The sequence below is a fragment of the Abrus precatorius genome, unplaced genomic scaffold (assembly GCF_003935025.1).
Source record: "Abrus precatorius isolate BTA unplaced genomic scaffold, Abrus_2018 Scaffold11, whole genome shotgun sequence".
Lineage (NCBI taxonomy): Eukaryota > Viridiplantae > Streptophyta > Magnoliopsida > Fabales > Fabaceae > Abrus > Abrus precatorius.
Window position 1 is genome coordinate 26,432,815 of NW_020874303.1, and position 103,236 is coordinate 26,536,050.

A 103,236-nucleotide genomic window follows, 5' to 3' on the forward strand; every position below is an offset into this window, starting at 1 on the left:
TGTTGATTTTTTATTTTTTTTTATCATATCATCTATCACGCTTCATACTCTTTTTCTCAATCTCACTCTCTTTTAATCTTTCTCGTCCTTTCATAAGTGTGAAAGAAACATTTCCAAAAATTAAATGTGCAAAGCTTAAAGCTATTATCGTGAGATCAAAAAGCAAAGACGTTACATAAATTAAACACTCGTAATATCAGGGTGAGTATCGTTTTCAAGGCATCCAAAGTTCAGCGTTTTCCCATGTTTAAACTGTTTAAGCTTTCAAGCAAACTTTTTGTGTTTTGTTGGCTTTATAGAACAGAAAACTAGGTCGCACTTTCAATACTTTCGTGAAGTTTCCATTGAATACTTATATAAAGTCTTCCAAGCTAGCTATCTTTTCATAATGGCTTATTCTCTCAATGTATTTTCAAATCTAAAGAGCGTAAATAAGTTATAGGCTTGATTTTTTTTTCTTTTACAGATTTGTTATCATTCTATCTTCTTCTTCTCTCGCTCTGTAGACCTCTCATTTTAATATATTTTAAAAAGTAATTTAATTTAACCAAGCATGTAACAATTTAGTTAAAATGACATTGTGCAAACGACAGTTCAACTATTATATACAGTAAACTTTGAAAATGATTAGAGAGTGGGAGAAGCGAATGATACAGGAAGATACATGTCTTTCTTTCTAAACACCGTCATATATATATATATATATATATATAAAATTTTAGTTGAATTAGTTGGCAATTCAATTGTCGAAGAATATGTCATGTAATCATGTATGTGTGAATATTGAAGAGGGAAAGTGACCAGCTATCTAATATCTATGTCTAACACGAAGTTATTGTTCGAAAATGAAATATTGAAAAACTATATAATTATTTTAAATTTTCTTTATGTTTAGGAAAATATTTACATTGCATGTAAAATTAATCTTCATGAATCGATCGAATCCTTTTCACATATGCTTTTGTCCTGAAGAATTTTAGTCCAAATTTGGTTTAATATACTCTTGCTAGCTATGTGCCTTGTTTTAGACTGAAGAACTCATCATGCATAACAGTTGGGTTGAGTGAAAACTAAAAAATTAGAGGGTTTATATGTTGATATGGATGGCCGTTATTTAATCTATTTGAATTTGTGGAAATTGTTTAATGATTTAGTCTTCGAGGGAAAACAACAAGATTTTATTAGCTGATCAAAAAAAGAAAAAGAATGAGGTATATTAACCTTATACAGTATATGAAGTCGCATTATACAATACGTAGAATGCAGAAGTCTTTGTAATAAAAATATCTTTTACACTTTCTTAATAAAATATTTTGTAGTAACATTAGGGAGGTGTTTAAGATCACGCACGTTATGAGTCTAAAAAAAGAAAAAATGGATCATAAATTTTACAATACATAAAGGTAAAGGAATTTAATTAGGATATTTGATGCTCGATAAATACTTGACACGTACAACATCATTTATGATAATTTCAAAACAAAAAGGAAAGGGTCATTAAAAAAAAAAAAAAAAAAACACATTGAAAACCAAATTTAAACATCCTTATACCATTATGTCACTTTGGTGAAACAGTGTATTACAAAATCTTGGTATTTTGTTTTGTTGCCATTAAATTTGTTTGCACAATCCAAATGCTTTGAAGTGACATCAGCATGGCACCGATTATTTCGGGAGTGAAGAAGAGAAGGGAGGGAAAGAAGAAAGACAAAAACAGAAAGAAAAGGGGAAACAAAACTACCAAAGTAAATCAACAAAAAATAAAAAATAAAAAAAAAAATAAAAAATAAATTTAATAACGCGGTCTGGTCTGAGCTTCTTCACTCACTCACTCGTCACGCCAATTGTGTTTTATTCTCTGTCTTTGCCGTTTCTCTTCTCACTACACATTTTTCATCACTCTCTTTCTCTCTCTTACATGCCGGAACTTACTCTCTCTCCGGAGAACAAAACAAAACCCTAAAACTTCGTGTCTGCACTGCATTTATCAGATCTACAACTTCCAGCATTCGAACTATGCGTCATTAGCTATGTCCGATTCCGATCCCAAAACCCGACAACGTCCGGGACCGTGGCCGCCGGCGCCGTCACCGGACGCCAAGGCATTGCCGCCAGCTTCCTGGGCCAAGAAAACCGGCTTCAAGCCCAAGTTCTCTGGCGAGGCCAATGCCAACGATTCGGGCCAGATAAGCTTGCAGCCCAAGCCCAGAGAGCCCGACACTAACTTGGATCTCGAAGCGGGTCGGGTTCGGGCACCGGTGAACGGCGTGGCCCACCGTGAGAAGGTTCCGCCACTTCCACCTGCTAAGGATCAGGTAGCGAAGAAGCGCAAGGACTCCGATGGAGTTCCGAAGAGTTCGGTTCCAAGTACCAATGGCCAAGCAACGCCGGCGACGGCGGAGCAGCCGCCGCGCAGAACGGCGAGGCATGAGGAAGTTGTGGATGCTTTGCCACAGAGTGGGGATGACGATGGGTTCGTGTCAAGGCATTCGCATATGAAGTATGAGCTCAGAGATTCGCCTGGTTTGGGTAAGATTAAGATATGTGATTATACAGTTATGGTTTTTTGAGGTTGAAATTTTTGATATATTCTAATGTTTTTTGTTTATTGATACTTTAGTTCCCATTGGTGTATACGGTATTCAGCATTATGTTTCGATATTGGGGTCGTTGATTCTGATTCCGCTTGTCATAGTTCCTGCGATGGGTGGTTCTTATGTGAGTGATTTTCAAGTTTTCATCAACTAATTGCGTTTTTTGTTTTGTTTAAAGCAAATTTATTATGTGGGGTATTGTTATCTGATGTGTTAGTTGGTGTAGGAGGATACTTCTGCGGTGGTATCAACTGTGCTCTTTGTTTCGGGAGTGACTACACTCTTGCATACTAGTTTTGGGTCCAGGTTGCCCTTGATACAAGGGCCTTCTTTTGTTTATCTGGCTCCGGCTTTGGCGATCATCAATTCCCCTGAGTTTCAAGGACTGAATGGAAATGTGTGTATTTCTTCTCATTTCTTTATGTTTCAGATGATGTTAGTTGTTGTCTGTGTCATGATTCCAATTAACCAAAGTTTTCGGTCGTGTAATGGTTTGGTTGTTAGTTGTTTGTGTGGTGTCATGTGCTTTTGTAATGAAACTAGACCTGCTGATAAATTTTCAGAAATTCAAACATATAATGAAGGAGCTGCAGGGGGCTATAATTATTGGATCAGCTTTTCAAACCTTCCTTGGTTACACCGGACTTATGTCGCTGTTAGTAAGGTATGATTGTGGGATTTTCTCTGCTGCCTGTTTATTTGTCTTTTTATTAATATATACTTATTGTTTCATCAGACAGCATTTATTTTGGTGGAGTGAGGCAATGTATAACGTTTTGCTAACTGCTGAAGTTTGAAATCTTTAATTATTAATAAATGTTGATTTCTAATAATTAATACCCATAATAATTGGTTGTTTTAGGTATGGATAGCTGGATAGCTTTCTATTTCCATCTAGGAATTCAATTTTAAGAAGCTGAGAGCGTTTATATATGAAAATGTGTTATGTTGTAAATGGTTAAACATGGCGTGTCTACACTTTCCATTTCATGGTTCCTTCCCTCCTGTTTTGTGTATAGTTTCTCCTGGTTTATTTTTGGACAGTGCAGAGCTTTTTGTGGTGCTTTCATTCTGTTTTGTCTGTGTAATGATGTAAACAACTGTTGATGAATCATTGTCTATAATGAGGATTTATATGGGTTATATTGAAAAAATGTGCAAAATTATTTACAAATAAAGCCAGATATATGTGGGAGGTTCTTTGGGGGGGGTTGGCAGCATGTAGAAGAAAGGGGATGGTGTTCGGCCCCCCTTTTGAGTGCTTTCTATTCACACCCACATTACAGATTCTCTCAAATACAGTTAGTGGTCCTCCTTCTCTTCCATCTAGTATTCGGACTGCATTTGAATGCATCTCCTATGCATATGCCTCTTGCCTTTCCCCATGATTTATTGAATAGTGAATACAATGTTTACGTTGTATGAAATAAAAATGTTATGTTTCTATCTGAATTTTCAGGTTGATCAATCCTGTGGTTGTATCCCCAACTATTGCTGCAGTTGGACTTTCATTTTACAGTTATGGTTTTCCGCTAGTTGGTACTTGTCTTGAGATCGGTGCAGTACAGATATTAGTGGTTATTGTTTTTTCTCTTGTAAGTTTTTTGAATTCAAATTCCCACTGTTTTTGGCAATGATTATTGTACCATGCTAAACTACTTATTCCTTTCTTTCTTGCTTTCTGCAGTATCTTCGTAAGATATCTGTTCTTGGGCACCGCATATTTCTAATATACGCAGTAAGTTTAATGTTACAATTCCTTTCTTACTTTTGATTATTGTACAGAAATGATTTTTGTTAAGTGATGTTATTTTCTTTCACCCAACTGCCAGGTTCCTTTGGGTCTGGCAATTACATGGGCAATTGCTTTCTTGTTGACTGAAGCTGGAGCCTACAACTACAAAGGGTGTGATATAAACATACCTGCCTCAAATATGGTTTCAGAACACTGCAGGAAGCATGTCTCAAGGATGAAGCATTGTCGAGTTGATACTTCTCATGCATTGAAATCATCCCCATGGTTTAGATTTCCTTATCCACTACAATGGGGTACTCCAGTCTTTCACTGGAAAATGGCTCTTGTGATGTGCGTGGTTTCCTTAATCTCATCTGTGGATTCGGTTAGCTTCTTGTCCTTATTTTTTTCCTATTTTGTTTCCTGGACCGCACTTATTTATCTTGACTTTGAATATGTTGATAATTTGACTTGATTGTGTTCAGTCCAAAAAGGTGGTCATCTACTGGGCCTCTTGCCATCTTTATAATATGCTAGCAATATTATGTGAAAAGCTGTTCTCTTTCCTACGAATGTTACAAGATTTAATGGAAATTATGATTTGTACCTAACAAAATTGTTTATGTTTACTATACGATGGCTTGTATGCTGAAGTAAGAAACTTGGATATGATATTCACTTAATTACTGTTGTCTCTTCATTTTAACTGCAACCTTTGATTTACAGTATCCTAGATTATCTGTTATGATTAGTTTTCTTAGTTTCATATTTCGTCTTGATTTGGTTTCTTATTTAATTTGGATTATGATTCGGTAATAGTATAAATGAGGGTTAGTCTGTTAGTGCTTTATACTATTTATGGCATTGTAATACATCTCAGTATCTCACTACATAAAGTCACAATCAATTTTAGCGTATTCAATCTCTTTTATCTCCTCTTCCTGTCTTTAGACCTAGTACCCTATGATTTCTACAGAGTCAATGGGTGAAAACTAAATAGTGAAGAGACCGGAGTTAAGCAAAAGTTTATCAGATTCTAAGTTGAAAATAACGGTTGCTGTCTTGTCTTCTTGTTTTCACCTGATCAATTTTATTTTATTTTTCGTTTTCATTGCAAGTAGATACGGTTATAAGAGCAATGTAGTCTGGGTTCTACCTAATCTTAGGAAATTAAGGCATTGGTGATACTGATTGTGTAATCACGAAAATAAAATTTCAGCACTGCAAAAAGCCAATGTGATTTTGTTTATTTTGAAGACATTCTCTAGATAAGTTAATGAACAGCATGTAGTATGCGCTGATCTGAGATTAACAATATGCTATATCAAAATTGAACACATTTTCTTGATTTTTTTTTTTCGTTATTCAGGATTATATAATCACTGTATGTGTTGGTGATATTCATTAGCTTTTAATTTTAAATTTTTCTAGGTTGGCTCATATCATGCATCTTCGCTATTGGTAGCATCAAGACCTCCAACTCCAGGAGTTTTGAGTCGAGGAATTGGTTTGGAAGGTATATGTAGTGTCTTGGCTGGTCTATGGGGAACTGGAACAGGGTCTACAACTTTAACTGAAAATGTTCACACAATTGCCGTCACTAAAATGGGAAGTCGCAGAGCAGTTCAATTGGGTGCATGCATTCTGATAGTGCTGTCTCTTGTGGGTTAGTGTCTATTTTCTTTTTGCTCTTGCATCTACCTTTAGTCTATCTTGTGATGAATGGTCATTGAACAGAAGCAGATTTATTATGAGCCTTTCAAGATGAAAATGTTTGTATAATATACCCTGGTTTTACTCTTTTAGAACAATTAGCAAATTATACGATGCTTGTAAACATCTGTGGAATGGGTTTTTTGGAAGAATGAAAGCAGTAGCCCAAATTCTTGTCACAATCTGATCTGTGGCATCCAAATTAATTCTTGTAATCATAATGGTTAACTTTAATTGTTACAGCAATTTATACTCATCAGATTTTACTTAGGTGGGGAATGTGCTTTGTAGTAGCTTTCCCCCATCTCTATTGCAATTTGTACTGAACTGTAGAAAATTTTATCACAAATATGACATTTTTAATTTTACTTATACCATATAACAGGTAAGGTTGGAGGCTTCATTGCTTCAATTCCCCAAGTCATGGTTGCTGGTCTCCTCTGCTTTATGTGGGCTATGCTTACAGCATTAGGCTTGTCAAATCTACGCTATAGTGAGGCTGGAAGCTCTCGCAATATCATCATAATTGGGTTATCATTGTTTTTCTCTCTTTCCATACCTGCCTACTTTCAACAATATGGCATCTCTCCAAATTCCAACTTGTCAGTGCCAAGTTATTTTCAACCTTACATCGTGGCTTCTCATGGACCTTTCCGCAGCAAATATGGAGGGGTACGCCTTGTGTCATCTTTTATTATTGTGAATCTTATGCTTGATTTTGATGGTGTCAGTTTCTGTGGATGAATTTGTTTTATGGAATTAATGGTACAAATATTCACATGTGAAAATTTTTACAAACGGATGAGAGCTGTTGATGGGATAATATTATACCTACCAAACTGAATTTACAGAATCTACATGTTTGGTAGCTTTTTATTTCATTAAATTTCACAAAATGCTTTTGTGCTCAATAGCAAAACTGTAGTTACTTTAGGACTTAAGAGTAAGTTTCAAAAAATATAGAATGGAACTATCTCCACTATTTTGTAAATAAATGGAACTATCAGCATATTCAATGGTGACATAGGTAGTTTGGTTGCATGCTAAGTTTTAAGATCAAATTGTCTACTGCTCCTTACTCCAGTCCCGTGTTTCCATTAAGATCTCTGCTTGTGTTCGCTGCATTTTTTTTAACAGAATACTGCATGTTGTTTCGTGGTTGCTAACTTGTAACTGCAACATAGCAACTGTGATTAACTACTGTGTAATAAATTCATGATGCAGTCAGTGAACTAGCTAAAAAATATCCGGGTAATTGGAGAACCATCTTAACTCATAGTTCGCTTGTCATTTTTAGCACTTGAATATTGATTGAAAAATACTACACTCTGGTTCCATTTTGACGAAAATTTTTTGTACTTGTGAATCTGTTCCTTTTTCAGTTGAACTATGTCCTGAACACAATCTTTTCACTACACATGGTGGTAGCTTTTCTTGTTGCTGTTATCTTGGATAATACCGTGCCTGGCAGTAAGCAGGAACGTGGGGTATATGTTTGGTCCGAACCTGAGGTTGCTAGAAGGGAGCCTGCTGTTGCTAATGACTATGAGTTGCCCTTGAGAGTTGGTCGGATTTTCAGATGGGTGAAATGGGTTGGCCTGTGAATGACATGGGTTTTGTTGGCTGGACCTTCTTTAGTCTATCGAATGTGAATGTTGTCAACTGCACAAGATACCACCCCGTGTCTAGATTCACATTTTGTTGGGCTGAATGATGGATAGTATAGTTGATCATGTTACATCGTTTATTTGTGTACATTGAAGTTTCGCAAGGGGTCTATTTGTGTTATAATTTATTAGATTAACCTTGTATCTAGTTTTGATTCATTCAAAATCTCCAGGTGGAGTTTTTTTCCTTGCTTTAAGGCAAGCTTTGACAAATCATCCTGGTTATGTATATATATGAATACATTATTATTCCTTCGCAATCGGGACTGGAAAGTTTTTTGTTTATTTGTTCGTTCCACCTACTAGCTTTGGCACGTAGCTGTTGTATTATAGTTGCCGATATGCGTGGATTCTAGATTTTGTTTTGATACTTCTGTTGATTATCAAAACTGCTGAAGATAATAAAAAAACTCTAATTTATCAATGTTGTGGATCTCATAGTTGTACTTATGTTCAACGAAATGAGAAATATACTAAATTTGTTATTAAAATTATGAGTACTGGTTGATCTAGGGAGGATTTGAAAGAGATTATATTTAACTTATTCAATTTTATTAAAATAATTTGACTTTTGTAAGATGTTTAAATTTTATTATTTAAGTTCGTGAGATAAGAATATATTAAATAATCATTTAAGTTGTTTTGTAAAAATACATAACTTTTTCATTTTAGCTCTTGTTTTGTAATTTTGAGAACTAAAATGATCATTATTAGATAATTTTAAGGATTAAAATGAAATTTTGTATCTTAAAAATTTAAATTGACCATTGCTCTTAATTTTAAAAACTAATTTAGTGTATTACTTGTAATTAATGAAATCTTGGAATTATTGTAAACAACCTTTTATTTCCCTTGATTCCTTGAAATTCCTCCTATTTCCTATTTCCTTAGCAAGCTCCAAAGCTCTACTTAAACGAAAGAGCAAGCTCCAAGTGAAATATGTAAAACCAATTATCCAAGTTCCCGAGGCATGACAACCATCTGAAACCTCTTCGTTATGTAAAGCACCGATAACATTCAAGAAGTAAGTAATTTTGACACTTCTTAGTTCTTTGAAGGCTAAGCACACGTCGTCTTCGTACTAAGTGCCTGAAAATGACTTCAACTTCGCCTTTGTAAAAAAAATAGGTAAAATGATTGCGGTAAGTCACTTCACTGATTTTATATCCATTTGGTTTTTCATGCACATATCTGGAAGTCATAATGGATTGATACCTACAAAGTATTGTAATTGATATATACAGTTAGACATAATAAGAATACAGATATTACGCTATAACGAAATTTAAGTTGTTTTATTATCATTTGAGGTATCTGCAGTTTGACATAAAAATTTGATACCTATCAAACACATAGGACTCTTCTTTGAAAGATTTCAATCGATAGATTGAACTTAAGAACGTATACAAAAGTCGTGTGGGTAATATTATTATTACCACTATTTATGTAAGATACGATCCTCAAACGGATGACGTATACACTACGCGGAAGCATTAACGTCTACCTAGTAAATAATAGGAGAAGATTCACATAACACCGACCAATGCAGCAAACTGATGTAAGAAGTGTATTTTTAAATGGTTATATTATTAACTCTTGCGTAGGCTCTATGACATTAGGTTCCGTTTGTGAAAAATGCACACTCCAAGTGATTCAGTTATCAAATTTCCCATATAAATTTGTGTAGGCTATGGAGTCTTATGGTAAAACGATTATCCAATTTTTGAAATTTATTTTTGACCGTGGTTTATGAATCGGTAGGGTCATTTTAGGGTAACTTTTGCTGTTTAACGTTATTGAATTAATAGATTAACCCAGTTTGCAATTCACAATTCCTCCTTTCAATCTCAATTGGTGTGGAAAAATGTTTACTTTGCAATATGATACGATAAAAAAACCCATAGGAGTTCTGTAAAATATCCTAAACCTACTATATCGAAGAGTGGATACGTCTTTTTGGTTCAATTATCCATGGAAATATAAGCAAGATATGTTAATGAAACATTTAATCGAGAGTTCAGATGAAGATCAGTTTAGATTGGCCTAATAATTTCACATATCTTAGACGTTAATATTGATCGACCATGAAACTCATTATAAAGGTTTCATATGAACTTTTATTTAAACTTCATGACTCTAGTCAAGTTTGTTCCAAACATCGCAGTCTTTTGTCTCTCTTTCTTCTGGTGTTTTTGGTCTCTTTTTTTTTTTTTTTTTTGCTTTCTCAAGTACTCTCCTTTAATAACACGTTTGAGACCTTTCTTCAGTACTTAATCTTGATCAATACAAACGCTGTTTCTCAAATACTCCTTTAATTGCTTTTTACTATTATATTATTATGAAATAGGACCCTTCAATTATTGATCCTTACACATTTCCGCTACTTCCTCATTCTCTCTCAAAGCTTCTTCCAATACTTCGAAATTTTTTTGGAGTTACACCAACATCTCCTAATTAATAATCAATTACAACATTATTTAATAAATTCGTACTAAACAACTGCATAATCAAGATTCCAGAAAAGAAAACTTGTATTATCACAAGCTATGAATTTCATGATGCAGACGAGAAAAAAAAACGGTGGTCAACAGTAGCGACTGCGCGCAGTTGCTTTGAGACAGCCACGCATGTGCATGCTCACGTTTAACATTAAAATCCTTGATTTGTATCATGATATAAGTATGATATACGTTATAAAATATTTTTTTGGTTAGACATATCCACATGCAAATTTCAAGATATAAATAAATACCTTGCAGAGAGGAAGTGCTATTTTGTAATATATATACATATCTGACTTCTTGATTCCTTATTGTATGCGACTTTTTCAATTAAAATAGAGAAGGTCAATTATCCTCCTTAGAAAAAGAAAAAGTCAAAAAAGAAAACGAGTAACTACTCTATGACTACTAGTTTTGGTTTGGCCAAAAAATAGGAGTTGAAAATCGAAATTCGCACGTTATGCATGTGGTATACCCATGGTAGTAGTTGACAAATGTCAATCAAGTAAGTTTAGGAGCACGTCTATATTTGCTGCTACAACGTTATTTTTTTATGTTTTTGTCTTTGGTTCAGAAACTTTCATAAATAATTTCCCTTATGATTACATATTTTAATATAAAATTTATAGTTAAAAAATTAGATACATAACAATCAAACAAAATCTAATCTTAATCACATTGAACTACTTTGCGAAGTTTACTTTATATTTTACATGTGTGTGTGATTTTGGGTCATGAAATTGAAGATAAGCCGATGACTTATATTTACTTTGTTATTCCTTTCTACACGCACCCACAAAAAAATCTCCAACTTACTAGTTTAAGGTGCTTCAGATGAGAAAAATAGATTTTGAAAGTTACCAATTCATGTAAGTCATTATGTATACAAAGATTAATTTTAAAATTTTCTATAATATTTTTTTATAAATTATCTTATTTGTTATGTCTTTTTAATTTAGTTTTTAATAAAATAGTAAGAAAATTGATAGAAATCTTATATATAAAAAATAACAATATTCTGTACACTTCATAAAAAAAACTAATATTCTATACATGAGGGAAGGATTTGCTTAAGTTTACTTATGCAACATCTTAATGGTTACTTGAGGGATTGAAAATTAATATGCTTCAACTAATTAAGCTACATCTGTATACTTTGACGGTTGCCACTTGGAGGGACAACTACACAAATACATGGATGTAATTTGTGAGTTGTGACGCACTTAGCTAAGGCAAAGAGAAATTGTGGTTTTGATGATTCTTACCTACTTTCTGCACTGTTTTGTGCTCTAGTTGACCATTTAAAATGAATAAATGAAATTAATTAATCATAATCATTTCGTAAGTAGTTTAATTTGTTATTGTAATGCTTAAAAAATTATACTCATGTAAAATTGTAGAGGATATATGAATTACTTTTCTTATGTATCTATCATGTACTCTGCTCTAAATGTATCTTCTTATTGTTTAACTAAGCCGAAAGGGCAAAACACAAAACCATTAAATGTTACCTTACAGTGCAACTTCTGTAAATTCAAATAATTTTGAAGCATATGGTGGGAGAAAAATGTATGGAAATAAAAAAAATATATTAATAATATATTTTCTAATTAATATATACTCTTTTAAACATGAATTTAAATTTATTAAAACTCAAGACTATTAAATAAGTCTCACTGATAATTTTAGTATTTCACAATAAATTAGCTTCAATCAAGAAAACAAAATGTATTAAAGAGACGTTATACTCCCTGTGCGACAAATTATATAATAACACCTAAGCCACAAAACTTCTGGGCTTGGTCAATGGTCATTGTTGTAATTATGGCATTACTTTGTTATAATTACCCTGTCTGCCATTTTTATACCAAGTGATTAGAGTGGTAAGAAAATTATTAAATCAAATTTATATGAATTGAGGTTTCATATTTATAATTTCACATATTTACTAAATAGCTAGTGTTTCACACATGCACATTAGTAAATATTTTATTTTCATATTTCTCTATTTTAATGAACTCTTTTAATGCAAAAGTCTCACAATTAAACCAAGAAAAACAAACAGATTAATCTCACATAATAATTGATTATTACAATATTTTGGTATGCATAAAGGATATTTTTAATCTAAGGTTGAGGACTATATATTCCTTTAAGGTGTAAAACTATGAAAATAAATTTTTACATTTTTCTACAAAGAAAAAATAAAAACGCGATTAAAAACTAAATCTTAATCAATATATTTAAAAGTTTAATTATTTAATTCATTATCACATATCTGAAAATGGGGCATGCATTATGATATAACATTGCCCTTTGCAAGTGAGATCAAACTTACAATAATTACCCAGACAATAATTAATCTACAACATAAGCACATCACATATGTGAAATTGATGAATGAGCTACAAATTCAATCGTGATTTTACAATCTGAAATTCAATCAGTAGTAGTTCAACAGCACATAACCCTCCCCCCCCCCCCCCCCTTTTTCGATTCTTCTGAATTATGAAGGAAAATGTTATCAATTAAACTTATTTCAATAATTAAAAAAAATTATATATATATATATATATATATATATATATATATATATAATAGTTGAACTTGTGCACCTAGCTTATTTAAAACAATTGAAATTTCCAAATAAATAAATTAAAACGTGGGTGTCTAATATATAGGAGCAATACCCAAGGACTGAAAGTGAAGCAAGGAACTGCTGAGTTATTTAAAAAATTTATTTTAAAATAATTTTTTTAATTATATAAAAAACCATCTTAAAATAAGTTAATGAGCTTAAATTTATATATGAATCAATAAACTTCAATTTTAAAATAAAATAATTATGTAATATCAAACTATTATATTATTCTTATTTAAACAAATTAATCTGTTAAATTTTCTAAATAATTTGAAACCTAATTTTTTTAATTAATTTTTTAAACAATAATCTAATCTAATTGGTTAAGAAATCTAACCTAAACTTACACATACTAAACCATAGATTCCCAATAAACACTTGAATTTTAGAACAAAAAAAATAATAGATAAATAAAAATCTTATAATTGACCAATCAAAAAGGTTGAGCATCTTGTAGCATTTCTTGTATTTTCATCAAACACGTAGCTTAGTAGCTTAATACTAAATGAAAAAAAAATGTTAAATATGCAAAAAGGCTCGCCTTGTTTCCATCTTTCCCAACTTACCTAAATAGATAAATAAACTACACGCACACTTCTTTTAAATTTAATAAAATTTTATTTAACATTTTTTATAATAATATAACACTACATTTTTTTATTATACCAATGATTCTAAATATAGGATTATATTAATAAAAAATTCAAAATAACGTTTAAAAAATATATCAAATACACTTTCGTTAAATTTTTAGAAAGCCATAAATATAATTTACTCAAAACTAAAATACGCATGACATTCTTTTTCATACTAATACCTTCTAAACAAATTTAAAAGGCAAACTTTTACTTAATAATGATGATAATAATAAATAGAAAATATTTAAATATTTGGATTTATCTTTTTCCTATTTTTCAGAATGAAAATACTTGTAAAAAGTTATATTCATAAACTTTATACGCTAATTATTTTTCAAAAAAGGAAAAAATTGTGAAAGCAACGTATCAAGCAGAAAACTAGATGACGAATAGCCCACAACAATGTGTGAAAAATGTGCTCAAATGATCACCGACTTATATTTTGTGTTTATTTAATTTTAATCTTAATTTTTTTTACAATATTGTCTATTTATGAGTGATATGATATCTCTGCCTAATTTATGTAAATCAAAGCAATCAACAATTATCGTAATATAGTTATTTCATATTTAAAGCTATAATTCATCAATAATCGTTTTAGTCACAAAGTTTTCCAATTTGTTATTGAAAATTCAAATGGTCCTCACTGAAACCGAAAGCACCATCTTTGTCTGGCCAATACTAAAAGCTCACGTGTGTCCCTTGTAATCACTAGTTACTTGTCAGCCATAATTCAAGCATAAAAATAGATATCCTTATTAATTTAATATTATAATTTTTTTAAAATAAAATATAAATTCATAATTTTAATTGTTTAAGTATTTAATTTTTATAAATAAATATGATGAAAACTTTATTGTGTTTGATCATATTTGTTGGAAACCTATATTGCAAATAGTTTTTTTCTTTTGATTATAATTTGTATATATATAAGAGATGCTTTTTTTAAAAAATTAATAATTCAAATTTTAATAATTAGTTTAAATGAGATAAATACATCTTTTAATTACTTATATGAATAAATGTATTTTAAGGGAGTTAAAATTTCAAACAATTACAGTATCTGTACAGAAATAAAAGGAAAAGAATGTAAGACTGTGAATTATTAGTGATAATTATATATTAATGTCCGGCAATGGTGTCAGTGCCCCCTTGACTTGACTATGACTCACTCTTTATACAGACAAATGACAATACGACCTTATAATATCTTATTACAATTCAAATTTCGTAAATTTATGGAAATTTTTATAAACCCAACCCGGAAAAGAAGCTGGGGTCTTTCTTTTTTATATGAAAAATAAAAATTACTAAAATGTAATATTATAAAATATGGAAACTTTTTAAAAAAATTTAGTAGCATTTTTTTGGTGTTTTAAAAAATTTTAATTATTTTTTACAAATTATTACTGATAATTTATTGTTATTTTTTAAATGGTTATTGATGAATTTTGAATTTTTATAGTAATTTTTTAATATCATATTTTTATAATCTTTAAAAAAAAATCATATTTTAGCATATATATATATATATATATATTTCAAATTATATATATATAATTTAATCTAAAGAAGTTGCAATTAGTTACAATTTTAATATATTTGTTATTATTATTATGTTAAAATGTTTATTTTCATAAATAGATTACTTTTTATATTTTAAAAAAATCAAATATCTCCATTTTAATCATTTTACAATCTCACATAATAATACTTAAATTTTATAATTGATGTATATAGACATGGAAAAAATACTCCACGATCCCACGTGCGTACAAAATAGATAAAATTAAACAGATTTAAAATTATATAATATATTAAATAAGTTTTAATTATTTTTAATCTCTTAATTTACTTATTCAATTTTAATCTCCTAATTTTTAATTTAATAAATTTTATACTTCTATCAAGTTACCGTCCAAAATTAACCACAAGTAAGATTTGCTTCCTCAGTGTTCTGTAAATCCAAGTCTCTACTTCCCATCTTTACCTAAAATATGTTTAGATACATAGTTACTTAACATCGTTTTTTCTTTACTTTTGCATTCCTTATAAAAAAACAAATTAATTACTTCTTAGAACTAATTTAATTACCAAGAAAATAAACATCTGTTGTCTCTTGTAAAGTTCAAAACTGAGTTCTAAAATTACGTTTGCATTTACATTTCCCAGAAACCTACCAAGTTTTGTCAAGCTTTTCATCGCAAATCCAAGCTCAGAATAAGCAAGTTATTTGATTGAAACAGTTACACCTACTTGTGATTTCACCTGCTGATTGTATGATTATTTTTTATGGCACTCTTTTACAGACTTTGGTCTAATAGATCCGTACCTTAACATGCCTAGATCTAACACGTGCGTTATAAATTTTAAAAAAACAAACAGACCCTATGATGTTCATAGTATTTAGAATGGAAAAATGACAATGGTATACAGGTTAAAGTGGACCCGCACGTATGGGAAAAGAAAATGACAAAAGAGGAAGCGTAGAATAGTAAAAAAAAAAAAAAAAGATGATTGTAAGAGTGTGGATAGAGAGGAGAAGAGGGTAGGTGTGAGATTGACCGAACGACCTCAAATAGGCATTCTCTGAAAGACTTTGTTACGCAGCTTCACTACCCATTTCCTAAGCCTGCCAACTCCCATTAATATAAAAACCCCTAAACCACCACCATTTTTCTCAGCTTGAGGTTCTTTCTCTAAAGAGAACAACAAGCTTAACCTAATTCACTAATACTCTAACGCTTCCTAATTCCCCATTTCAATTCAACTCTTGGAGGATTTTAGTTTCTTTTTTTTTTTTTTTTCTCTTAAGTCCCTCATCGATATGCAGACTCTTTCGCCGCCCGCTTCCAACGCACTCAATCTAAAGCATGTTCTTCGCCCGCGCCTTTCCCCAAATCGCCTTGGGCCGGCTCGAGTTTCCGTCAAATGCGCTTCCGGGTTCGAATCTTCGGGCTACGGGGTCGGCTCGAGCCGAGCCGATTGGCAGAGCTCATGCGCCATCTTAGCCAGCAAGGTTGTTTCTCAGGAAAAATCATCTACAGACAAGAACGATGGCACTGCCGACCACGTCGCCGCCGTCAACGGCCACAAAACCGCTGTAAGCGACCTCAAGCTCGTTCCCATCGGAAACCTCGGCGAAGGAGAGAACAACAAGCCGATTCCGCCGAAGCCGCTAACCATCTCGGACCTGTCGCCGGCTCCGATGCACGGCTCGAAGCTCCGCGTGGCGTACCAAGGCGTCCCCGGCGCGTACTCGGAAGCCGCCGCTGGCAAAGCCTATCCGAACTGCGAAGCCATTCCGTGTGACCAATTCGAGGTGGCGTTCCAAGCGGTGGAGCTCTGGATCGCCGATCGAGCCGTTCTTCCGGTAGAAAACTCCCTCGGCGGCTCGATTCACCGGAACTACGACCTCCTCCTCCGCCACCGCCTCCACATCGTCGGCGAGGTCCAACTCCCCGTCCACCACTGCCTCCTCGCTCTCCCTGGAGTCCGAAAGGAGTTTCTCACTCGCGTCATTTCGCATCCTCAAGCACTCGCTCAGTGCGAACACACGCTCACGAAGCTCGGCATCAACGTCGCGCGCGAAGCCGTCGACGACACCGCGGGCGCCGCCGAGTTCGTGGCCACGAACGGGCTCCGAGACACGGCGGCGATCGCTAGCGCACGCGCGGCGGAGCTCTACGGTTTGCAAGTGATGGCTGATGGAATACAAGACGACCCGAGTAACGTGACCCGATTCGTTATGTTGGCCCGAGAACCCATCATTCCACGCACGGATCGACCTTTCAAAACGAGCATTGTTTTCGCTCACGATAAGGGTACTTCGGTCCTTTTCAAAGTGCTTTCCGCGTTTGCGTTTCGGAACATTAGCTTGACCAAGATTGAATCGAGGCCGCATAGGAACCGTCCGATTCGGCTTGTTGATGATGCAAACGTGGGAACTGCGAAGCACTTTGAGTATTTGTTCTACGTTGATTTTGAGGCTTCCATGGCTGAGGTTAGGGCTCAGAACGCGTTGGCGGAAGTGCAGGAGTTCACCTCTTTCTTGCGAGTGTTAGGGAGTTACCCTATGGACATGACACCGTGGACCCCTTCTTCTCGGGGAGATTAGCAACGCCTTCTTTCTTTTTTACTTTCTCTCACACCAAACCAAATTATTATGTATAATCTGTCATATCCATTCTGAATTTTGTGAATAAAAGATAAAAAAACATTATTTTAATTATATTTTCTCACACCATGAATTTTGATTGGTGTTCTTTTACTTTTGTTTGTTTGATTATTTAATTTAGTTAGAATTAAGAGGATACTGTGGTAGAGTCTGTTAAACATCTATGGAAGTTAATTTAATGCCTTTTGTAGTGTGTACGCCTAAATTGAAATGGAATACATGAAAAACGTGCATTTGAGAGAGAATTTGGAGTATTTGGGTTGGCATCTTATCTAGTGATTCCATTCTCAGTAGAGTGTTTCATCAAAGCTTGTCATTTTCTTTTCATTTCTTCTGTCATTTTCATTTCCTTAATGTTGCTGTGGCTCTTTCGCTGTCTCCCAAAATTTCTCAAGTTTTTCAATAAGAAATATGCTTAAGGGATTACAACTTCATATGTATGTTTGTTTGAACGATGTGATATTTTCAAATATTTATGATTCTTTGGATTTTGTTAAATTTTATTTGAAAAAAAGAAATACTAATAGCATATTTTTCTTAACACATTCTTCAGTATGTTCTTTGTGATTGATTCAGTTTTTTAAAATATTAAAACACTTAATATTCCTCGTATCAGAAATATCTTCTTGTAGGTTATTTTCGTTTAAATCTCTTGTGCCTGAAAACTTACGAAATTACAAAGCCAATTATTGTATATTGTTCTTTTTGAGTAAATTTTGAAAATCAAGTTGCATATAAGCTAAAAGTTGCGACATTTATTATTTCTGTTTAACATTAATTAAGCATGCGTGTGTTTGTGATCTCTCTTTATTCGTTTACAATTTTTCAAGAGAGTTGGAAGTTCAAATTTTTAAGCATGTCATTTGGACACGTCATTAATTATTTGTTAAATTTTATTGAAAATTATAAAAATATAATAAAATTTATTTAATAATTAAGAATATATCATAAAAAGTGTATTAAAGAGTGTGTTATTAACAACTTTATTTTTATTTATTGCCTTTAACATTTTTATTTTCGAACTATTTTTTACCTTTCATTGTGTTAAATTAGTATGTATAAACAAAACAGTTTTGTTAACCTTTAACTCTTAATTTAACTAATATATGTTTGATTTTTTAAAAATAGAAAATTGAGTTAGAGTTTTTGTTTAGAGAGCTAATTTTATCATATTATGAATATTTTCAACTCAAACAAAAATGACTTCTATAAATGATACTTGTGGTATAAATAAAACCCAAAACAAAACTTTTTTATTAAGCCTCTAAATCCAAAATCTCATTTGTTATTCAAGTTTAACATCATTCTGAATTTTCAAATTGGACCATTTGTTCTGTAAGTATTATTTTTATGTATATTTAACAACCGTCTTCTTCATATAGGCTGTATTTAAATCCAAAATTGACACATAAATCCTCATAAATACTCATACAGCATGCTTGGATTATTTTGAAAGACAAAAGAGTATTTGGACACCATAGCCTGACAAAACCCTTTGCAAAAGTAAAAGTATTAAACAAACTTGCAATGATGCTCAGACGGAATTATCATCGTGGGTCATCTCGTACCTTGTTTTTTTGGCTGAGATGTTTCATTCTATGATAGTTCTTATGGATTCATTAAAATTAAGGACAGATTCGAAATCCATTGGAATTTTGGGGATATGGTTACTGTATTTTATACTGCATGTCAGACGGAAAAGGATATTAAATTCCATAAATAAACTTTATGGAATGAACTATACTCTTTTGAAATTGAACATTTGATGGTTAAATGAACATGAAACAGTTTAATGGAGTCAATTGTATTTGTATTTTGGTCTTTACTACCTAACCTTATACTATTAAGTTCACAGCAAACCCTTTTCCAGAGTGCATTAGTGTTAGTGACGACAAAAACTAAAGAGGGCATTATAATTATTCTTGCCTGGCCCACGTTGATTTCTGTGTCTAATTTACAATTTTGCCCCAGTTAAACAGGTTTATTACTAAAACAGGGGCCACATGCACCACAACTTGCAACATGAAAGCGAAATGTTGAATGCTACCCCTGAAATAAGCATATAGTGGATTTGATTATTGCAAAACTTGAATTAGTGCATGATTAAGCTTCAAAATAAAGCCTAAGGAACCTCTGCTCAATGCTCACCAACTCAAAGTGTATGTCCACAATTCACAATTCAAGATTGATTGCTAAAGCAAACACGAGTCAAAACTTGAAGTGCACAATGACTTGTCTTCCATGGGTTGGTCATTGTTTGTTTCTTACCTTTGCACCAACCAATTGAACTTTTTATAATCCACGCTTTGGAAACTCTTTTTTTTTTAAGCCTGCCTTCTTTGAACTCATCAACCCCCAAGTGATAATAAATTATGACACCATTCCCTAATTAAATTCTTTTGTTTAATTTTTGTTCTTCCTTTTCTGGGTTTTTAAACTTCAACTCTTGGTTTGTTTCTTTGCATACTTCTAGTTTGGGAAATTTCATGAAGTGTTATTCTAAAAAATGAGTTACTCTTCAAGTTCTGCCGTCATGCACGCACGCATTCATGTGCTTATCTTTATGTAACCCTGAATTTATTGAAATAAAATCTTAATTAACAAGGATTGGCCAATAAATAAAAAATTAAAATGTTATTAATATACCCTTACAGTGATTTTTTAAATGGAAAATAATTTTAATAATTAAAAAAATTCAACTGTTAAGTTTTTAAGTTGTGTTCTAATACTAATTATAAATACTTATATATTTTAATTGCATTGACGAATCAAGTTTTAACATCAAGACAATAATATATTTATTCTTATTTATTTATTCATTTGAAAAGAATAAAATATTTATGTTTATCTATCTGCTTATAACTCTAAATCAATATTATTATTTTTTAAAATTTTATTAATGTCAGCTCTTAAAGTTGAAATAAGCAACTAATAATAATAAAATTTTATTAAAAAATTATTTATTATATTTTTATAATTTTAATATAATAATTATATAATTTTTTTATTTTTTTTATTTATAAATATTTAAATTCAGACTTAAGAATTGAAGTTAACAAAACTCTATCTTTAATTACACTATCTTTCTCATTTGCAACCAATAATAAATACTATACTATAAAAAAAATAGAGTAAAATAGATAAGATGTATAGTAAAAAGTTAAAAGATAGTTTTTATAAAAACAAAAAAATTAGCTATACTTTTAATTTATATATATATATATAGGTATTAATTAATATTAAATAAAAATAATATATAAACACATATCTTAGTATGGAAGAGGAGTACGAGTTTCTACATACAAACGGTGGTAATGACTGTGTCGTAATAATTGGCAATGGTGAAAGAGAAAATGGCATTTTAATATTAATATTTTGGTTTGGTGAGGAAGGAAAGGGTGATGAAGACGTGTGTGTGTGTGTGATGGTAGGTGAGAGTGTGCTTTGTTACGTTCCTTTTGTGATTTGTGGTCGATATTTGACGCCATTAATCACCGACGCTACCATTACCTCTAACCTCACGTATGCACCCTCTTCACCCCACGCTCCTCTTTTATTCCTTCCTATTTTTATTTTTCATTTTTGGCTAATTTTCATATGTATCATATCCATCTACGCTACTCACCAATGCTCTTTTTCTTTTTCTTCAATGGGACACCAATTTAATGATTCGTTGGATGGCAGTGTTCCATCATTCCACAAATTAGTCCATTCCCTCCAAACACATCTTTTGCTCAAATTTATTATTTTGTACTTGGGTTCATTAGATACTTGTCTATTTAAATATTTATTTAATATATTATTATAAATTAATTATTTATATTTTAAATCAGTTCAATCAAATCACACTAAAACCCAAATCAAATTGAATCTGAAAAAAATACAGAGTACTAAAGCTGGTTACCATATCAAACTTGTCTTTTAGAAATCCTAAATGGTATATTCGTTTTTAAGAAAAAGAGAGCTGATTCTTTTTGTGGGTACGTAGCAGTAAGGGTGTCCTCTACCTGATAATGGGAGATTATTGAAGAGAGTAATATGCCATTTTAGGGGTTAAAACTATTAAAATAAATTTTTACGTTTAAAATTATAAAAAATCACATTATATTTCTTGTTTTGATGGAAGGGAACGTTGTAGATTACATTAAATTTCGTAACTCCTTCGTTCAAGAGAAAAGACATTGACTTGAAATAAGAAACCTAGCAAGTGCAGTAGTCAAGTGAAACGCACTTTCCATACCCACAATATTGAAAAACGAGAAAGAAAGATTTTATTAATTTAGAAAACGCTTTAGTTTAAATTTACAGTAATACACTCTTATTTATTTAAATATTTTTGGAATTTTTTTATTTTAAAGGAATTAAATATCTAAATTAATAATGCTCCAAATAAGACCAAAACTGTGGTGGTTGGAAAGAAATTTCGAAGAAAATGGAAGAGACCATAAGAGAGTGAGACACATGCTGGTTGAGCATTGCAATTTTCTGGTAATTCCTCGTTTGGGAAAAGAGGTTGACATGGGAGACACAGATTTTAAAACAAAATTACGGTGGTTGGAAACAAGTTTCAAGTGCTAGTTAGCTGTAATTTGTCTGTAATTATTATTTAAAGATTCGTTTATTTTTTTAAAGTTAAGCATGATTAACTTTACGTTGAAATGTGTTTTAAAAGAATAAATGAGAATGTAAAAACTAACATTACATGACAATATGATAAAAAAAAAATGGTATATTATCAAATTCCAGGTTTTCAATATATCTTCTATAATATGATTATTCAATTTATGGTTTTTTTTTCTAGATTTTTTTGGGGTCATTGGTCAACATGGTTATTAATTTGTTTAAAAAAAAGTCCAATGTAATATTTAAGCCTGGAAATGACACACATCGGGCTCTGCCGTACCAAACCTAAGCCCGTAACAATTCCCTCATAAAAAATAAAAAATAAAAAATAAAGCTCTGCATATTTGGGCTTTTTTTTACCTTACTTGGGCTTCTTGTTGGCCTCTTTTCGGTCTTTGTTTACCAGAGGGAACAAAGTTTTTATCATACTTGGGCTTCTCTTCGGCCTCTGTTTAGCAGAGGAAACAAAAAGATATAACAATTGTTGAGAGTGGGATTTGAACCCACGCCCTTTCGGACCAGAACCTTAATCTGGCGCCTTAGACCAACTCGGCCATCTCAACAGATGATATTACTCAAAATTATAATTATTAGTTGTTCAAAGATGAAGTGCCAAATGAAGCAAGATAAGGCTACTGTAATCTCCTCAAGTTTAAAGGAATTTGTCACCAATATTGTACAACTATTGCTTTTTGAATAGCTAAAGAAAAGGAATGATCAATCTCTACATATTAAACATAAATACAAAATTTTAATAAAGATAATTTTTTTAGCTTAACATATCAAATTAAAATATATAGAGACAATGTATATTGATTCAAATAATTCATTTTTTAATAATTTTTCTCAATTTGAAAAAATATTTTTGACCTATTTTTATTTAATAAACTAAAATCCTCATTATTAATGGTGAAAGATCTTTCGCTACACTTCAGTGTTTTTTAAAATATGTGATTTCATTACTATTTAACAACAATATTTTTCTTATGTAGTTTAATTTATTTGTATTTTTTCATTTTACTTGATTTTAAAATATCCATATGATGGATGAAAAAAATTACTAACACTTGTAATAATTTAATGACATGAAGTTTGGGAGAAAAGATGTGTAAGTAGAAGGATCCCATATCCCCTTATACAAAGGTGGAAAGAAAGAAGAGGGAAAAAAGAAGTGACCAACATGCACCCTTAGAGGGTGTTTTAGTATTGCTTTATCTAGCATCCTTGGTTGAGTCATGAAGATGCCTTTTGCATCCTAGATACAGACTTAGATGCCCTTGTGGTTTGGAGGCTTTTGACAAAACTAAAAAGCCAAAGCAAATGGGGGCAAACGGAGCAGAAGGCAAAAGCAAACTCAGAAGTTAACTAGAAAGGGACCTAATGCTCCTCCTTTTCAATAAATAAACACCACAACGAGGACCAGCAAACCATGTCAAATTACAAATGCACATGTATTTTGGCTTCATACTCTGGTTTTTTCTAAAAGCTATGACCTTGATTTGAAATGCTGGGTGTTAAATACTACAATGACTACTTGATCGAGAAAGACACAGCACAAGCCCCACAATACCAACCAAGTCAGCAATGGTTGACTCCAAGGTTCATTGTTGACAGTATAGCCCACGTAATTATTCTCCTCCACACATTTTTTCTCTAGAATTTCTCAAAGGCATCATTTGAAGATATTCCTTAGGGTCGGTTCTAGGCTTTTAGCAATAAAGTGCTTCTTTTGATATACTCTAAAAACAACACCCATATCGATCAACATAAAGCATCTAATTATGGAAATGAAGTATACGATGACGGATTAAATTTACATTATATACTACATATATAAATTTAAATAGTTCAAAATATTATTTTGTCAATGATATATAATATAAGATATGAAATCAACACTTTGACCATCAATATAAATGAAAGGTTTGGTCCGGTTAATTATATTTTGAAATTTTGATAAAAATGGGTTACTTATTTCGGGATTAAAGAAAACTTCTTGCATTAATTGGCAGAATAAAGATTCAAATTGTTAACATGAGTATACCTTTCATATACTAGCCCAACATTGAATTCAACATTAAATCAAGCTATTAGAGTTAAATTAAGATGTTTATTAAAAGTGTGATTTCTCATTTAGAATGAATGGATCATGATATTGGAGTTTGTGCATTTTACCTAAATCAGTTGTTTGGAAAAGATGGTTAGTAGCGGTATAAATTGCTATAGGGGGCAATGCTTTAGATTTTTCACTTATTTTCTCTAAATGTAGTTGACAACAAGTTCAAAATGAAAAAGAAAACGCAAGCTTTCGCTTTGATCGCTCGTTAATGGGAGTATTGCATTTGTTTCAAAAGTAAAAGTTTAATGAGATAAGAGGGCCAAACTCATATTTAAAGCATAATGATATTTAAAGTGAGTTTATATTCTTTAAAGACAATTTGATTTTAAAAAATCTCATGCTTAAATTAAATCACAGTTTCACAGCTGTCTAGTGCACTTGCAGCAAGTTTCGGAATAACTTTTTAGGAATCAATTTTTTCCCTCAAATTTCCCATTTAAATTTTAATTTAAAAACGATTTTCTAGTAGACGACTAATGAATCTTAACACACACACAATAATTTTTTTAAAACTTCTTAAAGAGTCTAATTTGACTCGCTTTTTTATAACCCAAAATTATCTTCCGTAAAAGATAATCTAGTTCAAGTAAAAAATATCTATAATACAGTATAATTAGTTTTCATACAATAAATATATGCAAAATTCAAACTCAAAACATAATTTAAAAATTAAATATAATCTACTTAAAGTTAAACCAATCATTTATTAGTATTTAAATATCATATTATGAGTTTATTAAATTATACTTTCTTAATTTTAAAATTATTTTTATTAACTCCCTTGAAATTGATTATATCATAAACGAGAATGCGTGCGACTAGGTGAACCTCAAATGTAGGATCCTGCAGTTACTTTGCTAACTGATAGAATCCAAAACCTCTTTAGTATCATTTGAGTTTCACCCGATTTTTTATCTTCTTGTTGAAAACAAAAGCATGCTGCCCCATCTATTTCGGCCTTTCATGCTCATGCCAACTCACCCTGGGCACAAGATAAGAATGAAAAAAAAAATATTTATTCTTTTCCTCTTAGAAGAATAATAAATTAAGTCATTTTATATCCTTACTTTGATTTTAGTGCTAAGAGAACAAATTATATTCTCCCCCACCTTGGAGAATGTATTTTATAGTCCTAAATCAAAAATTTCCAAGATTTTTCTCAACAATGAAATAAAATTAATGAATCATCTTAGAGGTATCTATCTACGTTGAACTAAACTTCTGGGCTAGTGGACAAAGGTTGGTACGTCTTATTGCAAGCATGAGGCATGACATGCCACATGAAATCCAGGAAAATTGCAGACTGGTGAGTCAACATAACTTGTCCATTACTATGGTACTATGTGCAATTACCTATAGCAAAAATCAAATCAACCCCAACTATAAACTGTTTGAGGTATGTCACATGCCCATCTCCCAATGAAATATTGCATTGATTTTCTTTATTAACGTTTTCCTTGTCCTTCTCAAAAGATGTTGGACTTTGATCCATCCACCCATGTTTTCCATGGCTCAGGAGATTCTTTTTATCTTTTTGGCTTGGGACTTTACTCAGAAGAATTCAGTATTCAACAACCCGTGTAAAGAAGAAAGAGCCATCACATCATGGTTGTAATCATGCATGCCAATCAGCTTTAGAATAATCCAACTCAATTCCCAAAGGAATTACTCTACATAATTATATATAAAAAAAAAAAACATGCTTGTGCCGAATCCCAATCCGACATTGGTGGCTTTTCCTTTAAATTCTTTATGTTTAGAGCAAGAGACAGCGAGATTCAAATCTTCCAAAAGAGAAGCATAATATTAGCTTCAATCTAACTAGTATCAATTAATTACATGAAAACGACAAAATCACAATGAGACCCGCTAACTATGAATTCCAAAGTGGAATAATAATCAGCTTCACCATTTTCCATAACACATTGCACTTGGTGAGAAACCGAATCTACCATATTTTAGAGTCGCATCACATAGTTATTGATGAAGCACTATGAGGATAAAATAATTCATCATTTCATAACAAAGTTGTTCAAGGTTCTCAAGCTTGCCAAGTATCACAGTCATGAACTTGCACACATCACGTGAGCAAATTAGAGTTGAATTAAATTATTTAAACGGATTAGCTCATAAGAAGCATGCATATAAGAGTCGTGGATGAAGCAGAAACAAAGGAAGAAAGCATTCAATATAATACTGCCAATGAAGATAAGAACATAGTTTGATGGGTGGCTTAGCCACTGACATGGTTTTGATCACAAGTGGGGAAGCAACTTCACAACGTTATTATATTAGTGTTTATGAAAAATCCCAGCTTTAGGATGATGTTTTTCATGCCTTAATTAACTAACAAGGCAACTAAAAAAGCATGCCAAGTGTTGAAGATTTGGCATAGGTAAGGCTTGAGGCTGGATAACAGCTGTCAGTGTGTCTGAAAGGTTGACTTGTTAATACTGTCAAACCACTACAACATTGATTTTTTTAATGTTTTTTGGACTGTGGTTGGACCACTATGGCAGACAATGACTAAAGCACTTCCACATACATCACATAGAAATAGTGGTCTGGTCTGGTCTCGTCACATTAGCATGGAGAGTAGTATAATAATAGCATGGTGACTGGGCCCATGTTATGAGGTAGTGTATTTGTAATGAAACTGCCTTCTTTTAGGAACCTTCATGTGAGTAACAGTGACTACTTTGCTTGCATGTAAGTATTTATATCTACTTTCAGCACCTTGTTGGAGCCAAGTCCCAACTATCCCCCTCTTTACTCTATAGTAAGCATCTTCCAAGACCCTTTTGCTCTCTCATTCAAGTACACAAACATGAAGCTAAGTTTTCACCTTGGAGCTCTACTCTTTTTTCTTTTCTTCCTAGTTTCTTCATCACAACTATTTGCCAGGCCACTTACCATTGAACAAGGTAAGTAGTAATTAACTTTAAACTTTACTTATCTACTCAAATGTATTTTTACTAAGTAGGAGTTGGTTTTTTTAAGGGAGAAACAGATCAAAACTAAATGGAGGCTCATGGGAAAACTTTGTTTTGGGGTTGGAAGGAGGAGAATCTTTTAAGGTAGGAGCCATTTTATTTCATTAAAGGGTTCTTTGCTTAGTAAATTGAACTATACTGTATAATTATGTTTGTTCTGGAATCTAGCAGCTTCTGGGGATGGAGGACTGCAATAGTGGAGATGAAGAATGTTTGCAGAGAAGAATGACTTTAGAAGCTCACCTAGACTACATCTACACCCAGCACCATAAGCCTTGAAATCAGAAATCTTTATCATTTTATACTTCATAGAGTAATATCTTCTTAATTTAGCTTAGACAATATCTAGCAAGGATATCTTCTATTGTTTCTATTTTCACTACAACATTGGGGCTTTGCATAATGCTTGTTAAAGTGACATTAAGGTATCATCTATTTGATATAACGCAACTGGTGAACATATATATATAAAATTCGCATATTTTCTTATTGACAATCAAACATTCTTGTGATTGAAGCACTCAATGTAAAAGACCGACATGTGCATAGCAGAATTTTTCAAGTTCTTGATCTCTGTTCTATATGTTCATAACTTGTTACATGTTGATTCCGTCAACACAAGCAACATCATTTGCTAATCTCTTAAATGGAGTAAAAAATATCAAATGCACCCTCAAAGTGTTTGAAGGCTCGAGCTTCTATGCGGATTTTCGTGGGCAACAAAACATTTTTGATGGCTTGTATTGCTTCGTGTTGCTTGTGAAATTAGGAATGGGTTTTGCTAAACGGCACACTAAGGCCACTATTTAAAAATAAAAATTGTTAAAAATGTATTTAATTAATCACATTAATTTGTATAACAACTCTGTACAGCAACTCTGTCTGTACGCGCAGCGTCTTTCGAGAAAGAGAAAAGTTGTAATTATTATTAAAAATAAAAGTCACCAATAATTGTTTTTCTTTAATTTTATATGAGTTTCATTTTAACATAATTTAAAAATAAATATTCAAGATACAAGCATACAAAGGAGTTTAGGACTAATAGGGGAAAAAGATTGTCTATTCTTCGTCTTCACGCTCATTTTTGTTTCCCTTTCCCACCCGAGCTGTTGTGTTGCGATGCAATATAGATGATATAGGCCTGGAAGCTCTTGTCTTTGAATCCATTGCTCTCACACAAATAAAACCTATAAAACACAAATAAGCAGTTTTAACGAAGAGTATTACCTGATTCACTGTATTCAATCAATTCAAACAATGTTTTTCTTACCGTTCCAAAAGCATTCGTGGATTTGTTCCACCTTCAAATCTGCATTGATGTTTATCAATAATAATAATAATAATAATAATAATAATAAATCTTTTGCACAGTATCAATGTATCATAGGTTAATTTGCATTAACTTCTCAAAATAAAAGTAAAAAATTAAATAATAATGAATCAAATTTCTTTCCTACGTTAAAACTAAATCTTTAAAACATAAAGAGATAAATTATTTCCATTTTATGAAATAAGTTTTATTAATCTCTGTATAAATTTATCTAAACTAGGGACGTGTTAGATTTACCTCTCATTATCGATGATATCCCGGTCCCAAAATATACTATCCGATTCTCTAAGTTCCATAACCATTTTCTAGGAACATTGATTGGACGTATCATTGAATCATAATCAGCAAAAACCTAAGAAACATGATGAGGTATGCATAAAATTAATGTGATTATTAGAAAAGTTAAGACTAGATGGAATTTAATGGTTCAGCTAGTCACCTCATTAACTTGAAAGTACGTTCCATTCAGCGGAAAAGATCCTCTCATTGCAGTTCGACATGGTATCTGTTTCATAAATTTACGAATATAATATTTTTATTGGTAAAAAAAAATTGTTCAAACTTTGAACAATAAGACTTCAGTAATTTCACTCACTAGAAGAGTTCCCGGTACTGTTATGCCATTTTCTTCCTCTTGTAAGCTGTTCTCAGATGATTCACGTGAATGTTGTAGTTCACCTTATTAGCCCAAAAAACGAGGTATATAGTTATATTTAATAAATACTTAAAAAAAAGTTTTCACGTCATGATAATTTATTTTCTTCTTTTTCTATATTACCTTCTGTCCATATAACCAGAAGATAAGGGCAAGGATCATTAAGTTCTCGTAGAGAATGCTGCAAAAATAAAGAATTAAAAGCCTGAATGCATATATATAAGGATACTTTTGAGATGGATCAAAATAAACTGAACCTACTTACCTCTGCTAAGAGAGGGTGGTTATCTGGAAGCACCCAACTGCATTAAAAATAAGAGTAAACGTATGGCAACAAAGATTAATTGAAAGAGTTAATGCAACCACAAAGAAAAATTTAAGAAAAAATATAAAGACACGGCGTGAAGGAAATAGAAAAACTTACACTTTGCGTTCAGTCTTTAAGCGGCTAACATTTTTCATCTTTGGTAAAGGAATGTTTGCAACATCGTGTAGCAAAACTACAGCTGTTGATTTGTTCATGTCTTCCTGTTCATAATCTTTTGAATAATAATTATGTGTTTCTTGACTACTGAGCACGATTGTTGGAAAGTCCTCAATGTCATTGCACACATCATCCCTCTTAAACTCTTCATCTTCATTCTTCACATCAAAATTATTCGGTTCATTGCTTTCTGGTTCTGGTGATGCTGGTATCTCAATGATCGGTTCACATCCTTTACTCGATTCTGGGATGAAGGTATTGTTCTCCTCCGAAACGACTGTTGACGGAGAGTTGCTTAACAAAGTGGAGTGTTTAAAAGAATTACCAGATTGCGTTGGTGGTTCAGGTAGAGCAAGTTTTGCACTGCATGAATGATATACATGTAGATATTATACATGTATTCAAATACGATGAAAATTAAAACCATTAAGTAATCTACATCTCTACTACCATTAAGCATTTTCAAATATAATAATAAAATTGAATGTAATAATACCTTGCAACAACACTTGCATAATGTTTACACTCATTCTTCATTGGACAAGCAGCGCAATTTGGATATTTCTTTGTGCAAAAAACCTGAAAATGTTTCAAGATAATTTAAATTTTCTTGTTGAAAGAAGTAAAGAAATTACATTTAAAATAACACGACATGTACCTTCCCAAAAGTTATCAGCTGATAATGCAATTCATACCTATATAAGATAATAAATGTAAGATGTATCAACCTCATGCAAAGTTAACCTCATACAAAGTTCAAATAGATACAAAAAAAGGCTTGATAATTACAATGTACGCTGATCAAGGGTGCATAGCCGTGGCCAAAGATATTGTTGAATTTTGTTTGAATCTGGGTACCTACAACACAAAAAATGTGTAGGTAATGAATGCTGGTACAAAAGTGAAAAATTAAGGGATAAAACTGAAGTTGTTGAAAGACTTACATTTCTAAGTTATGTATTTGAATTTCTTTGGGTAATGGTTGGAGAGGAACCCATCCCAAACGTACAACAATTCTTCCAACATTTACATCCACCTTATAATAATAGGAAATAAAAAAATTAACTGCATCACAAAAAATATTCATTAATGAAAAGAAGAATATGCCTCTTCTTGTATTCTTACCGGAAAAGCCATATGATGAAGTGTTAAAAGTCGAATACATTCCACACTTTTCAATCCCAGTCCATAAATGTTTAAAAGATATTCCCTGTAACATGAATAATGTGCATGCTCAATCCAGCAATTTTTATGACTAATAATTACATTAAAAATATAGAAGATCTTATAGAATAAAATAACTTGATGTATACTTACTTTGCTTCCTTTTGTGGAGCGTATCTTAGCCATTCTAAATCGAGCTTTCCATTTGAGTCTCTTAGGCCATTTAGTAAACGCTACAAATATCCATTGTCACACAATTAAGTACTTCAATAATAATATATATATTGAAAGTTATCGTTAACGGCAATGAACTAAACATGTTTATACTTGTATTCTTTCAGCAATCATGTTGTGTTGGCCACGAGATGCAATGACTCTAGCAACTTCACCCACTGGTGCACATCTTACAGCTTCCCAATCAACAGAATCCATATGATCACTGTCTCTAGGACTTTTAGTGTGGATTTTTCTTAGTCTATCCCAACATCGTTGCTTTTCCTCTAATATCTCCTTTTCTTCCTCTTTCTTACTTTTCTTCTTCGCAGTTGAAATTTTCTTAACAGAAAGCAAGTCAAGAGGATCTATCTTTTCATTCGTTAAACTAGAACTGTTTTCAGTTCCCTTGCTGTCATCAAGCTTGGAAGATTCTTTGACTTTTTTACCTTCCATTTCTTCAAGTTTGCAGTCTTCCATTTCCCTATCAAATTCAGGACTAGGAAAAACAACGCTGTAACTAGGCATTTCTTGTTTATCTAGGTCCTCCATGCCCTTTTCACGATTAGTTTTGATAGGAAACTTTGCAGCAAGTGTCATGAATGCAGAGCTATATAAATAAGAAGCAGCATTAATATTCAATAGCACATAAAAATTTCAAGTAAATTATCCATTTTATTTAAACTTACCTTGACAAATGGTCAGACACATTTTGAGTTAGGAAAGTTCCAATCACAGAATCCAACACTGAACCTTTCCACGGTAGGAATCGTCTGTCACCTGTAAACAGTGTAAAGATTATTAATTTAATTTAACCATGAACACGAAATTTTTTAATCAACAACTATAGATCAATACTCAACATGCACAAAAAAAATAAAAATAAAATCATGTGTATAACAAATCCAAACTTTACATCACATTTGAAAATGACTGCAATGAATTATGAAATAAATGAAGATAAAACATACCTTGGATGAAATGCATGTGCCATAAAAATGACTCAACCTTGTCGCGGAAGATACTTCTAATGCTCTCCCAGCTTTTTTGCTTCATCTCATCATTCTCCTCATGTCCGTTTTCATCTTTGAGCAAGTTCCACACTCTCAAAGTCTCTTCATCAAGCAGAACATTAATATCTAGAGATGATTGTTTATAAGGAACTAATGCTCCTAGTTCTTTGTTGGCAACTAGTTCCTTAGTCTTTCTACCTTTCTTTTTCGTCAAAGAACGAATTTTCTTAATCCTAGTTATCAATTTTTTATCAATGACACTATCACCTCCTAATTCAAATACCATCCAACATTTTCTCTTCCTAACCAGACTTGTTGATCTCTTTCCTCTTTTAAAAGGAGCCAAGAGTTTTTCTAGACGCAATCTACCTCTGGGAATTCTTTTTTTCTTGCACATCAATGGAAAAATCATACCAATTTGTCTACTTTCTACCAGGCATAGACTTGACAAAGATTCCACCTTATGGTATCTTTGGATTGAATTGTATGCAATGCCTAATTCATTATGAATAATGGAATTCTCAAATCCACCTTGTTCAACCTTCACCTTATTGAATTTTTTCAAAAATGGTAAAGAAATCAAATCTTCACTGAATAGCTGCCTCTTGCATGAAGAATCCCTTCTCACAGAACTTCTCTTCTGTTTTGGAGTTGAAGGTTTTGGAGTGTCGTTGCTTTTGACCCGAGATTTGTTTGGACTTTCAGATATGATTTTAGGCCGATATATCTTCCTATTTTCTTCTCTCTTGTTCTTTCTTTTTGTTGGACTGAATTCAAGATCAGCTGTATACAAATGAGAAATATTAAAGCATTGAAATAAATATTTATATTTTAAATATAGCTAAGAACATTCTCAAAAATTTGTTCATCAATTGCAGGGCAGATGAGTTTAATTAGTTCTCAATTAGGAAACTACTATCTTCAGACATGATTCGGTATTAAATGAGTAACTTATCTCCTTTAATTGGATTAGAACCCTAACTCGTCATGTCATGGGAAATTAGTCATTTTGAATAGACCTAACCAAATTAGTAATACTAAAATAATTATAACACAAATTTCATTACTTGTTGATAACTTCATACATCAAATACATCGTAGGTTCTTGATTAATTGTGCCATTCACGCTCATTCATATTGTCAATTGTGAAATATATTTGTAGACACCATCTCCATTCATAAATTACTCATCAATAATCTATAAATAACATGACTACTAACACAACGACGTTACAACAATAAATTGGATCAGTCAAAAACATCAGCATTCATTAACAATAAATAAATAAAAATATATAAAAACTAATTGGTAAGCGATCATAACTTCACATATACACAGCTCAACTAACAGATCTAATTTTTCACTAAGCCATGCGATTATTGCAAAAGTACGCAGGTAACACTGAAAATTTTGAAGAAACATTTTTAAAAAAATGCATCTATTAATTTACCTTCAGAAGACTGGTTGGTTGCTTTATTGGATGAGTTTGATTTAACAGGAGTTGGTTCCAAACCTGGATCTTTGTCACGCAACACTTCATTAAGTGAATCATCTCCATTTTGAAGAAAAATTAAAACAAAAAAATGCATCTATTAATTTACCTTCAGAAGACTTGTTGATTGCTTTATTGGATGAGTTTGATTCAACAGGAGTTGGTTCCAAACCTGGATCTTTATCACGTAACACTTAACTAAGTGAATCATCTCCATTTTGAAGAAACATTAAAACAAAAAAATGCATCTATTAATTTACCTTCAAAAGACTTGTTGGTTGGTTTATTGGATGGGTTTGATTCAACAGGAATTGGTTCCAAACCTGGATCTTTATCACGTAACACTTAATTAAGTGAATCATCTCCATTTTGAAGAAACATTAAAACAAAAAAATGCATCTATTAATTTACCTTCAAAAGACTGGTTGGTTGCTTTATTGGATGAGTTTGATTCAACAGGAGTTGGTTCCAAACCTTGATCTTTATCACGTAACACTTCATTAAGTGAATCATCTCCATCAGCATCCACAACATGTTGATTAGGCTGCAAATAGGAGTATGGTGTCCAAGAATAGTAATTTGCAATCTCTTCTGCCATAGTATACTCACACTGTTTGATTTGACTAGTGACAGAAAAATCCTAAAAAAGTTTTGAACAAATAGAGTATACCATAAGTGTTTGAATTTTGAATAATGCTATTCAAACACCCGTTTAGGTGTCTATACCCAACACCACCATATGCTTAATTTAAATTTTTTTGAAATAGATACTGTTGGTATACATGTATGGTACAGACACTTAAACGGGTATTTAAATAGCGTTATTCTTAAATTTTTAAATAAGAGATAAGAATTGTTGACTCTAAATATTACCGTTGAATCATTAATCTTTATAGACTATTAATCTTCATAATATTATAAAATTATTTATTAAAACTTACATTTTAGTATTTTATTAATTATGATTTTTTAAGAGAATTGACCAAATTAAATATTTATTATTTACCTATTAAGACTATATATATTTTCCTTTTATTTTATTTAAATATATTTTATATTATATATTTTCTAATTTTTAACATATCATTTTATGGTAATTTTAATTTTTTTAATTATAACATAAACAATGTTACTTTTATACAATGAAATAAAAACTTTAATAACCGTTTTCTATAAAAAAAAAAAGAAACTTTTATTTTAGTAACAACTATTTGTTTATTAATAACAACTATTTTTCTAACTTACACACAATAAATTATTGTATTTTTTAAAAATTTATTCTAAATCTATGAGACATTAACTAATTAATTAATAAAAATTGTTAATAAGGATGAACGCATTAACGAAGAATATGCCTTTTACTTGTTGTATCGATTTTTAAAAATTTATTGACTAATGCAATCTACCAGTCTTTCTATTTAAAATTTTTCTATTCTTTCCATAAAATTATAAAAAAATTACAAAAATTGACACATAAAAAAATTAATAATTTTAAATTTATAATATATACATTAAAAAGATATAATAATTAGTTTTATATTATATGAATATTATTAAATTAATAAAAAATAAATTAGAAAAGTATATTGTATGATTTTTTAATTGTTATAAATTAAAAAGAAAGAAAACATTGTTACTACTAATAAAAAAAATTATTATATTAAATATTTACAATTTTAATAAAAAAAATATAATTTTATTATCTATGCTTTATGGGAAATGTAAGATATCATATAATTGTTGCAGTTAAATATAACTTTTAAAATTTTTCATTCCCCATACTTGAAAAAAACTATAAAACAAACAGTCTACATACGTTTCAAATTTTTGAATTATTTCTGATTTCAATGTGTTGATAAATTATTATTTTATTATTTTTTAAAGATTTTAACTTGTTTTTTATGAAAAATATTATTTTACTTTTTAAACTGCAACTTAGTTAAAATGAGTCAAATAAAAAATTAAAAAAATAAAAAATAGATAGAATTTAAATTTTAAATTTATATTTTCTAATTAAGATTTAAAATTTCTTTTTCTTACCATGTTTAATAATTTTTTTATATTAAGTACTTATTATTTAATTTAATCATTATTCAAAATTAAATTTGTCATACTTTTAAATTTTAAAATTTAACCCTTTATTACTTATCTAACTAAAAAATATGTCTGTGCGTTATATGGTTTGATTTTTTTTTTATTAAATTAATTTATTTTAAAATATAAAATATATAATTTAAATATAAAAATATATAAATATAATAAAAAAAATTATTTGTCAAAATAAATTATTATTTAAAATATGTATAATTTAGTATTTCTTAGCATAAAATAAATTAGCATACAAATGTCCTATTTTTAAAATGTAAAAATATAATTTATATTGTTTCATGATATTATAAATCATTCATTATTTTAAAATTTTAAATAAATAATTATAACAAAAAATTATTAAATATAATAAATTTTTTAATATAAGTTATTCAATTTAAATAAAAAACTTTATGATTTTTTATTTATATATTTATTTATATTCATATGATAAACTATCTATTTATAATTATAATTTAAAATATTAATAAAACTTTGCTATGTAATTATTAAAACATGATATCATATTTTTTAATAATAACTTATTAGACTAATATATACAAAAATAAAGTATTTATTTAACTAATGTATGAAATTTTAAAAGTCTGCTTCGAATATCAATATACACAAAACTATATGTTAATATTTAAAATAGAAATATATTAAACTTTGTGTATATAGATAAAATTACTATACAAAAATGTTGTAAATAAAAATTAATAATAATGTAATATATATATTAAATTTAAAAGTTTACTTTTTATAAAAAAATTATATATATAGAATTGACTATAATATTTAAATGTAATATATGTATGCAATATATATATATATATATATATAATTGACTGCACCTACTTATTACCCTATGCATTAAATTTTGAAATGTATAAAGTAATTTTTATATATGTTAATCTATTTACTTAATTCGAAACCTCTAAAGTTACTCTTATGTGCCCTTATTTATTATTCTATGCATTAAAATTCGCACATTTATTTTCTATATTCATCTGTTGTTGAATTTAGATTGTTAAAAAAAGTATATTTATCTTCATTAGAATTTGTTGTTCTCCTACAACATTATGAAAAATATAAAAGTAAATAATTACTTGTGATGAATATAAAAAAATAATAAGAGATTTGATACAAATTAATCAATTAAAAATAAAATTTAATATATTATATCATTTAGAAATAATATGACTTTATGCTTATTCAAAAATTTAAAACTTATAAAGTAACTCTTATGTGCACGCACTTATTATTCTATATATTAAAATTTGTACATTTCTTTTCCATTTATCTGTTATTGAATTCACATTGTTAAAAAAAGTACATTTATCTTCATTTAAACTTGTTGTTCTCCTACAACACCATGAAAAATGTAAAAGTAAATAATTACTTATGATGAATATAAGAAAATAATAAGAGATTTGATACAATTTAATCAATTAAAAAATAAAATTTAATACATTATATCGTTTAAAAATAATAAGACTTTATGCTTATTCAAAAAAATAAATTGAAATATATAACATAATTTAATGAAACAAAATAAAAAATTATCAAACTTGAAAATACATATATTTACTTGAATAAATAATTCTTGGCTGCTGACATGGTTGCAAAATATAAAAAAAAAATATAACAGTAGAAAAAATAATGAGCAAATTTTTAAAAGTTATATAAATATGACTTATATAAGTAGAGAACAAGTCCTTTCTAAAGATATATGAAAAGTCAAAAAATAATAAATTAATATAATAAAAGTAATTTTTTCATTTATACATTCAACGTATATTTTAATTTTTGAAATATATATTGAACTATATATTATATTAAACTCATTAATAAAATTATTTAAATATATAAACTCACTTTTTCATTAGAAATGTAATTTAACAATATATATTACAAACTCATAATATTACAAATATTTCAATTTTTGAGATATATATTCAACTATATATTATATTAAACTAATTACTAAAATAATTTAAATATATAAACTTGCCTTTTCATTAGAAATTTAATTTAATAATATATAATATAAACTAATAATTTATAAATATATTTTTTATTCAAATTACATTTTAGTATTTGAAGTAAATATTGAAATATAAATTAAATTAATTAATAAAATAATGAAAATTTTAATTTAATAACATAAAGTAATAATATTATAAGTGTAATTTTTTAATTCAACGTATGTAATATAACCAGAAATTTTAATAATTTTTTTAAATACACTTTATCAAATTTAATAAATATTTCTTAAATACAATTGAAAGATAATAAATATGAATAAAATATAATTTCAATCGGTAAGTTTTAAGTTTCAAATTTTAATACATAAAGTAATAATTAGATGCAGTTAATATAAGTGACTTTATAGGTTCTAAATTAATTATTTAAATACAATTCATCAATTTCAATAAAAATTCTTTAAATACAATTCAAAAATAAATAAGTATAAATAAAATAGAATTTTAATTCATAAGTTATACATTTTAAATTTTAATGTATAAAATAATAAGTGAGTGCACATAAAAGTGACTTTATAAGTTTCAAATTTTAATGCATAGAATAATAAGTAAAGATGACTTTATATATTTTAAAATTTAATACATAAGGTAATAAGTAAGTACAGTCAATTTTACATATAAATAGATAGATAAATATAATAAAATATTTATTATTAATAATTATATTTTTATTTTTAAATTATAAAATAGTCATACAATATATTTATATTAATTTATTTACAAATTTATTTACAGTTGACAAACAAATGAGCAAAAGTTTTGTATCAATAAAAGAAAAAAAAATGAATAACCAGACATTTTGTTAAGTAAGTTACCAAGGAAGACGACTAAGAAAAATAAAATAAAAAGATATATAAAAACAAGTGGTAGAATTGTGAACTGAGTAATAAAAATTGAAAAGAAAGGAAAACAAATTCAAACACGGTGAAATATGATAAGAAAAAAATGTACCGTTAGAACTACAAATAGAAATAGGAGTTGTGGCCTATCCTGACCTTTTTAATAAAGAAACAAAGCTTAAACTCTTTTTAAGACATGTTTCATTAAACAAGTTAGGTCTGAGTTGTTTATAAAGCTTGTTAAGCCTGACAGGCCGGCCTGTATATATATATATATATATATATATATAAAATTTAAAAATAGAGTTGTCAAAATATATTTAAATAATAAAATTACTTAATAATATATTTTTTATATTATTAAATTAATATATTATGTTATAATTCTTTTTATTTATAATTATAATAAACAGAAGTTATATTCTATTAAAAATTAAAAATATTTATACATAATTACACTTTTTAAATAATAAATTATTATATTTGTTAAATTTAAACAAGTTAAAGACGCAATCAAAATTAAACAAAATAAAATTTTAAATTTTAAAATAAAATAATAAATTTATATTAATATATTTTTTATACTCTTAATTTTATTATTATTAATTAATTATTTAATGATTATATTAATATATTATGTTTAACTTTTTTTTCTTTATAATAAATAGAAATTATTTAAATATGAATTATAGTCTATTCAAAACTAAAATTTTATAAAAATGATAAAAAAATAAAATAAAAAATTTAACATACAATATATATATATATATATATATATATATATATATATAATAGGACCATATAGTAAATAATATAATTTTAATTAAATTATGTATAATAATATAAATTTTTTATAAACTTATTATGTATTTTAGCTTTATTCGTATAATTTTTTTTTACTAAAGTACTTATAAAAAAAGAAAAGTGATAGCCAGCTTTTCTTGATTTGCGTTTGAAATTGATAATGTTTTATTTATAAAAATAAAAGATTGGAGGAGTTTGCTCTTTGTAAAACAAATCCAGTAAAGAACCTATTGTGTTTCTTACAATTCTACAAAAGTAGAAAGTGAGGTTAATATTGATAGAATTCGTCTAATTATTCTTTGTAGTATAATACTTTAGTAGATTTTGCTTCATTTATCAATTTTTCATTTAGTTTAGTTTTTATTTTGATTTATGAGATTTTATATTAATAAAAAAGAGTCTTTATGTCACGTTACAGGAGACCTCATTTCAAAAAATACGTTGTTTGGTGTCTTTAGCAGGACTAACTAGTAAAAAGCCAACAGTTAAAAGCGAACTTAGAAATCAATCCCACTCTAGAACATCAAAGTCTTTGAATAGAAATAGGATGTAGTTAAAACTAAATGAATTAAAATTTAAAAATAAACATTAATATTTAATTATTATATTAATATATTATGTTATAATTCTTTTTATTTATAATAAATAGAAATTATTTAAATATAGATTATATTTTATTTGAAAGTAAAAATTATTAAAAAAATGATAACAAAATAAAATTAAAAACTTATTATAATATGTATTAATATATATATATATATATATATATATATATATAATTAGATTATGTAACAAATAATATAATTATAAATAAATTATATAATAATATATATTTTTGTAACTTGCACATGTTTTAATTAAATTATTAGTTAATTTATCAATTTATATATAATATACAAATATGTATTTTAATTTATTGTATCCATAATATTTTTTATATTACATTAATGTTATAATGTAGCTAATTTTATGTTTATTTGTTAATTTAAAATAACAAATTAATAAAATAAATAAAATTAAATATTTTATAATTATTTTTTAATTTAATAGTTATTATTATTGTCTATATATATATATATATTATATTAAGTTTAAATTTATTTATTTTTTAAAACATAATAATTTTCTTTTAATTGATTCAATAAATTGTGTGAATGTTATTTTTTTGATCAATTTTATGTATTTACTATAACTTTATTTATTTAATATAAGGTGTCTTTAAATAAATAAAATATATTTCTAAAATAAACTAAAATCTTTAAAATTTATATAATTTAAAAAAAAATCAAGATAATATAAATATAAATTTTATTAATATAAAATATTTATAATTAATGCTTAAAAATTATTTATAAAATTATATAAATATTATTATAATTATTTAATAATTATTAATAACATAGATAGAAATTAAAAAAAATGTAAATTAATTTGATGATAAAATATTTATATTTATATTAATATTGAAATCAAGCTTTGTTAACAGGTTTAAAGCGTCAAATCAAGCTTAAAATAAGCCTTTAACATGTAACAGGTCAGACTTAAGTCTAATAATTATTTCACAGGTCAGGCGTGTTTAGAGTAAAGCCTGACCTGATATACTCTGTTTCCATCTCTAGTTATAACTCCATAAATGCATATTTATTGAAGGTTTCTTATAAGTGTTTATTGTGTAACTTCTAAATTTAAAAAAGTAGATAAATTTATTTGTCATACAATATAATTATATTCATTTATTTATAATTTTTTTTTGAGTAAGCAAACAAATGAATAAAAGTTTTATACGAATGATAGAAAATAATAAATAAACAAAAATTTTATTAAAACAAGTTATTAAGGAAGATGAATGAGGAAAATAAAATAAAGAGATGTACAAGTATAAGTGATAGAATTATGAAATGAGTAATAAAAAATAAAGATAAAGGAGGGAAAAAATTCAAACATAGTCAAACAAGATAAGAAAAATATACTGTTAGTAGTTAGAACTCTATAAATGCATTTTATCGTATTTCTTGAAAGTTTTTTTATAAATATTTATTGTATTAACTCTTAAATTTGAGAGAATATTTATATCTTCTTTATATTAATAATTATATTTTTTAATCATTTAAAAATAAAAAAGTAATAATATTTTTTAATTAAATAATTAATTTCATTATTTATCGATATAAAATTAATATTTAATTATTTATTAATATAAAATTAATTATCAATTATCTATCAATATAAAATTAATAATTAAAATTAAAAATTACTCAATATATATACCAAACTCTTTCGATCACAAAAGATATTGTAAATTTTATCTTTTTTATATCAATATGGATAAATATTATTACAATAAATCTTTTAAAACAACAAAAATCCTATATTATTGTATGGATAAATATTTATACTAAAGATTTTAATTTTAAAAAGTGATTATTTTAAAAATCTAAGCATAATATATATAAACATTTTCATCCAACACATCTAAATACAGAAGCGTATTCCATACCATTAATTATCACAACAATCAATTATGTAAAAAAATTAAAAAGAAAAAGAAAACTACATTTTTCATCTAAGTGAAACGACAGCAAAAGGTTGTCGTGTGGTGAAAACCCTCCCTTATTTCCCCCGAGTGGTTTGCAGTGGCAGCTCCAATTTGGGTTCCCTCGCACTTGCCTTATCCTATTTGCTATCTACCATTTCGTTTTTCTTCACTCAATCAGTGTTCTCAAATGGCGAACAACAAGGACCAACAAGACCCTCCCTCCGCCAATGCGAGCCAAGAGCAAGACCCCGAAAACTCCTCCTCCGATTCCGACTCGGACTCCGACTCGTCGTACGACTCATACTCCTCATACGAAGACGAAGACGAGGATGAGTCGTTCCGCCGTGCTTTTCGGCTCCGAGGAGCCGACGAGGTTCTGGGAGACCCGAGGAAGAACAATCCAGAGACGAACCTGAAGGAGTTTTCGGAGGCGCTGGATAGCAAGACGGTGCAGGAGAGTAGTGAAGAACTGGTGCGAGAGCTTTGGGAGGAAGATAACCGTTACGATTTCCCCAAAGACCCTGAGGAATGGACCGAGGAGGACCTGCGAGAGTGTTGGGCCGATGGGCCCTTGGAAATTAGTGGGACCGGTTGGGACCCTGTTTGGGCCACCGATGAAGATTGGAAATATGTGCTGGGTGAGCTTGCCGAAGGAGGAAACCCTCCTATTGCACCCTTCTATGTCCCTTTCCGCAAGCACTACCCTCCCATTCCTGATAACCATTTCGACATTGCCAGCCCCAAGGATGTTATTGAGGAATTGGATAGGATCGAGGAGTTTCTCAAATGGGTTAGCTACGTTTTCGAAGATGGTAGCACGTATGTGTCACGCGCTTCCCTTTTCTTTTTCGCGTTTTTATCACTTATTCTTTGTTTTGCTACGTGTTTTCAGGTATGAAGGTACTATTTGGGATGACTATGCTCATGGAAAAGGAGTTTATGTTTCTGATGATGCTCTTGTCAGGTTTGTCTTTGCTCCGTTATATTTATGGATTTTGAGTTGTGCTCTTAATTATCCTACTTTGATCTCCGTCAGAGTTTAAGCACTTACTAATGCTAAAATTTAGTTGGGCAAAGAAATATTTTTTATACTTTTAAAATAATAAATGTGTTTTTTTTTTCAATAAAAACATATTACTTTTAACTGCTTAAATTCAATCTTACTGGCTGAAGTTAAAACCTTTATGTTGTATGAGTTTTGTAGTTGCATTCTATTTCTATATATAACTTGGATAAACTATGCAATGTCCTTTAAAAACAGTGTGATAGATTTTAATTCAACTAAGAACAAACGCTTAGCTGAAAAACTGTCTTTCTATTGGCACAAGCCAACAATGGAGCGAGGCTTTTAATTTTTCCTCCTTGAGGGTGTACTGGCTGGTCATATTTTCTGGGGTTCTATTGTGGTCTATGACTCTCTGTTAGCTAATTAGTTCAACTAGTGTTCTGTCCGCGTCTAAATTGTCTTCCCTCATCAGATGTATTGGCTTCGCATTTCTTGATGTCTCAGTCTCATGCAACTCTTTTATTGTGTCATTGATGTTTTGCAATGTATTATCTTTCATAGGTATGAAGGTGAATGGTTTCAGAATGACGTGGAGGGTCATGGTGTAGTTGAAGTTGATATACCTGTTATAGAACCTGCTCCTGGCTCCAAGTATGTACTTTATTAGAAAATGCTCACATATGCGTGAATGAAGTCTTAGATTGCTGCACAGTTTGAATGTACATTCACTTTCTTGTAAACAAACCTGGGCTGCTTTTATCCCTGCCCTCAGGCTTGAAGCAAAGATGCGAGCTCAAGGAAAGATAATAGCAAGGGATTTTATGTCCCCAGAAGACAGAGAATGGCTTGAGAAAGATATTGAAGATATGTATCATTTTGCGAATGGGAGCTATGAAATCCCCTTTTATGAGAATGATGAATGGGTTAGGCAGTTTGGATCAAAGCCGTAAGTTTAGTTTCCTATTTCTATTTTGCCTTTTCCCTACTAGAGTCACTTAATTTATCTTTAACGCAGGCAAGACTTTGCAGCTCTTCACTCTAGATCACACTTCTGTGCATTGTCATTTTATATCAATCTGTTATACATTATTACTGGTCTTGAAAAAGGTTTATATTTTTATGCACAGGGAGAAAGGTCGCTATCGTTACGCTGGTCAGTGGAAGCATGGACGGATGCATGGATGTGGTGTATATGAAGTTAATGAGCGTATCATTTATGTAGGTGCAAGGATCAGACAAAGTTTATGGTTTTGACTTTTTAACTTCAATCAATCTCTTTCTTACTTGCCTAATTTTATTAAAATGGGGAGAGGAAGCTAGTCTCTGAAGATGGAAAACAATTGTGCAAATAACATATGCTTTGCTTTAGCTTCCTGGAGAGTATCCTACATTCCTTATGCATATCAAGACTTCAAATTTTTTTTTCCAGAAAAAACTGTAATTTTAAGTTTAAGACATACTACCTGCATTATTTGGTTGAACCTTGTTGTAACTAAATACAAAGGGTGGGAATTGCAAGTCATCCCAACATAAGGGGTGATGGTATTTTCATCACACTTGAACCATGTAGTGGAATTATTTTCTTTCCTAGTTACATAATCTCTGTGCATGCAGGGTAGATTTTATTTTGGAGAAGTTGTGGAGGAAGACGAAGAATGTGATGAAGAGATTTCAGCAGTATTAAATACTCTCTTTCGATAATTTTTTTCATCTCCACAAAATAAATAATAATAATTTAAGAGCTGCAGCTATATCTTATTCTTTCTGATATTCTGTTTCAGATGCATGCTGGTATAGCAGAAGTTGCTGCTGCAAAGGCTCGCATGTTTGTGAACAAGCCAGATGGAAGTATGCTGTTTGACCTCTGAAACTTACTATTTCTGGAAATTTTGATATATTTTTTTCCTTTTTTGAGGGGGAGGGAGTGTCTCCAACTTTAGGTTTGGCCTTTTTTCTGGTTGTTAGATCCATTGAGTGGTGGATATGTCTTATAGATTTAGGTTTAAAGGTTCCTGTTTTTCTGCCTTCTTCCTCCTTTGTCTTCTCCTCATTATTTAACTAATGTTTGGTTAAGATTATTGTTAAGGAAACAATTGATTATTTTTTAAAAGCTCTCTAAAATAAATTGAATTTAGCATACCCTTTACTTTGTGATGCCAATTATAATTTAAGAACCCTCATCACCAGTGTTTTTTCCCCAATTTGTGCCTTTTGAGTCATAATATATACACCAATTGTAACTTCACACCAAAAATATATACATGATTGAATTCACCTCTCTGCCTCTGGATGATTGTCTCATCAAGTACAGATGGTTAAGCATGCATGTTGATTCTTGGCATACTAGTAGTCTTTCTGCTTTTATTGTGTGGTTGAAAATTATGTATGCACTGCTTTGAAATGAAAGTGTTTTTTTTCCCTCTTTTCATTACTGATGCTGTCTTGATTTTATTTTGTTCATTGTTATATATTATTTAACGGTAACACTTTGTCTGTGCAGTGGTTAGAGAACAGAGAGGCCCGTACAGTGATCCACAGCATCCTTACTTTTATGAAGAAGAGGATGTGTGGATGGCACCTGGCTTCATTAACCAGTTTTATGAAGTAAGGCTCACTTGCTAAGTTTTATCCTAATACATTGGTCATTTTATGCAAGGAAGTGATACATGGATGCAATTCTATTGCAGGTCCCTGATTACTGGAAAACATATGTGCATGAAGTAGATCAGGAAAGAGAAATGTGGTTAAACTCTTTTTATAGAGCTCCTCTTAGGTTACCCATGCCAGCTGAGCTTGAGTACTGGTGGACTAAAGGTATTTGTTAATATTTTTCAGTGTGAACAAGTACATAGTTGGTATGATTTTACAGTCCTCTCCTGTCTGCCAATGAAATTGAAGAGTTTTTAATTGACTCTTTATCCAAATCCTTGGTCAGAGGAAAATCATGAGACACCTGAATTTATCCTTGTTAACAAGGAACCAGAACCTGATCCTGAAGATCCTTCAAAGCTTATATACACTGAGAATCCTCTCATCCTCCATACACCAACTGGACATCTTATCAATTATGTTGAGGATGAGAAATATGGAATACGTTTATTTTGGCAGCCACCTTTGGGAAAGGGTGAGGATGTGGATCCCGAAAAGGCTGTATTCCTACCCCTTGGTTATGATGAATTTTTTGGACGAGTAACTAAGGAAAAAAAGGAGGGCATATGGATGCGTATTATACTTGCAATTGAAAATGCATGCAAGCCATGGTTTGATAAACTAGAAAAATGGACTGAAGAGCAAAAGAAAAAAACTGAAATGGAAATGAAAGTAATTGAGGAAGAACTTGAACTGGTAGAAGCTGAATTGTGTCTGGAAGAGGCTATTGAGGATTTGGAAGAATTATTGCGCAGAAAAGAGAAAGAAGAGGAAAAGAAGGCGAAAATGGGTTTGCAGGATGATGATGATGATGATATTCCTTCTGTAACCAAACAAGATGAAAAAGCTCCTGCAGCAGTGGAAGGGAAAGCTCAAGTTGAGGTGGAAGAGGAAGAGGAAGAGGAAGAGGATGAGGAAGATGAGGATAATGTTGCACAATCAAGTTTTGGGTCTGTTGATCAGGGACAGAGAGCAGATCAACAGAAGGGAAAACCTGGGAAATCACCATTTTCTTCATCTTCACTTGCATTTGCTTCTAGCAGCCTTATCTCTGCTGTGAGTTCTGTGCCCAAACTTTCATTTGATGCTGGTTTTTATATACAACTCTGTCTTATATTTCCAAACCCTGATCCTGGTATTAAACTTTTATGCTTTCTCCTGTATTAGATCCCATCGAATAATCTGAGAATTGTACTTTCCATCTTGCAACATCAAATTATAATCATCTCCATTTCAAAATCACTGACTAAATTTAGTAGAGTTTTTAAACAGTTGTTATGCTTCTGATCCTTTATTAATCTTTGGTTGAACAAATTAACAAGTTAGTTCATAGCTTAGTTGACTTGTCTCCTCAGATACTATTTAGAGGCACATTTCAATGAGTTCATTTTGCATCCACTTGGAAGGCTTAAGTGCTTAATATTTTTTTTGTGTGTTGCAGAAACTAAGTGTTAAAACTACACTATTATTAAAATATCTGGTAACCTTAATCTTATAAGCATTTCTCATAATTTTGCAGTTATGAAGAATCAGATGAAGTATGATAAAGAATTTTCAATTATGATTCGTATTGTTGTAGTATAACCCAAATTACAACCATAAAGTCTGTAAATACAGATCGATTTCAGGGTCATGTAAAGGCTATGAAAAGGTTATTAAAATATTATCTTGTCTGATGAAGTTGAATTTAGGGCAGTGCTTGCCTGTCTGTTGCTCACAAATCATGTACTCTATTTTTTTTCACATTCCATATATTTTTAAGGCAAATGATTTTGTTGATATTGTGTATGTGCCAAAGTGCTTGCATCACCCTGCCAGGGAGCAGCAATACATGTCCTATGGTCATCTTAATATTTTACTTCATTTCAATGTGTATAATCAAAACTTGTTTATTTTCAAGTATGGATTGATGCGAGGCAAGTTCATGAATCTTGCCTTTCTCTGTTGGTTTATCAGGTTCCATCCAAGCTGCAACAATCATTTTCATTCTGGAACATGGGTGGGTCAAAACAGGAGTCGGTTCCAACACCATGCATTGCTCACTTCCGTAATGTGAAAACTGCTGATTCAGTCACCTTCCGTCCTGTGACTGGCCAGAAGGGTAGGTTGAAGACTGTGGGCAAAACACATGGGAAAGTCAAGGCAAGAAGCTCATTAGATGGGAAATTTCTTGGGGTGTGCTCTTTGTCTCAGACTCGATCACGTTTATTGGTCTCTGCAAATTCCAGAAGCAACTTAAAGGAGTCAAGAGTGGGTAGTGACATGTGGTTGCATGCGGCACCAGAGAGGGATTTAGACTGCATACTGTCTTTACATTCATCATTGTACAATTTTGAAGAACATAGAGCCACTGTTTGATGATCGTATCTTGCCCATTTTTTCCGAAATAAAATAGGTTCACTTTAAATTCATGTTTTGAAGGCCTATTTGTTGTTTTTGTTGGCCTTTCTGTATCAAAAATGAGCAGGCATGAGATTTTTTCGAGGGCAGAGGCACATAGCAAAAATGAGTACTGTATTATGTTATGTATGTCGTTCTAAGTCTGAAAAGCATCTGCTAATATAATTGCTGAATATTGTTTGCATTTGCATTTTTTTTTCCATCATGCTTAGCTGTTTTACAAAATACCAAGATCCTGAAATTCCGAAGGCATAAATTAAAACTCATACCATGTGGCGACTCAGCTGCGTATTCAAATCTCTAACTTAACCATAGTGCATTATGAATTATACAATATGCCGGGATGGTTTATAACACATCCTGTGTTACAAGATTAATAACACAGGCTATATTAAAAATCTAATATCGTGATGCTTGCTTTCCTTTTACTTTAATTGTATCTCCTATACAAGGGAAAGAGAAATTCCCTCAATTTTATACTTACACGTCAAGATATAGAAAGAAATCTCCCTCCATCCTCTTCCTTCCTAAACATAGTTATGATGCCAATTGCCCGTAACATATGGCAGTATTGTAATCTTGACATTTTTCACTCATTGACAACGAGTCCAATTTCTTCAAATCGTCCTCACATTACTCAGTTGATGAAAGCCATTTCAATTCTCTCAAAAAAGAAAAGTAAACTTGTCCCCTTAGTCTTTTCTTGGTCAACATTAACATTATTATTTGCAAGTGGCTTATCTACACGGGTCATGTAAGACACCTTAACGGGAAGGACCACTTGAATCACATTCAATGGCGCGTTATTGTGCTTCATTGATAGCGAAGGCAATACCTCCACTGCATGGGCGAGTTGCCCAAAATTCTAGAGCTAACATTTTATGACTGTTGCCTCATTTCGCTGCATCAATTTATTAAGGACGAAGGAAAGCAACAACCCAATCCAGACCCACCCAAGTTATTTTATATATTGGTTTTCTCACTTTTCTTAATGTCCGTTCCTTAGGATTGATTGGAAATTTTTTTTGACAAATGATAATTTGAACCTTAAGAATATTAGTTCATGAATAAAAAAATTATTGTTAAATATGTTTTTAATACTCTTTGTTTATAATTTTAATGTATGTCGAATTTGATTTTTAACAAAAGAAACTAATATCATAAAGACGCTTATTAAAAAGATTCATAGCTTTATATGTATGTTTATATTTCTGACATAATAAATACATTTTTTGAAACAAAAAATCACCTATAATGATTATTTTAAATCAGTCTTAAGAATTAACGGTAATAGAACTGTATGATCATACATTGAGTATTCACTTCTTAGAATCTTCATTCAACTCTACCAGTATAGTATTATTGCTATATTGGGTAAATGATCAACCCTTAGATAATAAACCTTGCTGTTGTTGACATCGTATCCCAATATTTAACTGTTTAGAATCAACTGGTCCATCAAGTTGAGTTTTGACATGCCAAAATAGATATGTGCATTGTATTCATGAATTTTTTTTGCCACACAGTGGTAAAAAAATCTCACCAAAACGGCTTAAAACTTTAATGACAAAGCTTATTTGCTGCATCTCATGACCTTTTGTGTGAGATTGTCTGTCCAGCAGGGTTGTCCTGATATGAGGCTTGCAAGATAATTCAAATTCAATTTTAGTCAAATGTTTTTTGTTTTGCCAAATTCGTACAAAATTAATTCAAAATCCATAAGTTAAGTATTGAAATATTACAAATAGACACTTTTTCAATTTATTAGGAAATAAATTTCCGTTCAACGAAAATAAATTAGATGTAAAAAAATTAAGATTTTAGTTGATTGGTCTATAAATACACCTTAATCAAATGCAAAATAGAACAGCAAGGAGAAAAACAATAAAAAAATTATCATGGTTACAGTTTGATATTAGATCTCAAATGATTCTAAACACATTTTAAAGAATATTCTAATGTCCAACTGGGTGCTTTATGAATAGTTGAAAGATTGATTTAAGTATTTAATTTAATTTTTTTGAAGAATTAATCACTTATCATATATTATCAAACATTATAAATAACTTACCCACACGTAACAAACTCCTATATATTTTTTTGGTACTGAAAAAGCTCCTATGGTTATTTAATGGAAATTTGTGATGTGCACTCTGCAATCAGCACTGACTTTTGAATGATTTACAAAGATAAATACTCCGTAAAAACATGGTCGGGAACATCTGATGTCAAGTTCTTCTTAAAACATACATTACTTATAAAAAGATAAAAGGGCAAACATGTATTTTCATATATTTTTAATTTTCAAATTCATAAAGTATCATCGATGTAGTTGCTTTTAGTTGTCAGATTAAAAGAAATGTCAATCACAGTTTAAATGTGAAATTCAATTAATGAAATTTCATGTATTTAAAATTCTAAATTAGTTATAATCTATAATTAGGAGACTAAATTACTATGAAAAAAAATAGAAAACCAACCCAATAGTAAAAAAACGATATATAGTCGTCTGATTTGCTCTTTCTTCAACAATTTTGTCTAATAAAAATTAAAATCAATATAAATATTGTAAGTGTATGGGCATATTAATAATATAATAATATATATCAATAAAATTGTTTATCATTATGACTCATATTATTAGTATAAACTTACAGTCTATTCTTGTTAGACAAATTTTATTTATCAAACAAGAACAAGATTAAAAAGTAATATCTAACTACTAGTGTATGCATGTATATGTAATGTGTGTATTAATGATGGTAATGAATTAAACCAAACAATGAAATTCGTTTATAAACTAAAAATGGATACTTAGGTGACTGATTGGAGAGAATAAGGTATTATTTTATTTTATTTTAATTAGAAAACTATCCTTTATTTCTTTTAAATATGTATAAAAAATGGTAAAAAAATGTATAAAACTTAAAAAATAGAAAAACAGAATAAAAATATGACAAATAATTAAATGAAAAATGAAAAAAAAAACAAAAGCAAGTAGCATTTAAAAATGTTGTCGAAGACATGCTTTGTTTTCCTGTTAAATTTATTTATAACCAAGGTGACGATGAAAGCTTAGATATTTTGTTTATGTAATGGGAAGATAATCCTAAAGGTGTTACAGTAAAATATAATGACATGAAGAAAATGATTCTCTTACACATCACATTGGAATGAAATCAATGAATCAGAACGATAAAAGCAATAGATTCCAATTCATTATTATGCCCTTTTGCTTTATATATTTCAACTAAACTCCCCCCAAAAGTCTCCATTACGTCAGTAAAATATTGTATTCCAAATCGATATTAGTTTAGTGACGAACACCATGGCTTCATCATGCGTTGCCAGAGAGTGGATAGAGATATTCGGAGTATATTTGGTAATTTTTTTTAATTACTTTTAAGTTTGTTAAGTAAGACAAATTGTTAATAATTTATATTTTAAATAACAGTTCTAGATTTTAACTCTTAATTGAAACTTTATTTTTTCAATCTTTGTTTTTTTTATTTACTCGTGTATTTTGAGAAATATTTATCAATAAAACATCTGATCTCTTGATGATAAATTTTTAAAACTGTTTAACAAAAAATGTTCAAACTGTCTATTTTCCTACAGTATTAAGCAAAAGTTAAAGTGCACGCATACTCAAACTGTGTATTCTTTTGGTTTGATATTTTTAATATTAAAAATCTACATTGACTATATACAATCAAGTCAAATAAACTTACTTTTAAAATGAAAAAAATATTAAAATTTTTTAGTTTTGAATTTATTTAAAGAATATTATGTTGGTGAAAAATGATAAATCTACAATAAATTAGTATAAAGTCCTTGAAACATTTTTTTTTCAAGAAAAGGAATTGAATACAAATGGGATCTACTAGGATATTTCTCGCGCACCTGTCATTTTTAAAAAAAATAAGGAACATAAAATAAACAGTAAAAAATAAGAAAAATATAAATAGAACATAAAAAAGTAAATATATGCGTTTATATATATATATATATAATAGAAAAATCTATTTATTTAAATTAGTGAAAGAAAAAAAATAGAAAACAAGTAAAAATTGTATAAAAATATTTTAATTAAATAAATTGAACATAAACACACGCGTGTATGTGTGTACTTTTTTTTTCTTAATAAAACATTTGTATTTTATATTTTGAAATCCTATTTTATTTTTTTTAACATTTAAAAGAATGATAACTGCCTTCCCCTTTTATTTTAATATTCACATTTTACATTTGTTTTTTTAATTGTATTCTCTATCGTATTTTATTTTACTGTACTCATTAATTATCATCTCAAAAGAATGATCTGTGAGGGACTTTTCAAAATTTCCTTCTTTCTTATATATTTACGTTAATCCAAACAGTAGAAGACAAATTATTCTCCTCCATCTGTTATTTTCTGATTTGTTTTCACTCTAAATTCACCTGACAATGAGTGGACACTGGTGAGTGCCAAACCTTATCTCCAATAAAATAAATAATGGGTGCAATGTTCAAACTAATGGACCTGTTTTCAGTTGCCTTAACCATTTTCCCATAAGGAATCTAGTCAACTAATGGACGTGATCGTGCAAACCAACGTTATTGTTATCATTATTTAATCTTCCATAAAGGACACTCAACGTTGGACACTGTTTTTAATTTACTTTTCCATTGGGTATGCCAATGTTTAGTTCAGAATACAAACAGAGATCCCTGTATCTATCTTGGTGGGGATAGAAGGGAATATTAGAAAATGGCCCATTAAACGCCACTGCCACAATCACAAGCTTATCGACACTTTGCTTCCAATCACTCCAACTTGTTCAGCTCCCGCAACTTATTAAACAAGTTGGATATATTTTTTGAAACACTTTCTTTAATAATAATTTTGTATTTGATTTTTTTAAAAGTTGTTTATAACACAAGTGCTTTATTTTTAAAAATAAACTAATAAAACTGAGAAAATAATATATTGAAACCAAAGCAGCACAAATAATATATGATATATATATATATATATATATAATATTTTTGAAAAAAATTACAAAAATGTAATATTAAAAAATTGTTAGCAATAAATTTTAGTAAAAACTACTAAATTTTAAAATTTTAAGAATTATTATTGGCGATTCTTAAAAATATATTAAAGATTTTAAAGTATAAAAAACGCTATTAGTGATTTTAAGTTAAAATTTATTACTGACAATTTTTACAAATTTAATATATTTTTAAAATTTTGTTTAAAATAACATATTTTAGCATTTTTTATTTAAAAAAAGGCTTACAAACAGGCATTAAAATTCAAAATACGTTCCTCTCACGTGTTTGTCTTTTCTTTTGCATTGCTTCGGCTTTGGAGGTTCAGTAGCCACCATCACTTGCGTGTCCGATTGCACTGCGCTTTTCTGGCCCAGTTTCTCACCATTCTAGTTGCGCCCTCCACTGCTAGGTACAAACTCAAGCTAATCATTTTTTTTAACTTTTCTTTTAGCTGTATTTTAAAGTATATAATAAATTTATTTATTAATATTACAATATTAAATATTATTTTTTTAAATTATTTATCAGTTTTTTCATCTACTTTAAATACATACTAAAAAACATTTATAAAATAACAATTGACAACCATTCAACCACCATGTCATAGTAGATTCCTCAGTCAGGAGTGGAGGGTGATGATTCCTATGTTTACAGTCTTCTAATAGATAAATACATGCCTGAATAAGTTTATCCCCATAATTAAGCTAATGGATTTAGATATTTAAATAAAATACATTCTTTTAAAGTAACTGTTTAAGATTGTGACACAAGAAATAAAAAATATATTTAATTATTTGTTAAATTTGTTTATGTAATAAATGAAAAAGAACAAATAAAATAAAATTTTCAAAATAATAATTATTTTAAAGATAAAATATTGTAAATTAATATTGTTTTAAAAAATAGTTAAATAGACTAATTTTCAATTAAAAAAGAGTAATTAACATATTAAATGTAATAATGTAATTATAACAAGACTAATTAAATGTAAAGATGTTCGATTAGCCTCAAGGTTTAAATTAGCTAACATCACCACATTAGCACGACACTGAATTAAAATAAGAAAGTAATCTACATTATTGAATTATAAAATAATTTAACGACAATTAATAAAATAAAAAACACCAAAACCAGGAACATAAAACTAAACAATATGACAAACTAACTACGTAACTCAGAATAAAACAACACCGACAAACAATTTGACAAGTAAATGCAAGTAAGAGCAAATTTGACACCTCCAAGAGGACTGAATATCCTAATCTAACCATAATAACCCAATTGGTGATTTCACAAACACGTGACCGGAGAAGATGAATTTTCTTAAAAATAGAACAAAGCTTTTATGTTTGGAAATTTTGGAGTTAGTGCTATCGAGCATCAGACGTACACGTAAGCGTGGTTAGATTTGTGGTAAATTACTTCAAATGTACATTTATAATATAAATGCTACTTTTTTTTTTATGATAGAATTGACGCGTATTCATTTTATATGAATGCATTTTTTAAAAATAGCTTTTGTTTAATTTATTTTGATAATTTTTATAATGAAATTTATAATCTAAATAATCATGCAACGAGGATTTGTTAAAAAAATGCTTAATTAAATTACTTTTTTAAATTCATTCTGAAGGTTAAACTTAACTAGAAGATTAAAATAAAATAAATTTCACAATAAATAATGTTACACTGTGTAAAGTTTAACATCAGATAAGAAGATAAAAAAAAAACTTAGTATGCAATATTTAAAGAGAATAAAATGTTTTCTACCTGTTTATATTTTTTTCAAAATATTATTGTACTCCATATTAAACATTAATACAATATTTTTCATTTTATGATTTATTCATACACAATATCTAAATTTATATAATATTTTCAAAATATAAATTCATTCAATTTTGGCTTAGTCATTAATTGAATTATAGGACCACCATTTTAAATGGGTAGAAGTAGGGATAGAAACAGGTCAAGTTAGACCAGACTTTACTTTAACAGACTTGGCCTGTAACATAATTATTAGGCCTGAGCCTGACCTGTTATCTATTAAAGGCTTTTATTTTAGGCCTGGCCTGACCTGTTTAAGAGGCCTGACCTAGCCTAAAGCCTGTTAACAAAACTTGTTACAAAAAATAATAATTTAATATTAATAAAAATATAAATATTTTATTATCAAATTAGTTTATATATTTTTTTAATTTCATTTATGTTATTAATAATTATTAAATAATTATAATAATATTTATATAATTTTATAAATAATTTTTAAAATATTATTTAAGGATCAATTATAAATATTTTATATTAATAAAATTTATATTTATATTTTTCTTGATTTATTTTTTCAAAATTATATAAATAGTAAAGATTTTAATTTTATTTTAGAAACATATTTTGTTTATTTAAAGACATCTTATATCAAACAAACAAAGTTATAGTGAACATATAAAATTGATAAAAAAAATTAACATTTACACAATTTGTTGAATCAATTAAAATAAAATTATTATGTTTTAAAAAATAAATAAATTTAAACTTAATGTAATATATATATAATGACAATAATAATAACTATTAAATTAAAAAAATAATTATAAAATATTTAAATTTATTTGTTTCATTGATTTATTATTTTAAAGTAAATAATAAACATAAAATTAACTACATTATAATATTAATGTAATATAGAAAATATTAGTAATATAATAAATTAAAACATATATATATATATATATATATATTACATATAAATTAATAAATTAACTAATAATTTAGTTAAAACACCTGCAAGTTACAAAAAAATATATTATTATATAATTTATTTATAATTATATTATTTACTACGTGGTTTGATTATATATATATATTGTAATAAATTTTTTATTTTATTTTCTTATCATTTTTATAAATTTTTACTTTCGAATAAAATATAATTTATAATTAAGCAATTTCTATTTATTATAAATATAAAAATTATAACATAATATATTAATATAATAATTAAATAATTAAATTAATAATAATAAAATTAAGAGTATAAAAAACATGTTAATATAATTTTATTATTTTATTTTTAAATTTTATTTCGTTTAGTTTTAATTGCGTCTTATTCCTGTTCAAAGACTTAACTATTATTTAACTTGTTTAAATATAACAAATATAATAATTTATTATTAAATAAATTTATTATTTAAAAAGTGTAATCATATATAAATATTTTTATTTTTTAATAGAATATAATTTATGTTTATTATAATTATAAATAAATAAAATTATAATATAATATATTAATTTAATAATAAAAAAATTAAAAATAAATTATATATATATATATTTATACAGGTCGGCCTGTCAAGCCTAACAGGCTTTATAAACATCTCAGACCTGACTTATTTACTTAAACAGGCCTTAAAAAAAGTTTAAACTTGATTTATTTATTAAAAAGTCAGGCAGACCAATCTTAAACCAGCCCAAGTCACAGGCCCCTGTCAGACAGTTTGACCTATTTACATCCCTCAGTATAAGGCTAATTGAATCAAGTTAAATGAGTTCAACCAAATTTTTAAATAAATCTATACATTTGTTATCACACATTTTAAATTAGTTGATAGCCCTTCCCCAAAAAGTATCATCACATTATAGTTTCAACTCTTAACCCCCTGCACTGCACATGTCACACGTGTTGCACAAATCTGGTTATCCTATATATCTTCTTTATTCTTAGCCTCCCAATCACAATTCCTAGTTACAAGGCTCTCCGGGAAACCCTCAAGAGGCCTCTCCCTTGCCAGAAAACTCTTTATTTCACTGTTAATATTTATAATCATTTTAATTTTAAGTTATACATTGGAGGGAATGTAACATCTTCAGTCTTCAGAATCTCTTCGGCTTTGTCTTCTTCGCTGCCCGGCTTAATATTGGTTATGATATCTACGGGTCGGCGTCAACCACCGAGCCGAAGCTCTTCAAATGCCATCGGCTTCCCTCGGCTCAGATATGTCAGGTACCGCCGATTGAGGTAAATTCAAAGAGGAAAGAACAAAAAAATACTCGTGAGTAGAACAGCACAGCCAAACAACGTCGGAAGGGGGAACAAACTTCTGAAATTTCAACTCTGCCCTTTTTTAATTTTGTGTAAATATTTTGTTTATTTTTTTTAAGTTTCCCTGGGCTTGTAATCCATAAGGGCAGTTTTCCATGCCAGTCCCCAAGAGCCACCGCACCGGTCCGATGGAGAACTATCACCGGAGAGAAAGATCTTCGTCTTTCCACGGCCAGAACGCCGCGTCCATCGCTCAACTTCGCCGTCCGAAGACCGTTTCTGACCTTATGTCCCTCAGAAACGGCGCCGTTCCGGCGCCGGAGGGCCTGCCGAGACAGCCGCCGAAGTTGCTGCTGAAGGTGACGGTGCTGAGGAGCCTTGCGCCCGTGCAGGTTCTGATGAGGCCGGAATCCACCGTCGGCGAACTCATAGCAGCGGCGGTGCGGCTGTACGTCAAGGAATGTCGCCGTCCAGTCTTGGCGACCAATGAAGCCTCCGAATTCGACCTCCATTATTCACAGTTTAGCCTAGAAAGTGAGTTTCACTAATTTCTACTACTCGTCCTTTGGCTTTTTTTTTTGTTTCATTTTATAAATTTGTGTGTTTTGTGTTGCGATGTGAAGGTTTGGATAGGGAGGAGAAGCTGATAGAACTTGGATCTAGAAACTTCTTCCTGTGCCCGAGAAAGGCTAGCATGGAAGGTAACAGGGGCGGTGGCTTAACGACGTCGTTTGCTTCCTGTGCCAAAGAGGCTGATAAAGTGAGCGATGGGTGCGGAAGGGGTGGTTTTGCTTGGTTCAAACTCATGCATTTCATGCTGTAATTGGTTGTTTGTTGCTTGTAAAAGTAGGTGGACAGGTAGGGGCAGGGCAGAGTTTGAGATTTGTGAAGAAGCAAAGCAAGTCTTAAACATTGCACGTGATTTTTAAGCACATACATGATGTAATCTTAAGCTCTTTTGTTTGTAAAATTGTAAAAACTGCGTGTGTAATCTTTTAAAACAGTTTAATTTGGTCCTTTTTGTATAAATTATTTCTCCTTTTCCTGTGTTTGTGCCCAATCCCTCATATAGCTAAATATGCAATTGTTTTGTTTCATGACTCTGGGCCATGGAAGTTTAGTAGCTTGAAGTTTACAACACCGTTGTCTTAGTAATCTAATTTTAAAAGTATATTCATGTAGTTAATTAACCTCGTTAAATGGGTTTATTATTGTTTTTTAATGTACTCCAAAGCAAGTGTTAAAAATATATCATTTATTGTTATTAATATAATTTTTTTATAAAAATTATTATGCATCAATTTTTATTGTGTCTTTAGACACAAATTAAAATTATCAATTTTTAAAAACTTTATTTTTTTCATTCCCTAATTTTCTTCTTTCATATCTTTCCTCTTTTCCCGGTATCCGCAATACTTGTAAATTGGATATTCTCAAGCAATCTTCTCTCTAAATAGTGTTCGATATAAATTTACATTTTAATTTTACGATCCAACAATTAAAATTAATTGCAATATTTCCCTGGTTCTCATCTTTACGTTCTTCGGTAATTTTTTCTCCAGTCCTTATTTCCTAATTTCCATTTTTGCTGGATACTCTCTCAAAACTAATAATAACACAAAGCTATACTACCATTTTAACACACATCACCCGTGTATCGCGAGTCACGCTCCTCTGCTTAAAGTAGTCATTTAAGACTGCAACATAAAAATTTAAAAATATATTTAAGAGGTCACACTATATTTAATTATATCATCTATCTCCCCTTAAAACCAATGGTGTAGTACTCAATAAATTAAAATAATTGCGTGCATGAAAAGATGCACTTCTTATCGTTTTCTGAATAAGTTTGTATAGCTAATTCAGAGAAGATTTATTCAAGATATTTATCTTGTTTATTTTCAGTGAAAAGGTCAGACAAAAGTTAATCCGAAGAGACAACTTATCATATGAAAGTCACAATTCTTTCACAATAAAAACAACTTGATGTTTGGATTGAATAAGACATCCTGCTAACCCATTTGAAGCGTGGAAAAGGTTTGATTGACAATTAATACTAAGCCACAGTAAAAGAAAAAAGTGCACCAGGCCCAAATAAATCCATGAACTTGGTTGTTTTTATTCCATTTCGAATCATGTCTTACCATTATTCTTATTGAACACTGTTTCAAAATCAGTTAAAAAAAAACTCTTCTCATCTCATCATTTTGGGCATTGCATATTGCGGATGGTACTTTTCCTTTTCAGCTTTTACTCTTGGGGCAATGTTTTTATGGATTTTGCATCAAACAAAACAATCCAAAGAATGATCTAGTTATGTCTTCTTTGGTTAGAGAACAAAAACTGAAAAAGGAAGCACCAAGAAACGAGGGATTATTAAATATTACTGTGTCCAAGGGAGAAAGAAGAGAAAACGAAGGAGAACATCAATAAATAAACAAATAAGAAGAGTATAAACATGAAAATACAATTTTATCTCTAAACACGGTAATAATTTGCTTTTTAATATTTTTGTTAAATTCAATGAAAATTTATTTCTAAATCTAATAGTGATTTTATTTATAATTTATAGCTTGCAAAATAATCATACTTTTATTTTTGTTTCGATCTTTTAATTTTAATTTCACTCGTGTTTGAGATGGAAAACAATATTATTTTTAAATTATATATATGTTTTAAAATTATTTAAGTTAATAAAAATATATAATTAAAGACAGAATAATTTGACACGATTGAATTTCATTCGTAATATATATAACATATTTTTTACACTTAAATAATTACATCTATCTCTGATGGAGATAATATCTCTGTCTCAAGTTTTCATCGTGCAGTAACCTAGTACATGCATCGGCTATATTAAACACACATTGTATAGAAATATTTTTAATTAAGATTCAAACCTGGGTCGTTTTTTTATAGGAAAAAAAATTAAAAATTACAAAAATATACTATTTTAGAAAAAATAAATCTTAAAAAATATGAGATGTTTTAAAAATTGCTATTGACGATTTGTAATAAAAATTTGTCAGTGACATATTTAAATTTTTTATATTTTTAAAAAATCAGTAATGCTAATTTTTGAAATTTAGTAATTTTTTATTATTTTATCAATATTTACCCATAGTCATTTTTAATTTTATATTTTTATAATTTTAAAAAAAATCATAGTTTAGTACATATATTTTTCAAATTTCATACGTAAAATATTAATCCTTTAAATCTGATCACGTGTTTAAAAAATATCATTGCGTAGTAGTGAAAAAATGTTTGTTTAAAAACCCAACGCATCTTCAAAACTTATTTGCTAATATATTTATTCTTACTTACTTGCAGGTTGATAAAATTAAATTTAGTTAGAAAAATAAAAAGTATACTTTGATATGAAATTATAATATAACTTTTATTACTATTTTTTTTATTAAAAACATATTTAATTAGTATTTTTAATAACTAATTCTTAAAATTATGCCAAAATAATTTTAACAATATAAAAATATACCCATTATAAAAAAATACAATATGAAGCAAAAAATGCTTAAAGTGTTTAAATATTATTATTATTTTGAAATAAAATCAACCATGATAAAAATACTATAATGAATTATTACATAACTTGTTTTTCAAATTTTAAGTATATACACAGACTTAAATAAATCTTCTACTTTTAAATGATTAATATAAAATACAATATATTTTTTTTATAAAAGATCAAATAGAATAGAGAATTTTAGAATAGTAATATGTATATATTTTAATTTTAATTTTGTAACATTAATGTTAAATATATAATACAAATAAACCCTAGTTAAAAAATAGAGGGAAAAATGAAAATAAGGAACACAGAACGAGGCTCAGGGCTCAAAAAAACCCTAGCTAGCGGCACTGTCACCCGACTCACAAACCTATTTTTCATTAGCTGTACTATATATAATCATAAAACCCTCTTAATTCCTGTTGCTCACTCACTCGCTGCATTTCTTTTCCAAAACCCTACTGCACTTTTTTTTTGGCGGTCCAATATCTTTCAACAATGGAATTTTGGGGTAACTATCTATGCCTTTCTCTCACTTCTCTTATCTCTGTCTAATTATTTAGTCCTAACTCTGTATCACTTTTTATGAACGATACTCGTTTATTTTTATTTTTTTTAATTTTTTTTTATCTTCAAATGTGCCCAATAGAACGTGATTAATATTTTTTGTTGCTTGCTTCGTTTAAATCATTTTGGTAAATTGTTCCTTTTATTTTGCTGTACCAAATTTTATCTTGTTTTGTCTTTTTAAAATGTGTGTAACCGTTGATGTATAAGAAAGCATTTAGAAGTGTGCGACTATGTTGGGGTTTATTGCAGCATCATCTGATGCCTTGGTTTTTGATTTAGGTGCCGAGGTTAAGGTTGGGGAGGTTGTTAAGGTGGACCCAACCGAATTTGAGGCATGCATACACCTTTCTCAGGTAAGGGTTTTGTGTGCCTGTTTCTGTTTTGTTGTATTTTTATTTTTATCTGCGTGGACAAAATCTCTAATCTGTTGATGTTTAGGCTGCTCTTGGTGAGGCAAAGAAAGACAAACCGAGTGAACCTGTAGTTGTCTACTTGAAAGTGGGTGATCAGAAATTTGTTTTGGGAACCCTTTCCAAGGAGAAAATTCCTCAAATATCTCTTGAATTAGTGTTGGAAAAGGAGTTTCAGCTTTCCCACAATTCAAAAAATGCCAGCGTGTATTTCTGTGGATACAAGGCATATTATGCTGGGGATGAATATCCTTGATATTCCTAATTTATTTTAATTTTTTTGTTTTAATATTACTTAAAGCTTTTGAAACTAATATCTCACTGTCCAATGTCTCAAGTATTTTTATTAGCAGTATCATCTTAAAATCCTGATAGCTAAGTATTTTTCATTTCCACATCTTCCATGTTTTCTTAACTTTCGATTTGTCTCTGCTGGCACTAGCGAGGAGGATGACTTCACTGGTGAGAGGCTAAGACATTTTTCTTGAACTTGTTATTATATTTGGATTGAGTTGCTTACTCAAACATTTGCAACTTGACAGATAGTGATGAGGATCTTCCATTGACAAGCACAGAGAATGGTACATGTTTCCTTTTAATATGAAATTTGTTTTTGGCTTTGCATGTGCTGCATAGCTAATTAATTAGCTACATATCTTATTTAGGAAAACCTGAAACAAAAGCTGACGACTTGAAGGTTCCTGAATCTAAAAAGGTTCCTGAATCTAAAAAACCTGATGCCAAGGTTGGTACATCGGCAAAACAAGTCAAAGTAGTTGAGCCAAAGAAAGACGTTGAAGAGGATTCAGATGATGAATCCGATGAAGATGATGATGACTTTGGAAGTTCTGATGATGAGGTATTTGATTTGCTTTTGGTTTGAATTGCCTTTTGCTGTGATATTTCTTTCAATAAGTTGGAATGTGATACTTTTGTTAAAAATCTCGTTGTGGTGGCTTTATGCTTGATCAATACGAGAAAATTGCTTCTGGTCTTCAATAAATTGAATTTTTTGATCTTGCTAAGCTTTGAAATTGCAAGCTAATTATTTTGTTGTTGGGTTCCTCTTCTTTCTTAGATACTACAAGAAAGTTTGCATTGTAAACTAAATAATTTGTTACATATGTGATAGCTGGTTTATCTTCTTTTGGTTGAGGTTGAGGAGGATGAATGGATTATGATATGTTTCCAAATTGCCTGGTCATAGCTACATCCTTTCCATTTGAAATGTCATGTTGTTGAGCAAAGCTAGAGCTAGAGCATGTCTGTATATACTGCTTATAAATCGATGCATTTAGTAATTCTATATTAATGAAAATAGACATTGACATTCAGAACAAAGGAATTTGCTCTGCATCAAGATTGCATTTTCAAGTTGAATTAGTCTCATTGCAAAAAGAAGTGGACATTTCATAACCTACTTATTGACAACACAATAAAACATCAAATAAAATTCTAAAGAGAACTGTTATCGACTGTTGATCTTTACCCTTTGGGTGCATCATTTTATTGTAACTTTTCACTCTTACAATACAAGAGAACATAATATAAAATTCTAAAGCGATCTGTAATTGACTGTTGATCTTTACCCGTTGTGTGCATCATTTTATTGTAGCTTTACTGTTGATCTTTTTCAGATGGAGGATGTTGATAATGATAGTGACGATGAGAGTGATAGTGATGAAGACGATGATGTAGAGACCCCTCCAAAGAAGGTACTGGATTATTGGCATATCTATGTCTTGATTTTGATTTTTATGATTATGGTTGTGCAATGAGGTAGCTTTGCAAATTCTTTATATTTGACTTCATGTTTTGAAGGCTGATCTGGGAAAGAAGAGGCTCAATGACTCTGCATCAAAAACTCCAATTCCTTCCAAGAAATCTAAAAATGCTACACCTGAAAAGACTGGTGAGATCAATTGTGTCATTGTGTGCTGTGTCCTAAGTTATGATAACATTGATGCATTTAACTTTTAAATTGTATTTTTTATAATTGTTTGCTTAAGAATTAAAGTTTATAAACGTATGGTTACATCATTATTTTTGTTAATGTGTATATCTATATGTGCTTGCTGTGGTCGTTGAATGTGATAGGATAAGTGCTTAAACGGGGTTTTGTCTGCTTATTAATTCTCCATATATATGTTTGAATTATACTTAAGTAATCTCTGTAAATTTCTTTCTATCATACTCCATAAATCTTTACTTAAATTTGTGCTGTAGATGGTAAGAAAACTGCACATACGGCAACTCCTCACCCTACGAAGAAAGGTGGAAAGACTCCCAACAGTGAAGGCAAGGACCAGACTCCCAAGTCTGGTGGACAATTTTCCTGCAAAAGCTGTAGCAAGTATGATTTTAACTAAACCCAAAACTTAATTTTGTTAAAGTTGAATTATTACTCAGAGTCCTTTTTTTTTTTAGGGCGTTTACCTCTGAAGGTGGTCTGCAACAACATAGCAAGGCCAAGCATGGTCAGTGATATTACTTTTGCGGATTGTTAACTGAGCCGTGTATTATTTTCGATTATCCATTAAAATGATTATCTGAAGGACATTAAGTATCTGTCCTTGTTTTTTGGCCTAGTAAACCGTGGAAGTGTAAGGTAAATGCATGTTTTGGAATTTTGGTTGACATTGATGGGCACTTCAATTGTCTAAATTACTGCGCTTAAATCTTTTGCACTTTATTTAAAGTTTTTATTTTATTTTAAATTATGCCAATGCGGCTATAATCGTATATCCTTTTAGAAATGCACTCAGTCTCGTTAGATTTTTGAAATATTTTGAAATTTAAAACAATCGCTCAGTCTTATAACATCAAATAGATTTTTGAAATTTTAAATCAATCGGGTGCAGGTGACAATATTTAGGTTTATTAACAAGTTTAAATTTAATAAAATCTAATTGAGCTTATTAATTAGAGTTGATGGACGATGATTTGAGTTTTTATTAGTTTTTTGCATTATATGAATATTATTAAATCAAAAAAGTAAATTAAAGAAGTATTTTTAAGATTTTTTTAATTATATAATTTAAAAAATATTTTTTTTTTGAAGAATATAAAATTATTTATATTAAATATTTACAATTATAAATTTTTTTTGTTTATGCTCTAAATATGGAGAATATGCTCTTTATATGGATTATATATGAATGGATTAGGTCCATGTGAGATATCAAATAATTTTGAACGTCAATAATAAACGATTGTTATGATATAAATTTTTAACTTTGTTATACTATATTTGATGAAACGACGACAATTTGTTATTCTTTTGTCGTCATCTTGTATTCTTTTGTATACTTTCATTTTCTGCACGTGATAAATTTATTAATGAAATTTAAATTTATCAATAATTAATTTTTTTTTTTTTGAAATTTACCTTTAAGTTAAATCTCGTCTTATTCCTTTTTTATTTAATAATTACTTTATCTCCACAAAAATATTTTTATTAAAAATTAATAAACATAAAAGTAGGTTATAAATTTTTTTATAAGAAGGATCATAATAAATCACTCGTGTTATTTAAGACTAAAAGTAATATTTTCAAATAGTCGTGGGTATACAGTACATAGACGCGTCTCTTACAGGCATGCGGTACTTTATGATGAATGAGAAATGTTTTTTCAAATACAAGCAACGGTTACATTATATTTTTGAAGTGTTTTCGACTGAATAGATAACTCTAATCCTTTTTATAAAGCCTACAAGTCTTCTTTTGAGCAAAAATAGAAACTTGTATGATAGTTTACAAAACATGATAGTAATAGATTTTTTTAGTACATTCTTTATTGCTAATCATAATTAATTAAATTTACAAAAATTATTATGTCATTAAAATAATCTATTTCTTTTAGCTTGTAGGCTAGCTAAAATTAATACTTCTAACTTAGACTTACACAAATTTTAATACTAAAAAAATTTAAGAAAAAAAAAATCTAAGTGATAGAGAAAATCTTTTAGCTTAAAGGAGCATCCTAGAAAAATATTGTATTCGTCAAATCTAATATAAATAAAAGTTAAAAGTTATAACATCTGCATACTAAATATTAATAAAATATTTGATTTTATTAAATAATTTTTAAATCAATTATGTATATAAATTAGATTAATAATCCCTTAATAAATTAGAATACTCTTATACTCATTTTATCTTTAATAAAATATTTAGGATTAAAACTAATAATTTTATAGATTTCAATAATTTTCAGTAAATAATGATCAATGGAAAATATTTTGCTAAAAAAATATCATTGACATTTTATTATTTCATATTAAACATGAATTATCCAACGAGGAAATGGAAAGAATAACTTCGATTAACTTTACCCATCACGTTTTCACTGCCAAAAGAAAAAAAAGTCATCCAAGTTTTACAAACATTTTGTATGCATGACTACCGGTCGAATTTGTCTCCGCATCATCCAGATTACCAACATTTAACGCCAATATGTTACTTCTCATTTTCAGTCTAGCTAATCACTCTTTATGGCAGCCACTGCTGATCATAAAATGCAATGTCCCTAAACTTTATTCATCCGGGGCAATGACTGTTCTACGGATCAAAATACAAGTTTTAACTATTTCAAGTATTTAATAATATTATTAAATCTACTAACGAAATTTAAATTTATCAATAATTTTTTTTCAAATTTACCTTTAAATTATTAAAATTCAGTCTCACTCCTTTTTTATTCAATTAATTACTTTATCCCAACAAAAGTATTTTTATAAAAATTTAATTAACATAAAAACAGCTTGTAAAAATTTATATAAAGACGATCATAATAAATTTCTCAAAATTTAAAACTAAAAGTAATACGGTCGTTCGATCTACATCCTCAAAGTAACAATTTTACAAGTACACACAATTTTAGTTCGAAGGTCGATCTCGAATAGACATCTAAAGCTTAGAGAGTAACAAAGCATCTTAATATGCAAGGAAAAAGAGAAAAAATAAAATAAAGCGAGCATCCTCAGCCTGCAAATGCAAGAAAATCCAAATGACAGAACAGAAGGCTTCACCTACAAATTCATCCTAACCCGATTACTTGCCAGCAGAAACTGCTTATGAAGAACTCCAAAATAAAACCTGAAAGATCCGTTAAAACATCCTCCAAGCTGGTACCATGAACCTGTACAAAAATTCCACGGCAAACTGCAGTTAACTCAATGGCTCGTTTCTTAGAAGCAGGGATACCTGAACCTGCAAAACTCGTTAAAATGTAAGATAATGCTATTCAAAATTCCAACAGGTATAAAACATAGCTCATTGGAAACCAAAAACCCCTACAAATAGTTGTAACTGGTCGTTCACTAGTCTTCCAAGTATGATGGTGATCAGTGTACCTGACTGTAAAATAATGCATACATTCACCAACTGCAAATAAACCACAATAACACAAGCATACAAGACCCATTCGATTATCATAACATCCCAGTTGAGAAAAAGGATACGACTGTTTCTTACAGAAAAAGGTAGAGATAAAAAAAATATAGTATCTTACATGCCTCAAGGAATCGAAGAGGCTTCTTTTTAAGAATTATATAGCCAGAATGACTAAAGGGCCAGAATGACTAAAGGGTAATGTGCAATTAGAGAAGGACAGGGAATTGCAAAAAACTAGCACCACATTTGAGGAAACCAACAGGAATGCAAAGACAAAACAAAAATTTGAAAGAAAGAACCAACAAGAATTCTTGGCTAGAGGATAGTAAGAAATTTTTAGGAACACAGGGCAGGAAGAAAAAAACATTTTCCCGCATTTTCAGCTAACCTTCATAAATACAGTGCAAACAAGGGCTCGACCGCTCAGTATTTCTAATACATTCTATCCTTGAAGAATGCAAATAAAGAATATAACAAAACAAGATTTGACAATACAAATGTTGAAAACATGGTTCATAGCAGTGAAATATTTTGGGAAACCTACATTAAGTAGTGCAACATACAATGAAGCATCATGCATGAAAAAAAAAAGGCAGAAATATTAAAGTAAAAGGTATGGGGGAGGAAGAGGGAAACACATTCCATATCATAGAACAGTGCACCTGCACCACCTGCACAGTGGAAAATGGGTGGTGAGCAGTATTTATTCTGTGGGTGGTCTATACTAGATCCAAAGCTGTTCCCTACGGCTATAGGAATAGGTAAACAAAAGAGAGAGAGAACACAAACCATAATAACATAACTAGATCAATATCCCTCCTGAGGAGGTTGCTGTTGTTGCTGCTGATACCCATGATATTTGCTAGCATTCTGCATGTATCCATCGTTGATTTCCTCAGCATTAACCTTATGTGTAGGTTCTTGTTCTTCCCTCTCCCTGTTCCACTGCTCAATTCTAGCACGTCTCTCCTCACTGCCTTCCCTAACTGGACTTCGGTTCCTCCTTCCTCCAGGACTTCGACTGCGACTCCGTCCTCTCTTATGTCCAGGACTCGTGCTCCTGTGCCTTCTGCTGCGACTCTCATGATGGTAGTCCCTGTCATCATACCTTCGTCCATGGCTGCGATGAGACCGCTCCTCATGGCTCCGGTGCCTGTAAGGACTTCTGCTTCTGCTCCGGCTGTGCCTTCCATGGTACTTTCCAAACAACTGGCGCCTCAATTCCCTGTTCACAACACATTTCAAACCAAAATTTGAACTTTTATTCAACAAAAACACCCCAAACAAAAAAGCCTAACGCCAATGTCAAAACATTACCTGCTAATTCTCTTCAAGTGCATGAAATTGCAATAACCACCTCGGTTACAAGTATTCTCCTCATACTGCCTGCAAGTAGCTTCACGAAAATCTGTCACCGGAGAGAAATCAACAATAATTGGCCGACCTGCAAGCAAGCAAGCAAACAATTGAAGTTCAATCCTCAAAATGAATCATAGTCACACCTCAGCAGATAACGTAAACACAATTTTGCACATTCATCAACCCTAACAACTAGTACATAATTCTCATCAATTATTAAACATTCACACAAAAAGATACACAGAACAAAATAAACAACAACAAAAGAAATGAGATAACCAACCAGCATAAAACCTCCCAGCGAGGTTCCTGACAGCATTAGCAGCATGCTCCTCCTCTCTAAACTGAACGTACACATTACCAACCTGAAAACGAAACAAATTTAATTCCACGAATCAAACTCGTAAACAATAATAACAACAACAAAAACAATAATAATAATAATCGGAACATACCATGTGGTCGGCGAGGTTATCGCAGACGTTGAGGCTTTCTATTTCGCCGTATTTGGAGAGTTCATCGAAGAGGTCTTCGTAGAACTCTTCGAAGTGGTCCTGGATCTTGCGAGGGTCTATGGGTTGGCCGTGAGCGTCGACGCCGGGGGTGATCATGTCGGGGCGCTGGTACATGTTCGATAGCAATATCGTTGGGCTTATGCTCGGCTTCGTGTGAAGCCTGGAGCACCGATCCCCATGTCTGCATGCTCCGATCTTGAAGTAGAACGGGCAATTCACCCTGTCCTTCTCAGTTCCGAATATCGATGCCAAATGTTCCGCCATTGCCGAGTGCTCCGATTCAATTCACACTTAAAAGAGCTGAATCGATCGCTCTTCTTCAGCAACCTTTGCTGGCTAAGGATTTCGAAGTTGGGGATTTGTAATGCGATACGAGGACGGTAAGGGTGATTTCTAGATGGTTCTGCAAAATATTCGTAAATAATTACATAATATGTATATAAACATTTGTTCGAGACAACCCTTCCAACCAGCTGGTTTGCCCGAGAGGTTAAGGGGGAAGACTTAAGATCTTCTGCACATAAGTGCGCGTGGGTTCGAACCCCACAGCCAGCACATTTTTAATTCAATTATTTAGTACTTCATGTTTTGTTGGGCCCAAGACCCGGATCTTAAGGGCTATTTTTTTTTGGGTATATTGTTATGGTTTAACTTAGGCATTTAGGGCACACGTATATAATTTGGTACAACACCATGATTTGTTGGGCCGATCTGGAAGGCGTGTGCATAAATCTCTCAAAATAATTACGATTATAGTCCGTGACCAAAAAATAAAATACAATTAGGATTTGAACTTCATCATTCCCCTCACCCCCTCTCTATATTATTACTTTAAAAGGTTATATGTATGATTTTAATTATTTAAATAAATTTAATATTTGATGTTAATTATTTTTATTTTCAAAATAATGAAGTATTTTCATAATATGGTAACCCTAATTCTCAAATACTTAACAACTAGTACATCATATACATTTTTTAGTTTTAAAATATAGTTTAAAGAATTAGAAATATAAAAACCTTACAAAGGTAATTTTAGTTATCAATACACCCTACCATTTAAAAAATAATATTTATTTATTATTTAAATAACGCTCTTATTAGTTCGTTTTTCTTTCATGTACAAAAAATTTTCTATGCATCATTGAATTTATCAGCAAACTTTATTAGTTATAACAATTATTTTTTTTTAATTTAACGTTGGGAACACATTTTTTAAAACTATTTTTACAGCAGACGAAAACCCAGCCCGGAAAGATTCAATTTCGAATAATAAAAGGAAACAATGTCAATGGACGATACAAGTTAAAGGAGACATACAGTTACCTCACAATTAAGTTGTATACACAAGACTTATATATTATGTAAATTGTCTTAAATAATAAATAATGCTTGTGGTTTCAGTTTGAAAACTTTGGTTTACCCAATAAAATACTTTAAACCAACCTCGGCCATTAATCTTAAAAAACAATGCCTTATAAGAATCTGCCAATCTACTCAGAATGCACAACTGCCAAGTTGCTTTACTTTTTTTTTTTTAACAAGTTCATTTCTTATACATAATATCTTTTTTTTATGAACAACGTGAAACACTGGTTAATCCTTGGCTTGCTTCTGGTTCTTTCCCTAAACTAATTTCTTAAAGTGACAAGTCCATAAATATGAATCTTCTATTGTTCTTATGTTTTTGAATTAGACTTAATAGAATAACAGCAGTTTCATTTTCCCCCCGAAGGCGAACATTTAAATATTGTCTTTTCTCTACCAGTTGACGAGACTAAATGCTTATTTAATTAGGGTATAATATGATACACAAAAATTGTCAACTTAAATGTGTTTGTATTTTTAATTACTAGTATCAATCACATTGGAATATATTAGAGCCACAAGGATAATGCAATGCTAAAATAAAGTCAAAATGACTGTAACTAATTGCTGATAAGCAATAGGACAATGTTATTATATGTATAAGATATGCAGGATTGCAGGAATTTGATGACACTTTGAGGCCGAACTTTGCCGAGAAATATGCTTTGCCTTTGGCATCGATACTGTTTAAGTGTTTGAACTCACAGGTAAAAACGATGTTTTCGTTTTCAATGATCTTATAAAACTTAATTTGATGCACTCACCTTACTTTATATCTCCATTTTAAGAACTAGATTGCATGTGCATGCTCGTTTTACGCTGCTGATAAAATAAGACCAACTTACGACAATAAAAAAAAAAACTTAAATATCTTATATTTGTTGTAAAATTTTTTATTTTAATTAATTAATTGATTTTTTTGTTTTAGATTACACTTTTATTTTTTTTTCAAAGATATGATTTTAGAAAAATCAACACTTGACAATTTTTTAATTATTTACATTATTATTTGAAATTAAAAGTGTTAAAATTTAAAATAAAATAAGGATTCAAAGAGACTAAAGTTAAAATCTTACAAAAAATTTGAAAATAAATGCTGATTTAAATAAAAAAAAATAGAAAAGATTAGTCAACAATTTTGCTTGAAGTAACCAAAATGACTGTCTATCATTCTTGCCATAGTGATCCAAAAGGATGCTTTTTCTAAATAGTTTTGGCGAAACCCAAAACGTATTTTGCTATCAAAAGAACATAATCGCACTATAAAAAGTGGTAAATGCCGTGGTAGTGTGCCGATGGTAAGAACTTGGGCGTGTTAGTCTGGCTCAGCGAACATAACAAAAGCATATGCAAGTAAAAAAGAATAGAGCATTTTCTGCGTAAAACTATACCGCATGGCACATGCACAAGTGTAGGAGGGCAAAATAACTTACAATTACAGTAAGTAATGTCCTAAAAAATTTCTGGTTTCAAATGAGAACATATTGGTTGACCAAGAAAAAAGGAAGAAGAGAACATATTAAGTATATTTGGAAATCAAGTTTGCTTACAGCAGACAGTTCGGGAAAAGAATCATTATCAAACATTTATCTATGTTCACACTTCCAAATAGTAATATTGTTCCAGAAGCAACTTCTGATTACATACACCATAAATAAAATCCATTCCTTCGGAAAAACAATGACAAACAAAATGTGTTATTAGAAATTCATCTTTTATACACCACATTATTTGGCCCAGACTATGGCTGAAAAAAATAGCGGAAACAAGACAAAAATTTTAATATGTCACATCAATCTAAGCAAGCAAACCAACGTTATCTACTAGTCAACTCCAACTTAAGAGTATTTTGATAAATCTTATTGCCCGTCCGTAAGCCTGTGTAATGCATTTCAGTGGCATTCTTTGCCTGTCATTTGTTTACATCTTCTTTTATTGAGGAGAGAAATTAGTGAAATATGACCGTAAAATTCAGAAATTGTGTTCGCATGAAAAATTTTAAAATTCTTAAAATTGTCATTAATAATAAGATAATTAAAATGTAAATTAAGTATACAAAAAATTATGAATAATAATTCAAAAATTTAAATACAATAAAAGACATTTTAAATTCTCTTTAACGATACATCATTTAAAATTTCTTATATTTAAAGTAAAAAAAATTTAATTAAATTTTAAAGTATTTTAAAAATACTTTTTCTCATGACCTAAATACATGCAATCTAATAATTTAAAATTCTTGGTTCCGAACACAACTTGAAACTTTAAGTCACTCGAGATTTTGGCTCAACAAGTATTAGACAATGATGCCAACATAGCCAAATCCTACAATTAAGAAGGTTATGGCCTGAAGGAAGAGGAACACAAAGTAGTTATTGTTGCCATGTACGAAGTCATAGCATCCACAGAGGAAGAGGAAGGCAGCAAATCCAAGCTCGAGTAAATGGAGTCTGCTCATTTTCAACAACAAGTAGCAAGAAACATAAAAATTAGTCCGAAAAGTCCAAACCACCAAACAAGAGACTAATGTGGGATACATGAATTAAGAAAAGTGTGTGCAGAAGTTGAAATTATATTCACAATGTCCAATGAAGATAGAATTGTCTTCATTGGAAATAAAACTTACCTTTCACCAAATTTGAATAGAGGTTTTTTGAATGCTTTGGTGACACTGTTCTTGTTCTTGGCAGCAACTCCTGCTTTACTCTTATTATTGACAGAGTCTCCAAGTTTTTCAGTGACAACCCACTCATTGGCTCTCCCAGCTTCTAGCAGACCTATGAAGGTTGCTTTTGTACGGTGCAATGACATCACATTCTCAAAAAGGATCCAATAGAACAAAAGGTGAATGGACCTGTCAAATTTTAAATTCAAATATCCTTTAGAACAAATTAAGGGACTACAAATAAGGTATAACCATAACGTGGCATATAAAGAAAGATCAAATCAAACCTTGGTGTTCCAATTGAACTGAGGATGGAGATGACGAAGGGAAGATAAACAGCTCCCCAAATTGGAACATGAACCTCAGCAACCAAAATGGTCAAGGGAAGCACGACACAGTAGAAGAAGAAGGTGACCGTGTGACCTATGATTTTACGAACAAAGAAGAAGCTGTATACGACGTACACTTTCTTCCAAAATTTAACTTTCTGCAAAAATAAAACATTAAAAATATTAGGAATTTCCTTTCTTTAATTTTTCATATTTTAGTTTTCACCCTTAACATTAACAATCATCCTTTTCCACTACAACATAAAGTACGCATATGATTGAAAAGGCTAACCTTGTTCGTTACTATCTCCATCATCATTTTGCGAAATAGATTTGCAGGACCACATGACCATCGATGCTGCTGGAAGCGAAATGCCGTAAGAGTACTAGGAAGCTCATTTTTTGCCTAGACATGGTTCATGTTAATGACTAATAAGAAACACCCACCATTACTAAAAACATAATCGTAATGATAAACATTGCAGATAAAATATTAGCAGAACCATGCATCATATCACCCATTATACTTATATTTATGCGATAAATATAATTGATTGGAATTCATAAGGGTACAATTGTAAAAAGGAATGTATGTATACCTGAAGGTCTCCGAGGTACACAAATTTCCAGCCCCTAAGACTGGCACGAACAGCAAGATCCATGTCCTCCACTGTTGTTCTGTCTTTCCACCCTCCTGCTTCATTGATAGCAGCAATTCTCCATACACCCGCTGTCCCTGCGTTAAGGTTATGTATTGTATGCATGAAACACTAATTGTTTTAATGGTCAGTAAGTACGATGTGCATGCATCAGTATCTTATTATCTCATTTGTGGAAAGACTAAGCTAAATGAATTATTACCATTAAAATTAAAGAAAGCATGAATGGCTGACCCAACTTCTTGCTCTACTGTGAAATGATAATCAAGGGACATCTCTTGCATTCTTGCCAACAAACATTCATCGGCATTCACTGTCACAAACCAATCACCATGATCAGAATTAATGACGTAAGAGAAAAACCTGAAATTGATATTTGCAATTGGTTTACATTCATACATCGTGCTCAAATTTTTAGGAATAAAAGCAAAAACAATGTGGGATTTTATTTGCTTTTAAAATCTCCAAATGTGTGAATTAGTTATTATGTCTAATACAGTGTTTGTTGGAAAAAAAAAAACTCTCAAAATGTATAGTCTTACCAAAGCTTTAATAATAAAATAATAATTTTTTGGTAGATTGGAAAAATGAGAAATTGGTTTTTTTGTCCTCAAGTGACCGAATCAGTAGTATGCAACGTAATGGATGCAAGAGCTACGATAGGTTACAGGCAAGCATAGTCAAAGGTTTACCGTAGGGCACATGCTACGATCCACGATTATTGCTATAATGCTATTTATTTCATTTTGGGATTTAATCGAATAGTAAATGATAAATAAATAAAAAGAAGTAAAGATTCTTCGAAAGCACATGCTAAGTGAGTTTGCGGGATTTGGTACTTTGGAATGGACGTACAGAAATGATAAATTTTCCCCTTTACCACCACGTTTGCATTTTGCAGTACAGCCCAGAAGTTTGACACTTGCATTCAAATAATTTAATTGTGCCACCAAAGCATTACATATATTTTATTTAAAATATAACAAACGTATGAACTGAAATATATAAAATATTATTATAAAATTGAATTAAATTTCTATAATACGATAATATATTACTTTAACAGTAGTTAAGCATTTTTTTCATTCATTCATTCATCTCATAAGTCTTTCTAATAAATCAACTTGGTGAAGTTTAAAAGTTGTTACTTGTTAGCAACATTTTTTAATGGAAGGCAAAAGAACTTCCACATTTAGGGTGTGTGTTAATGGAGTTAATATTTTGATTAGTGATGGGGCAAAGTGGGCTTACCAAATGTCCAACGAGCTTGAACGAGAGCAAGCTGAGGATTATCCACCAAGAAAGGAATTGTTCTCCTTAGGAAGTCTGCCTCTGGCCTGAAATCCGCATCGAAAATGGCAACATACTCGCATTCCTTCACGTAGCTTCGTTTCAGACCATCTTTCATTGCTCCCGCTTTGTAACCCTTTCTGTTCTCTCTATTTTGGTACGTTATGTTTATCCCTCTCTTTCTCCATCTCTCACATTCTTCCCCCACCATTTGCTGCCAGTTACAAGTTCACTTCGGTCACTATAAACATAAATGCAACAAGCGAGTAACGCTACTCTCACACCCCTTTCAATACATTCTTCAATGTAAACATCATCCATTTTTAAAATGGCAAAACACTCATCCAGTAACTTCATCAATTTTAAATATCACTTTAACTTTTCAAAAAATAAACTAATTAATAACATAAGGTATATTAGAAAATTTATTTAAGAGAGTACGTTGTTAACCTTTACTGAATAATAAAATCACATAAAAAACTGCAAATATATTAGCCCGTAAATGCAAATATCCTTATTATTTTTTCGCATATATTGTATTTAAAAAAGTTAGCAATACACTTTAATTATGTAATTGATTAATTTCTTAAAAAGTTTAGCACTTTTTTATATATATCAATTGATCATCTTTATTTTTTTTTAATTTTTTGAAAAATTAACCAATCATAAAATGTGTATTAAAGAGGAACAAAATTTAGGTGGAATGTATCGTTTTTTCTTTTTATTCAGAATTTGAATTTTACTTTAGTAACATGACCTTTAATGCTAATTCAAAAACTTTTCACGTTAACGTGAAACTCAAATTTTATAAACAGTGTATCTAAGTTTTGTTGATTAAAAGTTTTTTCAAAATATTATATTAGTAGGTTCTTGATTATATATATACCTTAATGAGAGGGTCAGTAGAATCATCAAGAACTTGGACGACGAGACGGTTAGCGGGCCAAGAAAGAGCACAAGCTGCTCCAATGGAGACCTTGTAAACCTGAATCCAAACTCAACAGAGTAACAATCATAAAACAGAAGCAAGAGAGAATGTGGAGTGGTATCAGACTTTCAGTCTTACCTCTCTTTCATTATACATTGGGATTTGCACGAGAACCGTAGGAAAATTGGAGCTACCCAATTCGACGTCGTCTTGGATGGGGTGGTAGTTATAACGTTGCTCCGGTTTCTTCCAAAAGAGCTTGACGAGAATGATGAGGATGGCCATGTAGAGCCTCTCGATGAAGAGCATGAGGTACATTGCCAAGCAAATGTACACCCCAAGCTGAAGCAGAGGAACTATTAATGGCGCTTTCAACACTTCCCAAATCAGTTGAATCGCCCCAGCCGCGTGGGAACTCACTCCCTCGACCGTGTTTGGTATGAAAATTTTGGGATTGGCTTCGTCCATTTTTGTTAATGGAAGTAGCAGAGGAAGAAACCAAGGGAAAACAGTGATGTGGGTTGGGTAAGATAAGGGGTTTTAATGGCAAAAATATGGTTGACTTGGGGTGTAGTTTAACTAGTTCACACTTCACACCTTTCAAAGCTGAAAACTCATGTATTGCTAGTTGCTTGATGACGAGGATCTTTGAATTTTTTGTGTTCGGTTTTCTATCCATGACCGAATTTGATTTCATTATACTTTATTGTTTTAATATATATATTAAAATTCAATTGATAATTAAGCATTAAATGATGGTGTACGACATGTAATCTAGTCTATGATAAATAAAAACTAGAGTTATTGTAATTATTGACGTATACCTAAAATCAATTTTTAAAAGGAAGCATTTTTAAGATATCTAATTTATTGTAACTATTTTAGTATTCTAAATTTGAGTGTAGATTTGATTAATTCTTACATGCGGTATACCTTGAAATATTTATATGTTAAACTCGTTGAAATTTGGAGACTTAAAGTTACTAAAAATCACATTTTGAACACAAATTTTTATTTGTTTCGCTGCCAATTGTGATTGCTTTGGTTGCATCATCAACAAATCTTTGTATAACATTTATTCAGTATGCTTGCGAAAGTTGCTCAATCGCAATTTGTGTGTGGTACCTGTGATATAAGAAGAACTGTCTTTTCTTTTGATTTTATTATTGGACTAACTAAATCAGTATTTTATTTAATAACTTATATTACTGTACTTAAAAATAATTTTTAAATATAAAGGAGATACCTCCTAATGATACAAAAGTATTTTTAATTTCAAAAGTACATAGACAAACTTATCAAGAATTTATGAAAATATTCATAATTCTCATAATTTTTTTAACTTTTTTAACATGCTGTTAACTAAATTTATACTACATGACTATGTGTTCTTTTGATTTTTTTTAAATAAGTACTTAATTAAATTATTTATATAAACGCACCCTTTGTTTTGTAATAGATGAAAACAAAACGCGTTTCATTTTGAAATTGATATATATTTAGAATAAAAATAATGGAGTGCAGGAGGTGGTTCATTCAAGTTTTGGTAAGATAACGAAAACAATGTCAAGCACATGAGCTTCAATGACCTTGAAAACAATAGGTTGCATAGTATATTATTGATATACTGCTTAAATGGAGACATCTTGAATCTAACGTCTCTAGATATACACATAAATAATTTCAGCACGTGATATAATAATATTTTTATGGTTAGTATTGTGTTGACTGTGTATAATTTTGGTGTTTTTAATCTTTTTTAGATTAATTAAGTTTTTTTCTACTTTTAAAGTAAAAATAAATTTGATCTATTTTTCAATTTATTTTATTTAAAATTTTATAAATTAAATGAATTAAATATATTTAAAAATTTATTTACTCAAAATTCACGGATTAGAATATTAGATTTCAATCAAAATTTTAAAAATAAAAAAAATTCTCCATCAAATCATAATATCTTATTTTATATATAATTTTAAAAAATTATCAAATTTAAACTATAAAAAGAATTCCTATGCGTTTGTTTGTTGTGTGTATTCTTGTCTCGGTTACGAACATTACCTTTCTTCTTCTTTTTTGTTAACGCGAAAATTATGTTGTATGCCCCTTGTTTTTGTCAGAATCTTCTGTGCCCCTGTGCCTCAGAATTCTTAAATTTGGGCCACCTCTCTTGCTTTGGTTTGGGCTATAATTTTAGCATGAACAAACGAGGCAAAGAAAGGAGATATGATTTTGCAACCCGTGTAATTTTATTATCTTTTAAGAAATTAATTTTTAGAATGTATTAAACTTTCTTTGGAAAGTTCAATTTTGAAAGTAATCAAAATTTAATTTTAAAAATAAAAAATAGGTCTAAGGGTGCGAATAGAAAAAAAATGGAGGCGTGAAAAGATTTTTGTCAAAAAATATAATTGGGCAACCTTGTTTTGTCAAAATTAATGGATAAAAATATTTTTTTTCCTCTTCCAACGATTATAAGAAAATTCTTCTAATATAGTATTAAAGTATCTGTTTTGAAGAATGGATTGAATCTGTATCACGTTTTACACCAATAATAAAATAAGACCAATAAAAAAATAAAAAAGAGGAAAATTCATACAAGCAATGACTTTTTTCTTGAAATAACCAAAATATCAATTTATGATTCTTACCGCATAGGGTTACACGATATACAAGTAAAACGTGAAAGTGATTAAAAAAATTGATATTTTAGGCTAATCCAAGGGATACTTTGCAATTAAAAGAGCATATCATAATTGGATTATAATTGAACCTGCTGCTTTGTGATAAATGGGTTACTTAAAAGCATTAGATAATTGACGCAAAAGAACTTAGTTTTGATAATGCGGGACAGAGAACATAACAAAAGCATATATTTACAGGCGCATGTGATCTCTTGTCTAGTTATCTTAATATTAATTTCATACGGCTCGGAGGGTATGAACAAAAGCAACTCTGAAGGGGAGGATATTAATTATTGCAATTAAAATTAATTTGATTTGAAGACTTATAAATTTTTACAATTATTTATTTTATAATCGAAATGTTGAGAAATCAAAATTTTAACAATCAAAAATGAAAAATTAAATGAATCGAACACTGTTTATATAAAACTATAACAATGGATCTTATGGGCAAGGTAGAGAACAAGTCTGTAGGGAGAGCAAAGTAATTTACAGGTACGGTAACCAAATGGCCCAAAAAATTGCTGGTTTCAAATAAAGAACATATTCAAGTACTGAAAATCAAGTTTGCAATCATTATCAATCATTTTATCCATCAGAGACTGTTTATTCTTTTAATTCACACTTCCCAATGGTCACGTTGTTAAGAAGCAAATTAAGATTACATACACCATTAATGAAATCCATTTCTTTGTAAAAATGACAAACAACTTGTATTATATTTGAAATTCATCTTTTATCCACCCCATTATTTGGCAGACTATGAATAAAAAGAAATAGAGGAACCAAGAAATAAACAGCCATAAAATGTCCGAGGACAATCTATGCAAACAAACTAACATTATCTACTTGTCGACTCCAATTGATTCTTTTGACTTGAGGCATAATTTTATTTATTTTTTTGAAAAAAACCTCTCTTTCCCAATTATCTGCTCTGGCTTTGACACAATGCTTTGTTGCTTGAAGAAATCAGCCCTCGTTTATGCATTTTATTGAGGAGAGAAACTACTAAGATATGGACACAACACATCGAAACTTAAAAGTGACTCAAGATTTTGGCTCAACGGGCGTTAGACAATGGTGCCAACATAGCCAAATCCTACAATTGAGAAGGTTATGGTCTGAAGGAAGAGGTACACAAAGTAGTTGTTCTTGCCATGCGCGAAGTCATAGCATCCACAGAGGAAGAGGAAGGCAGCAAATCCAAGCTCCAATAAATGAAGTCTGTTCATGTTCAACAAGTAACACGAAACATACACATTAGCCACCAAAGAAATAACAAATAAAAGATAGGAGTTAGGACTTAGAATCCTAATACAAGAGATTTTACATCAAGTATATTTGTGTATGATCTGGAGCAAGGCTTCCACCAGTTTTCCTCAGTTCTAACATATTGTCATATAATTTAGTGTTCGTTATTAATAATTTTAATCACGCGATTTTCTAAAATACTATGTCATGTGCAAGTGACAAACGTATATAGAACAATCATGAACAGTGCCTACTTTAGGCCCAGGAGAATGAAAAATAACTTCGAACAAGCTAGAATTTTAAAGTACGTTACATCCAATATGATAATTTACCTACTCAAAGAATTTTAACCACTACGATGAAGCTAAAAAGATATTAGTCACAATAATATCGTTAGACCGATAAATATTATATTCCCATGCAATCATTAATTTATTTGCGTGGCCATCTAGTCCCTTTCGTAATGCCGTAGTGCCATATGGAAGTCCAAAATTCTAAACAAACGACAAAAGTGGGACACACATACACAAAGGCAAGTGGTGGAGAAGTTGGAATCATAATGCCAAATGAAGATAGAAATGTCTTTGAAAAGAAAACGGACCTTTCACCAAATTTGAATCGAAATTTTTTTTTTGCTTTGGTGACATTGATCTTGTTCTTGGCAGCACCTCCTGCTTTATTCTTATTATTGACAGAGTCTCCAAGTTTTTCAGTAACAACCCACTCATTGGCTCTCCCAGCTTCTAGCAGACCGATGAGGGTGGCCTTTGTACGGTGTAATGACATCACATTCTCAAAAAGGATCCAATAGAACAAAAGGTGAATGGACCTGCAAAAGTTTCAATTCAAATAGACTTTAGAACAAATTAAGGGACTATTAAGGGTATAATATGGCAAATAAAGAAATATCAGATCAGACCTTGGTGTTCCAACTGAATTGAGGATGGTGATGATGGAAGGAATATAAACAGCTCCCCAAATTGGAACATGAACCTCAGGGACCAAAATTGTTAAGGGAAGCACAACACAATAGAAGAAGAAGGTGACCATGTGAGCTATGATTTTACGAACAAAGAAAAAGCTGTAGATAACGTACACTTTCTTCCAAAATTTTACTTTCTGCACAAATAAAACATGAAAAAAATCAGGAAATTCCTTTCTTTTCCTTTCATGACAGACCCTTTTTTTTTATCAGCAAGGAAGATTATTATTAACGGGTACAAGGGGGTCTCATAACGGTCAACCTTATTTCTTCCAATTTGCATTAGTATATGATTGAAAAGGCTAACCTTGTTCCTAACTATCTCCATCACCATTTTGCGAAATAGATTAGCAGGACCACAAGACCATCGATGCTGCTGGAAGCGAAATGCCCTAAGAGTACTAGGAAGCTCACTGTTTGCCTACACATGGTTCATGTTAATGACTAATAAGAAACACCCACCATTACGAAAAGCATAATTGTAAAGATAATATTGCAGGTAGAATAGCAAAACCATGCATCATATAGCCCATTATATTTATATGCATTCAGTTTGTATAATGGATTGGATTCATAATGTTGCATTGGTAAAAAGGAGTGTATGCATACCTGAAGGTCTCCAAGGTACATAAATTTCCAGCCCCTAAGACTGGCACGAACAGCAAGATCCATGTCCTCCACTGTTGTTCTATCTTTCCACCCTCCTGCTTCGTTGATAGCAGCAATTCTCCATACACCCGCTGTCCCTGCATTAAGGTATGCATGAAACACTATCTGTGTTAATGATCAGTAAGTACTATAATGCATGCAGCATTATCATATTATTGCATAGATACTGTCCAATATATTTGGAAAGTAAGCTCAAAGAATTACCATTAAAACCAAAGAATGCATGAGTGGCTGACCCAACTTCTTGCTCTACTGTGAAATGATAATCAAGGGACATCTCTTGCATTCTTGCCAACAAACATTCATCCGCATTCACTGTCACAAATCAACCACCACGATCAAAATTAATGAAGTAAGAGAAAATCCTGAAATTGATATTTACTAATGGTTTATAATTAATTACACGTGCTCGAATTTTAGGATTAAAATAAAAAACAATTGTAGAATTCTCCAAATGTTAGACTCGTGCCAAAGCTTTAATAAACATGTACAATAATGGTCACAATTGAAAAAGAAAAACACAAATCCTACCTCAAAGTATTAAGTACATTAAAGCAATTTAGTTTATTTGTCCTCGTGTGCCACGTAATGGATGCAAGAGGGGTGATAGGTTAAATGTCGGCAACCATGGCCATGGCCCAAAGGTTCACCGTAGAGGACATTGTAGGGTCACGATTATTGCTATTTCTTTTTGGGACTGAATTGATAAGTAAATAAAACGATTAAAAATACTACGAAATACGAAATCACGTGAGAAGTGGGTTTTACTGGACTGGGAACTTTGGAATGGACGTACATTTATGATACATTTTCTTCTTTACCTCTTTGTTTACACTTTGCAGTACAGCTCAAAAGTTTAAAATCATACAAATATAGTTATTTAAAATATAACAATTATATGAGCTGTTTATATATAAAATATAATAATAAAATTGAAATTAATTTTTTCAATAATTGAACATATGATCTTCTTAACTTAATATCTTTAGGATATTGATTAAAGAAATAAAAATTATTTTTTTTATTAAAAATCACGTTTAAATGGATTAAAAATACAATAAAATAAAATAAAGATATGCATTCATAATATTTTTAACCCAAAAAATTACATTTAATTCATTAGCAAGTATTTTTAAGATGCTAATTATCATTTATCTAATAACTATCTTAGTTTCTATTTATTAATGGGTTTTTTTTACTAATTATTCAAATAACATAAATATTTTATATAAAAATATAAAAATATCAATACTGCCTTAAAACATAGCTTAGTCAAATATTTTGTTATTTTACTTACATTAGTTGTCACTTGAACACTCTTTATTTTTCGTTTTAAGATATAAAAAAATATTTAATTTTTTAAAATAATAAATAATAATAATTTTTGCAAACTAATAATTAAAATAACTTTAAGATTAACTATTACTAACTTTTAACACTTTTAAATAATAAAATTATTTTGATAAAATAGTTTTTTAACCATAACAATTAATTAAATTAGTTATATTCAAAGATACGAGTATTAGTATTGAAGGAAAACATAGAAACAATTTTCTTCCCTGGTTGGAGAAACAAGTTCTACGAACGTCTTAAGAATTTTCCCAATTCATCTCAGAAATCTCCCTGATAAAGCAAATCAGTGGAGCCTCAAACCTTTCACCGGAAATGACCAAACTACCCCGTTCACCCACACAAAGATCACGATTCCACCGACGACATCGACCAACCTCCAAGACGAGGACATCAAACTTCAGCGACCACAATGTTACCCAAAAGAAATGTTCACTTTCGCACGCCCCACCTGAGATTATACATTTATATAATAATAGTAATATGATTATTAATTATTAATATAATTATGCACACAATGAATGAGGATGGTTACTTGGCTTAGGTCCACAGCTAGAAAAGGAAGGCGTTTTTATTAGTAAAGTGGGGGCAAAGAAGCTTAAGCTTGACAACGTCGGTGGCCCAGAGAGGTCTCATTGGGTCCCACACGTTAATGATGGGCTAACCCTTCTCGCCGCAGCCAGCAAACGACATTGACAAAGTACACTACACTCCACCTCTCCACAAAACATCGTACTAGCTACCACCGACACCGTGAACCTAGAAATTCCTCGTTTGGATTGTCAATTGTCTAGTTTTAATTAATGAAGTTAAATTTTGTTAAAAGTAAAAGGTAATGTTTTTTTTATTTTTTCTGACTAGGGGGCTTACCAAATCTCCAACGAGCCTGAACCAGAGCAAGTTGAGGGTTACCCACCAAGAAAGGAATTGCTCGCCTTAGAAAACCTGGCTCTGGCCTGAAATCCGCGTCGAAAATGGCCACGTACTCACAATGATTCACATAGCTTCGTTTCAACCCTTCTTTGAGTGCACCCGCTTTGTAACCCGTTCTGTTCTCTCTTATTTGGTACGTTATGTTTATCCCTTTCCGAGCCCACCTCTCACATTCTTCCTCCACCATTTGCTGCCAGTTAAATGTTAACGTTCCTTCTCTAATCCTAAACACAGTTTTAATAAAAAGGAAAGAAAATGATGTAAACAGGTCCATAACTGCAAATATACCTTAATGAGTGGGTCGGTAGAATCATCGAGGACTTGAATGACGAGACGGTCATTGGGCCAAGAAAGCCCACATGCTGCTCCAATGGACACCTTGTAAACCTAAAACAAAACCCAACAGAGTAAGAAACAATCATAAAAGGCAAGAGTTGCGGTCTTAGTCTCTGACTCTTCTTATTACCTCTCTTTCATTGAACATTGGGATTTGCACGAGAACCGTAGGGAAGTTTGAGCTTCCCAATTCGACGTCGTCTTGAATGGGGTGGAAGTTATAACGCTGCTCTGGTTTCTTCCAGAAGAGCTTGACGAGGATGATGACGACGCCCATGTAGAGCCTCTCGATGAAGAGCATGAGCGACATTGCCAAGCAAATGTACACGCCAAGCTTCAACAGAGGAACTATCAATGGCGCTTTCACCACTTCCCAAATCAGTTGAATCTGCCCAGCCACGTGCGAACACACTCCCTCGACCGTGTTTGGTATGAAAATTTTGGGATTGGCTTCATCCATTTTTGTTAATGCAAGTGTCAGAGAAAGAAGGAAACCAAAGGAAAGGAATGGTTATTTTTGTTCCTTATCGGAGTGAAAATCAGACAGAGCATACCAGAGACAAAGTCAGTGTTTGTGTGAGAGAAGGACCAGAAGTGGGGGCAATCGATGCAGACAGAAAAGTATTCCTTTATTTATAGTCTTATATTTTGAGACTATAATTTTATTTCAATTTTTTATGTTATAAAAATAAATAAATTTAACATTTGATTCTAAGGACCGTTAATAAAAGCAAATTGATTTCTAAAAAGGACCATTGATCAAATTAGTTTCTAAAATTGCCATTAACTTTGTCTTAAAATTTAATGAATTTGTATATTTTGTTTTTATATTTTTTTAGTTTAAATTTTGTTTTTATATTTAATAGTTATTGTTAATTTGATATTTATAATTCAAAATCATAATTAAATTTGGCTGTTAATGTTAAGAATTAAATTAGTTAATGGTTGATGAAAAAAGTAATTAACGCACACTAAATTAGAAAATAAAGTAACTTTAACCTGACAAAATTAAATGTAAAAAATTAATAAATCTTAAAGTTAATAAAATAATTGATGAATGTCAGTTTTAAGGATTATTTTCTAAATTTTTAAAACTAAGATAATCAATAATTAAAATTTTAATGGCTAATTTAATGTTTTACTCGATGTTTTTAATTATCAATTCAATATTATTAAAGATATACTTTTTAAGTAACTATTAAAAAACAATGATTTTTAATTATATAATGTTTATAATATATTTCAATTAAAAAAATTTTAAAAAAATTTTTCCTATATTTTTTTATTAATTTTTGGACATGACTAACAAGTATGAATCAAGTAATACTGCATATATTTAAAAAAAAAAATTAAATTATATTAAAAATATATATCAACCTGTTTTATCTTTTATTTATAATAATTAATTTTATTATTAATTTTAATTTCATTAATAAGTAGAATAAAATATATTTAAAATTAGTTTGTCCATTAAAAATTATTAATTTTGATATTTTAATTTTGAAAATTTAAAAATAAAATTATAATTATTTCTTAACAATATAAAATACATTTAAACTGGTCACATCATATATCATCTTAAAGTTATTATTAACATGATATAATCAGATTTATGTTATGTTATCGTGATGATCTAAATTACTTTTAATAATTATAAGAATTTAAAATATTAATATTTTTAAAAATAAATTCTGAGATTTTCTATAGTAAGAATTCAGATGTTGATTCATTTTTGGTCACTATATAGGCTGTAATCCCTGGAGTGTTTGGCCTTTCTCTTTTTTTTATAATACTTTTTAGCGTCATCCGTTTCGCATGATTGGGAAAATGATAAGATTTTAAAAACAAAAAACGCACAGCTGAGTATTGACTGACTCTGCATGAGAAATTGCAATTTGCATTTTAAAGCAACACGGAGTCACATGCTTTTTCATAAATGTAAACCGTCGTTTTACAAGAATAATTCTTGCGGTGATACAACCTTTTTTTTTTATTTATCCGTTTATTTGTTTAATAAATAATGCATTAAATATTTTTTATACTTTTATTATATCAAATATATTTTTTATTGCAAAATTATGATAAGAATGAAACAATCAAACATTATGATAATAAGCATACGACGTAATTATTTAAAATATTATTTATCATAAGCACTTCGATTAAATAAATTAAACCCTTTTAATAAATTAAAATTAATTTATAATTTTTAATTATTTTAAAAATTTATTCATTTAACTTTTTTAAAATTTAAATAAAATAAATCATATTTCTTTCACAAGTTACTTTTACCTGAAAAATTTGTTGATTTTAATTTTAATTTTTTATACGGAATGATTTTAAGCTTATTCAAATGAAGTCAAACTTTTTTTTAACAATTTTGGTACATTCAAAATTATTATCAAGAGCTAATAAATGTCCTAAAATTAACATTTTGGTACATTCAAAATCCATCAACACGTGGTTACGCTTATCTAAGCTAATTTGGAAAGAAATATCATTTAAAAAAGTACATTGTTGTAAATTCTACAAAAGGTAAGGAGGACCTAACTGCAAAGTATATTAGAGCAGAGAGATCTTCAATTCAACCTGCGAATGAAAACAATTTAGAATACGGCACCATGGTCCATTTTCATCCTCATCACAACATTTTTTTATCCGACAAGCACATTATTTTTCTTTTTTCTTTCAAATAGCTTTTGCAATGAGCTTTGACTTAGTCTCCTTTGTCATCTTCTTTCTTATCTGTATGGCTACTTGTTGGACATTCAGAGTTCTTTTTGTGCCTCTAGAGTAGTGTTCTGTCCTGCAACCTTTGTCTTAGATCAAGCCTACCTATGATATGCGAGATTTTAAAAAGAATGAACGAGAAAAGGGATTGAAGAGGAAGAAAAGAAAAATGTGGAAGAGAGAAAGTTAAAACTGAAGCATATATATACATATATAATGCACAACAGTACATGTTAAAAAAAGATTGATAAAATTAATATTTTTAAAAATTAGAGAAACAAAATAAATCAAAATAAAGTTGAAATACAAAATCAATAATTTTACATAAATGTTACTTCAACATTATTATACATAGACATTTTTCATCTTATCATTTTTTATATAATTATTCATTTATGTAATATTTTTATTTATGCAACTTTTTTTTGTTGTATTATCTTTTTAAAAAATCAACATTCACTATTGTATAAAATGCTTTTAAAAATGAATAAAAAATATTATAATTAATAATTATATTTTCTAAGCATTGTGTGTGTCTCTTTTTTTTTTTTTTTCCTAAGTAACTTGTCATGATTTCTTTAACATAGTTGCCTAATTAATAATATTATTAATAAATTGAGAATACTTAGTGATGTAAGAATAAAATGTTATATATTTAACAAACTTACAAAATCTATTTATTAATGTTATTTGTAGGTTTTAACGTTGGTTTTTGAGGTGCATTTATGAACTAAGCTATTTGAGGCACATAACCATTTTTGAGTTACAATGTGAGTGATGAAAATGGGTAAATTTCGATGTTAAAAAATCAAGAAGGATTATGCATGTATTTTTGTGGCACAACCTGCAATAGAGATTTAAGTCACACACTGAATTGGCAATGGGGTCTCAATGTATCAAGAAGTAATTAGCATATGATTAAAATCCATATTTAATTCAAGCTGCAAGCATCTTACATAAATCATCATTCCTTCAGACTGCAATAAAATCAGATTTATTATTATTATTAGGTGATGACTCATGAAAGAGACTTGCGTTTTGGTCCATGAAGGAAAAAAAATTGAGACGTTGTGATGATGATCTAGGGCTATTTTACACAAGTGAGACGGGAAATGTAGGGACAACCTTGTTCTTCAATAATGCAATAAACCTGCATGTTAAGGCCAACATGCGAAGAGAAAGGCAAGGATCAACCCCCTAACGTGTAAATTTTGGAGGAGCTATTTTAATTTAATTATGGGTTTTAGGTTCAAATATATTCTTGTGTGTAATACTTTACACAAGTTAGGTATATCGTGAAAATATTTTTTATAAGATTTGAACAAAGTTTTTAATATAGCATCAGAAGTTATTTAAACTTAATGTTAAATAACTCATAAATATCTATTAAGCAAATTTTACACACAAAATATTCCATCTTAATTATGAGAGAATCGTGTTAAGATAGCATCAGAATTTATTTAAACTTAAATAAATCATAAATATCTATTAAGCAAATTTTACACACAAAATGTTCCATCTTAATTATGAGAGAATCGTGTTAAAATTTTTCACATGAATTAAATCATGCTTAAAATACTTCTTAGAAGACATAATAATAATAATAATTATAATAATAATTTTGTTGCATAGTATATCCTTGGGAAAAAAAAAAGATGTAACAAGAGCGAGAAAATAAAAAATGTGACTACTGGTACTACAAAATAACAATAAAAACCCAAGTATACAATAAGATATTTGCTAATTAAAAGAATAATAATAAAATTTTAAAAATATGATAAAATACATTACTTTCGTGAAATGATACATTTTTAATTTTTTATTATTATTTTAAGCACTGTCTTTAAGAACATGGTTGATAAAATCAATTTTATAAACATTAATAATATCCTTTTCTATATAAAAAAAATATGTTATATCCTTTTATACTATTATTTTGCAATTTTACAAAGAAAATATAAATACATATAGTTAATATATTTTGTATAATAAATAAGAAGATAAAAAAAAAGTAATAGATAAAAATTTAGAATTATTTAAAATAATCAAATATATTTATTAAAATATGTTAACCAACATTCTTATTTATTCGTTAGTATATCCTAATTAATATGAACCTTGCACTTAACAAGCCCTTAGTTTACAGGTCGTCTCCATTTGGCTGGAAAATTTTGGGTTCCTTTTGTTATTATTGTTTTCTGCCAATATGTCCGGTCCGGAAAACAAAATGCCTAGAAATCACTATAAGAAAAATCCTTGTCAATTAATTATTAAATAAAATATCAGATAATTCACTTAAGTTTATGTTTGTGCGTAAAATTTTGAATAAAATATGCTTTTCTAGCCAGCTCAGGATTGAATTGAGAAAACTTTGCCATTCAATTCTGTTAGTTACCTATCCTATTCTGTCTTGATGAGATTTGTTAGCATGTCTATGTGTGTGTTAGAGAAAATTTTAATGTAATATTATCAATATTGTTTATATATTATTTTTAATTAAATATAAAATTTTACTTAAATAATATGTATATCAAATATCAACGACTATCACTAAAGATTAATACACATCATAAATTGTGAGTCTTTAACATTACACTTTCTTTTTTCTAAAAATACTATTAATATGAAATTAAGAAGCATGATCTCCCCACATGGCTAATGCTTTCTGTGTTGCTTGTGATTGATACAATTCCTCACCCAATTAACTGTTCCCGTAATATTTCTTAAATAGGAGGAAAAAAAGGATTTGACACCCTTTCTTTTAGAAGGCTGAGAAATTGTTTCATTGCTCTTTCAGTTAATTACTTCATGATGAATAGATATTAAATTTGAGTTAATATTACAAATAATGAATCATAGTTATTTTTTTTTATTTTTTTTTTTGTAAAAAGAGTCTTACGTTCAATGTTTGAATGGGTTTCAAATAAAAGTGTATTCTAGAAAGTTAGATGTAAAAGAAGTAAAATTTGATAAATCCATTTTTGTTAACCGAAGGATTCAATGAAATGCTCCTCCCTCCTGGAGAGCAGTTTTACCCATGAACTCCTGCAGATGCTATCATAGTTTTCTTTGTTTTCTTTTTCCTTTCTTGTCTTATTCGATTGATGAGTACCAATTTTTTTCCAAAATGAAAAGGAAAATGAATGAAAGAAAAAGAAAGGGTAAAGTGGGTCTAGACTCAAGATAATACAACATAATATAGATCACATGTTGGTTTCTTGAAGAAAGGTTTCCAAAGTTACCCTCAATAAAAGATTGAAATGAAGATGTTTACTAGTTTATATTCTATATATATTAAGAGTAATCCCATTATCATTTAAATTTTTTATTATCTTTTAAAACAAAAAGAAAGATAAAAAACAAAATAAAATAAGCAATATAACTAATATATAAAAAAATTATAAAATAATATTGGAAGAATTTAAGCAAAAATGTATATTAAGTAAAATAAATTAAATGAATACTCTTTGTCGTCAAATTTCAACAGACACAACTGTTCTTTGATTTTTTTAAAAATTATTTAACAAAAAATATATAAGAAAATAATTTATTGGTATGAGATTTATTTTGAACACGTGTGCTGTGATTTCATTCATAATAGGGGTGAAACAATAAATTAATTACATATTTAAAATTAGCAAGTTGAAAACAAAAGTTAAATGAATACGGTTTATTTTCTAGACATTGACCAAATATAAAGGTACTTAAACATAATTTACTACCAAAGAATAAAATTTTCACGGGTTGTGCTTCCCTTAGGAATAAAGAGAAAATTTCAAGAAATATTTAAAATGATAATTTGAAATTTGAATATAAATGAGGGCATTTGGTCTAGTGGTATGATTCTCGCTTAGGGTGCGAGAGGTCCCGAGTTCAATTCTCGGAATGCCCCTTCTCTCTCCTTTTTTCCCAAATACAAACTGAACCTGAGTTCCATTTCATAGTTAATGCAAGCACAAAAAATGACGATAAAAGAATAATTTTATTGATTTTACAGTAACGAAGCACATAACCTAGCATAATCTGTCAGAACTACAAAGCACAGCTTTTGTCTTGGATTCTACCGGAGAGCTCAGTACCATGTCTCTAAGTGGCGGGTGAGCCTGAAAATCCATTCTATGACCTTGAAGTCTAAGATTGTTTTGAACATAAACAAGGTCTTCCCATCTTTCTAATCCCAACCCATAAGTTATTTCTTCGCATGAATTACCATTATGTTGCCATATCTCTTCAGACATTGCAACACTTGAAACCTGACTTAGAACTTTTATGGCCAACGTTTGCAAGTGGGGTATCTCAAAACCAAAGTTTTCCCACCATGCAACGGGGTCCATTTTATCTCTACAATCCACTGCATCTTCCTCTCCTAAGGATCCTTCAAGTCGCCAGTATGAACTTAGCTGCTCTCTGAGAACTCTTCTGGCAGCACTTCCACACTCATATCTCTCTAATGTGGCTTTCCAACCCCTCATTATGGTTTTATCCTTAGTCTGGCCTCTGCCAAAATATTTTGGGTTTAATATATAACCTGCAGAATGAAGAGGTGAAAACAGCACATCCCACCTGTTATCTATCAAACCTTCTAGTTGATTGAATGCATTAGTATCTATTCCTGTACTTTTCACCGCTTCAATAGCCTGAACTCGCCACTCATGGACATCACCCATGACGCATTTGTCAATATTAAGCGCAGCAAACAATCTGATGAACGGCTCACATATTTGCAACAACATAACAGCCCTGCTCCAGAAATCTTCCCCTAATATGGTTGCTTCAATGCTTCTAACATCCTGTGCAATACTAAGTTTCCATTGCTTCCACTCTTCCTTCACAACTGCTGCTTGAAATTCTTGCTTTAGTTCTTGGATCTTTTGGACAATGTAAAAGGAAGGAGCAATTCTAGCAAACAGTGAGTCGGAAGTCACTTTCAAATTTTGGGTGAAGGCACAAGGAGAGAAATTCTGAAATGTGGTTATGCATTTCTCAATTTCTTTAGCACACAAAACAACAGGTCTTATCCAATCCAATTTGGCTATATCTTCCATTAAAATGTGAACAGAATGTGAAGAGCAAGGAGACAAGAATATATGAGGGAATTCCGACAACGAATAGGATTCTGGATATGCATTGGCGTGGCCAAGATGTGAAATTATTTGTACCACATTAGTAGGCCCAACTTCCATGACCGTGTTTTCAAGGATACTAACAACAGAATTGCCTGCTCCATCAATATTGTCCACAGTTACTGCTTTCAAGAATGAGAGTCCCCTAGGACTAGATACAAATACATTAACCTGAAAAGTACCCAAAATACCATGCAAACGGCCATTACACAGTAAAGTGCATCCTGTGTGAGGCCAAGATTCCCTAACTAGACTCATAAATTTATCTATCCTTTCTTTCTCTTTGCTCAAGAAGGAACCACACAAATCATGTATCGAAAGGGGTTCATAACTTGGGCCAAAAGCTGCAACTGCTTTTATCATCTCCTGGAAGTAAGGTGAGTTAACAATGTTAGCATGTAATCCATCAGCAAAGAAGAATCTTGCTAGGATTTCGTCTACATCTTCTTTGGTGATACGAGTGAGATTTGGTCGAGAAGTTCGAACACGCTTGCCATTCCTTCCACTTCCAGATGTTCTTTTCTTTTTCTTAGCAACCCCCTCTTCTTCTAAGATTTGAAAGGATTCTTTCAAAGACCTATCAATAGCTGGACAGCTTTTGACTCCAACGCCTGAAAAACCAAGAAGATGTGCTCGAACACGAGAATAAGATCCATTATATCGTAGATTGCAGTGATTGCATTTCCATCTTTTTGTACCACTTCCTTTATCAAACCCACCAAACACACTGACATGCTTCCATCCCCATTTATCTGATTCTGATGGCATCCTTCCACCTTTCATGCCACAAAAGGGTACACATTCAATTCCCAAGAAATTAAAACACTATATTAAATTACTTAACATGCCATGAAACCAGAAGAGCAAACACTTCTCGCTTTAGAAAAAGTTGCTAACATTATGGACACTATACTGAATTTTCATATTTGCATTATGTAAGGATATTTAAGAAAAATAATAATAGCAATAACAGGAACACATTCTTCCACCAGCAAGATCATTTTAAGTAATCAAGTGGGCCAGCTCTTGAAACTTGTCAACATCCTTGTTTAAAATATCCCATATATAAGTTCATATTTAAATTTATTTTACATAGAAAATTTTAATTATTAAGCTTCTAGGTAGTTTGGATCGTTCCCATTATGTTCAACATATAGCAGAGTGGTTTCATATCCAAAAAAACAAAAACATTTTGTTGTTCCCTTCTTCCACCAAAAAAATCCCAATACCAGTTTTTCTTTTATTATTACCAGAAAGATGTTTTAACATGAAGCAACAAAATTGACTAGAAAGACCTAAAAAGCGCTAGTTGAAGCAGGCATTAAAACTGTAACCTTGATGGCAACGAATGTAAACCTTTTTTTTTCATTCACCATACTCTCAAGTCCAGAACAAAATCATTCCCTGTAACAATAAGCTCTAATCCTTAGTCGATCAACTCAAATGTGCTCACAAAGAATTCATGGTTTAACAGCATCCCTTTTTTGTTCTATTCATCCCTTGCAGCACCATAAAATGTGTTACTTGAAATTCAAGCACAAATATTTACATTAAAAAAAACTATTCTAATTAGTGCACTTTGAACTTGGTTTTTGCGCTACGACACGATCACCCACATAAATCCTATCCCCATTTGGGCTTATGGACTAGGTTTTCTGTAAATGTTGGGAAACAGAGCAAAAAGTGAATATAAACATAAGTGACAACGTTAATCCATAATAAGAACATTTGGTACTGAAATTCTTAAAGTTATGTCAGAAATTAATATTATTCACATCTCATGCCCAATGACCGTTGAAGATAAATTCTCTAATTAAAACGACATAGTTCAAGAGAGGGAATTTACCTTTTAGCAGAGAATTTCGTGAAGCAAAACGCGGTGACGAAACCGCGCGTTTCTTTGGGGTTTCTGGGAAGTGAAGTTGAAACCTCAAACACTATACAGAAAAAAACGAATTTAAGAGACCGCCGTTTCTTCAGCTTCCGTTTCGTTTTTTTTTCGCAACTTTCTATTTTCTCAATTTTATCGTACAATTATCATTTACTTTGGATTCTTCCTTGTTTGGTTGCAAGGTCACAGTATTACTTAATCAGGGTAGGAATTACAAATTCCTATGGTTTATAGATAAGGTTAATTTTTTTTTCCTTCTATTTTTTATTTTCTTGAAATTGTGTTTGCCATCTGAAATTTATAAACATATACATGTAAGCTAACATGAACAACTTTGTTTAGTTACTTTGTTTTAAGATTACCCTATTTTTGTGCAAAAAAAAAAAAACTTTAATAATTTTACTTTACACAATTTTTCATGCTTCTTAATTTCAACTTTTATTTCATGCATTAATTCATTATAAAAATAAAATTTGTAATAATCAAGTAATTTACAACACAATCAACTTGAATAAAGTACAACTAAAATTACTAATAATATACTTTTTAACATTTTTTTATTTTCCAACATGTTTAAATAAAACTTATGTAACTCCCAGTGATGTGAGCTTTAACTTCCTTATACAATAAATTTCATACATTATTTAGATATATATATATATATATATATATATATATATATTATAAAATATGTTATTAGATTTTTTTTTCAAAGGAAATATAATCAGCATTAAGCGTTCACCACCTGCATTCATTAACTAAAATAATTTCAAATCTAAAAAGAACGAAATAAGAGAGTAAAAACTTTTTTCCCAAAATATATAATTCGATTAATTTGTTCATATCTTGATTAAAAGAAAGTTTTAAACATTCTATATTTATATTTTATATTTAATCTTTCATAACTTTTATTCTTCACAATAATAGTATTACTATTTAATGAAAAATACTGAAACTGATATTTTATTATTAATATAACTCAAAATATTTCCTATTACATTTGGCAGACGACAAAAGAACACATCCAAAAAGCATAATTAATCGTTGTTCTTCTCATTGCAGATTGAGAGTGAGTTATTAGCAGTCTTATTTGACCACGGAGACTAGTAGATGTAAAAAGTTTAATATATATAATTATTCAATTAAGTAATTGTTGTTTTAAACTTCAATGCAATTTTGTAAGGTTAAATTTTCAGTAAAGTAACTTTTATGATGCATTGAAGATTAAGATAATATGCTACGTCTTTCTTATTTAAAATAATTATAACTGTAAATATTATAATGAAGTTAATAATTTATCTTAATAAATATAAATATTTTATAATTTTAAAATATTTAAATAATTATTATAATTGACCTAAAAAAATATAAAATATTCTTTTAAATTTATGAACACAGTAACAATTTTAACAAATATGCAACAGAAATTGTAAGAGATGCAATTAATGTTTACATTCTGAGTGTACTCTATCTTTTAATATTTTTATTTAAAAAAAATATATTGCGGCAAAGGTTTGAGGTTAGATATCCAAGTTGCTATTTTGTTTGTTTCATAAACGAATAGTCAAAGGAATTGACTAAAAATGTAAGAACAACGTCACCTAGCTGCTTAACAAATAGACTATATACCATCTATTTAGTATTCACTATACCACACACTCACTCACAAAGGTAGAAAATGGATACGATGCTTCCAACCTCAACAGCAGTACACGAAACAGATGCTTCGCCACAACAACACCGCCGAAAAGATGTTGATGCAGGCGCTCTCTTTGTCCTCAAATCAAAAGGTTGTAACCATTTATAGTCTTATTCCATTCTTCATCTTAACTCTTCTTCCTCTGTTTAGTTCTTCAGTATAATTATGGCATCTTGCAAGGTTCAATAATAATGAATTAGTGTTTAATTGCTTCATATAACCTTGGTAATCCAAGAACAACAAAGTCTAGGATATGGGTCACGACGATAATTAAAAAGAATACAGACCATTCTTTTATGTTGATAAGAGTTATATTATTTATTCAACAGTTTTCTATAACATTTTTTGCAATATTATTTTTTAATCTTTTTCCAACATTATCATATTACTTATTTTAATTACTTCAGACATTTCTTTTATGATTGTAGCAAGAATTGAAAGAATTTACAGTGGAAAAATAATTTCTCTTTTTTGATTGTCTCACTAGCCTGGAGCATTAAATTAGAGCATATGAGGAGCAAGCAACTAGCTTTTCATTTTTCTGGATTAAAAACAAAAAGGGTACCATATTGGAGAATTAAATTAAAAAAAGTTATTAGATGGGATTGATTTGTGATTTGTAGGTTCATGGATGCACTGTGGTTACCACTTGACAACATCAATAGCAGGTCCACCACTCCTAAGTCTTCCTTATGCTTTCACCTTCCTGGGTTGGACGGGTGGAATATTTTGCTTGGTTATTGGAGCTCTGGTCACTTTCTATTCATACAATTTGATATCTCTTGTTCTTGAGCACCATGCTCATTTGGGTAATCGCCAGCTGCGATTTAGAGACATGGCTCACGACATCTTAGGTACTACATTCCTTTTCTGTTCTATTGATTTATTGTTATTGTTTTATTCCAAAATCTGCTTATTAAGTAATGATTTCATTCCTCTAGGCTGAGAAGATATGCTTTAACCTTTAGAAGAAGAAAAAAATTAAATTGTAACAGTTAATTAGAAATCAACAATTGAGATTATCATAAAATATTCAAATAAATGTAACAAATTAAAAAAAATCAATAAATGACAATTAATTTTTTTTTATTAACTATTATAACTATATGTTATTATGTAAGGTACATTCTGTCCTTTAAAAGGAAAATATTTTCTTGGTGATAATTTTGCATGAAATGAATTACCCCACCGACATGTGTAGTTATTACTCTTTAATGTTTTATGAATTTAAAAAGGGCAAAAGTAAAACTCAGATTGATTAGTGAGTGTTTAATTATGTAAGAAGAGGTTTTTATTACTCTTCTATTCATAGTGTGATTAAAAAGAGAGAGAAATCTTAGTTAATGCATCCCATGAATCGTTATTCCAGAATGTTTTAACTACATATACTTTTAAAAGAAAAAAAAAATAAAAAATTTAACATGAGAATCGGTGAACGCATTATTATTGAAATGAAATTATAATTTAATTGAAAAACAACACCAATAACATCTAAAAAAGTTAGACCCACAATACTACTATTATTGTTAATGTATTCTTTAATTGAAGTTACCATGTTTAAAATAAAAGTTAAAACGTGTTATTATAGTAAAACTACAATTCTAATCAAAGAAATGCATCTGTATTTTATCCCAAATAAGATTAATCTAATAATTTTTGTAAGAGAAACACTCGAAATATCCGTAAATTGCGTCTACCGTTGACTGTTTGACAATTATCTGCACTACATGGCCCCTCTCTTTTTGCCACATATATTGCAATGCACAGAGGTGGTCTCTCCTTTAAATCCTTCTTACCTAACAAGTTGTACTAATGTCCTCAAATGTTTAATAAGCAAAGCTCTCTTGAACAGTGTACGTTTGAAAGAAGCAGATGAATATTGACATGTGTGCACCCAACACAAAGGAACTCATTTATTTGGGTGCTCACAAAATAATGCAATCACACACTATTATACATTTACTATTATTATCTTAATTTTATGTTTTTGTTTTATTTTCTAGTAACAGTTAGTTACATTCGACGTATAATGAGCACTTTCCATGTTCAATGCTAAACCACTGGAAAGATAGTCAGAATCCATTGCTTGTGAGAATCCCAGATGAAGTCAATTAAAATATCTTACTCCACTCACTTATCTGAATTTCTTTTCTACTAAGCTTAGTAATTTCTAGGTCAAATTCATGTAGGCCTATTACTTGGCCCACAACTATAATTTTTTACAAAAAAAAATATTAAAAAATATATATACACACACAAATGGACTCAATCAAGTATATTTATCTAACTAGACCTATTCTTTACATGTTCAAAATTCGTTTCTTACAAGTTCAGAATTCGTGTATTTGAAGATTGAATTATGAGCTGTGTTTTGTCCAAATAGTCAAAATTTTTCAGTCGGAACTCAGTTTTTTTTTTTAATTTTATTTTTTGTTTTTTTATAATAAAATAATTTTTATGTATTTTTTTGTTTATATATTTATATATTGTGAAATTTAATAAATATTTATAAATATTTAGTTAATTTTAAATAATAATAAAATTTTTATTATTTAAATTATATTTATATTTTTATATTATGTAAAAATGAATATTTATATTATGTTAATATGTATGAAATAATATTTATATATTTATATTATGTGAAATAATAAAGAATACTATATTGATATATTTTATTGAATATGTATATTTATGTTATGAATTTTTAATATTAATATGATAATATTATTTTGAATAAGTATTTAATTTATTAAAAAATAAAAATTATATATCAAATGAATAAAAAGAATAAAGAATATAAGGTATATATTTTTTTGAATATGTAAATATTTGTTATGAATTTTGAATATTAATATGATAATATTATTTTGAATAAGTATTTCATTTTAAATGCAATGTAGAAATTTTTAATATTAATATGTAAAAGTGATTTAAGGAGGCGGTAGCATGAAAAGTAAAACTATGACATGTATTAATGTAACGTCCTTTCAAGTTAGTTTTTTCTTTTTCTTTATAACTGTTACAAAAAAAAAATTAATGGCAGAAACTAGATGCATGACCAATGTTTGAACATGTCTTTCTTACATAACCAGGAGTGTGACAATAAAAATAATTTTTTGTACGATTTTATTGTTATCTAATGTTCATCTCTATTCTTATCTTACTAGAAGTTAACTTTTTTAAGTTCTTTTTAGTTTTAAATTTAAATTCAAAGTTGGATCAGTGTTAAGTGTTATTTTTTATTAAATATTTAATGAACTATAATTTCTTTTAAATATATATAAATATCTACATTATATTCTTTATTCATTTTATTAATATTAATAACAAATTTTATATCCAAATATTATAACTATAATTTTAAAAATTAATTAAATATATATTTTAATAAACATATAAAAAAAATATTTTTCATTATTTTTATTCATCTTATATACAAATTTTATATTTTTAAAATTAAATCCTTATGCAAAATATTATTATCATATTAATATTCAAAATTTATAACACAAAATTACATATTTGAAAAAATATATAAATAAAATATTATTTATTATTTTTATTCATCTTATATACAAATCTTATTTTATTTAATAAAATACTGATTCAAAAAAATTTTATCATGTTAATACTAAAAAAATATATATCCTTATATTCTTTATTATTTTTATTCATTTAATATACAACTTTTATTTTTAAAAAAAATTAAATACTCATTCAAAATAATATTATCATATTAATATTAAAAATTCATAACACAAATTTACATATTCAATAAAATGTATCAACATAATAATCTTTATTATTTTACATAATATAAATATATAAATATTATTTCACACAAATTAACATAATATAAAAATATAAATATAATTCAAATAATAAAAATTATTTTATTATTTAAAATTAACTAAATATTTATAATATTTATTAAATTTCATAATATATAAATATAAAAAATACATATTTATTTTATTATATAAAAATAAAAAATTAATAAAAAAAATTTGGCTATTTGAATAAATATATTATGAAATTTAGGTCCATTTTAATATATATTTATTTTTTAATTTTTTCTGTAAAAGATTTCCACAACTAATGTTTGAATGTTATTAATATTGGAAGGTCCTCGATGGGGTCAGTTTTTTGTGGGGCCAATTCAATTTGTAGTGTGCTATAGTGCTGAAGTGCTTTGTGCCCTTCTCGGAGGACAATGCATGAAGGTGAGTAAATAACACTTACAATTTTTTATCCCTTTGTTTTTTACATATTAAATTATAGATTAATTTTATAAGGATAATTAGAGTTAATTAATTTTTTTTATCTCTTAAGACATGTTTATAGAATTTTCAGTTGTATTATAATTAATTGGAACATCATGATATTGATTTTAATTAGATATCTCAGTTATTGGTTTCGAAAATTTATCTAAAGATTTATTTCTTTTTGTAAAGTAAAAAAATTAATAGTAAATGTTCAAAACTAGCTTTCAATCATGTTAAGAATCATTGCAGAGGAAAAAAAATCTCATTTACATTACGAGAATTTAAATATAACACATATTCATAATTAAAAAAAAGGTATGTTTGGTTTTATTCTTAAACATTTTTCAAGAGAGAAGAATATAATTTAGTCAAATAATTATCGGTATGCTTGGTTTTATTTTTGCTTCAAAACTCATTTCATATTTTTTAGAATTATTTAAAAATCAAATTACCAAAAAAAAATATTGAATAATTTTATTCTGAAAATCAGTTTTGAAAGCTTGAGGAAACTATGAGCATTGTTAATTTAGACATATATTTAAATTTACACTTCTTACCAAGCATAGTAAACACCTTTTTCCCCTAATTATCTATATAAATTTATAAATATTCACTTTTTCTCCCTATTTCTTTTAAGAGAATGTTTGAGAGAAAAATTTTAGAAAATAAAGAAAGAACAACTTAAAAAAATATGGTAAAATATTTACAAAATAAACAAAAAAATTAAGACATTAAATATATATATATATATATATATATATATTTAATTTTTTTTTACTCATTTTAAAAATTATTTTACCCTCTTCCTTTAAAATTTCACTCTTAAACAGTGGAGTGTAAATATATAATTTCCAAAAAAAAGAAAATGAAACCATGTTCAATGCACAATGCACTCATGACAGAAACATGGACATTTACCAACTCTTCAGAGCTTATTTTAATGGAATTAACTGCAGGCAATTTACCTGTTATCAAACCCAAATGGGACTATGAAGCTTTATGAGTTTGTAGTGATATTTGGATGCTTTATGCTTATTTTGGCTCAAATCCCATCATTCCACTCATTAAGACACGTTAATCTGGTGTCTTTGGTCCTGTGCTTAGCCTATAGTGCTTGTGCTACTGTAGCTTCCATATACATTGGTATTTTCCTTACTCTCCTTAATAATTCAGTTAATTAATTGAAGCCTGTGCTTCCAATTTAATGCATTCCACCCAATCAGGAGACTCATCAAAAGGGCCAAAAAAGGATTATTCTTTAAAAGGTGGTACAACCAATCGCTTATTTGGGGTGTTTAATGCCATTGCCATCATTGCCACAACTTATGGTAACGGAATAGTTCCAGAAATTCAGGTTTGGAATAGCTATATAAGTTATCTTTTATATACAACATCTTAGTACTATTACTCATATTTCAATTGCTTGATGCTTGCACTTATACTTTGGTTATAGGCAACATTAGCAGCCCCTGTAAAAGGGAAGATGTTGAAGGGACTATGTGTTTGTTATGCTGTAATTATATTCACTTTCTTTAGCGTAGCCATCTCTGGCTATTGGGCATTTGGAAATGAAGCTGCAGGCCTCATTTTAAGCAACTTTGTGGACAATGGAAAGCTTTTAGTGCCCAAATGGTTTATTTATATGACCTACATTTTCACAATAACCCAATTATCTGCTGTTGGTGTGGTAAGTGACACCCTTATTCCCATAGTTTGGTGGATGTTTAGATTATAGTTCACACATCCCAAACCATAGTTTAAAGAATGCAAACTGATTTTCATCAACAAATAACATGTTTTCCAAAATAATCAGATTTGTGTTTGAACTTATTTTTGAGTCACAAATCACGATTTTAGTAAAAGTGGAAAAAAGTTACTTTGTTTGGTCAATCCACGGTTTGCAATCCAAAAACACTGGCTGCTTTATGCCCGTTTATTTTAAAATTGAGTAAAATTAATTTTGATATAACTAACTTTAAACCATCGAAGGTAATTAAGATTTTTGGGAAAATTGATCTAAGTCATATCTTTGTATTGAAACGTTAATTTTTTATTAGAAAGTACGAGAATTAATTTTTCAACATTAAACCACGCAAAGACTAATCTTTCTCACCTTCATCATTGAATTGCAACATTTGGTGCAGGTATACTTGCAGCCTACAAATGTAGTACTAGAACAAACATTTGGAGACCCAAAAAGCCCTGAGTTCTCTCTTCGCAATGTAATCCCAAGACTGATTTCTCGGTCATTAGCTATAATTACTGCAACAACTATAGCAGCAATGCTACCCTTTTTTGGAGACATAAACTCACTAATTGGAGCATTTGGTTTTATGCCACTTGACTTTGTTTTGCCAATGGTTTTCTTCAATGTGACATTTAAGCCATCCAAGCGAAGCCCCATTTTTTGGGTGAACGCATTTATGGCTGTTGCTTTCTCTGCATTGGGAGCTATAGCAGCAGTTGCAGCAGTTAGGCAGATAATTCTTGATGCCAAAACTTATCGATTGTTTGCTAATGTATGATCACTTGGGTTATTCAGTCAACCTTTACATTCGGTAGTTCAAATCTAGGTTCGTATGTTCTTGTGTAGCAATATTCTAAAGTTTTTCTATTAACCGTTGTCGTCGCCACTACTTAAATATTTGAGATATGAAAAGCTGAACTGGGAAATAACAAGATGAAAATAATGGATGAAGATAAACAATAGCTGAGTCACTATTACAAGAAGGAATGTATTTGTGAACCCAACTAACGTCAATCATACAGATATTAAGAAATATACAGTGATAAGGCTACATTCATCGAATATAAATCACAAATTTATATAATTTTGTGAAAAATTCTTGCAATTTTTCTTCAAAAAATGAGTACATGCTATAAAAATAGATAAGTTGTACAACATATTTTTAAAATGGTAGTAGAAATTTTAAAATTTTAAATAGTGCATAATAAATCTTGATATCTCAACAAATAGATAAGAATGTATAAAACACCCAAAAAATAGTGTCTATCTTCAATGTTTTTTTCCCCTTCTGTTTGGATATTTAAACGCGCATTGTGCCGTATTATTATTTAGTAAATATATATGCCAAAAA

The 103,236-nt window shown here is 29.8% G+C and overlaps 12 protein-coding genes and 3 non-coding genes across 25 annotated transcripts; 9 read left to right on the forward strand and 6 right to left on the reverse strand.

Annotated features, from left to right (window-relative positions):
* The first annotated feature begins 1,813 nt into the window (after positions 1-1,813).
* LOC113854911 (nucleobase-ascorbate transporter 12-like) lies at positions 1,814-10,562 on the forward strand. 3 transcript variants are annotated; one of them, XM_027486240.1, is made up of 10 exons: positions 1,814-2,529; positions 2,621-2,718; positions 2,821-2,991; positions 3,158-3,258; positions 4,054-4,189; positions 4,282-4,332; positions 4,427-4,714; positions 5,761-5,995; positions 6,428-6,763; positions 7,402-10,562. In XM_027486240.1, exons 1-10 carry the CDS (start codon positions 2,031-2,033, stop codon positions 7,644-7,646), a joined length of 2,160 nt encoding a protein of 719 aa, XP_027342041.1. In that variant the 5' UTR covers positions 1,814-2,030; the 3' UTR covers positions 7,647-10,562. The 3 variants fall into 3 exon arrangements, with proteins under 3 accessions (XP_027342041.1, XP_027342043.1, XP_027342042.1); XM_027486242.1 differs by having other exon boundaries at positions 6,428-6,723; positions 7,425-10,562; XM_027486241.1 differs by having other exon boundaries at positions 6,428-6,714; positions 7,425-10,562.
* A 5,462-nt stretch (positions 10,563-16,024) lies between these two features.
* On the forward strand, positions 16,025-17,899 carry LOC113854680 (arogenate dehydratase/prephenate dehydratase 6, chloroplastic-like). Its single transcript, XM_027485829.1, has one exon. The coding sequence runs from the start codon at positions 16,317-16,319 to the stop codon at positions 17,604-17,606; it is 1,290 nt and encodes a 429-aa protein (XP_027341630.1). The 5' UTR covers positions 16,025-16,316; the 3' UTR covers positions 17,607-17,899.
* A 4,872-nt stretch (positions 17,900-22,771) lies between these two features.
* TRNAL-AAG lies at positions 22,772-22,852 on the reverse strand. The gene has a single exon. It is a non-coding gene; the product is annotated as a tRNA-Leu (tRNA).
* A 4,314-nt stretch (positions 22,853-27,166) lies between these two features.
* Positions 27,167-27,779, forward strand: LOC113856519 (phytosulfokines 3-like). 2 transcript variants are annotated; one of them, XM_027488362.1, is made up of 3 exons: positions 27,167-27,332; positions 27,409-27,485; positions 27,573-27,779. In XM_027488362.1, the coding sequence occupies exons 1-3, from the start codon at positions 27,236-27,238 to the stop codon at positions 27,678-27,680; spliced, it is 282 nt and encodes a 93-aa protein (XP_027344163.1). In that variant the 5' UTR covers positions 27,167-27,235; the 3' UTR covers positions 27,681-27,779. The 2 variants fall into 2 exon arrangements, with proteins under 2 accessions (XP_027344163.1, XP_027344162.1); XM_027488361.1 differs by having other exon boundaries at positions 27,570-27,680.
* A 681-nt stretch (positions 27,780-28,460) lies between these two features.
* LOC113855942 (protein ROS1A-like) lies at positions 28,461-34,351 on the reverse strand. Its single transcript, XM_027487570.1, has 21 exons — positions 34,165-34,351; positions 34,014-34,076; positions 33,863-33,925; positions 33,712-33,813; positions 32,219-33,043; positions 31,937-32,027; positions 31,362-31,857; positions 31,188-31,267; positions 30,996-31,080; positions 30,815-30,906; positions 30,660-30,728; positions 30,529-30,565; positions 30,352-30,449; positions 29,811-30,233; positions 29,652-29,688; positions 29,510-29,567; positions 29,327-29,409; positions 29,171-29,236; positions 28,969-29,083; positions 28,672-28,710; positions 28,461-28,588 (listed from the first exon to the last, which is right to left on the reverse strand). Exons 1-21 carry the CDS (start codon positions 34,349-34,351, stop codon positions 28,461-28,463), a joined length of 3,237 nt encoding a protein of 1,078 aa, XP_027343371.1.
* A 7,828-nt stretch (positions 34,352-42,179) lies between these two features.
* On the forward strand, positions 42,180-48,302 carry LOC113854309 (protein TIC 100). Its single transcript, XM_027485246.1, has 11 exons — positions 42,180-42,884; positions 42,958-43,029; positions 43,633-43,722; positions 43,844-44,017; positions 44,199-44,289; positions 44,686-44,748; positions 44,853-44,919; positions 45,572-45,675; positions 45,759-45,885; positions 46,007-46,776; positions 47,677-48,302. The coding sequence occupies exons 1-11, from the start codon at positions 42,253-42,255 to the stop codon at positions 48,076-48,078; spliced, it is 2,592 nt and encodes an 863-aa protein (XP_027341047.1). The 5' UTR covers positions 42,180-42,252; the 3' UTR covers positions 48,079-48,302.
* An 8,423-nt stretch (positions 48,303-56,725) lies between these two features.
* LOC113855149 (uncharacterized protein At4g22758-like) lies at positions 56,726-58,243 on the forward strand. Its single transcript, XM_027486651.1, has 2 exons — positions 56,726-57,733; positions 57,823-58,243. The coding sequence occupies exons 1-2, from the start codon at positions 57,355-57,357 to the stop codon at positions 58,020-58,022; spliced, it is 579 nt and encodes a 192-aa protein (XP_027342452.1). The 5' UTR covers positions 56,726-57,354; the 3' UTR covers positions 58,023-58,243.
* Positions 58,244-61,016: 2,773 nt separating this feature from the next.
* On the forward strand, positions 61,017-64,388 carry LOC113854587 (histone deacetylase HDT1-like). Its single transcript, XM_027485677.1, has 10 exons — positions 61,017-61,245; positions 61,584-61,657; positions 61,743-61,960; positions 62,154-62,176; positions 62,257-62,295; positions 62,380-62,573; positions 63,352-63,429; positions 63,536-63,626; positions 63,941-64,067; positions 64,142-64,388. The coding sequence occupies exons 1-10, from the start codon at positions 61,233-61,235 to the stop codon at positions 64,197-64,199; spliced, it is 915 nt and encodes a 304-aa protein (XP_027341478.1). The 5' UTR covers positions 61,017-61,232; the 3' UTR covers positions 64,200-64,388.
* Positions 64,389-66,492: 2,104 nt separating this feature from the next.
* Positions 66,493-69,408, reverse strand: LOC113854939 (splicing factor U2af small subunit B-like). 3 transcript variants are annotated; one of them, XR_003502811.1, is made up of 6 exons: positions 68,924-69,407; positions 68,752-68,833; positions 68,427-68,553; positions 67,899-68,334; positions 67,014-67,780; positions 66,510-66,926 (listed from the first exon to the last, which is right to left on the reverse strand). XR_003502811.1 is itself a non-coding variant. In XM_027486284.1 (5 exons), exons 1-4 carry the CDS (start codon positions 69,245-69,247, stop codon positions 67,917-67,919), a joined length of 951 nt encoding a protein of 316 aa, XP_027342085.1. In that variant the 5' UTR covers positions 69,248-69,407; the 3' UTR covers positions 66,493-67,780; positions 67,899-67,916. The 3 variants fall into 3 exon arrangements, 2 of the variants coding, with proteins under 2 accessions (XP_027342085.1, XP_027342086.1); XM_027486284.1 differs by having other exon boundaries at positions 66,493-67,780; XM_027486285.1 differs by lacking the exon at positions 67,014-67,780 and having other exon boundaries at positions 66,495-66,855; positions 68,924-69,408.
* Positions 69,409-69,455: 47 nt separating this feature from the next.
* On the forward strand, positions 69,456-69,538 carry TRNAL-UAA. Its single transcript has one exon. It is a non-coding gene; the product is annotated as a tRNA-Leu (tRNA).
* Positions 69,539-72,647: 3,109 nt separating this feature from the next.
* Positions 72,648-76,690, reverse strand: LOC113856603 (glucomannan 4-beta-mannosyltransferase 2-like). 3 transcript variants are annotated; one of them, XM_027488498.1, is made up of 10 exons: positions 76,361-76,642; positions 76,181-76,279; positions 75,256-75,508; positions 74,207-74,317; positions 73,945-74,081; positions 73,638-73,751; positions 73,304-73,503; positions 73,070-73,205; positions 72,978-73,033; positions 72,648-72,801 (listed from the first exon to the last, which is right to left on the reverse strand). In XM_027488498.1, exons 1-10 carry the CDS (start codon positions 76,538-76,540, stop codon positions 72,648-72,650), a joined length of 1,440 nt encoding a protein of 479 aa, XP_027344299.1. In that variant the 5' UTR covers positions 76,541-76,642. The 3 variants fall into 3 exon arrangements, with proteins under 3 accessions (XP_027344299.1, XP_027344298.1, XP_027344297.1); XM_027488497.1 differs by having other exon boundaries at positions 72,978-73,205; positions 76,601-76,690; XM_027488496.1 differs by having other exon boundaries at positions 72,978-73,205; positions 76,361-76,690.
* A 3,096-nt stretch (positions 76,691-79,786) lies between these two features.
* Positions 79,787-84,998, reverse strand: LOC113856602 (glucomannan 4-beta-mannosyltransferase 2-like). 2 transcript variants are annotated; one of them, XM_027488495.1, is made up of 9 exons: positions 84,798-84,998; positions 84,380-84,478; positions 84,029-84,281; positions 82,013-82,123; positions 81,749-81,885; positions 81,447-81,560; positions 81,077-81,276; positions 80,759-80,986; positions 79,787-80,130 (listed from the first exon to the last, which is right to left on the reverse strand). In XM_027488495.1, exons 1-9 carry the CDS (start codon positions 84,885-84,887, stop codon positions 79,977-79,979), a joined length of 1,386 nt encoding a protein of 461 aa, XP_027344296.1. In that variant the 5' UTR covers positions 84,888-84,998; the 3' UTR covers positions 79,787-79,976. The 2 variants fall into 2 exon arrangements, with proteins under 2 accessions (XP_027344296.1, XP_027344295.1); XM_027488494.1 differs by having other exon boundaries at positions 84,558-84,998.
* Positions 84,999-90,049: 5,051 nt separating this feature from the next.
* On the reverse strand, positions 90,050-93,179 carry LOC113856481. The gene has a single exon (XM_027488309.1). It carries the CDS (start codon positions 93,061-93,063, stop codon positions 91,171-91,173), a length of 1,893 nt encoding a protein of 630 aa, XP_027344110.1. The 5' UTR covers positions 93,064-93,179; the 3' UTR covers positions 90,050-91,170.
* On the forward strand, positions 90,978-91,049 carry TRNAP-AGG. The gene has a single exon. It is a non-coding gene; the product is annotated as a tRNA-Pro (tRNA).
* Positions 93,180-95,824: 2,645 nt separating the features above from the next.
* LOC113856082 (GABA transporter 1-like) lies at positions 95,825-102,772 on the forward strand. 3 transcript variants are annotated; one of them, XM_027487723.1, is made up of 7 exons: positions 95,825-95,961; positions 96,494-96,724; positions 99,999-100,096; positions 101,095-101,281; positions 101,365-101,492; positions 101,592-101,825; positions 102,283-102,680. In XM_027487723.1, the coding sequence occupies exons 1-7, from the start codon at positions 95,850-95,852 to the stop codon at positions 102,661-102,663; spliced, it is 1,371 nt and encodes a 456-aa protein (XP_027343524.1). In that variant the 5' UTR covers positions 95,825-95,849; the 3' UTR covers positions 102,664-102,680. The 3 variants fall into 3 exon arrangements, with proteins under 3 accessions (XP_027343524.1, XP_027343523.1, XP_027343525.1); XM_027487722.1 differs by having other exon boundaries at positions 95,833-95,961; positions 101,362-101,492; positions 102,283-102,772; XM_027487724.1 differs by having other exon boundaries at positions 95,837-95,961; positions 96,536-96,724; positions 101,362-101,492; positions 102,283-102,702.
* The last annotated feature ends 464 nt before the right edge of the window (positions 102,773-103,236 follow it).

What these genes read in the sequence shown, in the direction of transcription:
- LOC113855942 (XM_027487570.1), bottom strand. Translation starts at nt 34,351, where the DNA reads ATGGCAGAAGAGATTGCAAATTACTATTCTTGGACACCATACTCCTAT. An exon ending in TGATTGCTGAAAGAATACAA is followed by an intron (nt 31,268 to 31,361) that starts GTATAAACATGT and finishes GGATATTTGTAG; the next exon opens with CGTTTACTAAATGGCCTAAG. An exon ending in CCACGAATGCTTTTGGAACG is followed by an intron (nt 28,589 to 28,671) that starts GTAAGAAAAACA and finishes TGTGTTTTATAG; the next exon opens with GTTTTATTTGTGTGAGAGCA.
- LOC113856481 (XM_027488309.1), bottom strand. Translation starts at nt 93,063, where the DNA reads ATGAAAGGTGGAAGGATGCCATCAGAATCAGATAAATGGGGATGGAAG.
- LOC113854309 (XM_027485246.1), top strand. Translation starts at nt 42,253, where the DNA reads ATGGCGAACAACAAGGACCAACAAGACCCTCCCTCCGCCAATGCGAGC. An exon ending in GAACCTGCTCCTGGCTCCAA is followed by an intron (nt 43,723 to 43,843) that starts GTATGTACTTTA and finishes CCCTGCCCTCAG; the next exon opens with GCTTGAAGCAAAGATGCGAG. An exon ending in TGTGAACAAGCCAGATGGAA is followed by an intron (nt 44,920 to 45,571) that starts GTATGCTGTTTG and finishes TTGTCTGTGCAG; the next exon opens with TGGTTAGAGAACAGAGAGGC.
- LOC113856082 (XM_027487722.1), top strand. Translation starts at nt 95,850, where the DNA reads ATGGATACGATGCTTCCAACCTCAACAGCAGTACACGAAACAGATGCT. An exon ending in TCGGAGGACAATGCATGAAG is followed by an intron (nt 100,097 to 101,094) that starts GTGAGTAAATAA and finishes AATTAACTGCAG; the next exon opens with GCAATTTACCTGTTATCAAA. An exon ending in TGTAGCTTCCATATACATTG is followed by an intron (nt 101,282 to 101,361) that starts GTATTTTCCTTA and finishes CCACCCAATCAG; the next exon opens with GAGACTCATCAAAAGGGCCA.
- LOC113854939 (XM_027486284.1), bottom strand. Translation starts at nt 69,247, where the DNA reads ATGGCGGAACATTTGGCATCGATATTCGGAACTGAGAAGGACAGGGTG. An exon ending in ATAACCTCGCCGACCACATG is followed by an intron (nt 68,834 to 68,923) that starts GTATGTTCCGAT and finishes TTTCGTTTTCAG; the next exon opens with GTTGGTAATGTGTACGTTCA. An exon ending in CACTTGAAGAGAATTAGCAG is followed by an intron (nt 68,335 to 68,426) that starts GTAATGTTTTGA and finishes TGTTGTGAACAG; the next exon opens with GGAATTGAGGCGCCAGTTGT.
- LOC113854587 (XM_027485677.1), top strand. An exon ending in ATTGACAAGCACAGAGAATG is followed by an intron (nt 62,296 to 62,379) that starts GTACATGTTTCC and finishes TATCTTATTTAG; the next exon opens with GAAAACCTGAAACAAAAGCT. An exon ending in TAGAGACCCCTCCAAAGAAG is followed by an intron (nt 63,430 to 63,535) that starts GTACTGGATTAT and finishes CATGTTTTGAAG; the next exon opens with GCTGATCTGGGAAAGAAGAG.
- LOC113854911 (XM_027486240.1), top strand. Translation starts at nt 2,031, where the DNA reads ATGTCCGATTCCGATCCCAAAACCCGACAACGTCCGGGACCGTGGCCG. An exon ending in TTCAAGGACTGAATGGAAAT is followed by an intron (nt 2,992 to 3,157) that starts GTGTGTATTTCT and finishes ATAAATTTTCAG; the next exon opens with AAATTCAAACATATAATGAA. An exon ending in CTTATGTCGCTGTTAGTAAG is followed by an intron (nt 3,259 to 4,053) that starts GTATGATTGTGG and finishes CTGAATTTTCAG; the next exon opens with GTTGATCAATCCTGTGGTTG.
- LOC113854680 (XM_027485829.1), top strand. Translation starts at nt 16,317, where the DNA reads ATGCAGACTCTTTCGCCGCCCGCTTCCAACGCACTCAATCTAAAGCAT.
- LOC113856602 (XM_027488494.1), bottom strand. Translation starts at nt 84,887, where the DNA reads ATGGATGAAGCCAATCCCAAAATTTTCATACCAAACACGGTCGAGGGA. An exon ending in TGTACCTTGGAGACCTTCAG is followed by an intron (nt 81,561 to 81,748) that starts GTATGCATACAC and finishes AACCATGTGTAG; the next exon opens with GCAAACAGTGAGCTTCCTAG. An exon ending in CGATTCAAATTTGGTGAAAG is followed by an intron (nt 80,131 to 80,758) that starts GTCCGTTTTCTT and finishes GAACATGAACAG; the next exon opens with ACTTCATTTATTGGAGCTTG.
- LOC113855149 (XM_027486651.1), top strand. Translation starts at nt 57,355, where the DNA reads ATGCCAGTCCCCAAGAGCCACCGCACCGGTCCGATGGAGAACTATCAC. An exon ending in TTCACAGTTTAGCCTAGAAA is followed by an intron (nt 57,734 to 57,822) that starts GTGAGTTTCACT and finishes TGCGATGTGAAG; the next exon opens with GTTTGGATAGGGAGGAGAAG.
- LOC113856603 (XM_027488496.1), bottom strand. Translation starts at nt 76,690, where the DNA reads ATGGACGAAGCCAATCCCAAAATTTTCATACCAAACACGGTCGAGGGA. An exon ending in TCAAGCTCGTTGGACATTTG is followed by an intron (nt 74,318 to 75,255) that starts GTAAGCCCACTT and finishes GGTTTGTGACAG; the next exon opens with TGAATGCCGATGAATGTTTG. An exon ending in TGTACCTCGGAGACCTTCAG is followed by an intron (nt 73,752 to 73,944) that starts GTATACATACAT and finishes AACCATGTCTAG; the next exon opens with GCAAAAAATGAGCTTCCTAG.
- LOC113856519 (XM_027488361.1), top strand. Translation starts at nt 27,236, where the DNA reads ATGAAGCTAAGTTTTCACCTTGGAGCTCTACTCTTTTTTCTTTTCTTC. An exon ending in GCCACTTACCATTGAACAAG is followed by an intron (nt 27,333 to 27,408) that starts GTAAGTAGTAAT and finishes GGTTTTTTTAAG; the next exon opens with GGAGAAACAGATCAAAACTA. An exon ending in AAGGAGGAGAATCTTTTAAG is followed by an intron (nt 27,486 to 27,569) that starts GTAGGAGCCATT and finishes TCTGGAATCTAG; the next exon opens with CAGCTTCTGGGGATGGAGGA.